Genomic DNA, 139832 nt, shown 5'->3' on the forward strand with positions numbered 1-139832 from the left:
CAGGCTCCAGGCTCCAACTTGTCAAAACAGAGCCTGACGCAGGGCTTAAACTCATAAACCGTGAGATCACGACCTGAGCTGAAGTTGGACACTTAACTGACTGAGCCACCCAAGTGCCCCAAGCAAAACCTTTTTTAAAGAGAAAGTGGTAAAGTTTCAAAAGCTCTTCTGAACACAAAAGAAAAGGTGGTTTCTTTCTCTCTCTCTCTTTTTCTTTCTCTCTTTCTTTCCTTCATTGTCTTTTTATTTTTTAACTACAGTGCCTCTAACTATATCTCAGTTTCTTCAACTTCTGAATTTTGTCAGTTCATTTATGGGGGCAAATCTCTATCAAAATCTATACGAAGAAAACCCTCCTACATTTGTGGTATGAGTATAAAATTGTTCAATTTCTGTAGGAGGCAATTGGCTGAGTCCATCAAAATCACAAATTCCCTTTTACTCAGCAAAGCCACTTCTGTGAATTTTCCCTACTAACATACTCAATCATGTGTGACATGGCTCCCGTACAAGATGGTCTGCTGCAGCATTGTTCACGCAAAAGGATAGAAATAACTCAAATGGCCATCAATAGGAGGTCATTTTTATTTTTTATTTATTTATTTATTTATTTTTTATAACTTTTTTTTTTTTTAATTTTTTTTTTTTTCAACGTTTATTTATTTTTGGGACAGAGAGAGACAGAGCATGAACGGGGGAGGGGCAGAGAGAGAGGGAGACACAGAATCAGAAACAGGCTCCAGGCTCTGAGCCATCAGCCCAGAGCCCGACGCGGGGCTCGAACTCACAGACCGCGAGATCGTGACCTGGCTGAAGTCGGACGCTTAACCGACTGCGCCACCCAGGCGCTCCCAATAGGAGGTCATTTTTAAAAATTATGGTATTTCTATACCACGGAATGCTTAGCAATTGTAAAAACTATATGTAAGCTCTTGATGTACTGATATCAAAAAGTGGGAAACTGAATAGTACATCCACATACAACACGCTTGTTTTTGTTTAAAAAACAAAAAAGTATGTTTGTATGTGTATAAGTTTGCTTGTATATATACAGAAGGATATAAGAATGTCAGAAAGATAGGGGCGCCTGGGTGGCTCAGTCGGTTAAGCGGCCGACTTCGGCTCAGGTCATGATCTCGCGGTCCGTGAGTTCGAGCCCCGCGTTGGGCTCTGTGCTGACCGCTCAGAGCCTGGAGCCTGTTTCAGATTCTGTGTCTCCCTCTCTCTGACCCTCCCCTGTTCATGCTCTGCTCTCTCTCTGTCTCAAAAATAAATAAAACGTTAAAAAAAATTAAAAGAATATCAGAAAGATAAATAGCCCATTGGCAGCATTGCTTCTGGGGAAAGGAACCGGATGGCCTGAGAATCTGGTGGGAGAGAAGATTCACTTTCAGATCTTTTTAAGTTTGAACCATAGGAATGTATTACCTATTCAAAATAAATTAAGATGATCTACATATAAAACTTAATACTTAAAAGGCTGAGTCAAGGGATTAGGAGTGATCTCTTGCAGAACTCAAATGCTACAGTTGACCATGACCCCCTTACATGCTCCCTCCATGGGCCTCCAAGACACCTGGCTCCCCTGGTTCCTTTCTGCTAGCTCAGCTCCTATGCTGACAACTCTACCCGTCTTCCTCACATGGATGCTCCTCAGGGCTCAGCCTGGGCCTCTTCTCTTAGTCATTCTACACCAGTGCTTCTTTCTCATTCCTCCCCTATGGAACCTTATGGCATATGGTTCTCATGTGCCTGGGCAAAGCCTCTATGTTGTTTATTTATTCCATTTTATTCCACTCCTAATTCTATTTATGTCTTCCTGGGCAGTCATTCTAATATGCTCCATGTTTTTCCTTTTGCTTGAAAGTGTTTTATAAATTGTATTGCTCTTTTGTGTGCATATACTCTTATCTTAAATAAATGGTATCAAAATAATATTTTATAAATCTCATTCTACTTCTTATTTTTTCATTCAGTACTATGTTTTTAAGATCCATCAGTATTGCTGTCTTAGAGAACTAACTCAACCTTTGCATGATGTACAAGCCCATTAATTAATTTATTCAATCAACACACATTTATTGCACACTTCTTATGTGCTAGGTGCTGGGGATATAGTATGTGAGCAGAAGTGGTTGGAGTTGATGGGGAAGAGAGAGTTAATAGAGAAGAACAATGGGGGGGATCATGACAGCAGACTCAGTTGCTGGAGCTGGCAGAGACTCTAGATCATGGTGGGGGGTTTTATCTCCCTTCTAGGAGAGCAAAGGAAATCCCCTGACTAAAACAAATGGAGTTTTAGTGAGGGGATAACATTATCAGAGGTTCATTTTGAAAAGGTTATACTGTCTGCAGTGTGAAAGATTGATTGGAGTGGACCAGGGTGAATGCCAAGGGGTCCTGGATTATTCTAGGCAAGACATGTGAATTAGGAGAGTTGATGGAGGAGATGGAAAGACATTGTCAGATTTTAGAAATATTAGGGAGTAAAGTCCATGGATTGAATATAGCTATAAAAGAGAGAAAGAGGGGCGCCTGGGTGGCTCAGTCGGTTAAGTTGCCGACTTCGGCTCAGGTCATGATCTCGTGGTCCGTGAGTTCGAGCCCAGCGTCGGGCTCTGCGCTGACAGCTCAGAGCCTGGAGCCTGTTTCGGATTCTGTGTCTCCCTCTCTCTGACCCTCCCCCATTCATGCTCTGTCTCTCTCTGTCTCAAAAATAAATAAACGTTAAAAAAAGATAAATAAAAGAGAGAAAGAGGCACCAAGGTGGACCCCAAGAAATTGGGCTTGTCCAGCTGGACAGTGATGGGCAGTTTTCTGAGAGAAGGAATGCCCAAAGAGGTCTGTTTTGGTGGCAAGGCAAGGAGGGAGGTTTTTGATGTGTAAATTATTTTTTTTAATGTTAATAATAACAAATTATTACTTGTGTGAGTGTGTATGTGCATGTGTGTGTGTGTGTGTCTGTGTGTGTGTGTGTATAGAGGAGAGAATTGCTTATTGTTTGAAGCTTTTAACTTTTGGGGTGGTTTGTTACACAGCATTACATAGTACTGAATGAAAACAATGGATTTTCGCCACATTTGAAGGTTTGTTTGATAAAGTATGACTTAAAATATATACTATGTGGCATATACTATCTCTAATTTAGCAGACCTGTGATGTCACCTCAAAAAAATGGGCAGTCACCCACTAGAGCAGATTAAACTTATGTATAAGGACAGGCCTGGAAAGACATCCCAAGCCTACTAACATACTGTGGACAAAGAAGACAAACAGTAATCCCTGGTGAGAACCTCATATAGGAAGCTATAACTGTGAGTGTTCCAAATTGCAGTGATTAATTTGCTATCCAGCTGCTTCTTACACAGGCATCTCTATGGAACGATGCTTCAAGTGGTATAGGAATTTATTTAATGTCTGTTGATAATGGGGACTGTTGATAATGGGGACAGTATTTCTCTGATATAGAAATATCATCAACTTGCCCCCATAAATCATAGAGTTTTGTGAAGATCAAAGGAAATAATGTGGAAAAGGTTTTGAGAGCACAAAAGAACTATGCAGATGTATAAGGGATTATGTATTAGTTTTGTCATGGTGACAAAAACTCCACACTCTTAAGGGCTCACAACACTCAAGGTTTACCCTTTGCTCACGCTGTATATGACAGTTTGGCCGTGGCTCTCCCTCTGTCATCTCACACTAGGACCCAGATGGAGTCATAGAGAACCATACACTGGCTTTCAAAGCTACTTCCTGGAAGTAGCACATATCACTTCTGTTCACATTTCATTGAGTAGAGCAGGGACGTGGCTAAACTTGGCATGAAGAGGTAAGAAAGTATAATACTCCCATATTTTTGCTTGTTCCATTGTTCTTTCTTCCTTCCTGATGTTCCAGGTTTCCTTCTTTTATCACATCCTTTCTATTTTAATTCAGTTTAGGGTAGGAATGCTGATGACAAATTCTCTTAGTTCTTCTAGGAATATCTTGGTTTCCCCTTCATTCCCAATGGATATTTTTCATGGATGTTGAATAGTGGGCGAACAGTTCTTTTCCTTCAGCACTTGAAAAATGTTGTGCCACTTTCTTCTGGTGTCCATGGTTTCTGTCATTTGAATTATTTTTCCCCCATAGGTGATGTGTCATTTCTTGCTGCTTTCAAAATTTTTTGTCTTTGGTTTTCAGGAGCTACACTGTAATGTGTTTTGACATAGATTTGAGTTTACTTTGTTTGTGGCTTACTCAGCCTTTTAAACCTGTAAGTTTATGTATTTTGCCAAATATAGGAAATTTTCAGCCATTATTTGTTCAAGTTCTTTTTTAGTTGCACTCTGATTTTCCACTCTTACTGGGACCCCAGTGACACAAAAGTTAGATATTTTGTTATAATCACAGAGGTCCTTTCTGTTCTGCTGTTGAGCCTATCCAATGAACTTTTTATTTTGGTTATGGTATTTTCTGCTTTTAAAAATGAGCTCTGTAGTGGGGGCCCTTTACTGTTGGGCAGGGATGAAAGTCTGTGATCCTCACTGAGTCTTCTCTGCTGTCACCTCTAAAAGGGAGAGGAGGCGTTTAAGGTATCAGAGAGCCAAGTATCACAGGAAGTCTAGGCTCCTCACTCAGCCTTTGCTGATTGGAGTGGAGTAGCATTTGTTTTCCCCCTGGTGTTTGGCTGGGCTAGGCCATTATTATTTCATTTTTCTGTCTTGTTAGATTTAAGTTATTACTCTTAAAAATATAAAATTAGTTAAGCTTATTATAAAAACTAAAGTATACAGAGAAGCACACAGTACAAAATAAAACTTCCTTTCCTCCACCATTTGTAGACCTCTTTGATTTACTCCAGATATTGTTCTATAGCACTCACACAGGTCTACCTACTCATATGCATGTGTACACATAGGCATATATATATGTATTTATGGGCATATATACACTACTCAAATGCTCCAGTCTCTTTGCTTCTCTGTTTGGTGGTTTTCTCTAGTGCTATGAGAGGTCACTTAGCCATTTAAGGAAGACTAGAAGTGCCAAGGAATTAAAACCTCCAAGGGCAAGCCCCCACCAGTGAGGGATAGGAGTTGGTGGGTGCTATGAACTGGATGATTTGTCCCCTCACCAAAAAAGTCATATGTTGAAGCCCTAATCCCCCATGGGATGGTATTTGGAAGTGGGGCCTTTGAGAGGTAATTAGGTTTAGATGAGGTCAGGAGGGTGAGCCCCCATGATAGGATTAGTGTCCTTAGGAGGAAGAGACCAGAACTCTGTGGTCTGTGTCTGCAATGTGAGGACAAAGCAAGAAGGCAGCCCTGTGCAAACCTTCAAGAGGGCTCTCACCAGACACCAAATCTGCCAAGACCTTGATTTTGGACTTCCCAGCCTCCAGAACTGTGAGAAAGAATTGTTTGTTGTTTAAGTCATCCAGTCTGTGGTATTTTGTTATGACGGTCCAAGCTGACTGAAATGGTGGGAAATAACTTCTTTATCTCTTAGGGGGACAAATCTGAGGAGAACTCTATACAGTTCCTTAGATGGCTCTCCAAAGTTTTAAGTCCCAGTGTTCCCCAACAGTAGTCCACAAATTAACATACACACCATTGGCTCTTTTTCCTTCCCTGTCTCACTCCTCCCAGCCCTTCACTTGTGTTTCCTGGGCTCCCCTCCCAAGGAAATTACTTCTATGTAAGTCCTTGTCTCAGGGCATGTTATTGGGAAACCCTCAACCCTCATGAAAACTCCATCATTTTCATGGCTCTTCACCATGATTAATGAGCATTTCACTGTCTTCTTTTCCTTTCTTCTGCTTTTCTTTCCTTCCTTCCATTTCTTTTTAAAATTTTTAATTTATTTTTTTAAATTTACATCTAAGTTAGTTAGCATATAGTGCAACATTGATTTCAGGAGTAGATGTCTTAATGCCCCTTACCCATTTAGCCCATCCCCTCTCCCCAACCCCTCCAGTAACCCTCTGTTTGTTCTCCATATTTAAGAGTCTCTTATGTTTTGTCCCGATCCCTGTTTTTTATATTATTTTTGCTTCCCTTCCCTATGTTCATCTGTTTTGTATCTTAAAGCCTCATATGAGTGAGGTCGTATGATATCTGTCTTTCTCTGATTAATTTTGTTTAGCATAATACCCTCTAGTTCCATCCACGTACTTGCAAATGGCAAGATTTCATTCTTTTTGATTGCCAAGCAATACTCCACTGCGTATATATATACCACATCTTCTTTATCCATTCATCCATCTATGGATATTTGGGCTCTTTCCATACTTTGGTTATTGTTGATAGTGCTGCTATAAACATTGGGGTGCATGTGCCCCTTTGAAACAGCATACCTGTATCCCTTGGATAAATACCTCGTAGTGCAATTGTTGGGTTGTAGGGTGCTTTTATTTTTAATTTTTGAGGAACTTCTATACTGTTTTCCAGAGTGGCTGCACCAGTTTGCATTCCCACCAGCAGTTCAAAAGAGATCCTCTTTCTCCGCATCCTCACCAATATCTGTTGTTGCCTGAGTTGTTAATGTTAGCCATTCTGACAGGTGAGAGGTGGTATCTCATTGTGGTTTCAATTGGTATTTCCCTGATGATGAGTAATGTTGAGCATCTTTTCATGTGTCGGTTGGCCATCTGGATGTCTTCTTTGGAGAAGTGTCTATTCATGTCTTTTGCCCATTTCTTCCGTGGATTATTTATTTTTTGGGTATTGAGTTTGATAAGTTCTTTATAGATTTTGGATCCTTCCTTCCATTTCAAACAAGGTAATGGAAACCCTGTACACATCTTTGCACACCTGTACAAATATATCCATGTAGGATAAATTCTTAGGGGTGGAATTGCCAGGGAAAATTATGCACATTTAATATTTTCACAGACACTGCCATTTCCTTAAAAAATCTGTTTACATATATTTGGGAAAAATTCTACACATTCTCACCTCATCTCCTGGTCCTGTCACATAAATTCTCTTTGGAGTTTCCCCCAGGTGCCTGCTCTATGACTTCCTCACTCTGTGACCAGCCCCCATTTCAGTAGCCCAGAGGCCCCAAGTTCTAACTTCCTTGTACTGGACCTTGAGGGTGAGGAGATTTCTGGTCCTTAACAGGAATTCTATCACTACAGGTTTCCTCTGGAGGCTCCTGAAGGCCCTGGTTTAGTTTAGCCCTGCTTTAAAACTTGAATAATGTATGGACCCTTTTGAAAGAAATACAATCCTCATGGACTTGACTTAAATTATTTTTATAATTTAAATGTGTGCAAACCATGCATGCAAATCCAGCTAACTCTGAATTCCTTATGCTTCAATACTTGAGCAGTTAGGGGCACCTGGGTGGCTCAGTCTGTTAAGCGTCTGACTTCAGCTCAGGTCATGATCTCACAGTTTGTGAGTTCAAGCCTGGTGTTGGGCCCTGTGCTGACAGCCCAGAACCTGCAACCTGTTTCAGATTCTGTGTCTCCCTCTCTCTCTGCCCCTCCCCTGCTTGTGCTTTGTCTATCTCTCAAAAATAAATAAACATTAAAAAATTAAAAAAAAATACTTGAGCAGTTATAAAGCTGTAGAAACAAAAACAAAGTAGAAATAAATCCACATAAAAGTAAAAAGGCAATTTGAAGTAACTAATTTGATGTGATGAGTAGCTGTTTTTCTGAAATGAAGCTGCTTCTGGCAACATAAACACATACTGCCTAATTCTGGTTCTTTTGAAATTGACACAATATTCCACTGTGTGCCCAGTGATGACTCAGTTCTCCCCATACTTGTGTCTATTCAAATTGCTAAGAAATCTTTGTCAGTACATGTCTTCTGGACTTCACTTAGTACAAATGCAGCCCAGACAGTTACAGAAGAACTAACTTGACCATAAAAAGCTAAACACAAACATAAACAAACACAGACACTCACATACTAGCCCTGTATGTATGTAAGATCTGTTACATATGATCCAGAAAATGCTTATAACACTTTTAAAAAATCACCAATGAAACAAAAACATGGAATTTAATCATTTTCACAGGGCATCATGGGTTGTCAGGAGTCCAGGGACCTCAGTTTGAGAAATACTATCCTAGTAGTGACCTTGACTTCCAGTGTGACCTTGAGAAATCTTTTGCCATTGTTGGATCTCTGTACATTCTTTGTACACAAACAATGATTTTGTGGGAGGTGACAATGTATTCTTGGGAGGTGAAGGAAGTTAGAGTCTTTTTGAGGACTAAAAGGAAAGGATAAGGCTTTTTACAGACCCTAGATTTGGGAAAATAACGATGGCTAAGACCCTACTGTCTAGCTTTGGCTTTGGAGTTAAAAGGCTTAGGGTTTGAATTCCAGATCTGCCAGTTGCTGTGTATGTCTGTGAGCAAGTTGACTTCTCCTGTTTCTGCCCCTGTAAAAGTGGGCATATATCAAAACGCTACATCACAGAGCTGTGGTGAGGACCAAATAAGGTGACTCGGGAAAGTGATGAGGGCAGAGCCTGGCCTTAACAAGGTTCAGTAATCAGCAGTGTTTTCAGAAAGAGGCCAAGGGCTGCAAAGGACAACAGAAAAGAGAAAGTAAAGATTCTGAGATTCTGTCTATAAATAGCAGTATTTCTGATACATGGCTGTCGGGAAATTTCACCCTAATGAGACCTGCAGCAACCCTGTCAGCTTCCACTCAGCCTTTCTCATTTCTCCTTGCCTATCTGCCTTTCCAGGCCCAGGCTGGAATCTCTTTCCCCCACCCCCAGGCTTTCACTTCTTTGTCCAGCCAGTAATATTGGTCAGCCGTGAAGGGAGCGCCCCCCTGTGGTCACCCTGTTCACTGCAGGGACCAGGAGCCTCACAAAAGAGTCAGATGAAAGGTGGAGTTTTCCAGGGGGAGCAAGACTCAAGTAGCTCAGGTGAGTGTCTAGTCTAGCCCCACAGAGGCTGATATGGATCTCCCTCCTAGATACCTCCCCCTTTTGAAGAAGAAAGAGGTAAAGGAATTTAGGAGAGGCCTGGGTGGGAAGCAGTAACTCCTCAAGATCTGAGGCAAGTTACAACCTCTCCAGGTCTGGTTCCCCTTTCATGAGGAGCCCTGCGTCTCGCACCTCAAAGGCTCCAAGGAGACAACCAAATGATGTGAAAATACCAGAAAAATATCTAGCACATACACTGCTCTTCTGTAGGATCTCAGCATTTCCTCCTGGCATTCCAGGCTGGGGGCGGGAGGTGAAATCCTGGCTAGATGTGGCCGGGATAAAGTTGGAATCAACTCCTCCCTCCCCCCCAGCTGTTGCTCTGCCAGATGCTGCCAACACACTGCTGCCAGAAACCACCTTTAAAATCTAATCAAGCCATTTCCCAGCTCAATATCCCAAGGCTCTTCCTCCTCACCTTCAGAATAAGCCAAACTACTAATGAGATTATCTCACCTCACTCTGCCTTTCTGGGTTTACTCACCTGGACAGACCCTGTCTTCCAGTCACAGCTGCAGTTCCCCATAAAGCATGTCTCCTTGCTATTGTTCCCTCAGCTTCTTCATCCGGGACCGGCCCTGCCTCATCTCTGCAAATCTCTTTCTGACTTAAGGTCCAATTCAAGCTCCAACTCTTCCATGAAGTCTTCTTTGATCTTGACTCAGGAGGACCCGGTCTGCTCCTCCCCTGGGTATCCCCAGCTCCTTCCAGCTCCAATTATAGCAGGGGTCATCCTACCTTCCATGATTACATACATACACATACACATTCATATATATATATATATATATATATATATATATGCATATACATGCATATATATGCCTCGTTCCTCCTCTAGACTGTAAATGCCTAAAGGACATGGAGCGGGTTGGATTCCTCAATGTATCTTTCATAACACTTACTTTCAGAGCACAAACAATAACTATGGAATCAATTGGGAGGTGGAACTCAAGAGACCCAAGTGACACATGAGGGAGCCACAGAGGGAGATCACATTAGTGAAATTTGGTTGGTTGCTTCCATGAAAAGGGTTTGTGCTTTACAGATGCCATCTCATATTATCATCCCTACAGACTCCAGGGGCAGGCATTATTACCATGTCCATCTTACCGGTGAGGGAACTGGGATGTAGTAGGACTCAGTATAAGAAACTAGATGGTAAGTGGCAATGTCAAGCCTCACCTCTGAGAGGCCAGCCCTTGCTTTCTTCCCTCCCCGTTTGGTACTCTGCCTACTTTCAGTGCTGTGAGAGGTGTGGTCAGTACCTCTCTCCCTGCGCCACACCTCCAAGCCTAATCAGTCACCTTTGGCTTTAAGGATCATATTTTCCAAACTAAGAATTTGTGCACACTGTCTGACAAGGACATTTGATTTCAGAGGTGGCAGGTCAGCATATGTTTGAAGTTGGGGCTGTTCTTGAAAACTAAGGGTGTCTTTTGCAAAATCCTTAGAGAAAGAAGTGAATTCTTAGGGACCCAGAAGGCGGCCTCCAAAGGCCTGCAGCCAGTCAAGCTAATCTCTCTTCCCTTGCCTGGATTCTCCCCCACTTGGCAGGACCAGACATCCCCTGCTTAAGTAAGCCCTCAGCCACAGCTAGCCAAGGCTGCTTTCCCCTTACACTGCCTCCCTCATCTCCCTTTGTCTGGGGTCTCTTTGTCTGTGGTCTCCCTTTGGTTCAGTTTTGAAGCCCTTTGCCCCCTCCCCTCCTTTCTTTTGGTCTGGCAGCTCCCTCCCTCTCTGCGGGACTGCAGCAGTGGCTTGGGGGAGGGGAGTGGGGCTGGGTTGCCATGGTCACGTCGAAGCCGGCCGCAGCTGGCTAGGGCAGCTGCTCCCAACCCCCGGATGGGCGGACAAAGCCAGGCATCCTTGGCAGTCCCAGACCTGGAACCCCAAAGGCCTGAGACGGGGGGACTGGGGCCCAGGAGAACCCTGAGCTGGAGGTGAGAGGGCAGAAGCCAGAGCTAAACTGGGACGGCAGCAGTGAGGACTGGAGCTGCGCCCATCCCTCACGGGGAGGGACTGCTCTTGGCTGTTGGTGTGGGAGGGAGGCAGCCTGGCCACTGCAGGAGGAGGGGAAGGATGGGGAGTGCCGTTGGGGACCGTGGTGGTGCCTCAAATGGGCTGAGGGACTAGGATGTCCCCAGGGGGAGGTCTGGGGTCTCTGTGTCCTGTCACCCAGAAACAGGTTTGACTCAGACATTAGGCCTCTGTCTCTCCTGGTCTGTCTCTCCATTGCCCCTTCCTTTCCTAGCTGCTTACACTTGTCATCTCCCTCTGTCCCTTCATTTCAAACCTTAGGCCTCAGTCTCCCTCCTCTTCTCCATCTCTTGGTTTCACTCCAACCCCTTTATTTTTCTCCTTTGCCCTTGTTTCTGGTCTGCCCACCTCTTAGGGCTCCACACTTTCCTGCCCTCCTTTCTGAGTGCCCCCAATGACTCCCTGTCTCCACTCCAGTTTGTTGCTCTTTCCAGCAAACTTACCCCCTCGTGCTGTGTGTGCCCTCATCCCCCCGCCACCCATGTCCTCTCTGATTCATGGTTCCCCTGGTCCTTTGAGTTCCATCCCCACCATCCCATCTTTCCCCACCCCCCAGGCCACCCACAACTGAACTGCCTCGTTTTTCTCCCCATACTATGTCATCTCTCTCCACTCCTTCCACTTCTGGGCCTCAGTTTCCCATTTCTACTTGGGGATATCAAGGCCTGACTCATGGTTGCAGCCTTGCGCCCCTGTGCCCGTCAGTTCTCAGTCTTCCCAGCTGCTGACCCAGCCTACTTGCTCCAGAGGCAGCTGCATCTCCTGGGAAGGGGAATGCGGCTAGTGTGTGTGGGACCTTCTGGTCCATCCTCCCTCTCACTGGTCCTGCTGGGCTTCCCTGCGGTGGCCTGAAGCTGCTTCTCTCTCCTACGTGCCTCTCCTCACATTTTTTGAGCTGTTTCCCCTCCTCTCCTTCCTGGGTAGCAGGAAGCCTTTGGCCTAAAGGGATGGGAATCCTGGATAGGAGGGCATGGATGTGGAAGGAGTGGAGGTTCCTTTGGGGGCTCAGGAAGACATGGGGTTCTCTGGAGTTGGGAGTGATGCAGCAGATGTGGGATGGGCTCCAGGGCCATGCAAGGCTGTGTGGACTCAGTCTTTGGCACTGTTCTGGGGGCCCCTGGATGGCTGGGATTTCCCTCTCTGGCCCCTGGGAATCTCGGCTCAGAGCCCCGCATTCCAGCCGGCTCCAGCCCCCTTTCCGCTGTCACTTGACTCCGCTGGGCCCCAGCCCTGCATCCCTCCCACTCCTCCAGCTTTGGGCTGGGGCGAGGTGGGCATCACTGACCAGGAATTTCTCTTGGGGGAGACCAGGAGGCAAGGTTTCAGGATTCTATGGTTTCGTCATTCTCCCCAGGGGACCCCTCGGTCTGGCCCCGCCACGTCACCTGGCCGGGAGTGTGGGTCTGGGGTGTGGAATGTCCCAGCGGGGTGTGAGGGGCTGCCGCTCCTCCTTCCCTGAGGCGTCTGGCTGCGGCCCAGCCCCGCTTGCCAGCCCAGGGCTTCCTCCGAGCACAGTCCCTGGAAGGAGGAGCCGAGAGTCGGCCCAGGTGAGGTTACTGGGGAAACCTAGGCCCCGCCCCCGGCCCGGCTCCACCCCCAGCCCAGCCTCCCCGGGGCCCAGACACCCCGGCGGCTGTCTCCAGAGGGGTACGTGCTCTTGGGGACCCCTGGGGATTTGGTCGGACGGGACGGTGGGAAGAGGCAATTCTCCGAGTGACCATGGGGCTGTCTATTAGTGTCTTAGCAGTCGGGCGTCCTTGCATTAGTGTGTTCTGGGGGTTTGGAGCTCTTGCCCATATGTGCCTTAGCCTCTCCCGAGGGCCAACTTCTTCCTGGTAGTACTTTTGTGTACTTATCTGGTTAGGACTTCGTGTTTCTTTCTTTGGACTGTTGTCTGGGACTGCACGTAGGGTGCGAGCTGATATCTGCTGTGAGGTGCAGTGAGGCCGAGATCTGCAATGGACTTAAAGATCTTTCTGAGCCGGTGACATTGATAGGTGGCTGGCAGGTGTGGAGAAGCGGTGTCCTGAGGCCTCTCACCAGAGCTCCTCTGTCCTGCCCACCTCACCCCGCCTCCTCGCATCCATCTTCCCTGGGACTCCTAGTTCCTGGTCCTGGTCCTTCTGGGCTGTGTCCGATTTTCTCTTTGCCTCTATCCCCCTCAAGCCTCTCGCCTTGTACAGGCCTATCCCTGCCCGTGGTCAGAGCCTCAACCCCGCCAGGGCCAGAGCTGACTGGGCCTGAGGAAGGCTTGCCCTGAGGATTCCCGGGTCTTGAGCAGGAAGCCCAAAAGAACCGGTGTCTGGGAGTCTGGGCCCCAGGGTCCTTGAGAGGACTGGGGGGGGGGGGGGTGGAAGTAGAGAATGGGGCGAGGAGAAAGTGGGGGGCCATCAGGCTCTGGGAAAATCTGGGTTGGGGTGTACAGGACAGGAGGCAGGAGAGTGCCAGAGAGAAGCAAAAGTTGGTGGTGTGAAAAATGTGGGTCTTGGGGGCCTGGTTGGACAGGTGAGCCTGCCCCCTTCCTCCATCCAAACTCCTGCTGCTGGGTTGGGCACCCGGCCTGTGGGAACCTGCTCCTTCCCTGTGCCCTGGGGCTGCCCCCTTCACCTCCCTCTCCAGGAACTGAGCCCAGAAAGGGGGAGTAGGGAGGGGACCATCCCCTCCTGGGGCCTGGATTTGTGGGAGGCCCCAAGCAGGGCCTCAGCTTCTACTGTTCCCTTTAGTGGGGACCGCGGGGGTTGGGCCGCGCGGGTAGGCGGAGGGGGCTGGGCACGCCGCGTTGAGGGGACAGCTGGGTGGTTACCTGGGGGAGGCCGGGGCGCACAGGGGAATGCGGGGTGGGCGTGGCAGCCTAGGGGAGCGCGCTGCCCGGAGGGCGGTGCCGGGCGTGGGAGCGGCGGGTACGACGCGGTCCTTGGAGGGGGAAGGGCGGCGACCCGGGCGGGCGGGAGGGGGAGCCGGGCTAGGGGGAGGCGGCGCCTGGGCCCGAGCCGCCCCAGCCCTGGCTCCTCTCCCCGGAACAGGCCCCCGACAGCTGCGCGCGGGAGCCGCCTCCCGACACCCGAGCCTCGCCGGCGCCTCCCCGCTCCCGGCTCCTGGCTCCCTGCGCCTCCCCCGCCCCTCGCCCAGCAGCCGAGGAGGCCCCGCTCCGGGGTCGCACGCAGGGGTCTTCCGGGAAGAGCGATGAGAGGTAGGGGGCGCGGCCGGAGGACCCCTGCGGGACGGAGGGGCGGAGGCAGAGGCCTGGGGCTCCGGGGGAGGCGCGGCGGCCGGGTGAGGGCCTGGCGGCGCTGTTCTTGGTTGTCCAGCCCCGCCAGGCGTGACCCTGCTGCCCCCCACCCCCCGCGCTCTGGCTTACTGTCTGAATATGGGGGGAACCCCCTGATCTCCGCGAAAGTGTGTTCCAGCCTTGAGGAAGGACCCCTTTTACTCAGTGTGAAGGAACTGACCCACAGGAAGACAGGTGCTCGTGTGTGGTCTCACTGAATCATCTCCTCGGCCCTCTGGAGAAGTGGGCCTGCCCTCCCACCAGGCCAGTCCCTGTGGGCATCTGCTAACTGCTACGCCTCCACTCAGCTCCCAGTTGGGCAGTCTGCCCCCGGCCCAGCAGAGAGAGGCCCTGACACCCTAAGCTGCCAGTGACAGCCTCTGGATGGTCATTTGGTTCTGTCGTGAGAATGTGTCACTGCCCGGTGAGCACCATCCTCAGTGTCCCATCCCCCACTCCCTTCCGCACCCCTTCGCACCCCCTCCGGGTCAGACTTCACCCAGCCTTCATCGCACAGGTCCCCTGCTGGCTGGACCTTCCTTTCCAACACCACCACAGCTATCCCCAGTCAGTGTCTGGTGCTGAGACTGCCTCTTGCCGCAGGCACTTAAGTGAATCCGGAGTTGAGTGCTACAGTGGACCCAGGTGAAAGCCGAGAGTATGGGAAAATGGAGCAGTGCCTCCTTATTCCCATTTCCTTCTGTTCCCCACCGCCTTGACTTCCCTCTGGCTTGGTCATGGTGTGTATTAAGGGGTGGGCCCCAGTGCTCTTGGGATGCTGTGCCTGAGACCTTGAGTGTGTGTGTCTCATACTGTCCTCTGATGGTAGGCTCGTGTGGTGTCTGTCATATTATGCTCACAGGTGTCTCAGGATGGCTATGTTTTGTTTGTTTGTTTTTTTTTACAAAAATTTTTGATAGTTTATTTTGAGAGCGAGAGAGAGCAGGAGAGGGGCAGAGGGAGAGAGAATCCCAGGCAGGCTCTGCGCTGTCAGCACAGAGCCCCATGCAGGACTTGAATTCATGAACTGTGAGATCATGACCTGAGTCAAAATCAAGAGTTGGATGCATAACTGACTGAGTCAACCCAGGCGCCCTGAAGATGGCTATTAAGTGATGGGATTGGACTTTAAAGAAGGCCAACGTGTGGATGGAGTTGATGTGTGTGTGAGCATCTGCATTTGCCCCCGCTGGGAGTCCGTGTGTGTAACAGATTTATGTGGATGTCACATGTGAGTGTCTCTGAAAGTGTGTGGAGAGTTGTCTGTTACAGAGGGGGGTGTGGGTGTGGGTGTGGGTGTGGGTGTGGGTGTGGGTGTGTATGCTACATCTAGCCCCAGTGTTTACGGGGCTCTGTCAGTAAGCTCTGTAAGCTGGCATGTCTGAGGTCTGTGTGTTTGGGAGGGGGTGGGTATACAGAGCTGTGTGGGTGTTGTCTGTGGTGGAGGGTGGGGGTGAGAGAATAGAGGGAAGGACCTGCAGCAATGTCCAGGTCTCTGCTTTGTAATTGGTTGAAATGGGGTGGGGTGGGGTGAGGTTAGGGGTAAGTCTTCTGGACCTGTTCTTCATGAGTCTGACCCAGTGGAGAGAAATGAGGTGATTGGAGTGTTGGAGGGGTTGGATTGCCTCAGACATCTGTGTGTTTCTCTGCTTGGCTCTGTGCCCTGTGCTTCTGAGCCCGCTCTATTTACCTCTTGCTTTGTGTTTCTCGCCCCGTCTCCCCCTGCCTCCTATCCTCTGCCTGTCTTTGTATCTTTGCCCGGGGCTCCTCTAGCTCCGTCTGGCTCTGATGACTCATCTGGGATAGGCATGAAGGTTACCCACGGGAACAAGGGCCCCGCTGTTCCCGAGAGAGGTGGGGGTGGAGAGCGGCACCCAGGAATTCCAGGCCAGCCGCCTGGGACCTTGTAGCCTGCTCCCCTGCACGTGGCTCCTGGACCTCCAAGGGACCAGGTGTGATGCCTCTGGCTCTAGCTCTTCTTTGATGCCTGGGTGCCCCCCGCAACTCAGTCAGCCCCCTCAGCTGCTGCTTCAGAGCTGTGGGGTCTCAGCTGCCTCTTACATTCCTGCCCTAGAGCATTATGGGAGCAGCTGGAGGAGGACAAAGGGATGGGGGAGTGTCCCCCCACTCTTCCTACCTCCTGGGGTGACCTGGCCTCCCTGTCTTTAGACCCGCCCTCATCTCCAAGGCAACGCAGGCCTTTCCTAGCTCTGGGCTTTTCCTTCAGAAGCAGCCACCTTCAGAAAGTGCGACCTTGGGGGACAGGATGTCTGGGTCTTAGGAAGGGAAGACAGAGCAGGGAGAACTGGAATGGGATGCTTTGGAACTGATGGCAGATATGGCACTAGGGGTCTCAGGATTCGAGGACCTGGAGAACTCAGTGCAGTCCTCCAGGAAGAGGAGAGGTCAGAACAGTTTTTCCTGCCGCTGGGGCTGGGGAGGGTACATACCTGGATTCACAAGGAGGTGCCAATTGGAATGGTTTTAGGCCACGCTTGCCACCTGGGCCCTGGTGAAGAAGAGCAGGGATTCTCAAACTTTGATGGGCACAGATCACCTGGGGATTATATTAAAATGAAGATTCTTTTTCTTTCCTCCAATTTTTTATTTAAATTCTAGTTATAGTTAACACATAGTGTAATTTTGGTTTCACGAGTAAAATTTAGTGATTCATCACTTACATATAGCACCCGGTGCTCATCATTACAAGTGCCCTCCCTTAATGTCCATCACCCATCCTGCCCATCCCTCCCCCACCCCCCATCTCCCTCCATCAACCCTCAGTTTGTTTTCTATCGTTAAAGTCTCTTTTGGTTTGCTTCCCTCCCTCTTTTTTCCACTTCCCATATGTTCATCTATTTTGTTTCCTAAATTCTGCCAGTTTGCCTTCCTACCAACAATGTAAGAGGGTTCCCCTTTCTCCAAAATGCAGATTCTGATTCAGCAGATCTAGGGTAGGGGTGAGATTCTGCCTGTCTCCTAAGATGCTGGTCCAGGGATTACACTAGGCTTAGTGCGGCTACAGAAGACAGTGAGATTGGAAGGCACTGGGGTCCCCCACTTCTCTTAGAATTCTGAGCTCCTAGGTGGAGAGGAGACCAGAGTTTAGGCCAGTGTTTGGCACATGGAAAGCATTCTAAAAATATAGCTGATGCTCTTAAACAATGACTGCTTTGTCACTTTCCTCCTATTATTCCCAAAGCAGCCCATTCTGTCTGTTGTTGGCTGTTGTGACTCTGTCTGTTGTGACTCAGTCTCCTTGATTGCCCTTTAACTTACCCTACTACTTACCACTTGTTTTGTCCCCTGCAGAGATGCTGCCTCCACCCCCTTAGGCCTGAGGAGTCAGGAGCTATGGGGCCAGGGGCCCTCTCATCTCTACTGCTGCTGTCGCTGCTCTTAGTGGCAACTGGAGATGCTGACATGAAAGGACATTTTGATCCTGGTAAGGAGACTGGCTCCTGGGTCCCTGAGGATGGGGCTTTGGGAGACAGAGTTCAGGGACCTTGACCCTCCGTGTGCCTGTGTTCACCCAGCCAAGTGCCGCTATGCCCTGGGCATGCAGGACAGGACCATTCCAGATGGGGACATCTCTGCCTCCAGCTCCTGGTCAGACTCTACTGCTGCTCGCCACAGCAGGTACCTGGCACCCCTGGGACTGCTCTGGAGGAACTTTCTGGGGCCTCTACTTGCCCTTCCAACCCCTCTGCCCATGCCAAGAGGCTTCTGGGAGGGCAAATGCCAATGAACTTCCCCACCCCCAATGCTGGGGGAGCTATAAATACGAGAGACAGAGACAGACCAGATGTTCCTTGTGATCTCTTGCCCCGTCCCAGGCTGGAGAGCAGCGACGGGGATGGGGCATGGTGTCCTGCAGGGCCTGTCTTTCCGAAGGAAGAGGAGTACCTGCAGGTGGATCTGCGGAGGCTGCACCTGGTAGCTTTGGTGGGCACCCAGGGGCGGCATGCTGGAGGCCTGGGCAAAGAGTTCTCCCCCAGCTACCGGCTACGTTACTCCCGAGATGGCCACCGCTGGATGGACTGGAGGGATCGCTGGGGTCAGGAGGTAAAGCTGGCAGGGGCAGCTCCCAGGAAAGGCTGGTTCTCCTCTCTTCCCCACTTTAAATGTCACCTGTCCACTGACGACTCTCCCAATTTATACCCTCTCTAGCCCAAGACTTTCCCTTGAGCTGCATCTAGTGTTGCAAACCTGACCACCTTCTAGGCCTTTCCACCTGGATGTCTAATGGGTTCTCAAACCTACCATAAATTTCCCTAGTTGAACTTGAACCCCATTCCCACCCCACAACTGCTCCTCTCTTAGCTCAGGCCAGTTGCTCAGGCCATAAGCTAAGATACCGCTCATTTCTCTGGTCTCTCACCTGCTAATTCCAAAGCACCAGCAAGGCCAGTCTGTTCCACCTCCATGATATTTCCTAAATCCAACCACTTGTCACCGCCTCTACCTCTACCACCCTAGGCCCTGCTCACACCATCCCCAGCTTAGATGAACACACTGGTCTCCGAACTGTTTTCCTGGCTCCTCTCTGTTTCCACCTGAAATCATATCTCCACCTAGTGGCTACAGACACTCTACCTGAGAAAATACAAACCAGATGAGGTGCACTTGGCTTATAGCCCTCCACTGGCTTTCTGCTCTGCCAGAACAAAAGCTGAGCTCCGTCCTGGGTGCAGAAGCTTAGCTTGCCCTGGCTCTTGCCTGTATCCCTTACTTCTCTTTCCTATTCTTGTTCCACCTGGGCCCACTGGTTTTCTTGCTGTTCCTGGAACAAGCACGGGTTTGTCCCACAGCCTCAGGACATTTTTGCATGCTGTTCTCTGTGCCTGGAAAGCTTCTCCCCCAGATCCTCAGGTTCTCCTTCCACTCAGTTCTCCTCTAAATATCACCTCCTCAGAGAGCCCAGCTCCCCCTACTCCAGCTCCACACCCTGCCTCTTGTTCTTCACAGCTGTTTTTCCTACCGGAATCTCAGTACTGCAAGGGGAGAGGGGAGGGACGGATGTTTACCACTGAGAACTTACATAGCTGGCACAGAGTAGGCACTCAACCAGTGCCTGCTGAGTGAACAGAGAGAATGGGGTAAAGGTGGGGGGAGCCAAAGCAGGGGTGCAGAGCTGTGAGGGACTGGATAGAACCTATGCACAGCAGGATGGGTGGCTTAGAGACAAATGGAGACAGACAAAGAGTTGAGGCTGACACTGGTGGTAGAGGACAGATTGTCAGGCTGAGAGATGTGTCAGAGATCTTTGCTGTGGCCCCTTGTTTTACACATGCCTGGCTGTACCCCATATTCCTGTATGCTTAACACCACCCTTCATGAATCTCTCTGGCCACTGTGTGCTGGGCCAGGGAACAGCTGGTGACTGGGAAGTTAGATCCAACCTGTAGCCTTTCCCACTCATGCACGCTGTTTCCTGGGCAACAGGTGATTTTAGGTAATGAGGACCCTGGGGGAGTGGTACTGAAGGACCTTGGACCCCCCATGGTGGCCCGACTGGTTCGCTTCTACCCCCGGGCTGACCGGGTCATGAGTGTCTGTCTGCGGGTGGAGCTCTATGGCTGCCTCTGGAAGGGTGAGTCATTCAGACCCCCAAGAATTCGTTTCCTGGCCTGGGGCCTGGGGAGTGAGGCCTGGGGAGAAGGGCATCCAGGATCCTCTTTCTCTTGTTGGGAAGCTGTCACTCTGAATGAGGAAGGGCCTGGCCAACATTGCCTCCTCCATGCTGGTGGGCCTGTGGAAGGACACAAGAAGGGGAATGACGCAGGGGAGGTGGCGGGAGGCTTCCTGCCTCTAACACCTCTTCTCCTACCCTGCCCCAGATGGACTCCTGTCTTACACAGCCCCTGTGGGGCAGACGATGTACTTATCTGAGGCAGTGCACCTCAATGACTCCACCTACGATGGACATACCACACACGCTGTTGGCGGGTAAATGAGGCAGGCCCTGCGGGGCATGAGCCTATGCGCTGGAGGGAGGATGCAGTGGATGTGTTAAGGAGTCTGGGCAGTGAGATGGAAGAAGTGGGGAAAGGGTTAGGTGGGGCCTTGGGGACACAGGATCAGGATTGAGGGTAGCAAGGCAACTACTAGCTCATGTGACACTTTGTGGGAATTAGAAAAAGGCAACCCTTTGCTAATACACATCTGTTGGAAACTGTCACAGTAAATTCACACAACGTAGGTTGAATGGTGCCTCCGAGAGATGGTGCCTTCCTGCAGCTTGTAGCTGCAAAGTACCTTGACAATCCTGGGGGTGGGAAAGAGAGAACCACAGGAAGGAAGTTGGGGCAGGAGGTAGGGGCTGGTCCAGACTGGCTGGGGTTGGGGTTGCAGAGCACTTAAATGGGTGGCACTTTCTTCTCTCCCACCCTCCTCTTCCTTGGCTCCCCTGCTCTCCAGGTTGCTGTATGGAGGTCTGGGTCAGCTGGCAGATGGTGTGGTGGGGCTGGATGACTTTAGGAAGAGCCAAGAGCTGCGGGTCTGGCCAGGTTATGATTATGTGGGATGGAGCAACCACAGCTTCCCAGGCGGCTACGTGGAGATGGAGTTTGAGTTTGACCGACTGAGGGCTTTCCAGGCCATGCAGGTAAGTGCCTGCGGCTCTTAGGCAAGGTTATGAGACCAGGGTGGTTGCCCCTGGGGTGCTTGCCCAGGCTCTCCTGGCTTTGACCCTGTGTCCCTCCTCCCTTCCCCCCAGGTCCACTGTAACAACATGCACACCCTGGGAGCCCGCCTGCCTGGTGGGGTGGAATGTCGCTTCAAGCGGGGCCCTGCCATGGCCTGGGAGGGGGAGCCTGTGCGCCACGCCCTGGGGGGCAGCCTGGGGGACCCCAGAGCCCGGGCTGTGTCAGTGCCCCTGGGCGGCCGCGTGGGCCGCTTTCTGCAGTGCCGCTTCCTCTTTGCTGGGCCTTGGTTACTCTTCAGCGAAATCTCCTTCATCTCCGGTAAGCCCCTGGTCTATGCCCAATCCTCAACCTCTGGGATCGCCAACCCGCAGTACCCACTCCTGGCACCAAAGTATCCACTCCCGGCACCATGTTTATGTAGCACTCATGAGACTTTGCAAGCAGGGATGCTCCAAATAATTTGAACACCTCCCTACCCCTTCCTCCCATCTCTGTCTTTTACTTTATGAGCCCTTCACTCATGACTGATATTGAGCAAGTAGGACAGTGTTGGCTGTAAAAATACTGAAGTACTCTGTGCTGGTTAAGAAATAACCTCTTTTCCAGGCTTCCTTATACCCAGCTCCCCACTTGGGCCTCTCTCTGGGAGTCCTGCCTCTCCCCATAATCCAGCACCTAAAAAGTTGACATCCACAACAGCCAGGCCCCTCCCATTCTGATTGGTTGGTACATATACCCAGTGTCAGCCCTGCTCCTGGAAGTAGAATTCCCTAGGTCTCATGCAAGTAGCTTTTCTTTGGTCCGTCTTCCCTATCTGACTCCTTCCTTTCTTCTCTTCCTTCTTTGCAGATGTTGTGAATGACTCCTCTCCAACTTTGGGGGGCACCTTCCCACCAGCTCCCTGGTGGCCACCTGGCCCACCTCCCACAAACTTCAGCAGCTTGGGTGAGCAGCCCTGGGGCGTCCTCCTGGACAAGTGTATTCTGGGCTACTATCCCTCCATGCCCCGCCCCCAACTTGGGTAGGAAGTGGTTCTGACTCTCCAGTGTTTCTGATTCTCTGTCTCTGCCAGAGCTGGAGCCCAGGGGCCAGCAACCTGTGGCCAAGGCTGAGGGGAGCCCGACTGCCATCCTCATTGGCTGTTTGGTGGCCATCATCTTGCTGCTGCTGCTCATCATTGCCCTCATGCTGTGGCGGCTGCACTGGCGCAGACTCCTCAGCAAGGTGGGCAGAGCGAGGGCAGGGCCCGAGCTACAGAGTGGGTGGGTGTGGGTAGGAGGAGTTGGGGGGTATAGCCTGGAGAGGAAGACAGGGTGTGGGTGTGGAGAGTGAGGCCAGGCTGAGGCCAATGTGTTTGGGGAATTCTGATTAGTTTGGGTCCTGCAGGGACCACAGAACATTGTCTAATTAGAATAATTAGAGGTGGACTTAGTAAAGAGATAGGTTATAGAGGAGTGGGCAGATGTATGAAAATTAGAAGGAGTAGTGCAATTTCCACAGATCTGTTACCACCCATAGGCCTGGAAGATGAGAGGAGGGCAGTTGCTGGAAACTGGAGGAGTGAGTCTGGGGAAAGGGCTCCTTGAGAGGGGCAGTGGACCTTGCTTCAGGGACACAGCTCGCCTAAGTACACCTCTCAGGGAGAGGCTGGGAGCATAATCACCCTGACCTCACTTCTCGCCTGCCCAACAAATTCCTCTTGGGCCAACCCAAACCAAGCCTGTTGATACAGTCCACACTGGTCCACCTTCTGGGGTAGAAGCTGGATGAGAAAGGTGGAGAGTGGAGCTAGAGAGGCAAGGAGGAGCTAGAGGAAGAAGCCTGGCACACTCTGAGCCCATGTCTTCCTGGCAAGAATCAGTGGTGGTGATATGCATGAAGGTTGAATGATTCCATAATTATAAGGTCAGATTTGGGTTGGAATCCCAGAATGGTACATCAGGGGACTCACTCGTATGCTCTTGAACCTCTGTTTCTTTACCTGTGAAATAGAGTTAATAGTAGATACAACTGTGGGACTGTCGTGAGGACTGAAGGGGAGAAGGTGGGCATGGCATTTAACGAGCTGGAATCATGCACTAAACAGTAGCCACAGTTAACCTTCCCATTCCCATGACAAGGCTGAGCGCCGGGTATTAGAAGAGGAGCTGACAGTTCATCTGTCTGTCCCTGGGGACACCATCCTCATCAACAACCGCCCAGGCCCTCTTGAACCACCCCCTTACCAGGAGCCCCGGCCTCGTGGGAATCCGCCCCACTCTGCTCCCAGTGTCCCCAACGGCTCTGGTAAGACCTGCTTTCTTCTAGTCCCGCCGCCATCCTCTGCCTGTTTTCTTATGGTACCCCTTTTCCTCTCTGTTCCCATTCCCTTTTCCTGTCTTCTCCAGATTCAACTCACCTTCTTATTTCTGTGCCCCTGGTCACCACACTCTGTGTCACTCCATGTCCCTACCATATAATCTTTCTTAAGAATTTTTTATGTATTACCCATAATCCCTAGTGGCCTTATCCTGTCTCATTGTCCCATACACATCTCTCTTCTCTACTGTTCCCTCTCATCATGTCTTCCTGGCCCCTCTCCTTTCTCCTAGATTCACTGCATTCATTCCGTCCATCTGTCCATCCATTATCCATCCTTCTATCTGAATTCATACATCCATCCATCTATCTCTCCATCTTTTTGTCTATCCACCATTTGACCATTTGTCTATCATCCATCCATCTATCAATAAATATTCACACATCTATTCATCCATCCATCATCCATTCAACCACCCATCCATCCTCTGTCTATCCATCTATTCATGCATTATCAATCCATGTTCATCTATCCATTCACCTATTCATCCATCTATCCATCCATCCACCATCCAGCCATTCATCCATCATCCACCTATTCATCTATTCATACATATTCATCCATCTATTTGTTCATCTCTCCATGCATCCATCCATCTATCCATTCATCTATCACCCACCCATTCATCTACTCATATATATTCATCCATCCATTTGTTTATCTGCCCATCCATCCATCCATTCAGCTATTTGTTTGTCATCCGTGCATCTATCCACTGATCTATCCATGCCTTCATTCATTATTCATCCAGCTATCCAGCACCCTCCAGACCCTTGTTTTATCCTGTCCATGTCTCTCAGTACATCCATCCCCATCAGCTCTGGTCTTGCCCTATTCCAGGTCTCCCTGTCTGTCTAGCCTTGAGTCTCATCCCTTCCCCGTGTCTCCCCCCCCCTTCCTTTTCCCGACAGCGTTGCTGCTCTCCAATCCAGCCTACCGCCTCCTTCTGGCCACTTACGCCCGTCCCCCTCGAGGCCCCGGCCCCCCCACACCCGCCTGGGCCAAACCCACCAACACCCAGGGTAAGCCCCTCTGCCCCTGGGCTTTTTCAGGCTCCCCATACCTCTACTGGGGCAGGGAAAAGTCCTCACATCTTGCACTCCCTCCTCTCCCTGCTGTGGCCTCTTCTGCTCTCCTGAGCTCCCAAGGAGGAAGCTCTTATGCCTTTAGCTCTGTGCTGTGCTTGCTCCTTCTTAAGGCCTTTCCCTTGAGCAGAGGAGCAGAAAGCTCAACGGTTCTCAGCTCTGTCCTCCTTTTCCTTTTCCACCCCATCTTTTTTGCTCTCCAGACCCAGAGAGGAGGTTGCTATGCTGACCCCAGGTTCTCTTGTAACTCCTTCTTTGTTTCCCCTCTCTCTAGAGCTGCCAGGAGGAGGGCCTCTCACCCTGGGTGCTTGCCCTCTCCCCCCATGTGTTCTCTCTCTGCAGTCCCAGAGGTGAAGGCTCACACCCTGCCCTTCCTGTCTGCTCCTCCTCTTCTTGATGTTGCCTTCTCATTGTTCCCCCCTCCCAGAGCTAAGAGAGGACAGCTCTGCTTCCTCTTCTTTGTCTGTAGTTTCCTTGTTGTGCTGGGTGTGAGGAACTGTTCTCCTCTCCTCCTTTCTGTGTGCCCCTGTCTCTGCTTGTCTTTGAGCTTGGGGTGTTGGGTTAGGGAGGGTTTGGGTAACCACGGCAGGGAGGAGCCAAGGCTGAAAGCAAGGGGGTGTGAGGTGGGTAGAACAGCTGTGAACAGGAGGGGCTGACAGTGAGTGGAACAAGGGTTTGGAAAGTAGGGGGTGACTGGATGACTGGCACCATCCTTCTTCCAGTGGTGGGTAGAGGAATTCCTCTTCCAGCCAAGAGTTACCTCATGGTCTCTTGGGCTGTGCTGGGATCCCTAGAGAATAGACTTTATGTCATTCTTTGTTCAACCATTTCTATTGCCTTAAACTCTGGAGCAGCTAACTCTCATCTCATGCCAGCTTCTTCTCTGGTTTGAGGTTGGTGGGTAGAATACCAAGAAGATGGAGAGTAGTCCCAGTCTTTCACCCAACAGGGAGACAGGGGGCCTCTGGGAGCCTGTGGTGGAGAGCCATGGCTCTCAGGGGCTGCTCCTGATGCCTTGTCCTGTCTTCTTTCCCCTCAACTTTCCAGCCTGCAGTGGGGACTATATGGAGCCTGAGAAGCCGGGTGCCCCGCTTCTTCCCCCACCTCCCCAGAACAGCGTGCCCCATTATGCCGAGGCTGACATTGTCACCCTGCAGGGCGTCACTGGGGGCAACACCTACGCTGTGCCTGCACTGCCCCCAGGGGCTGCTGGGGATGGGCCCCCCAGAGTGGATTTCCCTCGGTCTCGGCTCCGCTTCAAGGAGAAGCTTGGCGAGGGCCAATTTGGGGAGGTAAGGAAGATCCCTGCCCAACTCTCAGTAGTGTCTCGACTATCTGGGACTCTGATGCCATGCCCATATGTCCCTCTTGGTTGGAATCTGTCAGCTGTGGCTTATTCCAATTGACCCTGTGACCGCAGTGAACCGTGTGACTATCTAACAAATGAGCTTCTTTCCCCAGGTACATCTGTGTGAGGTAGAGAATCCTCAAGATCTGGTCAGTCTTGATTTCCCCATTAATGTGTGCAAGGGACACCCTTTGCTGGTAGCTGTCAAGATCCTACGGCCAGATGCCACCAAGAATGCCAGGTGAGGAGCAGGCATGGTGTCTGGAGATAAGGAAGGGAGGCCATGAAGAGTAGGGAGTGATCTAGAGACCAACAGAGGGGGAGTGTCTGGGGAAAGAAGTTTCCATCTTAGGCTGATCTCAGCCCAGGTCTCAGTGCCACTAGTGAGTTAGCTTGTCTGCTGGGGTTAGGGTGCTGGTCTACATGAGCAGGAGAGATGGTGCAGGTCAGCCCCTCAGTGTCCCTGCCACCTACCTGCTTCTCTAGGAACGATTTCCTGAAGGAAGTGAAGATCATGTCGAGGCTAAAGGACCCAAATATCATCCGGCTCCTGGGCGTGTGTGTGCAGGACGACCCTCTCTGCATGATTACTGATTACATGGAGAATGGTGACCTCAACCAGTTCCTCAGTGCCCACCAGCTAGAGGACAAGGCGACTGAGGGGCCCCCCGGGGATGGGGAGGCTGCCCAGGGGCCCACCATCAGGTACCCACTTACTTAGTCTGGCCCTTCCCTGAGAGCTCCCCAAGGCGGTCTCCTCTCCCCTCGGCGGTCTCCTCTCCCCTCGTTCCAAACAGAGGGAGAGAGGGGAGCATGGGATAGGGAGGCAGGTAGACGTTCAGGGGGGTGGGAGCTGGGATGAGGAACATGTGGCCATGTTCATCTGGGGACTGAGGAGCAAAAGGCCAAAGTTACTATCTTGTAGGTGGTGAGGGACTTGGGCTCTGTCAGGCATCCCCCCCGTTCTCTCACCCTTGCCTGAGTCCAGACAATAAAGCGTAGTTCCCTGGGTCATATGAACCAAACAAATGTTGAGTGGGCACCTACCCTTGGCCTCTACATGGGCATTCCATCTCTGCACCAGAAATAGATGTAACCCAGTCCCAGGGAGTGGGCTCCCCTTCCTCTCCTGGGAATCTGTGAGATGGGGATCAGTCTGGGGCTGCCCCAGTGACCTTCTGTTATTGATTCCCTTCCTCAGCTACCCCATGCTGCTACACGTGGCAGCTCAGATTGCCTCGGGCATGCGCTATCTGGCCACCCTCAACTTTGTGCATCGGGACCTGGCCACAAGGAACTGCCTGGTTGGGGAAAATTTCACCATTAAAATTGCTGACTTTGGCATGAGCCGGAACCTCTACGCTGGGGACTATTACCGAGTACAGGGCCGGGCAGTGCTGCCCATCCGGTGGATGGCCTGGGAATGCATCCTCATGGTGAGAGGACCTGAGAGAGGCATGCAGGGTGCAGGGGAGGGGAGGTGGGGGAAGACAGGGCATGGGGAGGCCAGGGGAGGAGAGCACAGGCTGCTCTGTGGTCTTGGTCAGTCACTTGCCTTCCCTGGACTGCAGATTCCTCCTCAATAAAGTGAGGGTTTGGGCCAGTGCTCTGTAAGGTTCTTTCTGGCTCTAGGGCCCAGAGAAAGTGGGGAGGAGTGGTGTGATGGGAAAGGGTCCAGGAGCCAAAAGTGGGTACAAGAGCTGGAGTCAAGGTGGCAGAGAGCAAGAGAAGTAAGGAGAGACAGGAGGCTAGAGATAGAAAGGTGCGAGTTGGGAGAAAATCAGGACCAGAAAATGGGGGGGCAGGGTGGGGAGGGAGGGTGGGTAGAAAAGGAAAGAGGCGAAAGAGAGGACTAGAGCCTGAGAAAGAAGGCAGAGCCAGAAGGAGGGAGGAGCAGACTTGTTGGGAGAGGGGGCCAGCCAAGAGGGAGTCCTGCTGGGGTAAGTGCTAAGTGGACACGGGGCTCCCTGTGGGGAGAGGAGGAGGGTTTGTGTGGCCTGATGCCTTTGTCTGCCTTTGTTGCTTTATCCACGTACCAGGGGAAGTTCACGACTGCAAGTGATGTGTGGGCCTTTGGGGTGACCCTGTGGGAGGTGCTGATGCTCTGCCGGGCCCAGCCCTTTGGGCAGCTCACTGATGAGCAAGTCATCGAGAACGCAGGGGAGTTCTTCCGGGACCAGGGCCGGCAGGTCAGAACAGAGGAGAGGGTTGTGGGTCTGGGAGGGCCAGAGCCTGTCATCTTGGGGACTAAAAAACATTTGTTCCCTGCCTTTCATCCACCCCACCACAATGCAGGTGTACCTGTCTCGGCCCCCTGCCTGCCCACTAGGCCTGTATGAGCTGATGCTTCGGTGCTGGAGCCGGGAGCCTGAGCAGCGACCACCCTTTTCCCAGCTACATAGGTTTCTGGCAGAAGATGCTCTCAACACAGTGTGAATCACACACCCAGCTGCCCCTTCCTCAGGGAGGATTCAGGTGAAGCCAGAGGCAATAAACAAGAGGATTTAACATCACCCCCACTCCATTCCCATTCCCGACTACCCTTCACCTCTGAGAGAGAGGCAATGTGACCATAGGTGGGCTGGGCCTGCCAGGGAGTTGATGCCTTCCCTTCCTCGGACACACTCTCATTTCCCCTTCCTGCTCCCCTCCTGGAAGCCTCGGCCACCCACCCAGCTGGCCCTGTGGATGGGATCCTCTCTGACCTCTTCTAGTCATCCCTGGAGGGGAGGATGGGGGCAAATATAGGGCAGACACTGGATAAGGCCTATTGGAGCACCTGGGCCCCACTGGACAACACTGGTTCCTGGAGAGAAGGCTGTGGCCTCCCCAGCCTCTCTTTCCGTCGCACACTGGACCCCACTGGCTAATAATCTGGGGATGAGGAGGACAAGAAAGGGAGGATGTTCCCGTGTTGCCTTGTTCTTACTCCTGGAATTGTCCTTGGCTTTGGCTTCTCCCTCCTCTATCCTCTGAAACACTGGACCTGGGGGTGATTCCTGTCCCCTCCACCCCCCCCCCCCCAGCCATCCCTACTTCCCACCTGCTGTGTTGTAGCTAGAACTTCTCTCAGCCTGTATGTTTCTGTGGATTAAGTACTGGGATTAGGGGAAAAGAGGGAGCAAGGGCCTGTGGCCTTGGGGTTGGACATCTCTGTTGTAGCTGCCATATTGGTTTTTCTATAATCACTTGGGGTTTGTACATTTTTGGGGGGAGAGACACAGATTTTTACACTAATATATGGATCTAGCTCAATGCAATTTTAATATCCTGCACTAGGCAGGTAATAATAAAGGTTGAGTTTTCCACAGCTGTGAGTGGGTTTCTTGGGGTTTTGGTAAAATCTGCTTCCTGTATCCACTCCCAACTCATTTCCTTTCTTCTCCCTTTTTCTCCTTCTCCCTATTCCATTTCCTACTGTGTATTTTGCCCAACACAGTGTTCTCTCTATAAGCCAGGTTCTTGCCTCTGGGACCTCAGGTCCTACGTGAATGTATGAACCTTGTCAGCTCCATTGGGAGCTCTGCAAGAGGCTTGGAGGGGGGTGAATTAGGCCAGGGATCTTAACCTTAACCCATGGAACCCTTTGGCAGTGTAGAGAGGTCTACTGATTCCTCCTGAGAATTATTTTAAAACCCATTACACAGGGACCCCTGGGTGGCTCAGTCTCTGTTAAGTGTCCAAGTCTTGGTTTTGGCTCAGGTCATGACCTCACGGTTTCCTGAGTTCAAGCTCCATGTCAGGCTCTGTGCTGACAGTGCAGAGCCTGCTTGATTCTCTGTCTCTCTCTCTCTCTGCCCCTCCCCTATTCATGCTGTCTCTGTCTCTCTCAAAATAAATAAATAAACTTAAAAAGAAAAACATTATGGGGCGCCTGGGTGGCTCAGTCGGTTGAGCGTCCGACTTCAGCTTAGGTCATGATCTTGCTGTTCGTGAGTTCGAGCCCTGCGTCGGGCTCTGTGCTGACAGCTCGAAGCCTGGAGCCTGTTTCAGATTCTGTGTCTCTCTCTCTGCCCCTCCCCCACTCATGCTCTGTCTCTCTCTGTCAATAATAAATAAACATTAAAAAAACTACACACACATAAATGTGTATATATCACATATATATCACAGAGATCAATTGAGTTTACTAAAATGTTTAAAAAACATTTAACTGTTTAAAAAAACACAGTAACCTACATATTTCTTTTAAATATATTTAATAGGGGCGCCTGGGTGGCTCAGTTGGTTGAGCATCCGACTTCGGCTCAGGTCATGATCTCACGGCTCATGAGTTTGAGCCCCATGTTGGGCTCTGTGCTGACAGCTCAGAGCCTGGAGCCTGCTTCCAGTTCTGTTTTTCCCTCTCTCTGCCCCTAACCCACTCTCATTCTGTCTCTGTCTCTCTCAAAAATAAATAAACATTAAAAAAAATTTTAAATATATTTAATAACAAGATCTATCAGCAGGTGTAGTAACTCTTAATGTCTCCAAATAGTAATAGGCATAAGAAATACTTGACACTGGAAGATTTCTATAAAGGTAGTGGGATATGAAAATAGATGTGGTGTCTTAGTGACAAGACCCAGGTCCTACTAATACTACTGAGGGTTTTGCTCATATTCATTCTTGGAGAGAGTGCCAAATTTCAGTTAGAGATTAATAAAAACAGAGGTGTAATTTTTTTTTTGGGGGGGGGGGCAATTCTAGGACTCCCTTCCAGGGTCTGGAAGTCCCAGGGGGAGAATCCTTGGATTAGGCTGATCAAATGTACAGATGACCTAATAGGTGTGAGCTCTTTGGATGGGAGCTAGAATCAAGAGCCTAAATTATCTCAGAGGTTTGGAAGGATGAGCCACAACCACCGAGAGAGTATTTAACAGAGTTTAAATTGGTTGGGGGAAAAAAAATCACTTGCAAGTATTGGACAAGGCAGACCTATCTTGATGGAAGTTCCTGTGAAATAAAGACCCTGGAGTCTTGGTTGATGATATTCACAAAATGAGCCAAATGGGTAATGAAGATACCAATAAAGATAGTTAAATCTTATGTTGAATTAATAGCCCCTTGGGATCCAGGTCACAGATTCTGCTGAAACCTATGAAGGTCCGAACACTGTGACCCATGTTTTAAGATATGCATTGATGGGTCAGGAGTTTAGAGGCCACAACCCAGCATGGTGAACAATGGAAGCCATAGCAATGAGCCAAGAACTCCAAAGCTCTAGGCCTATGCAACCACCTAGTGTTCATTTGAACTTGTCTTGGTGTGTTCAAAGCTGCTCCTTCATGGTTTCCTGACTCAGTGAATGGCAGCATCATCCACTCTGCTGCACAAGCCAAAAACCTGGGGAGCATCCTTGACACCCTTTTCCTCTACCCTCACCTCCCAAGTGCAGTCTATCATGAAGCTCTGTTGATCTTTCCAGATTTCCCTCAAATTTATCATTTCTATCTCCATCTCCATCCTGGCACACACTACCTCCATCTTGTTGGGACCACTGCAGTGGTCTCCCGGGGTTTGTTCTTGTTCTCTGATTTGTTTTCAGCCCTGCAGTCAGACATAAATCTGATCCCCACTACTTTATTTCAAATCCTTTAATGGCTCCTGTTGACCCTAGAATAAATAAAATCTTCTGACCAAGTTTGCCCTCTCCTTCCTTCAGCATCCTTCCCCACCCTGTCTTTTATGTATCACTGGCCTACTTTCAGTTCTTGTAAGTGGCCATAGTCCCTCCTGCCATGGCCTTTGTAGAATCTTGTTCCCCTGCCTGGAACATAGTTCCCTGCTGTCTTTGCCTTGTTAAGTCCTGCTTGTCCTTCGGCACTCTTCCCTGACTTGACCAACCAGATCAAATCCTCCTGATGCTCTCAGAACACACGACTTCTTTGTCGTACTTACTACAGGTGTGATTTTTTTTTTAAAGAAAATAATAACCATAATATTTTCTGAGCACCTACTATGTGTCAGGACCATCCTTATTACATATTATATCTTTTTTAATACAATGTATGAAATAGTTAAAATTATTGCCATTTCACAGAAAAGAAAACGTCTCTGTTCTAAGCAACTTGCCAAAGGCAGCACAGCCAGGAAGCTACAAAACTGGTAAGAAGCAGCCAGTGGGCCCCTGGCTCTGTGTTCTCTCTCCAGGATGCTGCCTGAGGGGAGGAGGTTGTGAACTCTCCATCACACTCTGGATAATCCTAAAAAGGAAAGTTCCTAGGAGCCCAGGCTGATTATCTTCCTAAAGGCCAGCTCCAGAAACTCAGCCTGTGCTCATTTCTTGACATCAGACAACTAGCCCCTATCCACTGCATCCCTTCAAGCAGGGCTCACCAAGAGAATCTGTGATCATAGACATAAATGGTCTCTAGATGCACCATCCAATAGGTAGCCAATAGCTACATGTGGCTATTTATTGAGTGCTTGAAATGGAGCTAATGTCACTGAGGAACTTAATATAACATTTTTAGTTATGGGGCACCTGGGTGGCTCAGTCGGTTAAGTGTCCAACTTTGGCTTATGTCATGACCTCGTGGTTTGTGAATTCAAGCCCCAAATCCAGCTCTGTGCTGACAGCACAGAGCCTGGAGCCTGGTTTGGATTCTGTGTCTCCCTCTCTCTCTGCCCCTCCCCTGCTCCTGTCCTCTTTCTCTCTCTTAAAATAAATAAACATTAAAAAAAATTAAAATTTTATTTTAGTTAATTTAAATTTAAATAGCCACAGGTGGCTAGTAGCTCCTGTTCTGGACAGGGTAGCCTTAAAGAGTTTTTGCTACACTGCAGGAAACTGATCCGGTCTGCCTAGCTTCCCCTTGCTTGCTCTTGTCAAAATGAACCATATGACCTATTGCAGTTTTACATACACACAGAAGCTTCTTACAAAGATGGCATTGAACTATACATGGCATTTTGTAATCTGCTTTTCTTCTCCTCATGATAGGTTGTACATAGCTCAGTCACTCTGCATACAGTATCCTAAGTGTTGCCCAGTATTTTACATTGTTGGAATGACCCACATTTAATCTAACTAACCCCCCATAATGGACATTCAGGCTGTTTCCATTGTTTTCATAATACAATAACAACTTCAATAAACATCTTTGCATGTAAATCTCTGTATCCATGTGGGAGAATTTCCATGATACATTTCTAAAGGTGGAATTGGTAGGTCAAATGGCAGCCACATTAAAATAATTGGTACATACTGCCAAATTGCCCCCCAAAAGGTGTGACTATGTCAACTTTCAACAAAAGTATAGACTACTGTATGTTTTTCTGTGGTGACAACATTGAGGTTTGTTTATATATATATATATATATATATATATATATATATATATATACACACACACACACACATACACACCCATATACATTATATATACATTAATATATATTTTATATATGTATATATACACATATGTATTTTATATGTATATACATATACATTATATACACATGTATATATATATATATTTGCTAATCAGATATTGTATTGTTTCTTTAACTTACTTTACCTTAATTACTGGTGAAGAAAGCTTTTTCATTTGATTATAAACAATTTGTATTTCTTCTGTTTATTGCCTGTTAATCTTTCTACAATATTTCTATTCTGTTCTTTTTCTTCTTGCTTTGTAAAAGTTCTTTGTATTGTCTATTTTGTCAAATATTTTTTCCCAGACTAATTTGTCTCTTATTGTACTTAACGTTAGCCTTAAAAAAGCTTTGTCAGCTTTGTGTCATTCTTTGTGGACTTTATACACCAATTGCTAAAGGATGGAACAACAAAACAAGCACCGGGTGAGCTACAAAGCATAACCAAGTCTTACACAGTTCTTGCCATTTTGGTTCACGGTCCCTCACAGGTACTTCAAATCCTAGCTTCAGGATTTTCTAGATGAATGATTGGCAAATTTCGTCTTTTTTTAATGTTTATTTATTTTTGAGAGAGAGATTGTGAGGGGGAGGGGGACGGGAGCAAGGGCGGGGCGGGGGAGGGGGTGCAGCTGCAGAAGACCCGAAGCAGGCTCCGCCCTGACAGAGGGCGAGGCACGGGACTGGGACTCACAAACCCGGAGATCGTGACCTGAGCCGCTGTTGGACGCTCTACCGACCCAGCCACCCAGGCGCCCCGTGGGCAAATTTCTTAATCCCATTGAGTTTCGGTCTTCTAGTCTGTAATGTGGAAATAATAAAACTTGCTTTATTGGAACTTGGGGGTACTTGTAGCTCTGGCTTTGGCTTAAGACGTTCCCTTCCCTTTTCCTGCAGCAGCTTCATAAATCAAATCAGACCCAACAATTGGGTTTCCTAAAACAACTGTATTAGGATCTTCTAACGAAACGGGTTGGTGGGAGCATGGTGGACGTGGCAATTAAGATTTATTGAGTACTTACAAGCCGAGTAAGACGCATTGAGTGGTACTCCTAACTTGCGAAAACGCTCTAGAGAGTGCTGTATTTCAATTTTACGAGAAGCAAAGAGCTCAAGGAGCTCAGTTTCGTGTGTCTCTGAACTAAGCGTCTCACTTAGGAGACGCTTGCCTCTGACAGCAAGCCCTAGCGGCCCTTCTCCTCCCTGGGTCCCGCCTTCCGCCTAGGTCGGTTAGACTCGCCGTTAGCTGCGTGAGCGGAAAGCGACGCGGAACTAAGTGGCGCTGCCTCCGGTGTCTCGGACTCTCTCAATTAAAGGCCAGCCTCCCTCCTCTTGGCTTCCCCGCGGTGCCTTTCGGGAGTTGTAGTCAGACGCGCTTCCGCTCACCCTAGGGTGAGTCCAGAAAAGACTCCAATTCCCAGAAAGCCCCGCGGCGGGCGAGTGAGTGCAGTGCTTGTTCTTATCTTTCCTACTTTTCCACTCCTTCCCCTCCTTTCCTTCTCTTCTGAATCTTACACTCTGGACTCCTGTCTAGTTCTTTGTCCCTCTCCCCATCTTTTTCTCTCGTTTTCCGTCATACATTCTCCTATTCCAGGGAGCCAACGCCAGACATTAGCTCCGGTTAAGCGACGACTTGAGACTCAGGGTGCACGAGGGCGGGGGAATCGACACAGAGTGGTAGGGGGGCCGAGAGAGAGGGGGGTGGGGAGGTATAAGAGAGTTGAGTGAGAGGCGAGGAGTAGGAGGAAAGTAGGAGAGAAGTTAGGAGATCGGACGTATGGATCAGGGTGAATGCGGTATAGTCTTGGAGGGGAAAGAGGAAAGGTGGGCGTAGATTTGGGAGACAAGGAGGAGAAAGGTAGTTCATTGCTGTGCCCGGCAGGACCTGTGGGGCCGAGAAATAAGATGGGAAGGATTGACAGATTTGGAGCTCATAAGCTGATCTGACCAGAAGAGGTGGAAGGGGGAGAGGATTGGGCTCAAACAAGTTTCCTTGTCGCTGCTTAGGTAAAGATGAGACAAGATATTGAAATAAAAAAAATGATTTTGCCAATATGGGACTATTAACAATTCATTTGTTTGGAAATTGAGAGAAGACTGGAGTTAAGGCCAGAAGTGGGGTGAGGAGGCAGGAGAGGAGAGGAGGTTGGTTAGGTTTGGGAGAAAGGAGAGATGAATGCCATAGAAAAGGAAATCACAGAAAGAATGGGTTATTGTGGGGGCCAGTGGATCTGGAATTGGGAGGTGAGGTGAGGGATGACACTGACATGGACTGGGGGGGTGCATTTCTGACTTTGCATCTCTCAGGTGATGGAGAGCACCCCCTCAAGGGGTGGACTGAACCGAGTCCACCTACAATGCAGGAACCTGCAGGAATTCCTAGGGGGCTTGAGCCCTGGCATATTGGACCGATTGTATGGGCACCCTGCCACCTGTCTGGCTGTGTTTAGGTAAGGATCCCCTTCATGGCAGGGACCACGTTGAGGAAATGTAATGGGGCCAGCACACTGGAATAAGTTATGGGTTGAAGCTTAGCTTTGGGGGGCTTGGAGATTAAAGTGTGTCAGGCCAAAACAGATGGAGTTAATGGGGACAGCAAGACTGGTAAAGGTGTGGGGAGTGGGATGAGATGTTTAAGAGGCTGTTGAGGGCAGAGATGCAGATGAGGCAGTTTTTGATAATAACATTTTATCTCTACCCCTTTCCAGGGAGCTCCCCTCTTTGGCTAAGAACTGGGTGATGCGGATGCTCTTTCTGGAGCAGCCTTTGCCACAAGCTGCTGTAGCCCTGTGGGTGAAGAAGGAATTCAGCAAGTGAGTCTCTGCTGCATGCTCAGCCAGATACACGTTTCTCAACAGCTAGATATTCCAAGTGTTCCTTGGGACACTTCCAGGAAATATTAATGGATATATCCCAAAGCTTGTATTTAAATAAGTTTGGGAAACTCTGCATACTGTATTTTCCCCCTTGGAAAGATGTGATGTCTACAACAAGGTTCTGGTAGGTATTGCAGTAAGAAATTTGCCTTAAGAAGACACTGATTTCACTCTGAAATAGTGTTCCAAGGGATTACCAGTTCAGAAAAGGCAGAAATAGGAGCCTTTGTGGACCTCCTTGTTTTTGTTCTCTAGACACCCCCTCACCTCTTTGCTTCTGTTTCAGAGCTCAAGAGGAAAGTACAGGGCTGCTGAGTGGCCTCCGTATCTGGCACACCCAGCTGCTCCCTGGTGGTCTCCAGGGCCTCATCCTTAACCCCATCTTCCGCCAGAACCTCCGCATTGCCCTTCTGGGTGGGTATGTCACTTCCATCTTCCTAAGCTAGGAGAGGGGAACTAGGAATTAAACTGCTAATTAAACTGCTGGAGGGGGTGCCCCTGAGGGGCCTCTCTGGGACTTAGTGGGCTCCACCTTTGGGAGCTCGTTTAGGAATAAGTTGGACTAGATGTAGCTTCATGCTATAGGAAAGAAATGTCTTCTACTCATAGCCCATGGAGATGAGGGGGGGAAATAGGGCAGGGGAACAGGCAGGAAACACTGGCAGGGTTCCTTACTCTTTGCCCATCCTGGCATAGGGGTAAGGCCTGGTCTGATGACACAAGTCAACTGGGTCCAGACAAGCACGCCCGGGATGTTCCCTCACTTGACAAGTACGCCGAGGAGCGATGGGAGGTGAGGACTTGGGACTCTGTCTCGGCTTGTGCTCATACTTCCACTGGCCCATAGAGCATTGTTCTCTCTGTTCACTTCTGTTTCTCAGGTGGTCCTACACTTCATGGTGGGCTCCCCCAGTGCAGCCGTCAGCCAGGACTTGGCTCAGCTTCTCAGCCAGGCTGGGCTCATGAAGAGGTAAGGAAACCAGAGGTACATCAGATCCCTGCTAAACTGAGTGTCCAGGGTGGGTTAGGATTACAGGTGGTTAACTGAAAAAGGAGAGCTGAGTGGAGAATAGCCAGAGAGAAATCAAGAAAAAACATGAGAGGACAAGTGGGGATGGTGGCTTTTCTCTGCATCCCTCTACCCTTGTCTTTGTCTATGTCTCTAGCACTGAACCTGGAGAGCCACCCTGCATTACGTCGGCCGGCTTCCAATTCCTGTTGCTGGACACCCCTGCCCAGCTCTGGTACTTTATGTTGCAGTATTTGCAGACAGCCCAGGTGAGGAGGCCAGGCATGCTCTGCTCTTCTCAAGACCCATGAAGAGACTACCCCTGCAGATTATTTCCTGATGTTCTCTTCCCTCATTCTCTCCCTTCCATCCCTCCTACTTTGTTTCTGTCCATTCCTCCCTAGAGTCGGGGCATGGACCTGGTGGAGATTCTCTCCTTCCTCTTCCAGCTCAGCTTCTCTACTTTGGGCAAGGTAAACAGGGGGATGGAGCTGGGGGCTTGTGTGGGCAAGCTGATGGGTGGAGAGATGAGAAGGGGAAGTCAGGTTATGGACAAAAGTGTGAAAGATAAGAATGAACAAAGCACAGATGGGAAAAGAGGGAATGAGTGTATAGGGTTGAGAGGGGGAGAATAGGATGTATTTTGGATTCCAACTGGGCACCTCTCTTTCCCAGGATTACTCTGTGGAAGGTATGAGTGATTCTTTGTTGAATTTCCTGCAACATCTGCGTGAGTTTGGGCTTGTTTTCCAGAGGAAGGTATGAACACCCAGATACACGGCTTCTAGGGAAGAGGCAGGGTGGTCTGTTGCCTTGGCCTTTAAAAAGGAGTGGGGTCTCAGGTGTTAGCTACACTTGTAGTGAGTATAGGGTAAGTGTAGAGTTGTTGAATCACTATGTTATGTACCTGAAACTAATGTTACATTGTATGTCAACTATACCAAAACAACAACAAAACAAAAAACAAAAAAAAAAAGAGTGGGTCCCAGGGGACAGTAGCAGGAAGTAGTTGCCAGGACTGAATACTTGGGTCCCTTGGAGGAGACAAGTTGTGAGTTGAGGCTTTGTGCCCTGGAAGGGGTCTGTCTCAGATAGGAAGATGTTGGTTAGTGACACTTGAGCGAGGGCCCCCTGCCTTTCCCTTCTGTCTTTTCCAGAGGAAATCTCGGCGGTACTACCCCACACGACTGGCCATTAATCTCTCATCAGGTGTTTCTGGAGCTGGGGGTACTGCCCATCAGCCAGGCTTCATTGTTGTGGAAACTAATTACCGACTGTATGCTTACACAGGTGAGGCCAGACAGAGGGCCCCAAGGCCCCTGGCCCCTGGTGATGAAGCAGGTTGGGGATGGGAGTGGGGAGGGAGTGCCAGTTTACGTTTATATTTACCTGGCATTTTAGAGTTCTCTGACATTCCTCCTCACACTTGAAGGTAATGAGGGAGTCTGGGTATGGGGATAGCCTCCTTATCTTCTCTTCCTATCCCTGGGTCAGAGTCGGAGCTGCAGATCGCCCTGATTGCTCTCTTCTCAGAGATGCTTTATCGCTTCCCCAACATGGTGGTGGCGCAGGTGACCCGGGAGAGCGTGCAGCAGGCCATCGCCAGTGGCATCACAGCCCAGCAGGTACCCCCACTTGGGGAAGGTGGGGGTGGGAAGATAGACTGCACTTTGGCTATGGGGTACAAGGTACTCATCTTACAGAGGCTAACATTGGCTCTGTTACAGTAGATGGCGGTCAGTTCTTTGTGTTTGAGTATAGACCATGCACATGAAGAGAAGTCAAGGCTTTAACTGTGGGAGAAGGCAGACCCTCCATAGGCAAAAACATGGGGGAGGAGGTATAGATTTGTGTCTTCACTACTAACCACTTCCTATCTGCATAAACAGCTTGGTTGCTTCACTTCTCTGAGCCTCAGTTTCCTCATCTGGAAAATGGAAATAATGACAGTTCTCACCTTACGGGGTTTTTGGGAGGATTCAATGAGAGAATAGCAGTAAAGCATTTAGCTCAGAGCCTGCCATGCAGTAAGTGCTCAAAAGTTAATAGTTGCTGCTATTTTAAAGAAAAAAACAAAAGAAGACTATGGAAAGGGCAAATGTGCTAGAGCACATTTAGCAGACATAACCAATAGGAACAGCAACTTGGGACAACATCTGAACAGGGATGGGTTAAAGACAGGCATGGCTATGGATTTTTAAATAGTAAGGTGATATTTTACTGACATCAGATGACAGCTTAGGTAGCTTTCCTGCCCTCTTACTTGAGCTCCTGATCCCATTCTTGTCTGTTTTCTTAGATCATCCATTTCCTAAGGACAAGGGCCCACCCAGTGATGCTCAAACAGGTATCAAGCTGCTGGAGGCTGACAGCCCCTGGCACCTGGTGATGCCAGTAGTCCGGGCAGTAAAGTCCGGGGAGTAAACAGCTGGGGTTGCCTGGGGCAGTATTCCTGAATCTTATAGCCATTTCTTGCTTCTACAGTCACCTGTGCTGCCGCCCACCATCACGGACCAGATTCGGCTGTGGGAGCTAGAAAGGGACAGACTCCGGTTCACTGAGGGTGAGTGGCTTCTGGTGGTTGGTTCTTGGTCATTGGACAGAAGAAAGACAATTTAGTCTTGATGAACTGAAAAAGCTATTCATGCATTTTATTTTTTTGTTTACTGCATGGGCTGGTAGAGAAAAGCTGGCAAAACACTTTTATTTTGGGGATGAGCCTGTAGTAGTAAGTAAATTGTCTCAAATCTGTGCAATTTGGATTCAGTAGAAGAGGGAATTGGGAGGGATAATTCACATTAATTTCTCCGATTTGGTGAGCATTAGTTGGGTTTCTTTACTGTGTTACATTGCCTTACTGAATATGGCTGGATCACGCTAGTGTTAGGATGAGCCCTGAAACAGACAAGCATAGGGAATTAGTTTTCAGATTGTGGTGGGTGGCAAGCCCAGGCCAATGACCGGAGGCTGCCACGCAGGGGTCTCAGTTCTTGCCTTTTCTCTCTCCCACCGCCCCTTTCCTGCGGACTCCAGGTGTACTGTATAATCAGTTCTTGTCGCAAGTGGACTTTGAGCTGCTGCTGGCCCACGCTCGGGAGCTGGGCGTTCTGGTGTTCGAGAACTCGGCCAAGAGGCTGATGGTGGTGACTCCGGCGGGGCACAGCGACGTCAAGCGCTTCTGGAAGCGGCAGAAGCACAGCTCCTGAGAGTGCGGGCTCAGACCCGGGCGGGGTGGGGCGGCTGCGTGGAGGCGGACGCAGCCTTAGAACTCAGGTGTTTTTTTATTTACACGCCGGACTCTTATTGTTTAATAAAGTTGTGGAAGTGAGCCACGGTGCCCCCTGGGCGCCTCCCCGCGTGGCTTTTCGTTTATCCTCGTTGGACCTGCACCTTACAGCGCTGGCAGCCCACCTGACCGCCGGAAAGCGAATGGGCCCGAATAGGCTACAGCGCATGCGCCGGGCGTGGCCCCGCCTCCCTGCGCCGCAAGGCTCGCGGGTCGCATTCCGGGGTCGGATTCGCTGGTTTCCCTCAGCCTTCCATGCTGCGGCGGCTGCGGGGCACCCTGGGATAGCGGCGGCTCGCCGGGTGAGCGCGCGCTAGAGCGGCTTGGTCGGGGTGGGTGGCTCAGCGCTGTAGAGATCCACGCGCTGCGACGGGCAGGAAAGCCGGGCAGAGCAGGGCCGGGGGCAGTGGGGGCGTTGTTTGGGCAGGCCGAGATGGCAATGATGAGACTCTCTGCTGGCTCTCGGGCACCCTGATGTGGACAATCTCCCAGAATCCTTGAGTCCTTTCCCCGCCCCGTGCGGTCATTCACCGTCGCGGATACACTGGTTGAGGGCAACAAACTCCGACACCATGCACTCCAGTCCTAACGGGGGAAGCGTCGTGTGTGTGGGGGGGGGGGGGGAGGGAGGAGATAGAAAGCAGGCCAGTGCTAGTAGAAGGCAGGGAATAAGGAAGACGGTGTGACACCCCACACCCACCCACCCACGTATCCTCCTAATGTGCTCTGTCTGGAACAGATCTTGGCCCTTTCCAAGCGCTCCTGATGCCTCATATGCCTCTGGCTTCTTTTCGATCACCACTCTGGGGGCTGAGGCCGTCACAGGTCTTCCCCAGGTCGTATCCCCTCTCTACCCAGTCAAAGCCCCATGGATCCTCCCTCTCCCGGAGAAACCATGAAGCCAAGAAGAAGCGCCAGCGAGAAAAGCAGGCGGCGCTGGAGGCTGGGGTAGCCCGGAAGAGCAAGGTTAGGGGTCAGATAGCTTGTTCTTGGTTTTTTGAGAAAACTTCGGAGGGGGCTGGAGGAGAGACTGGTTGGATTCCAGATGCCTGGGGTATACTGGAAATTGTATCCCCGCATCCCCACTTTTGGTCATTCTCTCCAGTCACCTGCAGAATCCAGTAAGTCCTGGACTCCTAAGGAGGTGGTGGTGTATGAAATTCCCACAGAACGCGGTGAAAAGAAAGGTAAGTAGGGAACTTGAAGGTCTTTTCTCCCACATTTTTGTTGCCCATTTGGTCTGCTGCAATGCAGCCTGGGAACAAAGTTCAGGAGTTAGTGGAGCTCTCCTCTGCTGCTGCAGATGTCTCCCGGGTCCTGCCTCCTGCATACAGCCCTCGATATGTTGAGGCTGCCTGGTACTCTTGGTGGGTGCGAGAGGGCTTCTTCAAACCAGAATATCAGGTTAGTACCTGGAAGAGAGGGGTACTAAATGGTCCCCAGCACAGAATGGCCTTTGAGCTTGGGCACAGCTGAGTGTTAGAGTCTGGAGCTTACAGCTAGCCATATTGCAGAACCTGCTTAATAAAACAGAGAACTTGTCTTCTGCTCCTGGTGTCCAAAGCGTTTTCTTGGCAGGTTTTCCCCTTTCCTGTAATTTGCTGGACTATTTTTCCTGCAGTTCTCCCTGCCTCAGAGGCACCAGAGGGTGCTGTTCCCCCAGGTAACATCCAGTCGTCTTTTGCCCTTTGACTTTTCTGTTTTCTAGACCAGGCTGCCCCAGGCCACAGGGGAGACGTTTTCCATGTGTATCCCACCTCCCAATGTCACTGGCTCCCTACATATTGGACATGCACTGACAGTGGCCATACAGGATGCCCTGGTGCGCTGGTGAGAGGGGAATGGGGCTGCTTATGGTCTTGGAGGGGAAGGAGGAAGTGTGCTAGTGTGCAGGGAGTGAGAGTAAATATGGAGGCTCGGGGGTTCCCGTGAGGGTATTTGTTTTGCAGGCACCGGATGTGTGGGGATCAGGTGCTGTGGGTCCCAGGCTCAGATCATGCGGGAATTGCTACACAAGTATGAATTTTGCCACTTTTCCCCTTCTTGGGTGAAGGAGAGTTGTTCTCCTTTTAAAATGACCTGATTCTCTGTTCATTTGCCTCCTTTTCTTACCGTAGGCTGTGGTGGAGAAGCAACTTTGGAAGGAGCAAGGAGTGAGGAGACATGAGCTGAGCCGGGAAGACTTCCTTAGGGAGGTGTGGAAGTGGAAGGAGGAGTGAGTACGGTGGGTGGAGTTTGCCCCCCCACCTCCCCGCACATGGAGGGTTTGGGTCCTTGCTTCTGAGTCACTCTCCCTAACCTGATGGGCTCTTTGCATCCAGCCCTAAATTCCCTCAGAGAGGGAAGCCCTGGATTCCTTTGGCATTCAGTGGGGTCTCTAAGCGTTGTGAGTGTGTGTGTATTACATACTTGAAAATGCATGAATTTGTGTGTGTGGGTATATATGTATATTGTTTCTGCACTTACCCCATTTTTTCTAGCCTAGATTTCCTCGTCTCTTTTACTTACCTATCCCTACCTTCCATCTACTTGAAATTACCCTCATTCTTATAGGTGTCTGTTATCACAAACCATTTTCTCTGTAAAACTTCTTTGGGTTTTTCCCAAATTGGCTGCCCCCTCCTCTGTTACTGCAGAACTTTATTTCCCTCCCTTCCTCCCTTCTTTCCTTCCTATTCTGTACCCAACATGGGTCTTGAACTCATGACCTTGAGATCAAGGGTCACATGCTTTACCAGCTGAGCCAGTCAGGCAGCCCGGAACTTTATACTTCTTTTAATGCCATAGAAGACCCATACTGAGTTTGTGTGCGTGTCTCCATTAGCTTCTAGAGATAAAATCAATGCCATACATTGCTGGGAGTGTCACTGGGCCTGTACATAGTTGGTGCTCAGGACAAGTTTGCTGACAAAAATCTCTCTGGGCACAGGAAAGGTGGAGAGATCTGTGAGCAGCTCCAAGCTCTGGGGGCCTCACTGGACTGGGACCGAGAGTGTTTCACTATGGATGCTGTGAGTGCTCCATGCCTTGATCCCTGTGGGTGTTGAGGAGGTGTCTAGAGATATGTGCAGGCAGGTGGGATGTTGTGTGTGTTGGGGGTAGCAGGGTGGGAATGCCTGGGTCTCTGAGTGAGGTGATGGGCTGAGAATGGGCTGTTAGATATGGACACTGAGATCATCCCCTAGGGCTCCTCAGTGGCCGTGACTGAAGCTTTTGTGCGACTCTATGAGGCAGGGTTGTTGTATCGGAACCAGCAGCTTGTCAACTGGTCCTGTGCTTTAAGATCAGCCATCTCGGATATCGAGGTGAGGCAGAGGAGGAGAAGCAGGTCTGTGAGAGCTCCTAGGGATGATGGAAATGCCTGTGTCAAGGGGGTGTTGTGAGAATTAAATGAGAATTCATGGAAGGTGTTCAGCACAATACCCAGTGCGGTGTAAGTGCTCGGTGAATATTTTTGAACTATGACTGAATTAGGGGAGGGGGAGGTGGCTCCTGAATCCTCTGAATGTCTTTAGTTGGGCCACAGGGCAGGCTGGTGAGTGGAGGAGAGGCTGCTCTCCAGCCCTGCTGCTGTGACTCTTCCAGGTGGAGAGCCGGCCCCTGCCTGGCCGCACGGAACTTCGTCTGCCTGGCTGCCCCATCCCTGTGTCTTTTGGCCTCCTTGTTTCTGTGGCCTTCCGTGTGGATGGAGAGCCTGGTAAGGGTAGTCCTCAGAGAGGTTGTCTGCTTATCATAACTGCTTTCTTGAGCACATGTGGGGTTGGTGGGAGGGAGCCCACCAGCCTGTTTCCTACATGGCCTGGTGGGAGGTGCGTAGGGAACCTTGGTAGTGTTGGTGTTCTTGTAGGCATTTATTCTGGGTCTTCTGGGCCATGTAAGAAAAGTGCACGTGGGCACTGCCCTTTGGAAGCTTGACCTAATTCTACAGGAGGCTGTTACCCCTTCTCTCTCTCAGAGAAGAGAAGAAAGATTAGCTGGAATAGACAGAGGAAGTTTCTCAACGAGTGATTAGGGCACTGAGAACCCCCAGTGTTCTCTAGCACCAAGTAAGGATTCTAGTTGCTTTTGTTAATGCTCTACCTATTTGTTCCATGCAAGTTATGGAGAAATTCCTTAGCACCAGGTAGCCTCCTGGGCTTCTGGTCATGAGCTTACATGGAAACCCCAGGCTCCTAATTTCCTCTAGTTATACCTGGGGGTCTGTTCAATCATGACTGCTTCCTGTCCCCTCCTGGCTTTAGTTACAGGAGTGAGAGGCCAGGGCAATGACCAGCATTAAGTGCTTGAATTTTGTCTTCAGACACAGAGATTGTAGTAGGAACCACAAGGCCAGAGACATTGCCTGGAGACGTGGCTGTGGCTGTTCATCCTGATGACTCCCGATACACAGTAATACACATTGTGCTTTCTGCCAGCTGACTTTCCTACACATAGCTTTCTCTTCCCTTCCTGTTTGATGGTAACTCCTTTCCTTTGATTTCCTTTTCCTAAGACTTGTCTCGTTTCCACTCTCCAGTGTCTCTGACTCTGTGCCTTTCTTTTCTTGATGTCCTACTTAATCTCTAGCTTAGCAGTTGACAAATTATTGCCTGTGGGCCAAACCCATCCTACTGCCTGTTTTTGTATATCCGCACTTGCATGTTTTATGTATTACCTGCAACTGAGTATTATTACCTAACTGCGCTGCATTGGCAAAGCAGAGTAAATGTGCAGAGACCAAATTTGCCTTGTGGCCTGCAAAGCCTACAATAAACTCTGGCCCCATGAGAAAAAGTTTAGTGACCACTGCTCTAGCTCTTTACCTTCCGGTTTTCACCCTCTTATTCCCAGAGTTTTTTACATTCAGCCCAGACCTTTGCACCCCACACGTGTGCCTGGCCTTGATCTCGCTCTCTTCCTTTCAGCATCTGCATGGGCGACAGCTTCGTCACCCCTTGACTGGGCAGCTTCTCCCCCTCATCACAGACTCTGCTGTTCAGCCACACATGGGCACAGGTGGGTGGAGGCCATGGGAGGGAGAGCAGGCTGGGGATTCTGGAGGAGTGGGGAAGCATCAGGAAGAGGAAGAAAGGAAGGGAGGGAAAACCTTTTCTGGGGTAGTCTCAGTGGGGAGTGGGACGAAAAGGAGGCATGAACAGAGAAGAGAAAAGAGAGATGGGGATGTGGGCGACAACGAAATCTCTGGAAAAGGTCAGGGGTCAGTGTTCATGGTGGTTCTGTACCCCCAGGGGCGGTGAAGGTGACTCCAGCACATAGTCTTGCTGATGCTGAGCTGGGAGCCCGACATGGCTTGAGCCCTCTGAGTGTCATTGCAGAGGATGGGACCATGACTTCCCTCTGTGGGGATTGGCTACAGGTGGTACTGGCCTCAGCGTTACCCCATCCTTTGGGAGCACCCTCTGCCTTTCCTCAATCCTCCCTCTCACACTTTCCTCAATCCTTCCTCTCACACACACTTAGTGGCCTTTAACCTTTACTGTTGCCATTTTTCCCCAGGGTCTTCACCGATTTGTGGCCCGGGAAAAGATTATGTCTGCACTGAGGGAGCGGGGCCTGTTCCGGGGCCTTCAGAACCACCCTATGGTGCTTCCTATTTGCAGGTAACCCCATTTTAACCCTTTTACTTAGGACTTTTCTGGGAAGGGAGTAGATGAAGCTAATAGTGCAATAGGATGGACTCCATACCGCTTGCAAGGGAACAGAAGCTCTGTGTCAGTTTTTTTTTTTTTTTAATTTTTTTGGTTTATTTATTTTTTTGAGGGAGAGAGAGAGAGAGAGAAAGAGACAAAGTGTGAGTGAGGAGGGGCAGAGAGAGAGGGAGACACAGAATCTGAAGCAGGCTCCAGGCTCTAAGCTGTCAGCACAGAGCCTGATGTGAGGCTTGAACTTAACATGATGATATCATGACCTGAGCCGAAGTTGGATGCTTAACTGACTGAGCCACCCAGGTGCCCCTGTGTCAGTTGTTTTTTTTTTTTTTTTTTTTTTTTTTATGTTTATTTATTTTTGACAGAGAGAGAGAGAGAGAGAGAGAGAGAGAATGAGAATGAGTGGGGGAGGGGCAGGGGGAGACAGAGAGACACAGAATCTGAAACAGGCTCTGAGCTGTTAGCACAGAGCCTGACACGGGCTCTAACTCACTGACCGTGAGATCATGACCTGAGCCCAAGTCGGATGCTCAATCAGCTGAGCCACCCAGGTGCCCCTCCCCTGTGTCAGTTTTATTTGCTGCTGTATTCTCAGGTCTGAGGGCCTGGCATGTAGTATGTACTATGTCCCAGTGGGGAAAGGCACAGGGCCTGAGGAGCAGCAGACTCACCCTGCCTCTTTCTCAGCCGTTCTGGGGACGTGGTAGAATACCTACTGAAGAGCCAGTGGTTTGTCCGCTGCCGGGAGATGGGGGATCGAGCTGCCCAGGTAAGGCTGCAGGGTGAGGAAGGAATGGGAATTCCCTGAAAATTGGAATGAAAAAACAGAAGCTGGGGCCCTCCTGCTCCACAGACCTCTGGCCCTGGCATTTGAGAGGAGAGCTGTGGGGATGGAGGTAGGGAGGCCCAGAAAGGGCTGGCGCACATTCCAGTCAAACCCCAAATCTTCTCAGGAGCCTCTGGAGGTCTTTTATGAGTAATAGCACCACTCAGAGGACGCTTGTCTCCTCTCAGGAGGGGTGCTGGTGTAGGAAGCATTATCTAAGCTTTTTTAGAAGCATTATCTAAGGGCCTTTTTCTCCAGGCTGTGGAGTCAGGAGCTCTGGAGCTCAGTCCCTCCTTCCACCAGAAAAACTGGCAGCACTGGTTTTCCCACATTGGGTAAGGGTAAGGGGCTCTATGGAGGTGGGGTGGGGCGATGCCCTGGTTATGCTGAGAAATCACTGACGTCCTCTTGGCAGAGACTGGTGTATCTCCCGGCAGCTGTGGTGGGGCCATCAGATTCCCGCCTACCTGGTTGTACAGGAGCAAACGAAGGTTGGTAGGAGGAAGGGGACGGGGAGGGCTGGGCACGGTGGAAAGAGAAATAGCCATAGCGCAAGCATCAGAGACTTTGAGCACCCGTCCCAACCCCCTGCCTTTCTAGAGCTTCATGGTCTTAGTCATGTAACCCACTGCAGGATCAGAGTGCCTGAGCGGGCACTTCTTCATCTCACTGCCGGAGGGGGTGGGCCATCCCTAGACCACATGGGAGAACACGAAAGTCGGTGATGTTTCACACTGGCAGAACTTCCCTGTTCTCCCCCACCCCTTACTTTTTCTGTAGGATGACAGGGAGGATTGTTGGGTGGTTGGGAGGACAGAGGCCGAGGCCAGAAAAATAGCTTCAGAGCTGACAGGGAGACCAGCGGCAGAGCTGATCCTGCAGAGGGGTGAGTGTCTGTGTTGTGGAGGGCAGGGGAGAGCATCTGGGCCTTTGAGGGGGCAGATACTGAGGTGGAGGAGGTGGGGTTAGGAAAGTTGGGAATGGGGCAGAGTGCTATGGTCTTTGTGGGTGGGGTTGGGCTGGAAAGGTACACAGTTGTGGGCTGGAGGTTCCAGTTGTCCCCCATTCCCTGTTCTGTTTCCCAGACCCTGATGTCCTGGACACATGGTTCTCTTCAGCTCTTTTCCCCTTTGCTGCCCTGGGCTGGCCCCAAGAGGTGAGGCGAGGTGAGGGGAGGAGAGTGAAGGTGGGGATGATGAAGTAGACACTTGGCCTTCCAGAGAGCCTCAAGGAGAGCTGCAAGAACAGAGCTTGGGCCTCTCACTGCTTATCTTTTTCCTCCTAGACCCCAGACCTCACTCGTTTCTACCCCCTGTCACTTTTGGAAACTGGTAGTGACCTTCTGTTCTTCTGGGTGGGCCGCATGGTCATGTTGGGGACCCAGCTCACAGGGCAGCTCCCCTTCAGCAAGGTAACAGCACTTTAGTGCTGAGCCCCTCTCGTGGACTCCCCAGTCTTCCCTAAATCTTGTTCTCTGTTCTAGTCCCTAATGAAGTATTTTCTGTGGTCCCAATTCCTCTTTCCTGATTCTCTTCCTACCCTAACCCCTGTTGCATGGAGGCCAGAGATTCCCTGGGCACTTCCGGGGAAAGGCTCCCCTAGCTCCTCTGCTGACTCCCTCCATGTTCCCAGGTGCTTCTTCATTCCATGGTTCGGGACAGGCAGGGCCGGAAAATGAGCAAGTCCCTAGGGAATGTGTTGGACCCACGAGACATCATCAGTGGGGTGGAGCTGCAGGTCAGGATGAAATTTGGCAAGGGATGGGTTTGTGGGAGAGAAGAACTCTCTCTGTGGAGAGGACCCGGCTGGGAGGGAGAGTGGGTGGGGCCCTTGTAGCAGCAGGGTCTTTGACCAAGGCCAGTGAATTACCCATCTCAGGTGCTGCAGGAAAAGCTGAGGGATGGGAACTTGGACTCTACAGAGCTGGCGATCGCGGCTGCAGCACAGGTGAGTCACCAACGTCCACTTCATCTCGGCCTCTAGCTCAAGGCCTCTGGTTTTCTTCACAGCCCAGGTTTCTGATCCTGCAGCTGCGTAGGCATCTGCCACTCCTCTTCTCCCTCTGGTTGTAGAGAAAGGACTTCCCTCATGGGATCCCTGAGTGTGGGACAGATGCCCTAAGATTCACCTTGTGCTCCCATGGGGCCTTAGGTAAGCCTGGGCAAGGGAGGGGTCGGGGCTGTAGGCACCCTTGTAGAGGGTGGGGCAGGGTCAAGGATTCCCTGTGCTGCTGCCACCCACGTGTACACTCCCCCTCTTCCTATTCCTCTAGGGGGCGACTTGCACCTGTCTGTCTCCGAAGTCCTGAGTTCCCGGCATTTCTGCAACAAAATCTGGAATGCCCTGCGCTTTATCCTCAATGCCTTAGGGGAGAAATTTGTGCCCCAGCCTGCAGAAGAGGTAAGAGAGAGGCTTGGGAGGCAGAATCATCAGGTCTCTGGGGGCTGAAGATGGCATTTGGAGCGAAAGGACACAGGGGAGTCGAGTCGTCCCATCCTGAAGCCCTTTGCTGCCCGCAGCTTTCCCCTTCATCGCCCATGGATGCCTGGATCCTGAGCCGTCTTGCCCATACTGCCCGGGAGTGTGGGCGAGGCTTCCTTGCCCAAGAGCTCTCACTTGTCACCCATGCCCTGCACCACTTCTGGCTCCATAACCTCTGTGATGTCTACTTGGTGAGTAGACTGGGGTCATGGTGTGGCATTCCACTCCTGTTACCTGCTTCCTGTCCGCCTTGAGATCCAATTCCCTGGCAAAGGGCTCTGCCTCTTTTTGATAGGCCGAGAACTCAGTGCTTTTCTTCTGAAACTGTGCAAACCACACTGACAATTTTATACACCTCCCCACACTCCTGAGAATCCCTGCGCTAGATTTCTACATCTCAGTTGCTCCAGAGTGTGTTCTGGGACAGCCGACGGGGTCCAAGATGCCCTGTGCTCCTGCCCATGTTCACCCACAGCACTCTTCACTGTCAGGGCAGTGAGTGTGTAGAGAAAGGACACAGATAATGGCCTGGGCCTGTTCCCTGACCCTCTGGCTCCCTCCCCAGGAGGCTGTGAAGCCGGTGCTGTTGCACTCGCCCCGTCCCCAAGGCCCCCCTCAGGTCCTGTTCTCCTGTGCTGACATCGGTCTCCGCCTCCTCGCCCCACTGATGCCCTTCCTGGCTGAAGAGCTCTGGCAGAGGCTGCCCCCCAGGCCTGGAGGCTCCTCTGCCCCTAGCATCTCTGTTGCCCCCTACCCCACTGCCTGCAGCTTGGTGAGTACGCATCCCTGATGTCTGGGTATGGGACCACTGGTGAAGGGCTGGGGAGCAGTCTTCTCAAAGGGTTTGCTGCTGTAGGGTCCTCAACAATCGTGATTTGTACTTTAGTGTAGAGTCTTTAGGAGGATGGGTTGTTCTCACAGGTTTGTGTTGGGGGCAGTATTATCCCCATAGACAAGAGCAGAACTTTGTCCCTAGACTGACCATGCCTCAGTTCTCCATCTTTAAACCAGGGGTAGTAATAGTTAATAGCATGGTTGTGATGAGAACTAGATGAGAACTAATAGGATGGTCCCCAAATTGCTGCAGTTTTAAGCTTTAATAATTTCAGAAGGAAAAATACTACAGACTCACCCAAAAAATAATTTTAAAGTTTAATTATTTAAATTTCTTTATGCTTATTTGGTTTTGTGAGTTTTGAATGATACGGTTTAAATTCCAACTTACTTTTGGTTGTTTGGTATATTTGACCAGAACAATTAACAGACATCAACACAAACATCAACTAAGACGTCCTTAGATGGTACCCTAGGTTTTGCTGGGTTCTGTTCCTTGAGGTGGTGAATTTTGTGTGTAGTGGAGAGGAGAGAGTATGTTGCCCTTAGCAGATCAGGGTGGTCAGGTGGAGAGTAGAGCCAGGAGAGCTGATATCAAGTCTCCCAGGGGCCTGCTTATCAGCTCTGGGTCTTCATCTCCAGGAACACTGGCACCAGCCTGAGCTGGAACAGCGCTTCTCCCGGGTCCAAGAGGCCGTGCAGGCACTGAGGGCTCTCCGAGCCACATACCAGCTCACAAAGGCCCGGCCCCGAGGTGAGATGGGTCCTGGGCTCCTGAGTCCCTGCAGAAAGAAGGGGTTGGTGGAGGAGTGGGGAGAGCCTGGAGGGCAGAGCCCAGAGTTAGGAGGTGCAGGATGGGGAAGGAAGCAGGATCTCATGCTTTGACACTGACAGTTTCCCTTTCCTCCTCAGTGCTGTTGCAGAGCTCAGAGCCTGAAGAGCAAGGCCTCTTCGAGGCCTTTCTGGAACCTCTAGGCACCCTGGGCCACTGTGGGGCTGTGGGCTTCTTACCCCCAGGTGTACTGGCTCCCTCTGGCTGGGCCCAGGCTCCACTCAATGATACCATTCAGGTGTACATGGAGCTGCAGGTGCTTAGAGGAGATTGGAGGGGGAAGGAAGGGATTGAAAAGGATGTTGGGAGGAGGGCAAGTGGTGGGTTCTGTAAAAGTGAGAAGGGCTCCTGAGAATGGGGTGGAGACAGGTACTGGACAGGCCGCAGATGGTACAAAGAAGGCTGAGCCTTCTCTGTTCTTCCACAGGGGCTTGTGGACCCCCAGACCCATCTATCTCTGCTAGCTGCCCGAAGACACAAGTTGCAAAAGCAGCTTGATGGCCTCATGGCCTGGACCCCATCAGAGGGGGAGACGGAGACTAAAAGGCAGCAGAGGGTGAGGCTGGAGGAAGCCTGATTCCCTGTGGGAATGTGGGCCGGAGGGGATGGGCCTTATATATCTGGATCCTCACCTGCTTCTCTTCTTGGGTAGCTTTCTTCCCTCGAGTTGGAATTGTCGAAGCTGGACAAGGCGGCCTCTCACCTCCGGCAGCTGATGGATGCATGTCCTAGCCCCAGAGAGCTCTGAGCTCCAGCTCACTATATGGTGGTTTTCTTCTCTTCCTGATCTGCCTTTGAGGACAGACAGAATCTGGCAGCTGTCAAGCATGATGGAGATTCTGAGACCTTGTGGCTCACTTCCCATATTTCATAAATAAGGAAACCGATTGGTTTGGTCAGTGTCACTGGGTGTCCTCAAGATGCTCACATTCCTGCCCAGCCTCCCTCTTATACAGTCCTACCTGGAAGTTTAGGAATGAGATAAACTTGGTCTTTTTTATTCCTCTTTCTCCTAGTGGTGACTTTCTTGCCTTTCAATTGTTCCCTGAGGCTTTGGTCTAGGAAAAGAGGGGGGCTGCCTCTTACCCTGGGGCTAAGCCTGGGGCTCTGGGCTGCAGTAGGAGTGTGCATGCTGGCAGTGTCTGCCTTATTGGAAGAAAGAGGAGCGTCCTGGTAAGGCCTGGGTACTCTGACTCGGGTTCCACCTACTTCTTGGAATTACTGACAGTGTCCTGGCTCCTGCAGACCATTTCTCCTCACCAAATGGAAGGTACCCCGCTCCTTGGCTTTATCCTGGGGTGGGGTGTGCTAAGAGGAGCAGGTACTTCCTCTGGGCCCGAGGGGCTGCAAGGCACGCTGGGGCTTGAATGCTGCCCCTGTTCTGTGTACCTGATACCAGACTGCCAGGGACATCTTGACCAACCTCTGACAGATGTACATCCCCACTGATGCAGACACCCACTGATCCACCCTAAACACCTTGTGTCATCTCCGTGGAATTCAGGGACCTGCCTCTTACATGCCCAAGTTATATTCTGTCTAGCAGCTCTGAGGCTATTACTTATGGTAGGCCTATCATGGTCTGTAGCTTCCGTGGTGCATTTAATCCTCCTGAGAACCTTAGGAGGTGGGCGTTGGCTCCATTTTGGAAATGAAGAAATGTGCTCGGAGAATAAAAGTAACTTGTCCAAAGTATCAACTGGGATTCAACCCAGTACATAGGTGCAGGTTCATTTTGGCTGCTCTAACCAAGCATCAAATATAATGGTGGGTTAGGCAAGGTGGACATTTCTTTTGCTGAGCAGAGGCAGTACAGAGTTCTGTAATAAAGGAGGCCCACACCCTATTTAATCTTATTTCCTGCCATTCTGATACACTGTTTCCAACTCTAGGTCTAAGATCTGCTCTACCCTACCCCCACCCCCATCCTACCCAGAGAGAGGAGGGAGAGGAGGGGTTGGGCAGCTTCCTTTCTGTCTTCCCCCAGTTCAAATATTTCTATATGCTGGGAACTATTCTGGACCCTTGGATTCATCAATGACTGAAACAAAGGTCTTTGTTTACTTTAATTCTAGCAAGGAGAGTCAAAAAGAACACATGTAAATAAAGTAAACTATACACTATGTCTGAGAGTCGTAAATGCTATGGGGAAAAAAGGGTAGAATAAGGCAATGTGGAAAGGGACAGATTGTAGTATTAAATAGGGGGTCAGGGTAGAACTCACTATGAAAGTGAGATTTAAGCAAGGACTTGTAGGAGGTGCAGGAATTAGCCAAGTGGATGCCTGGGAGAAGAGTGTTCCAAGTAGAGGGAAGAGCCAGAGCAAAACTAAGATGGGAGCATATCCTGAGTGCTCAAAGAGCAGCAAGGAGGCCAGTGTTGGGGGGAAGAGTAGGAGATAAAGTCCATTGTGGGGTAGGGAGTCAGGAAAGCTCAAGGCAGATCATCTAAGGCTGTGTTGTCCAAAATGGTTGCCATTTAACGAATTCAAAATTAAGTACAACTAAACATTCCGTTCCATAGTCACACTAGCTACATTTCAAGTGTTTGATAGCCGCATGTGGCTAGTGGCTACCATATTGGTCAGTGTAGGTTCTAAAACATTTCCATCATGGAAAGTTTATTGGAAAGCACTGGTCTATGACCTGTAGGCTACTGGAAGGACTTTGTTTTCTTCCCTCAAATAAAAGTGCCTCTCCTTTCAGAGATGCCATCAGGAAGTTGTATACTGTCTTTCTCCTTGTAGCTGTTGCCATTCCTAGCTGACAGGCTGGGAAATACGATGAGCTGTGTGCTAAGCTAAATGTAAGTGAGCCATGTGCTCAGCTAGAATTTACGTGATTACCCAAAAGGAGAAGAACGGCAATTAGGTGTGTTCAATCCCAAAGCATTCTTTTCCCTGTACTGCTCTGTCGAGTCTTGGAAGAGAGTTTTTTTGAGGAAAGAATCTGGAAATCACAGCCTGGTGATCCCAGGCCCTGAGATGTAGGAATCAGGTTGAGAGGCAGTTAGCTGTTTGCTCCTTGGAAATCCAGACATCCAATTCCCCAACTTGGGTAGGGCCTACACACCTGACCCATGAGTGTCACCTGCACCTAGTGCAGGCAAAGGACAAGTCATGGAACACTGGGGCCCTTTTTAGCTCCCAGCTACCTCTCTTCCAGGTTGCTAATCCCAGGATAGTTGTAAAGGAAAATAGAGGAATTTTGTTTTGGAAGTTTTTTGTTTCATTTCCCACTTGCAATTCCCCCCTCATCTTCAGGGATGCTCTATTTGGAGCCGTTGCCTTCTCCTCCCTCCAAGGAAGTCAGCCTCTAATTTCCCATGGTGGTGATACTGGGTAGGTGGGGAGTATGGTAGGTAGGGGAGAGGACTGTGGAGAACAGGAAACAGTCACATCAGTACCCCCAAATGGTCAAGTTTGAGCTGCATGATTGCATTTTGAGAAAGCTGGTAAGAAGTCAAGATCATCTTGGGTGAGGAGACAGAGGAGTGCCTGCCTCAAGAAAATCAGAAGGAAGTCCCCCTTGAGGGGACTAGGACTTCTATGTCAGGACCATGGTTGAATTTTAACAATCCCTACTACTCAGGCTCACTTACCTGCCCATGTACCCTACGTAGCTTCTCCATGTAATGCTCACAACAGTCCAAGCATCAGGTACTATCATTCCCACTTTGCAGGTGAAGAAATGGAGGCTCTGAGAGATAAGAAATTTACCCAGGACTCAAGCGTGGGCCTGTGGGACTGTATGTCCTCACAGCCAGCACAAGCTTTGCTAGCACCCACCCTCCCCACCACTCACACCTGGCTGGCCGGATGTCCTCTCACAGGTGGAACCTCTCATCTATCGCTGGAGCTGCCTCCCAAGCAAAGAAGGATGAAATGAAAATCTTGCTTAAGTCAAGGTATTTGTCTGGTGTCCATTGCTAATGGACCTAAAGTGAGTGATTTACCCTCTGTAAGCCTCAGTGTTCATCTGTAAAATTGGACAGTGACACTTACTCTACATTCAAGATCACTGCAAGCATCGAAATGGGAAAGCATCAAGTCTGGAACAAAGTAGGAATTCAGTACATTTCTTGCCTTTATTCCTAGGTATTCTGAAGATCTCAGCTTGAAGTGTGTGTTCACGCACATGCATGTATAAGTGTGGTGCATGGGTCCTCAAACAGTTAACTTCCCAGATTCTTTCTAGGCCTTTCACACTGGTGTTGAGGGAGAGGGTGTCCATCCCGGAACCCCTCTGCTTAATAAGGGGGAGAGTCAGAGAGTTTGGTGTCCAATTCCATTTTCCTGCCAGCTCTCTGTTCACAAACCCACAAAGGCAAGTCATTGAATTCATCATATTTACTGCCACTCGGCAGGGTTTAGGGCATCTTTCCTGTACCTTGGTGGTCAAATGCCTGGGCCAAGGGAGGACACAGGTTTCGACTGTTCTCAGACTTTGCAGATGGCACGGTGTGGGGATCCTGCGTGATGGAGGGTGACATTGGTCCCAGGTGGGAGGTGGAGGAGGAAGCAGAGCTGGGGAAGAGAAAGGGTTAGAGGGAAGGGTGTAAGATGGCTCTCACTCACCCCTTGGAGATGGCCAGACCCCAGCAGAGAGGCCCACACTGACTCAGAAACACACTCAAAGTTCACACAGCCTCACCTTTCCCCTCCCAAAGAACTACCTTTTCGAGCAATTCCAGGAAGCTGGAATCATAGGAGAAATTTGCTAGAAGGGAGTCCTTCAGCTTCAGCTGCAAAATCATTCTTGGCCCTAGGGATCAAAAAATACAGCTTAGTGTCCAATTATTAGGGCTATATTCCTTCAGAGATGCGGGCACCCCTGCCTCCCCCGCCCCAAGTTGCTCTTCCCGGACAATGCCCTTCAGGACCCACTCGATGCAGGGGTTCAGCCCCAGACCTCTGGAAGCTCAGGACTGGATGCCTCTCTTACTCCCCTCTTTGGCCTCTTCCTGCTATGAGCACCCAGGCATCAAGCCCTCCAGCCCTCACCTGTTCCCTGTGAGCTGCTCAGGAGTGTCAGGAAGAGGAAGAAGGGCAGCCTGGCCCCCATTGTGGCCACCTCACTTCTTGCTTCTCTGATGGACAGAAGAGATGTCTGAAGCCCCAGCTAGCTTCTCCTTACCAGGCCTGCCTTTCTATACTCCACTCAATCCTTAGCATAAGTGTTTGGGGGGGGAAATGAGAGAGGGAAGCTGGGTAACTGGATTTTCCAGTTCTCCCAGTATGGCTTTGAGGACCCAGAAGAGGGCCATTCACTGGGCTGTTGGGGAAAATAGAAGGTGGTCCCCTTTCCTCAATCCTGTGCCCCACCCCTTCCCTATGTCTGGAGGCTTTGATGGGGACGGTGCCCAGTTCTACAGAGAGGGAAGTTAAGGAGGTGTCCCTCCTGCAGGTGTCTGGGCCCCACCTAAGCCTGGGCCTCTACTTGTTCTTTAGGGATTAATTATTAACAGCAATTAATTTCCATCATTCATGCCACCAAAGGGCTCAGGAATGTGGGCCCAAAAGGGAGGGGTAGATTACACCAAGTTTCTTCCCAAACCCAGGTATCCTACTCCCCCAGGCACACTGGCTTTCTGTGAGAAATCTGGGTAAAGGGGGAACTTTCATCCTTGAATGTTTTGTATTAGTTGTTCTAAAACATCCTATATACTCAGGTGGAGACATGTGTTTCATCAAATACTCTCCCACCCCCTGCCTTATGCACTCATCCTTACACACAGGCACTCCAAAAGGCAAAAACAAGGACAGATGTATAGAGAATGTTTGGAGCCCATCTAGTTTACCACCTTTCATTACAAATTAGCAGACCAACGCCCAGAGAGGGCATATGACTCATTAAGGCCACACAGCAAGCCAATAGTAGAAAGATTAGAAACCATCCCTCATTATGCCAGACACAGGGACAAGCTCAACAGATTGACACACTAGTCACATAAGCCCCCTGGAACACACAAAAGCACATGCCCTTTGTCTTCCTATTTGCTTTCCTATGTATTATCTCCCTTCTCCCTTAGAAACCAGTGGGCCCAAGCACAGAGGGATGGAAGCAGTGAGAGCAATGGGCCGAGTCAGGGAGAGAAGCCAAAAGCAAAAGCAAAAGACATTCAGGTTTGGACATCCAAGGGCTCTCAGGCTTCTGTGGGAGAGCAGGAAGATAAGAATGGGAAGAATAAGTGGACAGAAAGATGAGCAGGCACAGGAGGTATGAGAAAGGGTAGAAAGCAGGAGCATAGAGAGATGCTTTGGGCATCTGAGTCTTCTTAAGAGGAGAGCAGAGGCACCCTTATGTCTTTCCCAGCTGGTGCCCCCAACTCTTTCTACATAGTCATGCTAGGAACATTAGAACCACTATTTCCTTTAATGCTTGTAATGACCCATTGAAGTAGGTAGTAGATCACCCCATTTTAGGGATGAAGAAACTAAGACTTAGGTCACATGACTTGCTTGAGATTGCACAGGTTGGGAGTAGTGGATTCAGAACAGTCTGGCTTCAGAGCTAAGTTCTGAACCTCTGCATTGCACTGTTCTTGAACATGATTCATGTCTTCCTTGGTGCTCCTTTTCTCCCTTGGCCCTTCTCTGCCAAAAGAATGGAAAACTTTGTGGGCTCCAGTCAGCTAGGTGAGAGATGGCTCAGGTGTTTACCCTGCCCTGAGGTCTCCCAAGGATCAGATGCAAGCCCCAGGCCTTGCCATTCTACACCTTCATCCAGCTCCCAAATTCTCTTTCCCCAGGGACCTGTGTATCTATCCTCACCCCCAATGGTTGTGCTTCTAGGAGGAAGAGGACCTTGGGATTGTTCACCTGGGCCTCCTTCCTTTGCGAAAGGTCTGAGCTAGAGATGGACTTGGGACTGAAAGATTGGTCCCAAGTCTGGGAAGAGCCTGAGAGCCAGGTAGGGGAATCCTCAGCCTCTCACTCACTCTCCCCCACCCCCCAATGTTTCCTGGGATCAGGTTGGGAGAGGTCAATCCCTTGGGGACAGCTTGATGACCTCTCCCTGGAGATGGAGATCCTGGGGTTGGTGGAAATACTAACATACCTGGCTCTCCTGAGACTTATAATCAGCCTCAGAGCCTTTATTTATTTTTTTAATTTTAATTGTGTTTTTTAATTTGAGAGGAGGGGAGAGGGACAGTGGGAGAGAGAGAGACAGAGAGAGAGACAGAGAGAGAGAGATTGAATCTGAAGCAGGCTCCACACTTAAGCGGAGAGGTCGATCCCACGATCCTGGAACCATGACCTGAGCCAAAATCAAGAGTCGGATGCTCAATCACTGAGCACCTCAGGTGATGCAAGCCTCAGAGCCTTTAAAGAGCAGGGGAAATAGATCTGGAAAGGCACACACCATCAGGCACCATGGACGCACCTGGGTGCTATTCCTGGGCCTGCAGGAATACCAACCTCTGAAAAGGGTTGTTAGGGTAAAGAGGTGGCCTTTGGAGTTGGCCAGCTCTTCTAATCCCATCACTTCATTTTTCTTCTTCCAACAATAGCTCAGCTGACCTCATCAGGAAACAGCATCTGGAGGCATACTGACAACCTCTGAGAGTCCCTCAGGTTCTGGAGATACCTCTGTCAGTCTCCCCACCGTCTCTGCCAGTCTCCTATTTCTGAGGATATCTCTCTGTTGGTCTCTCCACTGTCTCTGCTGGTATCCCTACCATCTCTGCCAATCTCCCTACCATCTCTGAGAAGATCTCTGTCAGTCTCCCCACCATGTCTACCAGTCTCCCCACTGTCTCTGGGTAGAACTCTGCCGATCTCTTCACGTTCTTTGCAAGTTTTTCAACAGTTTCTTCACCTTCTGGGAGTTTTCCAAGTAGTTCTCAGATTTCAGCTACAACCATTTCTGGGAGCACTACAGTAACATTCTCAGTGTTGCTAGGTGATATTTCTATTTCTCAATCTATCTCTAGAGGGCTTTTTAGCTTGGCCTGTAGCTCTGGGCGGGGGCTTCCTGTGCTCAGCCACGTGTAAGTCAACAGTTCCCCAAAATCTCATTGAAGCAGTGCCCTGGGCTTGGTGGCTATACAAAGCACCCCCTCCAACCCCACCCCTGCTTTTCAATTCATAAACTTTTTCTCTTACAGTTAGTGTCTTTTGTATCCTACCTAAGACTTTTTTTTTTGCCTACTTTAAAGTCATAAACATATTCTCTTATGCATGCTTCTGGAAGCTTTCTTATTTGGGCTTTGAAATTTAAGCCTATGATTTGTCTTCGATTAATTTCTGTGTATGGAGTAAGGTAGAGGTCGGTTCATTTTCTCCCTGTATGGATAACCAGTTGCCTCAGAGCCATTTATTTCAAAGACCCTCCCTCTCTGCCCACCATTGAGTTGTGTGAGTATCTTTATCAAAAGGCCGGTGAGCATATACATGTGGGTCTATTTCTGGACTCTATTCTGTTCCTCTTTTTTTTTTTTAAGTTTATTTCTTTCTTTTGAGAGAGAGGAAGAGTGTGGGAGTTTACATGTGCACATGAGTGGGGGAGGGGCAGAGAGAGAGAGAGAGAGAGAGAGAGAATCCCAAGAAGGCTCTTTGCTGTCAGTGCAGAGCCTGATGTGGGGCTCAAACCCACAAACTGTGAGATCATGACCTGAGCTGAAACCAAGAGTTGGACACTTAACCAACTGAGCCACCCAGGCGCCCCTTTTCTGTTCTTCTGTGTCTATTTTTAGGTCAGTGCCACAGTACTTAATGACCTCAGCTTTGTAGCGAGTTTCAAGATCTGGTAGTTTAAGTCTTTTACTTTTGTTTTGTTTTGAGATTTCTCAGCCATTCTCAGTCCTCATTTTCATAGAATTAGCTTATCGATTTATACCAACAACTCGCTAGGATTTTTATTTTATTTTATTTTATTTTATTTTATTTTATTTTATTTTTAATGTTTATTTATTTTTGAGAGAGAGAGAGACAGAGCGTGAGCAGGGGAAGGGCAGAGAGAGAGAGGGAGAAACAGTATGCTCTGAGCTGTCAGCACAGAGCGAAATGCAGGACTCAAACTCAGGAACAACGAGATCATGACCTGAGCAAATTTTAGATGCTGAACAAACTGAGCCACCCAGGTGCCCCTATAAGTCGCTAGGATTTTGATTGAGGGAACACTGAATGTAATTTCTACTTCTGCTCTCACTTCTGATATCTTCTGGCCATTTTTTCTCTCTTCCCTTCTAGGATCTGCATCCCTCACGACAGCCCCTGGAACGGCTCCCATTGGGTCTGGCCTTCCACATAGCTAGCACGGCTGTCTCAGGAGGCTCCACTCCCATAATGGCTGGAGTGGCCACCACGTGCCCCGAGCTCAGAATCCTGACCAGTAAGGCGCTCTTACTTGCATTGGGCCATTTACCAGTAAAGATGATGGTTGGGCCCATTCTCTCTTACTCTTCTGCAGCCAGCTCTGGCTCCTGGAGGGGAGTACAGGCATTCATTAGTGCCTGATTTCAACTGTGTTTTGAGTATGTCTGATGATGTTTCCAGTTCTTAACGGGGTTACGGTGCTCCCTTGAGCTTCTGGTCACACCAATAGCCAGATGTCTGTTACCTGATTGCTTCCTTGAAAAGTTTTCAACTTCCTTTCTCATGGCTTTGATCTTTCTGGTGTAAGAAACATCCCCTCCAAGGATCCTGTTCCCCTTCCTCCCTCTTTTTCCTTCTCCTCTCCCTTCCATTCCCAGCAGGGATGGCATGGGCAGCTTCCCCCCCCCACCCCCACTCCCCAGTAGCTAAAGGCAGGAAATTAAGGGAGGAAAGACAGGGGAGGAGGCTCAGGCCACTTTCCCAGTGGGAAAGACTGGGGTTCAGAAGAAGGAGAGAGGCCCACCTGGGCATCCTCATAGTAGAGACATTGCAGAGTGAGATATATATGACAACAGAGCTGGAGATATGGAGGAAGGTTCAGAAAGATGGAAAGATGTGGATGTCAGTGATGTGGATGTCAGTACCTGTCAGTGACCAAGTAGGGATGGGGTACTATCATTTCACTTGAAGAGGGATGCTGAGAACCTGAGTTGTCAAGGAGAGGGAGCAGCCCATGGGGAGAGCTGAGGGCTGGGAAGCACATTCCTGGGGCCTTCAGTTGACCCACCCTCTCCATGGTCTCTCAGGCCTGCCAGTTCTGGAAGGAGATGAGTGTGGGGTGTGGTAGTGGCTCCGTGACCCCTTATGACTGCCACCACAGGGACACCAGCCACTACCCTGTCAAATGAAGGGGTGGGGCCGGGATGGTAGAGTATCCCTCTCCCTTCAACCTTCCTTCTTCCTCTCCAAAACAGACTCATTCTCAGACTCAGCCTTCCCATTCAGTTAGCTGGGACCATTTCCTATGGGTGGATTCCTGGGGCCACCAGCCCATCCAGGTCTCCTTCACCAACAGTATAAGGGGATCAGTCACCAAGTAGGAGGCTGAGGTTCTGGTCTGGGTCCTGCCACCAGCCTGCCATTTGGACCTAACTTCTCTGAAGCAGTTTTCTCAGCTGCAGAAGGAAGGACCAGGGCTAGCTGGTCTCCAGGAGTCTTCTAGCCTTCATGAAGTCTAGGTCTGGGCAGTTGGAACCTTTGTCCTTCACCCTTTCTTCCCATTCCCACCCTCTTCCTTAGAGAGCCTCATTAGCTAGGGATACTTTGGACATCCCATGTGCAGGATGGGGAAGCTCTCCCTTCACAGCTCCTTCCATATGAAGCCCCTTTGGGCTGGCTCCTGGCCCTCCCAACACCTCTAGTCCTCTCACTTTGAGACAGGCGAGGAGTCTTGCTCTGTGATGCCTCCTTAGGCCACTCTGAGTGGATGAAGGACACAATTCTTGCTAAATAAAACACCACCCCCTCCACTTGTCTCCTAGTCATTGTGTATTTGTCAAAGCACATGTGCTTTGCCATTATGCAGGTACCGACCAAGTCTGGTCTCCTGCTTACCAGGTGTGTGACCTTGGGCAAGTCACTCCCCTAATCTGAGACTGTTTATTCTCATGGGTAAAATGAAGCTAACATTGCTAATCTCATAGGTTATAAGAAGGTAAGGTGTTTAGCATATTCTTTGGCACATAGAAATGCTCAAACGTTAGAAATTAGTAGGATTATTTTGTGACTAACCCCTCAGCCTCTAACTCAGACACAACAACCTCTACTCACACTAAGAGATCAACCTGAGCCTCTACTTACCCCCTAGTTTCTCTAACCCAGATGCATGGGTCCTCTGGAGGAAGTTGTGGCTAAAAGAGAAGGGCGGATGTTTATTTATGCAACTAAAGCAGAGATTGTGAATCTCAGCACCACTGACGTTGGGCTGGAGAGTTCTTTGTTGCGGGTTGGGGGCTGTCCTGCGCATTATGTATTATGTTGAATAGTACCTCTGGCCTCTATCCACTAGAGGCTAGTGACACCCCCTCCAAGTTGTGACAAGAATATCTCTAGGGACACCTGGGTGGCTCAGTTGGCTGAGCGTCTGACTCTTGATTTTGGCTCAGGTCATGATCCCAGGGTTGTGGGATCAAGCCCCATGTCAGGCTCCACGCTTAGCATGGAGCCTTCTTGAGGTATTCTCTCTCTCTCTCTCTCTCTCTCTCTCTCTCTCTTTCACTCTGTCCCTCTCACTTACTCCCACTCTCTCTTTCTAAAATAAAATTAAAAAACAAAAAAAAAGAATATCTTCGGACTCTCCCAAATGTTTGCTGGGGGAGCAAAACTGTCCCTCTCTGTTGAGAACCACTCTCCTAGAGGCCTAGGTTCCTGGGGGAAAGGGTGGGGCTGGGGACTAATGGAAAAGGGAGTTGTTAGTCACTCTGGGTCCAGATGGAGCTACAGGGGAAGGCCTGTTGCTGCCTTAGTTCCTCCATCTTTCAGGGTGCATTGCCAGGGAGGCAGGCCACCCAGTTCTGAGTAATCAGTCTTTGGCCTGACTCCATGAAGCCTCATTAATTTCCCATTAATTACATTAAGGAGAAGTTGGCCTGTTCTCTTCTCACTCATTCCAGCCCTGCCTAGGGCTTAGGGACAAGTCACACCAAGTAATAAGAACAATTCATATGTTCTCCCAAAGTGTCTCTCTGGTCCTCCCATGAGCCCCACTGCCCTGAGCCCCTGGCTTCTTGACCTTTAGATCTTGACCCTCTCCACTCCTTCAGCCTGCTCCACTTCCCCCAGAAAGGCAGCAGACGGTCCAGACACCCACTCTGTATAGCCGAGTAGTAAGTGCTTACTGATTGTCTACTGTGTGCCAGGCACTATCTCAGGTGACGGGGAAAGCAGCAGTGGTCAAGACAAAGACCTTGCCTGCAGGGTGCTTACTTTCCATGAGAGGAGACACACTGTGAACAAATTGAGTGAGCCATAAAGAGGTGGTGACTTGGACACCTGGACGCATGACTTTCTCCTTGGCCCCAGTAGTCCGTCCCCCACAACTCCAGCCCCAGGTACTGCCACTTGGAAGTCCAGTGAATGAATTTTGACAGTCTTCTGAACTAACGCTTGCTCTAGGCAAGGAATCAGGAGGAGGGAAAGAGGAAGACTCCAGGAGATTCTAGAAGTGAGATGTCTGCATTTCTATATAGGGGTGATAGGGGCTTGGAGGCAAAGTGATGGCTGCTGGGCTGATGTGGGAGAGGAGAGAAGGGGTGGGCTGAAGGCAGAGCCCCTGTACACCAAGCATCTCTACCAAAGAACTCAGCCTCTGTTCCCATCTGCGTCCCTGGTGAGGTGTGTGATGTTGGGTCCTGGGCTTCTGTATCAGTCTTGTAGCTTGTCTCTGTCACTGTCCCCACTGTATCCACATCTTGTGTCATCTCTGGACATCTGGAAGCACCTGTCTCTGCAGTAGTGGACCATGTGAGGTCTTTCCGCTTCTTTGCTCTTTCACCTGATACTCATGGATGACTCCACCCATGGCAAAAAGAGTGACCATGTGTGAATAAGGGGTGTGGAAAACAGGGCTGACACGAGAGAAGTGGAAGGGCAAATGTGAAGCTGGAGAACCATAATGTGAATCTCCTCCCAGAACCTGAGCACCCAATCACCCCCCCATCTGCCTCACCCATCAGAGCCCAGTCCTTTTAGAACCCAGCAATACGCTCCCTATCTCCTCAGAGCCCTGGAGGCTGCCCCCACCCAGTCTCCTCTCCCTCTGCTGGGGCTGGGTCAGGAGTCTGCCTACTCTGTGTTCCTTTTCCCAGATCCCACCCATTCAGCAGGCGCCCAGGTGCTTGGCTCTGTGACACAGCAGTTGCGGTCTCCTGTTATCAGGGCACCCTTGTGGGGTGGGGCGGTTCCATTTGCTTAAGGTTGAGACCTGGGGGGCCCCAGCCCTCATGACGTCAAACATGGACCCATTTAAGCTGAGAGGACCCCAGCCCATGGTCCCAAGCAGCTGTCCAACTCCATCATGGCCCAGCCAGCCCACTGCATCCGCTCCACCTTTGGCCTCCACTGTTGCCTCATCTTCCTTTTAGCTTCTCAGGAGGCAGGTAAGATGCCTTCAGAGGCAAAGGGGTTACCATAACACAAGGAGGCAGAAGACAAAGAGGAATTGTTTCTTAGCATTTGTAGGGTTGAATGACCAATCATAGAAATGAATAGCAGGTGAATGTGTGGTGGGAAGGGATGTGGGTATAGGGTTGTTGCATACAGTTGCCTAGGGTGTTCACTGCTTAAGGTTACTGTCTAAGGAGCAGGTAGGAGATGAAATCCAGCCTGTGCTCTGCTTCTCAAGACATAGCCTGCAAAGCTGCACCCACGCACAGAGGGGCTGTTTCCAGTTTACATAAAGACACTGTACAGGCCAGCAGTCTTGGGTAGACAGCAGTGGGGCCTGACATTCGCTGAGCATCTGTTATGTTCAAGGAACTCACGTGCTCACACTACTTCATCTCATTTCATCTCCTCAAATCTCCTGAGATGGTTCATATTGCACTTTATAGAGAGGAGAGCATGATGCAGAGGAAGTGAAGGGACTTGTCCAAAGTCATGAAGTTAGAGGGTGGCAAGCAGGGATTCTGCCATTCCACATTGCCTGCTGCCCTCATGGGCCCAAGGTGCATTTCTCTTCCAAGAGCCCTGTTCTATGCCAATCTTGGTTCTATTCTGGACTCTGGCCCATTTAGTTAGTCAGGGCTTTCCTACATTTATAAGCTTAGAAGAATGTCATCTGGCTAATACCAGTAGATGACGCGTACCAGGCATTTACTATGTGCTAGGCATTGTTCTAGGCACTTTGTTCACATTTACTTATTTGATCCTCATAGCAACTCGATAAGGTGTGCATGATTTTGTCCCCATTCTACAGTTGGGAAACATTCCAGAGCTTCAGTGAGAAAAAGTATGTGGAAAAGTTTAATGAGCACAACAGAACCTACAAGTTAAAGTGAAATCACCAAATTAGTTCACTTAGTTAAGAAGTAGTTCTATGACTGACCCCAGGGAGCGGAGAGGTGAAACACAGGAGAAGTCTGGAGGGGACCTGGGTGATTCAAAGGAGGGTCTTCACAAGGTAGACACACACAAATAAATTCAGAGAGATGCAATGTGCTGGATAGGGTCATCCATGGCAACGATGTTGATGATTGCAAACCAGGACCCAGAAAGTTGTGAATCTGGATGTTGCAGACAGTATTTAGGGTAGGGCAGGCAGCAGCTTCTTCTTCTAATAGTATTTGACAGAGGGTGATATTGGAGGAAATTTCTCCTTCCTTGAGCTCAGGTCATGTTGGGGCCAGTGGGGATGGGAGCGAGGGGAACAAGTGGATGGTGGCTGGCAGGGGCAGGGGCTGAGGAATCTTCGAGCTGCCTCTGCTAGGCTCAGCAGTGCATTCTGTTTGTGCTCTGACTTGTACCTCTCTCCCTATCTCAATGGTCTGGGGACAGAGGCACCAGAGCCATCCTCAGCCTCCCAATCCTGGGTCTCTTCTCTCCTCCTTCCTGTCATGCTGCTATCCCACCTGCTGCTCTCTGCCACCTTCTGTTGTGCTGCTGCCCAGGAAGAAGGATCTGTAGGTACAAAGCAGAAGGGAATGAAGCATGAGACAACTCCATACACATTAACTTTTGAGGAAGATTTGCTCTAGGGCACAGGCAGATGCAGGGCAGACTTGAGATCTGAATTCCAGAATAGGACACTCTGGGCTCTGTGGGTTTTGTCTGGGGAGATGGCTGCTAGAGTTTGCCTGGGTGGAATGGAGGAGAGGGCTGGGAGGAGGGCCAGGGCAGTGGACACTCAGATCCTGTAGAGAAGAGCAAGTGGGTGATAGGTAGGGAGGGTGTGAGACTGGGATAAGGTTGGGGTGGGGTGAGGGTGGAACTGGAATGTGAGGCTGATGGGGCACATGACTATGTCCAGCAGGCAGTGAGGCCAAGGTAGAGAGGGAAAGTGTGATGACTGAGGTGGATGAATACCTTTAGTACACAGTTCTGACCCCTCCCCATCATTTATGCACAGGATTAGTCAATCCCCAGATTCAGATAACTGGGTCTTAGAATCCCAGAGTCTGTGGCATGCAGTTGTAGAACCAGAGGTGCAGAAAGTAGATTAAATCATCTCTGAGGGGAGCACAAATGGGGTCTTGGAGCAAGTCTAAAAAGGATGTCTTGTTTTTCCTCTAATAAATGTTATTTTATGTAACTTATTTGACAGAAATATGCTCATTATAGAAACTGGAAAACTGAAAAAAAATGAGAAAGAAAAATAAAATATAATAGTCCCCAGTTACTCATGCAGGCAACCATTTGAGTATATTTCTCTTTAGTCTGTTTTACTCTGAGTTTTAGGCCATGTACTGAGCTTGTGTTCTATAGACATTTAAAGCATTTACCCGTATTATTGCAAATGGAGTAAGCCATTTTCTAGGGGCAGGACACCAAGAAACACCAGATACACTCTTTTGGGTGAAGCTGCTCTGATGGAGACCCTGCATCATGAATCACTTAGCATGATAAGTGAGAATGAAACATGTTGAACAGACCTTTGGAATTACACGTAGTTTTGATGTGGGATTTTTTTCATTCTTTAATCCAGGCTGAGCATCCATCTTCAGTGTCTTGTGCTAAAGCCAGAGTTTCCTCTCCGCCTATGTATCAGTGACCAAAAAAGTTATTTTGGGGCCATTATTGTAGTTGGCAAAATGAATATTCATGGTAAAAACTTCCTAGGGAACTAAAATTGCTACTGGGGAGAAAAGATGGTCATCTCATCTTGGGGCGGGGGGGGGGGGGGCAGTGCAGTTAGTCACTGATTTGCTCCATGGCTGAACTCAGAACCAAGGAATCCTTTGAGCTTCAACTCAAGACTTAATAACTAATGGTTCCACAATTGTGTGATGTAGATCTGGAATTCTAAGATCTAGTTATCTGAATCTCTTTATTGACTATATAGGCCCTGGGGTTAAATGACAACCAGTATCCCAGAACTGGTGGGCTGTAGGTCTTCTTTTAACATCTCAGGGGCTCAATTACTTCATGTGGCAGAAATTACCCTTTGGTTTTCCAACTTATGGAGGTCACAGTTATATATGCTTTTTTACTTAGTGTGCATAATGAGAGGTTGTTGGCACTGCTTCTGAAGAGTTTTCATCAGTCTTAAGATATTGTTAATCACCCATTCAACAAATATGTATGAAGTGCTTCCTGTGGGCCAGACATTGTTCTAAGCTGGAGACATAGCGATGAATGAAACAATTAAAAATCCCTGCCATTGTGGGAAGTATTTATTATAAATAGAAAATGATGAGTGTCATGTTGATAAAACACAGCCAGGGGAAATGGCCCAGGAATATGGGGCTGCCCTTTGGACGAGGTGGTCAAGGCAGGCCTCAGAGGTATGTGAAGCAGATGGGACAGGAGAGATACCTGGGGCTGTAGAAGGCCACAGGCTCAGGCTCCCCTTACTACCAGGAGAACAAGGCAAAGCATGAGACTGTTTGAAAGACTATAATTCAGATTCAACAAATGCTTTAAATAATCTATGCTTAGGCTGGTGCAGTTGACATCATTGTTATTTACAGTTGAGGACATGGATATTCTGAATATTTAAGTGACCCAAGCAAGTGTGCAAAGCTGGTGAGGGACAGAGCCTGAACTCTAATCTTGTCCTCTGATTCTTTAAAGCCAGTGGAATTTGCCACTGTACTGCTACTGTTCATTTATTCACTTTCTGGATATTTACTCATCCCCTATCACATTTAACAGCATCTGGGGTTTAGTGAGAAGCCTGACTTTGCCAATTATTTCATCACTTTGAACTTCCTTTTCTCACCTATAAAATAGTAAGATCATATGCTTGTCTCACAGGTTTGTGGTGAAGATTAAATAAACAAATGTATAGACAGCATCCTTTAGGCGTTCCACAAGTGCCAGTGTTCTTCCTTTCCCAACAGCTGGGCTGAACTATAGTTTGTGTAGTGTAGTCTTAACCAGTAGGAGCCTCGGTCTGGGAACCCAGAATATGTGTTCAAACTCTAGCTCAACTTTTGACTTGGAGAGTATCCTTGGGGAGATTATTCATTCTCTCTGAACCTTGTTTCCTCATCTATAAAAAGGGGGAGAATAACAAATAGTTCTCAATTTCAAAGGGCTGTTGTGAAAAGTAAATGAGTTAATACATTCATAAGACCTGCCTGTCTCATAGTAAGTGTGCAAGAAAGGTTGGCCATTGCTGTTGCTGTGGGATTGTGTGCAAGTCACCATTCCTCTTGGGTGAAACTTGAAACTCAAGTTTTCTTGGCTGTAAAATAGGGAGGTTAATAGCTTGTAACGCTTCTAAAGAGACACATTTTTCTTTCAAGAGGGCAACCTTCATCTATCCAGATAGCTTTAGGTGTGTGAAGAGGGGAGGCCAGTGGGGAACCATAGGGTTGAGTCATCTCATCTACTTCTCTGCATCCAGGCCAAACTTTAACACTAAAATGAAAGTCTCCCATCTCCTTCCTCTATCCATCCTCCATTCCTCTTCTTATCCTCCTCCCATTCATCATCTATGTCTACTTTTGGGGAGCTGGGAGATCAGTGACCCTAGAAGAGAATCCAGAAAGAGAATGTCTGTAAGGCAACCACCTGAGCTTTTGGCTCAGAAAAGGTGCCCAATGAATAGTAGCTATCATTGGTATTGCTGCTGAGAGAACCAAGGAATGGAACTAACATAGCGAAGTGAGGGCCTGAAAATTCAGCCATCCTTTCTCTCCCTAACCTCAATTCCCATAAGAGACTTGGGACCCTCATCCCCTTCTTGTCCCACCCATATTTTTTCAAAGAGTTCCCCGGGCCTCTACTCTTCTTGGCAGCAAGGAGGTGGGTGGATTTTGTTTCTTTGTGATTGGGAATGGATCCAGGTTCTGGTTGCCACCTTGAGCTAACAGACTGGAAATCTCAGTTACGTAACAACACTATCTCCCTCACTCTTTGGCGATCTCCTGACTAGGTATCAGAGACATCTCCTCTGTCCCCGTTGGTTGTTTTTTTTCCACGTAATTAAGGCCCATATCTGTTTATTGATAGAGGTGTTTTCTCTCACACCCTGTCCTTAAACACAGTCAGTCCCTTCTACAATTCAGCTGCCTCATTCACTCATCTCAGGACCCCCAAGCAGACATCTTTTTCTTTCAAGCGGGCAAACTTCATCTATCCCAGATAGCTTTAGGCGTGTGAAGAGAGGGGTGTCCAGTGGGGGACCATAGGGTTGAGTCATCTCATCTACTTCTCTACATCCAAACCAAACTTTAACACCAAAATGAAGTCTTCCATATCCTTCCTCTATCCATCTTCCATTCCTCTTTTTATCCTCCTCCTATTCATCACCTGTGTTTACTTATTAATCCTATGGCAAGTTCTGCCAGAAGTCTTACTTCAGTCTGTTACACAATTACATTTGAGATGGAGCTGGAATGTTATGGAAAGATGGAGATTCTGATATTTGTTCCCTTTCCTCTCAGCCCTGTCATGGAAAGGGAACTCCATTTCATAAGTATATAAACTCTAAAGGAGCATTTGTGGAACAAAATACCCTCAATATCTGATCTCAAAATCTTGTGATTTGATAGGTAGGGCAGGAAGTAGAGGTTGATAGGCACACAAATAACTGTAAGGTTGGGTTGAAGCAGGAAAGGGTATTAATAAAGAATTTTTTGAGCATTGAGATGAAACTAGATCTTATATGCTTGGAAGGATCTGGAAAGATGCCATAAAGCCAGAAAGGTCTGAATTTCAGAACTGAGGAGTGGAAGTGGAGAAGAGGTGAAGTGGCATTCTTGCTGAAGGCACAACCTGAACAAAGGTCCAGAGACTAGAGGAGAGAATGGGGATTTTAAGTCATAGTATTTTGAGGATACTGGCTGGGGAGATATATCTAGGGTAATAAAGGGACCCTTAGAGGGAGAGGTGGGCAGAGAAACAAGGAAGAAAATAATGGAAGTTTCTTATTTGCCTCTTTTCCTTCACAGGTGCTATCACATTTCAAGAACTTCAGAAAACTGGTGATTCCCTAGCATCTGATAATTTGTTCCCTCCTACTTCAGGCTTTGTTGATAGTGCACCCCCTGATCATACTGCTCTTCAGTCAAGCCATAGCCCTCTAGACCTCACTAAATCTACAGAAACTCATAATCTAAAACGCAATTGCAACACTACACACCATCTCAAGCCGATTTACAAACACATAGGTAATTCCCAAAACTCTACAAGTCATCATGAAGTTCTTCCTACTTCTGAAAAAACCCCGAGCAATCAAGGAAGAGACCCAAATGTTCGGAATGGACGGTCTATTGATCCTACTGACTCTACTAACACACATAAAGGATCGTCTGGTGTAAAATATCCAACCTCAGCACCCAAGATCAAAACAACTTGCCTTAAGTTCAAATCAGCTATAGGAACAGATAAAAGTGTGACATCTTTGAGAAACATTACTTCAGAGAGTAAAAGCGCTACTTCACAGAAGACCATAAATCCTGTCCACAACTCAGGAAATTCGGAGAGCAAAAAAATACCTATGTATTCCTCAGGCAAAAGCACAACAGCCCCATCAGATGAGGTTACAAGAACCCCACGAAGGTCAGAAAGAGCTGGAGATCATACAATAGCTGCTAATCTCAGAACTACAGTTGCCTCAGGCACAACAATGATGAAGACTACGGGACGTATAAACAGGACATCAGCCATTGAAAAGACCACACAAATACCAGCAACACTTAGAGAACATAGACACAGCACCATATCAGCTCATATAAATATCACAAAATCACTAGAAAACTCACTAGAACATGGAAAAGTAGTCACATTGCCTTATGAGAAGACTCCGGGAGTCCCAACGGAATCTACAAAATATGGAGAAGAGACTACATCAACCAATAAGAAAACCACACTAACCCCCCAAAAGTCCAAGAAACATGGACAGAACACCACTCCGGACAGCAGAAGGACCACAAGAGCCCCAGAAGGGCCCACTGACTATGGTGAGAAGACAACCCCCGCCAATGGGAAGACCATGAGAGCCCCAGCAGGGCCCAAGGACCATGAGAAGACCACCCCAGCCAACAGGGAGGTCACGAGATCCGTGGAAGGGCCTAAGAATCATGAGAAGAAGACCACTACAGTCAACGGGAAGACCACAAATGCCCCAGAAAGCCCCAAGGGTCATGGGGAGAAGACTACATCAGCCAACGGGATGATCACAAGAACCCTAGAAGGGCCCAAGGACTATGGGGAGAAGACCACCCCAGCCAATGGGAAGACCATGAGAGCCCCATCAGGGTTCAAGGACCATGAGAAGATCACCCCAGCCAACAAGGAAATCACAAGATCCCCGGAAGGGCCTAAGGATCATGAGAAGAAGACCACTACAGTCAACAGGAAGATCACAAGTGCCCCAGAAGGCCCCAAGGGACATGATGAGAAGACTACATCAGCCAGTGGGGTGACCACAAGTGTCCCAGAAGGCCCCAAGGAATATGGGAAGAAAACCACGAGAACCCTAGAAGGGCCCAAGGGCTCTGGTGAGAAGACAACGCCAGCTAATGGGAAGACCACGGGAGCCCCAGAAGGGCCTGAGAACCATGGGGGTAAGACCACTAGAGTCCTAGAAGGGATCAAAGACTATGGTGAGAAGACAACCCTAGCCAATGGGAAGACCATGAGTGCCCCAGAAGGGCCCAAGGACCACGGGAAGACCACCCCAGCCAACAGGGAGACCACAAGAGCCCTGGAAGGTCCCAAACATCATGGGGAGAAGACCACCACAGTCAACAGGAAGACCACTAGAGCCCTAGGGGGGTCCAACGACCATAAGGAGAAGACCACCCTGGCCAATGGTAAGACCACAAGAGTCCCAGAAGGGTCCAAGGATGATGGGGGTAAGACCACCAGAGCCCTACAAGGGTCCAAGGACCATAGGGAGAAGAACACAACAGTCAATGGGATGACCACAAGAGCCCCAGAAGGCCCCAAGGACCATGGGGAGAAGACCACCAGAGCCCTAAAAGGGCCCAAGGACCAGAGGGAGAAGACCACCCCAGCCAACGGGAAGACCACAAGAGCTCCAGAAGGGCCCAGGAACCACGGGGAGAAGACTACACTGGCCAATGGGATGACCACGAGAGCCCCAGAAGTTCCTACAGACCATGGGGAGAAAACTACCCCAACCAACAGGGAGACCACAAGAGCCCCAGAAGGGCCCAAGGACAATGGGGAGAAAACAACACTGGCCAATAGGATGACCACGAGAGCCCCAGAAGGCCCCAAGGACCATGAGGGGAAGACCACTAGAGCCCTAGAAGAGCCCAAGAACCATGGGGAGAAGAACACAACGGTCAATGGGAAGACCACAAGAGCCCCAGGAATTCCCACAGACCATGGGGAGAAGATAATCTCAGCCAACAGCAATACCACAAGAGCCCCAGAGAGGCCCAAAGAACATGTAGAAAATGCCACTCCAGCCAATAAGAAGACAACAAGAACTCAAGCCAAATCTATAAAACATGGAGTAAAGGCCACATTGGCCACTGAGACCACAAAACCCCCAAGAAAACCTAAAGAAAGTGTAGGAAAAAACACAGCTTCCACAGCGACTATAAGACCTCCATTCAATGTCACAGGAGACAAATCTGTCACTAATACCTCTCCTGGTTCAAATAAAACTGATGTTACCCATGGGGTACCCATTGGTTCTTTTACACTCACCACATCTCACATAGAGCTGAGTTCCATCATGTCAGAAGCCCCAGGCAACCAAAACCATCCATATAAGAACAAAGATGGCTCACAGGGAGGTCTTCGTGCTGGAGGAATGAGGGAGAATGATTCATTCCCTGCATGGGCCATAGTTATTGTGGTCCTGGTGGCTGTGATTCTCTTCCTGGTGTTCCTTGGCCTTATCTTCTTGGTAAGGGGCAGGGATGCTACAGGGGAGTGAACCCATGAGACAGGGAGTTGATGAGAGATTATGGATCTGAACAAGAGGCAGTAATTAGCCCAGGAAAAGAGGCATGGTGGGAGGATGGTAATAAAGGGGTAGTGGTGGTGAAAACTTTGGGGAAGGACAATAGATGCATGAGGCATAAACAGTGGCATTGAAGAAAAGTCTGTGGCTGAGAGAAAAGGAAATAGAATAGGGAAAAACTGGGGGCTGGAGATAGAATCTGGGATATGAGAACAGGGAATATCAGGAGAGGGAAAATTGGACAGAGGAGGGAATTGGAGATGAAGTCTGGGACTTAGTGCATGGGATCTGGGGCTGGAATAAGGATCAAGGTTTGGGTGGAATCTTGGGAAAGAAGGAAGCTAAATGGCTAGGATCAGGGAGAATAGAATTGAAGGGTTATGGGTATTGAGGAAAGCAAGTGGCATGGCAGATGAAACTCATTCCTCCTTTCTCCTAATCACAGATTGCCTGTACGATGAAAACACGCCGTGCACTGGTCCAGAACACAGAGGACAATGACCCAGAGGATGATGGGGGCCCTAATTCCTACCCAGTCTACCTGATGGAGCAGCAGACTCTTGGCAAGGGCCAGATCCCTTCCCCACGGTGATCCTTCAGAAAGGTCCCAGCTCTTCCATGCCCTTCCTAAAATGAGGAATTAGACTCACCATTCCTATTTCCTGGACACCAGGAAGGGCAGAGTACTGGCAGTTAACAGCATTAACTCTTCATCAGCTGTGTTCTTATTGAAACTGGTCAAGGGATGAGGTGATAAGCAAGAAGGAGAAGCAAGAAGGGAGATAAAGAAGAAAGAATGAATAATGCAAGTGTTCTCTGCAGAAGATGGTGGTCTTGGAATGAAAACATGTTTGATGGACACATGGGGTAGACACCAACATAGGACACTGAGTCTTGGGAGGAGCAGCATGACTAAAGGAAGTTTGGGGGCTTTAGAAAGCAATGCCCCATATCTGACTGTGAGTTGGAGATTGAGGACAGAGTTCCTGGGTGTCAGGACCAATATATAATATTTCCATGTACTATTACTTAGATTTTGTGTATAAGCAGGCTCGTCTTTGACTTCCCAGGACACTTGCCTACCTCCTTTTTAAAATGAAAAAAGTAGAATCTGAGAAGAAAAGAGAACTTATTTCCTTCACCCTCTCTATACCAAGGAGAAAGGAAAATTCCAGAAAAGATCATAAATGTCTCTCATCCAGATGGTTCTTCCCTCTTCCTTCTGAATCCTTTAGTTTTTTCTAAATGTCTACAGTAGACATCCTGCTGGTCTGGCTTTCTGGGTTGTGGGTGGCACAGAGGGAGGGATTTTTGTGTGGTCTGCAGTCTTATCCATTTATCCCCATTTCAGACTGTCCCTGATGGTGTTCCCCACTCATTATTTATTTTCCTGTCAGTTCTACCAAAAGCCAGTCCAGGCTTTTTCCTGGAAGAGTCACTTGCCTTCTCCACTGCCCCCATTCTCTCTCTACTCACACTTTCACCCCAGATTTTAATATTCCCCCTTGTAGGCATATCATCTGTATTTTCTCTCCAATTTATTAAAGCCCTTTCACCTATTACTGATTTGGCATAGTGGAAAGAATGAACAGATAATAGATAGCTTCCTATCTATTGGTCTTTTTATAATAAAGTAGAAAATATTTGTAAAGTAAGTACACCATAATTATTGAACTGTCAGTTGGGAGAAGCCTTGACTAGTGTTCCTGACTCTGGCTGTGACCTTACATATGACCTTGAGCAGCAGTGGCTAGAGAACAGGAATTCTTTAGAGTGTCATGGAAAATTAGGCTGAATTTCTACTGCTCCTAAAATGAGTCACTCCTGGATTTAGATAGGAGCCAGCCTGAGTTCCTGCTGGGCCCATCTGCATGGTGCAAAAGCAGGAGAAAATGTGTTCATTAATAAGCCAGTATTTCCATGTACCTATTATAAAATCTGTTGAGCATTATAAATATAAGATATAGTTACCACCTGAGACACAAATATAGGGAAATTAAATACATAATTCAGTAAGAGTTCTCACAAGGCAGTACTACACAGAATAAAGCATGACTCTAATGAATTAAACCCAATATTCATGGGCAACTACTACATCCCAAATTTATGTTAGGACACTAGCCCTGCTCCAAAGCCATTCCATGCCCAAACATCACTCCCAGCAGACCAACTGCCCATCACCCACATGGCCTTGGCTCACTCTTACCAAAGGAGGATCAGCAATTTCCCTGACCAGAAAGGCACAGGCCTTCCAAGTTTAACTTCATTGAGAATCAAATAGCAACCCTCTCTGCTACTTTTGGCATTCCCATTTTCAGGAATCTGGAAGTCTACCACAGACAGTGGTCTTAATCTTGACACTCATGCCACTGAGTTATCTGCCAGGGCACACTGCAGGCTCAGGAACTCTCTGAATCTCCCACCAGAGCTCTACTCTGCTAAAGGCAGGATTGTAGCTTGGATCCCAGAAAGGTGCCACAGGAACCCCAGACTTGGGTCCCTGGAGAGAGCCCTCTCTTCAGAACACCTGGTTTCTGGAAAGGGCTGGAGTGCCTGGGAAAAAAAGAAAAGGATACCAGGCTTGTAGTCATCCGGGCAGATGGTGACAGCATGCGGCAGCTGCCAGGACAGGAGTGTCACTCTTTCTGGGAGGAAAGTAGATACCCCCTATACCTAGCCTATAACCATTGAATTTCTCCAGCATGGACCCCAATTTAAAAACTAAAACAAAACCAAGCAAGAGCACCTTTGCCCCTAGAGTGCCAAACATTGAATCCCACGGAGGCCTCCCTGCAAAAGGACCCAAATGGAGCTCTGGGGTCAAAGGGTGTGTATTTGGGGGTGTATAGGAGGTTCTCCATCTCACAAGTGCTGCAGGGACTGTGGGCCCCACCACAGCTGCTGATTGTCTCCCTTCCCATTTCTCTCTCCCACTACAATGCTTACTTGGAAATCTACGGGGGAAATCCTCTGACAAGCTCTCGGGTTGGGCTCTCATTAGAGAAAATTACATAATGAGTGGCAAGGAGGGAATGGTTCCCTCCTCACAAGCTTAATCCCCACATCCCCAGGATAGATCAGTGCCCAAGACCTCTAGGGCTGAAGTGGGCAACAGATGCAAGGGCAGAGGGGTGAGCCCGGGCAGGGCGGGCCAGGATCGGGGGTGAGGGACAGAGGACCAGAGCAGCCTCCTTCCTTCGCTCTAGGTTCCACTTGGCTGGAGGCTCCTGGATCTCGCTGGGTAACTGAGTGGATTGGTGGTTCAAGGCCAGCCACACCCAGGCACCCCCTCTACTTGGCCACCGTGAGCACGCCCTTGGATCACGCCCCGCACCGCCAGCCACCCTCGGAGGTGGGGTGCAGTTCCTAGCCCTGGCTTCCTGCCCTGAGAGCCAGATTGACAGGCCTCGGCTTCCTTCCATCTGCGCACCATCCATAATAAAACTAAAGTTTTCGCTGTGCTTTCTTTCACCACATCACGTGCTTCAATCTTCTGTTAACTCTGCGAGTTCTTTCTTACTAAGCTTGTTTGACAGAAGACAAAACTGAGGCTCAGCGAAGAACCTTGTTCAAACCCACACAGCTCCTGGGAGCAGAGTTTTTCTCCCAACACAACTTTACTTTGTCCCTTAGTGGATCCAGGATCCCTGTAACTTGGCAGCATGATGGGTGGGATGTTTATAGGGACCACCTAAGGAAAAAGGTATAATTGAAGTTTGTGCAAGAAAAGGTCCAGCTCCTTCTTCTGGAGTCCAGGTTCCCCTTTCAGCCCCTTGGACTTCCAGAGTTTTGTTCTTCTGGCTCCACAGGGCAGAAGCACTTTGCCCTCCCTCCCAGCACCCAGACCCCTTACAGCTGACTGTGCTAGCACTCTCTGTCCACCTGCTCCTGGACAATGAATGCTGGCACAGTAAGAATATCGAATGATTTGGGACCCAGTCACCCTCATTTTTCTCCCTTCTGCCTGCTACAAAGACCTCTGCTCCAGAAATGAGACATCCCCAGAGAAAACAGGTTTTTGCTGATCTCTGGCCCCAAGGGTGGGTCTCCTTTTCTTCTGACACATTTGATCCCCTTGTTCTTTCTCTCTCCCTGTTCCTACCCCCCAAAATTGCCAGAAGCACCCCTCTCTGTAGAGGGAGGGCCAAAAGTTATGGCTTCCCCTGCTTAGCAGCAACTACAAAGCCCATAGCAATGGCCAAGTGAGACAAGAAAGTAAGCTGGGCATATTGTGGAGCAAGTGTTAGAATCCAAGAATCCAGCTGTTCAAGTCCCTAGCTCCCTACTACCATGGAACTCATCCCAGTTGATCTTCCTCCTTCCACAACCCTGGCCCTGGCAAGCTTTTAATTCTTCCTGAAACTTCATGTCCTAGTGAGACTCCAGGCATCAACTCATCCTAGGTAGTCCATTTCTGCTGTAGAACCCACCATGCTAGATAACAACTTCCAATGTGGATTATTTCAAGATGAAGAGAGGAAAATTATTGCCTGCCTCCTGCATCCTAATGCAGCTTCTCTTTGGAATCCTGGGACCTGGTACATGAATTATCCATCAATCACAGAGGATATGGAAGCCACAGAAAGTCAGGAGACAAAGGTTCTTGTCCGAGGCACTCTGCTTGCATATTCTCATTCTTTTTCTGGAAGCAAAGATGATAAACTTCTTTTCTCCTATTTCTGTGAAAGTCAGTACTGACCCTAGCCCCCACTGACCACAATTGTGGCCCTCACCTTCACCTTGCAGCAAATCCACCTTTCTCCTCTCCCTCCAACCTTCAGCTCTAAGCAGGAACACAAATAGCAACTTTATTTTGATTTTTCCCTTAGAATCCTGGAGTGTAATAGCTGCTTGATAAATGTTTTGTATCTAACATGAAAATCCTAGTTTCTATATCATCCTTAATTCCTTATTAGAGTTAGCCTCCAAGTCTGAATAAAGCCAAGGGAAATGAAAATATCCCTACCAGAAATGCTGCCTAAATGTGAATCCTTGGTCAGCTCTCCTTGGATAGAGACACATGCAGAGGGACCACAGAAACCCCAGGGCAGTGGGAACTGTGGATGAAATTAGCCAGAGGAGAAGTAAAGTCTGGGCTCCTATGTTCCTAGCCATTTCACCTGACTTCTCTCTTAGACTCCTCTAGACTTTCAAGTTTCTCTTTTTAAGTATTAAAAACAATGCCAGATAACTCTTCATTTCCACTGTAGGATGGAATGCCTAAAAAGGGAGTAGCAGGGTAAGTGTGGAGTTGACAGAAGTAGGCCTGGGTTGGATTAGCAAAAGGACTTTGGGTGGTGTTTTTCTTTTTCTTTTGATATTTATTTCTTGCATCCTCCATCTGCTCCCTCCCAATGACTGTCTCCTGGAGACAGCTGTCTTGCACATTCTGTTCTCTTTCTCCTTCTTGCCTCTCTGTGAACCCCTTCGATTTGAACCATTATTACTGCAGAGGACTTCCAGACTCATCATTAGCCTCTCTTTGCTCTGAAATCCAGTCCTGTATTTCCAGGCTTATTTTTCCCATAACATCTTCACTTGGATGTCACATCATATCAAACATGAGGCTCATGTATTTGTCCAGCAAACATTTTTGGAGCATTTCCTCCGTGCTAGATCTGAAGATAACATCAGTGAATAAAGCAAGCAACAGGTCCTGCCTTTAGGTAAAGATCTCACAATCCACCAGGAAAGGCAGATATCACACAAGGAATGACACACAAATACTTATAACTCTTTTAAGTATGCAAAAATACCGGCAAGCACCACCTCATCTTCCCACTATCAGGTCTTCATAGTTTCCCTCATTGGCATTCATTCTCTTCCTCCCTGCTCCCCCTTTACATTGGAAGAGTGTCTCTCCAACCTGGGTTCTGGTTCCCATCCCACACTTCCTGCCTCTCAGTAGGCTTCTTTTCCCCCTCCCACACTGTCTACTTCTCTTTCTCTGGGGTCCGTCCATCAGCATCCAAACAAGCTCTAGAAAAGTGTACACAAGAATCACCTGGAAGAGATTCTACTTGTTTACTTATTTATTTATTAAAAACCATTTCTTTATAATTGAGGTATAGTTAATATACAATATTATATTAGTTTCAGGTGTGCAACAGGATGATTGGATATTTGTATATATTGTGACATGATCACCACGATAAGTCTAGTTAACATCCATCACCACATATAGTTACAATTTGTGTGTATGTGTGTGTTGAGAACTTTTAATATCTATGCTCTTTGCAACTTTGAAATATGTGATACAGTATTATTAACTATAGTCACCATGCTGTACATTACACCCCCAGGACTTATATTTAAAAAATTTTTTTTTAACATTTCTTTATTTTTGGGGGGCGAGGGGCAGAGAGAGATGGAGACAGAGAATCAAAAGCAGGGTCTGCGCTGCCAGTGCAAAGCCCAATGTGGAGCTAGAACTCAGGAACCGTGAGATCATGACTTGGGCTGAAGTCAGACACTCAACCAGCTGAGCCGCCCAGGCGCCCCAGGACTTATTTATCTTATAATTGGAAGTTTGTACCTTCTGATCCCGTTCATGCATTTGCTCACTCCTAACCCCTGCCTCTGGTGACCACCAATCTGTTCTCTGTAGCCATAAGCTTATTTTGTTTTAGCTTCCACATATGAGATCATACAGCATTTGATTTACTTCACTTAGCATAATGTCTTCAAGGTCCATCCATGTTGTCACAAATGGCAGGATTTCCTTCTTTTTTATGGCTGAATAATATTTCATTCTATATATATGAGATCATTTCTAAAATGCAGGTTTTGGTCCCTGTCCCTTAGGGTTCCTGAATCGGTAAATCTGGGATAGGGGCTGGGATCTGCATTTTAACAAGCTCTTAACCAACCTTGAAGCCTGTGGTCTAGTGACCACACTTTGAAAACTCTGTTCTTCCAGTATCCATCCTTAATAAGCCCATATCTTTCCCAGCTCTACCCTCTGTCATTGCCAAGTTTCTTGAAATAATTCCCTATAAACGCAATATTCATTTTCTCATCTCCTACTCACTGTGTATATATTTCCTTTGCAGATTTTATCAGAGTAATTCATGTAGTTTTTGAAGTCCAGTAGTCCTACAGGCTCATTACAGAAAATAGCCATCTCTGATGCACCCCTCCTTTTCACACTTGATGCCTGCTGTCCAGAGGCAGCAACTTCCAACTTTTAGCTTTTTCTCTTGGTATTTGCACCTACAGATTTAAACAACATATTTAGGGGCACCGGCGTGGCTTAGTCAGTTAAGCGTCCAACTTCAGTTCAGGTCACGATCTCATGGTTCGTGAGTTCGAGCCGTTCATCCGGCTCTGTGCTGACAGCTCAGGGCCTGGAGCCTGCTTCAGATTCTGTGTCTCCCCTCTCTCTGCTCCTTCCCTGCTTGCACTCTGTCTCTCTCTCAAAAATAAATAAACATTAAAAAATTTTAGAAAAATAAACAACACATTCATATTATATTGCTATTCCTGGATTTTTAACAAAGATATTGAATGCATTTTTTTTAATATCATTTTTTTTTTAATTTTTTTTTCAACGTTTATTTATTTTTGGGACAGAGAGAGACAGAGCATGAACGGGGGAGGGGCAGAGAGAGAGGGAGACACAGAATCGGAAACAGGCTCCAGGCTCTGAGCCATCAGCCCAGAGCCCGACGCGGGGCTCGAACTCACGGACCGCGAGATCGTGACCTGGCTGAAGTCGGACACTTAACCGACTGCGCCACCCAGGCGCCCCTGAATGCATTTTTAATTAGGCTAAATAATATTGTAAGACTCAAAAACTTCTTATCCCAATTTTTCCCCCGGAAAATATTTAATAATTTATATATATCCAATATCATGGGGAATAAATATCCTTTTCAAAACAAAACATGTTTTTAAAATTCTAATTAATTTTCTTATCAGTTAACTTCATTTTTAGCAGCAATTATTAAATAAAGTGAAAAAGAAATTCTCTCATAGTAAATTACACAGGCCCAAGAGAGAATATCCACACCTATTATCCTACTTTCTCAGAAAACAATTTATCTAACATCTGGCTCACAAATTTTAAAATCAACTGTGTTAAAACATGACAGCACATTGGCTGTTAACTCTTGCTTGTGTCTTAAGAAAGCACTTATGGAAAGAAAAAAAATGTTTCACAGGTAGTGGGCACAAACAGGTGATTTGGGGAATTGGTAACGAAAAATGGCAATCTTTCTTAGTTGTAGTGAGGTATGGAATGCTCTTCAACAAGCTCAAAGTCCATGAAATGGTATACCAGAAGTTTTCCTTTTCTTTTTTTGCAAAGCAGAATGCTAGCAGAGTTTTCTGCATATGCACCTTCCGCTTCATCAGTTCTGTGGTAGGGACACCATCAGGCTTGGCCCGTGGTGTCACTGATTTCTTCTTCTTCTTCTTCTTCTTCTTCTTCTTCTTCCTTCTCCTTCTCCTTCTTCCTCTTCTTCTTCCTTTTCCTCCTCCTCCTCCTCTTCCTCTTCAGTCTAATTCTTCTCATTCTCCTCCTCCTCTTCCTCATTTTTTCCTCAAAATTTTTATTGTGGTAGAACATACATAACAGAAAGTTTACCATTTTAACCAATTTTAAGTGAACAGTTCAGTGGCATTAACTACATTCATATGGTTGTGTATCATTGCTGGTGACTTGTTTCTGATTTCTGATTCTGCCTCCCAGAACCATCACACTCAGGCCTGGCTTAGTGTCGTCTCTGTCCAAGTGCTTGAAACATGGTGAATGGTGAGGGGCAGACCTCTGATGCTGCAGCTTGGTCTTGCTGTTCATACCTTTCCAGAAGCTGATCTAGGGTAGCACAGCTGTTACCTCCATGGACCCTATGTGCTAGACTCTCCTTGACATAGCTTTCTGTAGCCATGTAGTCATTTCTGAATAGGTAAACTAAGACTTGAGCAATTGTTTTCTTATACCCCATTGAATAATTCTTATTGTCCTTATTAATATTTTTTCTTTCTGAATAGAGTGCTGCCCGATCAATTCTTGTGCCAGCAGTCTCAAGGCTTTTCCTAAGCATTCAACTTCCTGTTGAAGTGTTTCTCATTTTCAAACACATGGGCTGTCTGTTGATAAAATTGTCCAGAGTTTTCCAGATTGACATTTTCTATGAGCTTTCCAGCTAGTTCCAGTGCCTGCTGTGTTTCAGTTCCTTCAAGGTTGCTCTGTTGGGAGTGCTATTTTCTAGAAATATTGTGCTGGCTTTCTCCATCAGTTGGTAGTTCCTGCATCTCCTTCAACATCATGCCTGCTTGCTCAGAAGCTTTATGTCTCCATATTCAGAAGTGTTACCATCAGTATCTGGTTGCTATTAAAAAAAAAAAGCAGTTTTCAAGTATTTATCTGCTTTGATAAGATGCTCCAGCCCTTCATCTTTCTTTTGAGCGACTATTTCCACAGTCTGTCTGAAGGGCAAGACAGCGTCTTCCTTTTGGGCCCTGAAAGAGTCCTAGACAGAGATTCATAGGTTATTTTGTTTCATATATTATCTGTGTATTTATTCATCGTCTTTCTCCCTTACTTGAATATAAGCTTCATACCTATTTTTTAACACTGTGTCCCATGCCTGGAATCCTATATGCTTTATAGAAGTTTCTTTTTTTTAAATTATTTTTGTAATGTTTATTTATTTTTGAGAGAGAGACAGAAACAGAACATGAGTGGGGGAGAATCAGAGAGAGAGGGAGACACAGAATCCGAAACAGGCTCCAGGCTCTGAGCTGTCAGCAAAGAGCCTGACGCGGGGCTCGAACTCATAAACTGCGAGATCATGACCTGAGCCAAAGCCGGATGCTCAACCAACTGAGCCACCCAGGCGCCCCTTTACAGACGTTTCTTGAGGAATATTTTTGAATGATGAAAATGAAGTACTGGGACAGAGAGCACCTATCAGAGAGAAATTTAGATCAATCTCCCAGATTCTTCTCTAACCCATTCCCCCTGCTACTACTTGGTCTAGCATTTTATACTAAAAAGTAACTAAATAAAAGAAAGAAATTATTCCAAAGATTTTCCCTTACCATTTCCTTGTGTCTTTTTACTGAGAGAACTGATACAAACTGCCTAACACATCAGTTCTGACTTTCACTGTCTAAGAGGTGATGAAGCATTTGGCCTCATCTAAAAGCTACAACCTGACTGCCTTCATTTCATGCATAACAATCTGTGGGCTCTGCTCAGGCAGGGACAGTATGCTGAAGGTCGCAAAGAATCAAGGGGGGATTTGCACTTGAGGGTCTCAGCTCAAGTGTCCTACCGTTTTGATGTGACCTCCCCTTTACTTTCACCCAGCTGAGGGAATGCTTCTGGGGATATCTGTCCAGATGACCTCTATGTTTTCAAACAACACATTTTCTCCTTCATCTGAGCTCCAACAATCTTTCGTGTTAGAGAAATGATATGCAGTTTCTGTTCGTGTTGCCTCCTTAACATCTGTTAGATTTTAAGATTCACCTAGGCGAACAGCAACAAAAACCCCACAGAAACCAAAAGACTGAGGACCCTGACTAGCAAAATTCTTGAGGAAAGAAGAGTATAGAGGTGATTGATCAAACAATTCATTCAACACAGAAGCACAAGTGACTCAGCAGGCGTACCCACAGCATCCACATTGGGGGGGGGGGGCGGGCGGAGATTAACTGCAGTCTAGACACCAGTAGTTCTGCTGACTTAAAGGAAACAAGAATGATGAATTTGCACAATATTCTTAATTAAATATAAAAAATGCAAAAATTAGGGTTATTCCTGAATAAAAATTAATGTATTTTAGGGAGGACTACAACTCCTGGGTCCACCACAGCCTCTGAGCATTCCATACCCTTGATCACAGCTGTCAGGCACACTACCAAGACAACCACGGCCCAAGGAGACACCACAGTGTGTGTGTCCACAATGGGCTCCTCCCACAGGTCCTCAGAGCAACTCAACCTCTCAGGCCATCAAGGTCTCCACCACAGCTTCTGAGACCACACAACCATCACCACAGCCTCTGAGGCACCACACCCTCCACCACAGCATCTGTATCCACCATGACCTCTCCCACAGCCTCTGAAACCACCACAGGCTCTGAGACTACCTCAGTCTCCCATACAGTTTCTGAAACCATGAAGTCCTTCACTACACTGTCTGTGCCAATGATGGCCTGCACCCCAGCCTCTGAGACTACCGTGTCCTCCATAATAACCTCTGTGCCTACCATGGTCTACAACTCAGGCTCAAAGATTACAACAGCCTCTGAGACCATCATGGCCTCTACCACCACCTCTGAGACTACGATACCTGCCAACACAGCCTCTGATATCAGTACAGTTTCCACCAAAGCCCTTGTGACAATTTTGAACTCTATGCCTTCTGCAGTCACCCCAATAACTGCTGACACCACAGCATCTCTGTCCTTCACAGCCTCTGAGAGCACTGCTCCCTCCATGATGACATCTGTGCCCACCACAGTCTTCACTACAACCTCTGAAATCATCACAGGTCCCAGAGCCACCATAGACTTCACCGCAGCTCAAACACCACTGCAGAGTCTGTGTCCACGACAGGCTCTGAGATCACCATGTCCACAGAGGCCTCTTCCTTTGCCTCTGAAATCTCCATAAGCATGGACACCACCATAGCTTCTACTATAGCTCCTGAGATCATCATACCTTCCACTACAATGTCTGTGCCCACCACAGCCCTCAGCATAGCCTCTGAAGTCACCATAAGTTCTTCAACTACCCTAGTCTCTCAAATAACTTCTGAGGCCCTCAGGTCCACCATTGCAGCATCTGTGTCAATGATACCCTCTATCCCAGACTTTGAGGCTTCTGGGGCCTCTATGAAGGTCTCTGAGACCACCACAGCTTCCACAATTACATCTCTGCCCATCACAGACTCTAAGAACACAGCTTCTGGGACTACCATGGCCTCCACCACCACTTCTGAGACCACCATGGCATCTACCACCACTGCTGATACCACTAAGGCCACCACTGATCTCTCTGACAGCAGTGTGGTGTCTACCTTGGCCTCTGAGGCAATGACAGTATCCACTAAAGTCTCTGACACCAGAAGAATCTGTGCCCTCCGCAGCTATTCCAATGTCTGGAGAGACCCTAACTGTCTCACCTACAGCTTCTTCTTTTTTCTTTAACTCACCCCTTTATTTAAAAAAAAAATTATTTATTTATTTTGAGAGTGAAAAGGGAAGAGAGAGAAAGTGTTTAAGCAGGGGTGGGACAGGCAGAGAGGGAGAGAATCCCAAGCAGGCTATGTGCTGTCAGCATGGAGCCTGATGTGGGGCTCAAACTCACAAACTGTGAGATCACGACCTGAGCAGAAATCAAGAGCCTGCACCTAACCAACTGAGCTACCCAGGCGCCCCTCAACGACAGCTTCTATGGGCACCACAGTTTCTTTCTCAGAATCCGGGTCCATCATATATTCTTCAACAGATTCTGGCAACACCGAAGCTTCCACCTCACCTTTTGGACCTACCACAGCCTCAGAGGTCACCACACCTTTTACTTTGGCCTTATCACCTACCTTGGCCTTTACCTCTGCCTCTGAGGTCCCCACAGTCTCCACTAGTGTCTCTGGACCTTTCATGGTCTCTTCTATCACCTTGGTGCCCACCAAGGTCACTGACTTTTCTACTCAGACCATCACCAACACAGCTTTATCGGGTACTGACCACCATGTCTTCTCTAAGCACACACATTTACCTCCAGTGACAACCATCACCTTTTTGCCTGTTTCTGTCATTTCTGCTCTAGACTCTAGTCAGGCCACCACTCCTATTAGATATAATTCTGTTCCCTCTTTTTGAATCTTACTTATTTCTGTTCTGGTCTCACTTTCTTTTGTTCAGTGTTCCTCATTTCCATCCCAATCAGATTCTTTGCAAATAACCCCCCCCCACCCCAACACACACACATTAATTATATTCCATCACTTCTGCCTAGAGGGAACTCACCTCAACTGCGACAAACATCTCAGTTTGTTAGATGCTATCACTTCTGTGCCAAGCCCAATCAGCTCTGTCCCACCCACCGCCTGTGACATTGCCACCTCATCTTCAATGTATTGAGCACTGGCCCAGTGCTCAAGTGGCTGCTAACTACACTTCATGGACCAAATCTGGCCTGTTACCTGCTTTCTCAAATGAGGTATTATTGGAGCACAGGTGCACGTACTCCTTTACGTCTATAGCTGCTTTCCAGCTACTTTGCATACTTGTGAGAGAGACTTTGTGACTCAAATAGCTTAAACATATGCCACCTGACGACGCTTTACAAGAAGAAGTTTGCCAACCCTTGCTCCAAGGGTGATTAAGACCAAAGTGATTTTTTTTTCATATTCTTCCACTTGCTCTGAATAAAATCACCTCTGCACTTGCCATCAGCACTCATGGAGAATGTGATTCAACCCATTTTGTTCTGAGCCACTCACTGCTATTCCAGTGACTGACACTGCTCTTGTATCAGGGTAACCACTTCCAGTCTAAGCACAATCCTTGCTGCCAATGCCACCTGCTGTATGTATTAGTTCCCCCCCCCCCCGCCTTATTCTGAGCCAGCTTCTCCTGTCCCTAGGGCCAGCCTCCTCCCTGTGGGTCAGGTTCTTCCACACAAGTTCTGAGCACACTCACCTCACCTTTGTTGACCACCACGATTGTGTTAGATTATGTAACCTGTGCTCCCAGCCACGGCCACTGTCTCACCCCTGAGTAAATCTGAGTCCATCATCCCGTCTTCCAGCAATGTCCTTATGCCCAGTTGAGTACATCACAAGAATATCAGACTCTGCCCCTTTTATCCCGGCCCACCTTCTCTATTTGGGTGATCACTTCTAAAATTGAATAAATCTTCTCCTACATCAATCACAGTCACATTTCCTCAGTCTTAGCCTTCACCATCACCAGTGGACATAGTCTACGTCCTCTTCTCTAAGACACTCACCTCTACTCTGGGGACCATGGCCTCAGGTGAAGAATCACTTTCTAACATCTCTCCTCTCACCACAACAGCTCTTCTCAAACCACCACTCCCATTAGTGGGTTATATCAACCTTTCTTCTCTAAGTACACCCGCCTCCCTTTTGATTACCTGTTTCCTAGGCACCAGGACTCTGGAATCAGGAAAACTACCTCCCCCCACCCCGTCACCATGGTCCTTGCGATGGACTCTACACCCCCTGCCACCAGGAATATTGTCCCTGAGAGAGCCCCAAATGCTTTGACCTGGGCACATCCACTGTTGGAGCACCATCTACCACCTCTGTTTCAGGTACCAGGAACACCAGGATGAGATCCACCCAGGAGTCAATCTCCACTCCTGGAAGAAGCATTACCTCCCCCCAAATAGGCCCAGTCACCACAGGCACAAACACAGTTACCAAGAGCCAAATGCCAACAAATGAGAGTAAACAAGTGGATATTTGCACCCCTGGGGCATCATCCTCATCTGTCTAGAGTCGTAGTGACTATTGGACTGTTAGTGGGACTGAGTTTCTGTATGGTGAGTTACTGTGAGTAGAGATGCAGGAACCACCTACTGATGGATCATGAGTGGGAATAGGATAATGAGAATAGAACTTCTAGGATGTTCAGGACAGGAAAACAGTTTGTGGAGATCACATACACCCTAGCCCAGTCAACACAAGAGCAGCAGGAGCACACCTGTAGTCTCACAAAGTCAGCTTTGTAAGGTCATTGCAATAAGAGAAACTGTACACCAGAGAGACTAAGGAGCTTTGTACCAAACTAAGGAAAAGAGTCATTATAGTATTGGGGGAGTGTGGAGTTTGGGTCAAAGTTAAATGAAGCAGAGTGTTCTTAAGCTCACAACTATGCAGGATGAGTACAGGGTCAACAACTGTTCCAGACTGTGAACTGGACTCGGTTTCCTTGGGGACGACAAAGTTACAATAGATGGCAAACGCTGTATAGTTGACCCCTCACAGTAAATAATCTGTATAACTTTAGTCTCCCCCAAAACTTAACTACTAACAGCCTACTGTTGACTGGAAGTCATACCCATAATATAAATAATTAACACATATTTTGTATGTTATATGTATTAGATACTGTATTCTAAAAATAAAATAAGCTACAGAAAAGAAAATGTTAAGAAAATTCTAAGGATGAGAAAATAGATTTACAGTATTGTACTATATTTATTGTAAAATTCTTCATATAAGTGGACCAGCACTGTTCAAACCCATGCTGTTCAAGGGTCAAATGTATTCAGAAACTCTTATCTGCCCCTTGGTTGGAAATTGAAACTATTTCTCTGTGTTAAAGTAACTTAGATTCTCCAGACAAGAATAGGATTTGCTTCTTACTAATATAATTTCAAACAGGAAATTTGTGATAGTCTATGTGTTTAGAGAATCAAATTTTTCATTGACAAAGTCACTGAAAGTAAGTCACTGAAAGATGGGGGCTGTTATGAAGGCTTACAGCTGCAATGTGTCTTTGGGGAAAATATTCTTTCCTGTGAACCTTGCAGTTGGCTTTATCCATGTTGTCATTCCAGCCTGAGGAATGGCAGGACAGACTGTTACTTTCTCAGTGTGTTTTTCATTTTCCCAAATAGCATGATATAAAGACCATGAGAGAGGGAAAGACAGAAAATGTGAATTACAGATGTAGTGAGCAGTAAAAGGAAGAAGAAAGGTGAAGTGGAGTCTATGGGAGAGGTAAGTGTATGAGTCTATGTGCTGTGAATGGAAGACAGTCAAGAATACAAGGGCAAGCTTATATTTTATAAGGTTGCTGAAAACAATAGCACTGGAAAAAGGATCTTTAGAAAGTGATGAACATTTGAACTCCCAACAGGTTTTTCATTTCCATGGCAGATGTTGCTTCTGAAGGTGAGGGGGTGAAGTGTGTTCTTTCCCCCTCCTTTTGTGATTTTACCCAAGTGAAAGGAAATTCACTTTTCTAGGTACCTCTTAGCACAGCTCAAACAGGCTGGACATTTCAAAATACTTCACTAAATACTAAAAGGGCAGATAAGAAGGAAATACCCTTCTCAAGGACAGAAACCACAGAAACACCCACTGTCTTGTAGGGGAGGCTTCTGATGCTCTGAGAAGTGACATGTTTTGAGGCCCAGAGCCCCCTGCAGTTCTCTGTGGTGTGATGCCCACAGACTAGCAGCAGACTGCATCCCTGCATTCTATTCTCTATCCTGGTCTTAATCTTCTATTTTAATGTATTTTTCTTGTTTTATCTTTAAAAATATATTTATAATTTCCTCTTTTGGTTTTATGTATTCCTGGAAGTAGTCTTCAGCATTTCTAGGGTGACCCACAAAAATAAATGAGAAATTTACACACTAGCCACAAATGGCTGGCATAATTTCCAATCGGTTTACTTGAGTTTCTTACCTCAGAATCTTAATTGTTCACCATGGTGACAACAAAATACAACTTTCCAGCCATGAGCAATTCTTCAAATGTTTAAAATAAAGATGTAATAGGAGCACCTGGGTGGCTTAGTCGTTGAGCGTCTGACTCTTGATTTTGGCTCAGGTCATGATCTTAGGGTCGTGGAATAGAGCCTCGCATTGAGGCTCACTCAGCATGGAGCCTGGTTAAGATTCATTCTCTCTCCTTCTTCTCTCTCTTTCTCTCCCTCTCTCTCCCCCTCAGCTCCTCTCTCTCCCTCTCTCTCTCTCTCAAAAAAAGATAAAGATGTAACAATAATAACTAGCACTTTATTAACTATTTACTAGGTGCAAGGTCCAGAGCTGAGAGTGCAAAATAGCCGTGTCCTTCTTTTACTCTGTATAACCACCTTGGGGGAACATACTTTTATTATTCCATTTCACAGACTAGGACACTAGAGTCAGAGACTAAGGTAACTTGCTGAAGGTCACAGGGCAAGGCTCCAATCCAAGTCGGCTTGACTGAAGAGCCCATGCTCTTAGCTACAGTTTAAAGCCAGTTCTTCAACTTTTGGCTCTTCATGGGCCTTCCCTTATCTTTTTAAATTTATTTTATTTTGTTATTTTATTTTATTATTTTTATTTTTTAATTTTATTTTTTAAATTTACATCTAAATTAGTTAGCATATAGTGTAACAATGATTTCAGGAGTAGATTCCTCAATGCCCCTTACCCATTTAGCCCATCCCCGCTCCCACAACCCCTCCAGTATCCCTCTGTTTGTTCTCCATATTTAAGACTCTCTTATGTTTTGTCCCCCTCCCTGTTTTTATATTATTTTTGCTTCCCTTCCCTTATGTTCATCTGTTTTGTATCTTAAAGTCCTCATATGAGTGAAATCATATGATATTTATCTTTCTCTGACTAATTTCGCTTAGCATAATACCCTCTAGTTCCATTCATGTAGCTGCAAATGGCAAGATTTCATTCTTTTTGATTGCTGAGTAATACTCCATTGTATATATATACCACAACTTCTTTATTCATTCATCCATCGATGTACATTTGGGCTTTTTCCATACTTTGGCTATTTTGATAGTACTGCTATAAACATGGGGGTGCATGTGTCCTTTCGAAACAGCATACCTGTATCCCTTGGATAATTACCTAGTAGTGCAATTGCACCAATTAGGGTGGTTCTATTTTTAATTTTTTGAGGAGCCTCCATACCGTTTTCCAGAGTGGCTACAGCAGCTTGCATTCCCATCAGCAATGCAAAAGAGATCCTCTTTCTCCTCATCCTTGCCAACATCTATTGTTGCCTGAGTTGTTAATGTTAGCCATTTTGACAGGTATCAGGTGGTATCTCATTGTGGGTTTGATTTGTATTTCCCTGGTGATGAGTTATGCTGAGCATTTTTTTCATGTGTCGGTTGGCCATCTGGATGTCTTCTTTGGAGAAGTGACTATTTATGTCTTTTGCCCATTTCTTCGCTGAATTATTTGTTTTTTGGGTGTTGAATTTGATAAGTTCTTTATAGATTTTGGATACTAACCCTTTATCTGATATGCCATTTGCAAATATCTTCTTCCATTCTGTCCGTTGCCTTTCAGTTTTGTTGATTGTTTCCTTCACTGTACAGAATCTTTTTATTTTGACAAGATCCAAGTAGTTCATTTTTGCTTTTGTTTCCCTTGCCTCTGGAGACGTGTTGAGTAAGAAGTTGCTGCAGCCGAGGTCAAAGAGGTCTTGCCTGCTTTCTCTTCAAGGTTTTTGATGGCTTCCTGTCTATGTTTAGGTCTTTCATCCATTTTGAATTTATTTTTCTGTATGGTGTAAGAAAGAGGTCGAGGTTCATTCTTCTGCATGTCGCTGTCCAGTTTTCCCAGCACCACTTGCTGAAGAGACTGTCTTTATTCCATTAGCTATTCTTCACTGTTTTGTCAAAGATTAGTTGGCCATACATTTGTGGGTCCCTTTCTGGGTTCTCTATTCTGTTCCATTGATCTGAGTGTCTGTTCTTGTGCCAATACCATACTGTCTTGATGATTACAGCTTTGTAGTATAGCTTGAAGTCTGGGATTGGGATGCCTCCTGCTTTGGTTTTCTTTTTCAAGATTGCTTTGGCTATTCGGGGTCTTTTCTGGTTCCATACAAATTTTAGGATTATTTGTTCTAGCTCTGTGAAGAATGCTGGTTTTATTTTGATAGGAATTGCGTTGAATATGTAGATTGCTTTGGGTAGTATCAACATTTCAACAATATTTGTTCCTCCTATCCAGGTGCATGGAATATTGTTCCATGTTTTTGTGTCTTCTTCAATTTCTTTCATAAGCTTTCTATATTTTTCAGTGTATAGATTTTTTTTTTTTTACCTCTTTGGTTAGATTTATTCCTAGGTATTGTATGGTTTGTGGTGCAACTGTAAATGGGATAGATTTCTTGATTTCTCTTTCTGTTGCGTCAATGTTGGTGTATAGGAATGCAACCGATTTCTGTGCATTGATTTTATATCCTGAAACTTTGCTGAATTCATGAATCAATTCTAGCAGTTTTGTGGTGGAATCTTTTGGGTTTTCCATATAGAGTATCACGTCATCTGCAAAGAGTGAAAGTTTGACTTCCTTCTGGACGATTTGGATGCCATTTATTTCTTTATGTTGTCTGATTGCGGAGGCTAAGACTTTTAATACCATGTTGAATAACAGTGGTGAGAGTGGACATCCCTGTCTTGTTCCTGACCTTAAGGGGAAAGCTCTCAGTTTTTCTCCATTGAAGGTGATATTAGCGTTGGGTCATTCATATATGGCCTTTATGATCTCGAGGTATGCTCCTTCTATCCCTACTTTCTTGAGGGTTTTTATTAAGAAAGGATGCTGTATTTTGTCAAATGCTTTCTCTGCATCTATTGAGAGGATCGTATGGTTCTTGTCCTTTCTTTTATTGATGTGATGAATCACTTTAATTGTTTTTCAGATATTAAACCAGCCCTGCATCCCAGGTCTAAATCTCACTTGGTCGTGGTGAATAACTTTTTAAAAGTATTGTTGGATCCGGTTGGCTAATATCTTGTTGAGGATTTTTGTATCCATGTTTTCAGGGAAATTGGTCTATAGTTCTCCTTTTTAGTGGGGTCTCTGGTTTTGGAATCAAGGTAATGCTGGCTTCATAAAAAGAAGAAAGGGGCGCCTGGGTGGTGCAGTCGGTTAAGCGTCCGGCTTCAGCCAGGTCACGATCTCGCGGTCCGTGAGTTCGAGCCCCGCGTCAGGCTCTGGGCTGATGGCTCAGAGCCTGGAGCCTGTTTCTGATTCTGTGTCTCCCTCTCTCTCTGCCCCTCCCCTGTTCATGCTCTGTCTCTCTCTGTCCCAAAAATGAATAAACGTTGAAAAAAAATTTTTAAATAAAAAGAAGAAAGTTTCCAGTTTTCCTTCCATTTCTATTTTTTGGAACAGCTTCAAGAGAATAGGTGTTAACTCTTCCTTAAATGTTTGGTAGAATTCCCCAGGAAAGCCATCTGCCCTGGACTCTTGTTTTTTGGGAGATTTTTGATTGCTAATTCAATTTCTTTACTGGTTATGGGTCTGTTCAAATTTTCTATTTCTTCCTGTTTCAGTTTTGGTAGTGTATATGTTTCTAGGAATTTGTCCATTTCTTTCAGATTGCCCATTTTATTGGCATATAATTGATCATAATCTTCTCTTATTATGGTTTTTATTTCTGCAGTGTTGGTTGTGATCTCTCCTCTTTCATTCTTGATTTAATTTATTTGGGTCCTTCCTTTTCTCTTTGATCAAATTGGCTAGAGGTTTATCAATTTTGTTAATTATCTCGAATAACCAGCTTCTGGTTTCATTAATCTGTTCTACTGTTTTTTGGTTTTTGGTTTTTTGGTTTCGATAGCATTAATTTCTGCTCTAATCTTTATTATTTCCTGTCTTCTGCTGGTTTTGGGGTTTATTTGCTGTTCTTTTTCCAGCTCCTTAAGGCATAAGGTTAGGTTGTGTATCTGATATCTTTCTTCCTTCTTTAGGAAGGCCTGTATTACAAACTGAGGGTTGATGGGGGGTGGGAGGGAGGAGAGGGTGGGTGATGGGTATTGAGGAGGGCACATTTTGGGATGAGCACTGGGTGTTGTATGGAAACCAATTTGACAATAAATTTCATATAATAAAAAAAAAAAAAAAAAAAAAAGGAAGGCCTGGATTGCTATATACTTTCCTCTTATGGCCGCCTTTCCTGCATCCCAGAGGTTCTGGGCTGTAGTGTTACCATTTTCATTGGCTTCCATGAACTTTTAAATTTTCTCTTTAACTTCTTGGTTAGCCCATTCATTCTTTTGCTAAAGAATGTTCTTCAGTCTCCAAGTATTTGTTACCTTTCCAAATTTTTTCTTGTGGTTGATTTCGAGTTTCATAGCGTTGTGGTTTGAAAATATGCATGGTATGATCTTGATTTTTTTGTACTTGCTGAGGGCTTATTTGTGTCCCAGTATGTGGTCTATTCTGGAGAATGTTCCATGTGCACTGGAGAAGAATGAGTATTCTGCTGCTTTAGGATGAAATGTTCTGAATATATCTGTTAAGTCCACCTGGTCCAGTGTGTCCTCCAATGCCATTGTTTCCTTGTTGATTTTTTTTTTTTATTTCTTATTTTTATTTTTTTTATTTTTTTTTTCAACGTTTATTTATTTTTGGGACAGAGAGAGACAAAGCATGAACGGGGGAGGGGCAGAGAGAGAGGGAGACACAGAATCGGAAACAGGCTCCAGGCTCTGAGCCATCAGCCCAGAGCCTGACGCGGGGCTCGAACTCACGGACCGCGAGATCGTGACCTGGCTGAAGTCGGACGCTTAACCGACTGCACCACCCAGGCGCCCCTCCTTGTTGATTTTTTGATTAGATGATCTTTCCCTTGCTGTGAGTGGGGAGTTGAAGTCTCCTACTATTATGGTGTTACTATCAATGGCTTTCTTTATGTTTGTGATTAATTAATTTATATATTTCGATGTCTCCACATTTGGCACATAAATATTTACAAGTGTTAGGTCTTCTTGGTGGATAGACCCCTTAATTATGATATAATGCCCTTCTTCATCTCTTGATACAGTCTTTAAAGTCTAGATTGTCTGATATAAGTATGGCTACTCTGGCTTTCTTTTGTTGACCATTAACATGACAAATAGTTCTCCATCCCCTTACTTTCAATCTGAAGGTGTCCTTAGGTTTAAAGTGGGTCTCTTGTAAACAGAATATAGATGGATCTTGTTTTCTTATCTAGTCTTTTACTCTATGTCTTTTGATTGGAGCATTGAGTCCATTGACGTTTAGAGTGAGTACTGAAAGATATGAATTTATTGCCATTATGTTGCTTGTAGAGTTGGAGTTTCTGGTGGTGTTCTCTGGTCCTTTCTAATCTTTGTTGCTTTGGGTATTTATTTATTTATTTATTCATCTTTTCTCCCCTCAGAGAGTCCCCCTTAAAATTTCTTGCAGGGCTGGATTAGTGGTCACAAACTCTTTTAATTTTTGTTTTTCTGGGAAACTTTTTATCTCTCCTTCTATTTTGAATAAGAGCTTCTCTGGGTAGAGAATTCTTGGCTGCATATTTTTCTGATTCTGCACATTGAATATACCCTGCCACTCTTTTCTGGCCTGCCAAGTTTCTGTGGATAGGTCTGCTACAAACCTGACCTGTCTTCCCTTGTACGTTAAGGACTTTTTTCCCCTTGCTGCTTTCATGATTCTCTCCTTGTCTGAGTATTTTGTGAATTTGACTATGATATGCCTTGTTGATGGTCGGTTTTTGTTGAATCTAATGGGAGTCCTCTGTGCTTCCTGTATTTTGATGTCTGTGTTTTTCCCCATGTTAGAAAAGTTTTCTGCTATGATTTGCTGACATAACCCTTGTACTCCTATTTCTCTCCCTTCCTCTTCTGGGACCCCTATGATTCTGATGTTCCTTTTTAATGAGTCACTGATTTCTCTAATTCCTAAATTGTACTCTTTTGCCTTAATCTCCATCTTTTTTTCTGTTTCATTATTCTCCATAAGTTTGTCCTTTATATTGTTGATTCTCTGTTCTGCCTCATCCATCCTTGCCGCTGTGGCCTCCATTTGAGATTGCAGCTCAGTTATAGCATTTTTTATTTCATCCTGACTAGCTTTACTTCTGTTATCTCTGCAGAAAGGGATTCTAATCTATTTCCGACTCCAGCTAGTATTCTTAATATCTTGTATCTAAATTCTCATTCAGACATCTTGCTTGTATCTGTGTTGGTTATGTCCCTCACTGTCGTTTCTTCCTGCTCTTTCTTTTGGGATGAATTCCTTCATTTTGTCATTTTGAAGGGAGAAAAGGAATTAATGAGGTAGAAAAAATTAAAATTAAAAAATATTAAACTTAATATTAAAATTAAAAACAAACATACACACACAATATTGAATAAATGATGCTAGATCCTAGGTGTGTTTTGGTCTGGGTGTGAAAGGGGCTTGATAGATTAGAGAAAAAAAGGGGGGCGGGGGAGAGAAATCATTTGAAAATTTGAAAAAATGAATACACTGAAGTAGACTAAAATAAAATGATGGAAATAAAATAGTATTTGAAAAAATTTACACAAAATCAACAAATATAGTAATAAACATTAAAGAAAAATACTTTTAATAAAAATGAATTTTTTCCTCTTTCTGTATTCAAGAAAAATAAATCAAAAAGAGAAAAAAGAAGAAAAATGAAAGAAAATTGAATAGATGGACCAGCTAACAGACTGAAATACAACTGAAATACAAATTACTTTGTTTTCCCCTAGAATTCAAACTATGAGGTGCTTTATAGTCCATAAACTAAGCAGGTGGTGAGTCTTCTGTTCTTGAAGAGGGAGGATGGCCCACTTGGGCAGGGCTTAGTGTAATGGCTCCGTTCCTCACTAGATGGTGCTGCTTAGCTTACTGGGGTGGATTGTTGTGGTGCTTGTGGGTGTGTATGCACATGTGCAGGAGTGGTGAAAATGGTGTCACCCAGCTACTCAGTCTCTAGTATTGGAACTCTGTTCTCCCTGATCAGCAATTGTGCACCCGTCCTTTGTCTTCAGCTTCTGTCCACTCCCCGCTTTTACACAGTCCATGACCAAGCCCCAGGCAGCACCTCCCTCCTGACTTTTGTCTCAGATGTGGCTGTTTTTCCTGACCCCTTACTTCTGAGGGACTGCAACTTTGAGCCATTCTGCCCCTCTGTGGAGGGTATCCTTGAGCAACGGCTGGGTGCTGGCTGCATCCAGGAATGTTCACAGGACTGTGCTGCTGCTGATGCCCAGAGACTGCAGCCAGGTGCCAACCCGCCCCAGAAAAAGTTTGCGAGATAGTGTAGCAGCAGCATTTCAGGGATTATGGAAAATCACAACACACATCTGGCACTAGGCTTCACCCTTAATGACCTTGTTCCAGCACCAACGAATGTGGTTGTTCTCTGGGGTCTGCTGGGACCAGGTGGCCTCACAACTTCTACCAAACATCCTTCCAACAGTGGAACTGCTTCTCCCTGTGCGGCCAAAGAACCTCCTGGACCCCACTCTGCTCCTGGGGATTCGCCCTTCCCACCAGAGCACCAGCAGGTATTGAGCTGTGGAGTTTCAGACTCTGCACTCTCCCTTTTATAGTCTTAATGGAATTTAAACCCTCTCCTTTCTTCTTGGTCCTTTCTCCTTTCCCCCTTTTTAGTTCATTCCTTGTGGCTGTTTCCACTTTCTCTCCAGCTGCTTTTGGGGAGGGGTGCTTTTCCCATATTCTCCCCCCTCTCCGTCCTCTCTCTGCATGCAAAAGTGGCTCCCTGCCCTCCGTGGTGTCTCTCTCCCCATGTTCACCTCTCCATGCCTTGTACCTGCTGAATTCTGTGGTTCACGTTGTGCAGATTGTTGTGTTAATCCTCAGATCAGTTTTCTAGATGTGCAGGATGGTTTAGTGTTTTCTGGCTGTATTTCAAGGACGCAAGACACACAAAAAACTTCCATGCTGTTCTGCCATCTTGGCTCCTCCCTCCCTTATCTTTTTTTAAAACTGAAGTATTATTTACAAGAAGTCCACACATTTCAAATGTACAATCTGATTAATTTAAACATGTGCACACACCCTTATAAAGTTCAAAATATAGAACATTTCTATCATTTGAATAGTTTTCTGTGTGTGTCCTGCCAGTCAACCCAGTACCTGCCCAACCCAAAGTAAATACTATTCTAATCCTTATTTTATGAACTTTCATTTCTTCTTTTCCTGTCCTCATAGACATGCAAATTTCTTTGTTGATTAGCACAACAAAAGACTCCCCATTTCTGGGAGACTCTACTGCCTAGGTACAGGACGTGGATTTATCCTTGTCTTGAGAATTTAGTGGCATATAACCTTACCAAAGTACAGAGCAAGATCATAACATTTACATACAATGTAAGTGCAATAATTGGAAGGCTGTTTTCTCAGAAGAGTGAATAAATAAACAATAAGAAGAGAACCAGCAATATCACACCTACAAAAAAAAAAGCATAAGAGAGAAAACAGACAGAAAGTTAAAATTTGTGATTTTTTACAATCTAAGAAGGTTTAGTGATATCAAAGGAAAAGATTTAATTCTAGTAATATATGTTTTTTCTCTTTTAGAAGAACTTTTCTTTTCCTCTGATAAAGAGAGGCATTTAATACCTCCATAATTACAGAATTGGCCTTGGTCCAGACCTGGACTCAGGACTGAGCTCTGGGATGTTCCATAATTGGGAAAATAAGCTGGTTCATGGGGGAGCACATGGATTTGGACATGGAGGGGGCCATGATGTGGACCATGAATTGAGCCACACCTATGATAGTGGTTACGTCATGAATCACGGCAGAAGTCATGGACATGGAGGAGGCCATAACAAGAGCCATGAAATGGATCACAGAGGAGGAAGACAAGGAAGCCATGGATGACAAGGGGAGTATGGACAAAGACTGAACAATGGAAGATATTCTAGGAAAGAAAATATTGGGGAAAAAAGCAATCATGGAAAAGAAGGCAGTGATGATAAAATGGGTCAGGACGTATTTCCAAAAAGTCTTCAGGAAGTTGGGCTTTGAGATGGTCATGATCAAGGTCAAGAAAAAGAACCAGAGAAAAGATCACAAAGAGCTTAACCAACGGGCCAGACAGAAAAATAGAGAAAGATTCTAGAGGAGACCTGCAGCTTTCTCAGGTTTACATGTGAGCTCAAGTGAAAATATTCCCTGGGCTTAACCATAGTTCAGAAACTCTTAGGAGGTCACAATCTCAGAACAATTTCTCTTTGATCTCCTGATGAGCAAGTGATAATAATCTATGTGCTTTCAGCTTTGGATTTCTACTTTTTAGTTTCCTTGGGATGCAATGCAACCAGTAAGAGAAAGAATAGTATTATTACGGCTTTAAAAAACAAAACAAAACAAAACAAAACTTCGAGGCACCTGCGTGGCTCAGTTGGTTAAACGTCTCTCTTTTTTTTTAATTTTATTTTTTATTTTTTAAAATTTACGTCCAAATTAGCATATAGTGCAACAATGATTTCAGGAATAGATTCCTTAATGCCCCTTACCCATTTAGCCCAACCCCCCTCCCACAACCCCTCCAGTAACCCTCAGTTTGTTCTCCATATTTATGAGTCTCTTCTGTTTTGTCCCCCTCCCTGTTTTTATATTATTTTTGTTTTCCTTCACTTATGTTCATCTGTTTTGTGTCTTAAAGTCCTCATATGAGTGAAGTCATATTATTTTTGTCTCTCTCTGACTGACTAATTTCACTTAGCATAACTACGTGGATGGAACTGGAGGGTATTATGCTAAATGAAAGTGTCTATTTCAGCTCAGGTCATGATCTCACAGTTCCTGGGATTGAGTCCCATTTCGGGCACCATGATGACAGCATGAAGCCTGCTTGGGAGTCTCTTTCTCCCCTACATCTCTCTCTGCCCCTCCCCACTCATGCTCTCTCAAAAACAAACATTAAAAAAAATACCTCATAATATTTGTGGTAGCCAGATCAGTTGTTTGCTGTTTGGACATTCTTTCCCCCTTTCTCCTTTGTTACTAAGTGCTTACTACGTGCTAAGCATTGTACTAACTGACTTTAAATGCATTATCATACATGATTGTGAAATTTGTAATCTCAAAACAATCTTTTGAAAACTTCCACTTTTCTGGGAATATAGGGAATAAAGTATGTTAACCACTCCTCTTAACAAAAGCAAGAAAAATTGCCAGTTAATATAGAAAAAAATATTTGTAGCTGTATCAATTAGGTAGATAGTAGGTAGTATTTAGATCAACAATGGAGAGAAAGCAGAGACTGACAGAGGCTCAAAGAGAGCTCTGAACCAGCCTTTGCATTGAGGGTATCTGCCAAATCTGGTTAACATAAACTTATCTTCTCACAGCTTCTTAGGTAGGGTACAGGAGACAAAGTCCAAGGCCTGAACAAGGAGTGGAGTCTAATAGGAGACCCTAAATAAAGCTGAGATATTAATGGTTAAAGCCTAGAATATGGTTAAACTAGAATAAAAGGACCTTGCCCATGGTGCACACTGGGGACTGAGAAGAATGTCTACCTTGAAATTGAACATTGAGTAGAGGGGCAGGGGTGAAAAATCTCCCCAGAGGATTTGTAATTGCATGGCATTCTTCATTTGTTTTTGTTTTTGTTTTTTCTAAGTCGGAGGAAGGTAAATCTATTGAATCATTTTGTAATAAAAGCAAAAATTTAAAAAACACTAATAGCAATATGTCTCAGAGGAAAATGGCCATCCTTTCATTGTATGCTTAAACCAGCAGCCTAAGAGGACAGAAACAACACAGGTTAAAACCTACTGTTGAGTTAATTTCTAAGACTTCCACCAAAAAAAAAAAAATGAAAAATAAAAATAAAAACACCTATCATACTAGATGCTGAAAGCAAGGTTTTCACACCAGAGACCTCTCCTTCATTGAAAAATGAGATCGTATCGAGGATATCTTGGCAAAACTATGTCAGTTGATCTTATGTCATTGACTCCAGCTGTGGAAATGGTTTTTGTGGCTGGTTGCAGAGGCAGATTCCAAAAGCAGTGGGAAGTCACTCTCTATATAAGGGTTGAATCCCGACCATGGAGTTGACTGGTGAAAGGTACACAAGAGGCATTCTTTTTTTTTAATATGAAATTTATTGTCAAATTGTTTTCCATATAACACCCAGTGCTCATCCCAACAGGTGCCCTCCTCAATGCCCATCACCCACCCTCCCCTCCCTCCCATCCCCCATCAACCCTCAGTTTGTTCTCGGTTTTTAAGAGTCTCTTATGTTTTGGCTCCCTCCCTCTCTAACCTTTTTTTCCCCCTCCCTCATGGCACAAGAGGCATTCTGCAAGCACCTGCTAGCAGCCTGATCTTCACTGAACTGATGTCCTTCTTTCCTTCCTTTTTAATTTTATTTTAGAGACAGAGAGAGCGAGTGTGAGTCAGAGGAGGGGTAGAGAGAGAGGGAGAGGGAGAGAGACTCTTAAGCAGGCTCCAGGCCCAGTGCAAAGCCTAACTCCAGGCTTGATCTATCCATTTTGAGATCATGACCTGAGCCGAAATCAAGTCAGACACTTGAGGCACGCAGGCCCCCCAACTCTCTCTCTTTCTCCCTCCCTCCCTTCCTTCCTTCTTTCCTCCCTCCCTCCCTCTTTCTTTCTTTCTTTCTTCCCTCTCTCTTTCTTTTTCTTTCTTTCTTTCTTAGTTGAGGTATAATTGACATAGAACATGATAGTGGTTTCAGGTGTACAAAATAATGATCCGATATTTGTATACGTTGAGAAATGATCACCACAATAAGTGTAGTTAATATCTGTCTAGATTTGTAGCTTCAACATCATGAAAACTAGGTGACAGGAAACCATCTTAGAGCCACCTATTATTTTCCAGGTCTCCTTCATCTTTGGGAAGATTCTTCTTCTCTACTTCTTTGTCTCTTCCAAATGCCATGTGACAACTAAGGAGAAAATCACTGGGATGTGCTACAAATTAAAATCCTAAAATACGCTGGCTACTACATATATATGTTTTTATGTTTTCCTTTTTGTTTTTCCTCTGTCCTTTATAATTTCATGCTTACTATGTGCCAAACACCATCCTAGTGCCTTTAGATACACTATCATTTATTTCTCAAAAAAAATCCAGTGAGAACTTAAATTTCTGTTTCTGTAATGGACTAAGTGTGTTGACTTAAAATACCTTGAAGAACTTAAAATGGTGGACTAAAAATCGTCTTAAATGAATCAGTGAGTTGGCGGGAAAGTAAGGAATGCTAGAATTAAAGGCTAAGCTAAGGTAGGAACCCAAGAAGGTAAGAGGAGCACTGAAGCCAACGTTAGCCAAACCCAGTGAACTTTTCTGGTAGCACAGCCTCAGTCCGACTGACTAGCCCAGGTGAGGACTCTCACAGTAGACCCTCACATAAGCCTGCAACCTTCAGGGAGTGTAAGCTAAAAATAAACCCACTCTTCCTCTCAGGAAATGCAAACAAAATTGCCTATCTCTAAACTTGGCATGGGGGAAGTATCTCTGGAGAAATAACTTGTAACCACATACTTTACATGGCTTGTAGTTCCAAATCATGGGTTATTCAAAAGACTTGAAGCCTATAATTTAATTTGGCCAAAACATGCAAATTCTCTATGGAAGGTCAAGCCCTCATCTTAGGCTTCAAAGTACTTCTACAGATACCTTTGCAAGAAAAACAAATTTGGTCATAAATCTCAAGTACAACGATCTCAGAAACCATCAGTGAAAGCCAGCAAGAAACAAAACACAAAATAGACAGCAAGATGAGATCCACAAAAACTAAAGGTATTAGAATTCATAAATACAGAATATAAAGCTAGTAGGTTTATTCACACTGGTCAGAATGGCTAAAATGAACAAATCAGGAAACTATAGATGCTGGCAAGGATGTGGACAAATGGGAACCCTCTTGCACTGTTGGTGGGAACGCAAACTGGTGCAGTCACTCTGGAAAACGGTGTGGAGGTTCCTCAAAAAATTAAAAATAGAGCTGCCCTATGACCCAGCAATAGCACTGCTAGGAATTTACCCAAGGGATACAGGAATGCTGATGCACAAGGGCACGTGTACCCCAATGTTTATAGCAGCACTTTCAACAATAGCCAAGTTGTGGAAAGAGCCTAAATGTCCATCAACTGATGAATGAATAAAGAAGATGTGGTTTATATATAAATGAAATATTACCTGGCAATGAAAAAGAATGAAATCATGCCATTTGCAGCAACATGGATGAAACTGGAGGGTATTATGCTAAGTACAATAAGTCAGTCAGAGAAAGACAGATATCATATGTTTTCACTCATATGTGGATCTTGAGAAACTTAACAGAAGACCATGGGGGAAGAAAGGGGGAGAAAATAGTTACAAACAGGGAGAGAGGCAAACCATAAGAGACTCTTAAATACAGAAAACAAACTGAAGGTTGATGGGGGAGTGGGGAGAAGGGAAAGTGGGTGATGGGCATTGAGGAGGGCACTTGTTGGGATGAGCACTGGGTGTTGAATGCAAGCCAATTTGACAATAAATTATATTAAAAAAAAAAACAAACAAAACAGAATGAAAGCTCCAGGAATACAGAAACTATATAAAATAAAGAAATAAAAATAAAGTAGGTAGGTTTAAATGTGTGTCATGGCTTTATGGTTGTCCACTAATATTCATTCTCCATCTTTAATGATAATATTCTCAAGTTTTAGTTGATCACAAGCCCACTCTGCTAGTCACTATATTCTCCAGTCTCTCTTTCAGCTTACTTTAGATGTATGACTATGTTTGGCTGGAGGTGTGTAAACAACAATAATCTCTGATGAAGTTAAAAATTAAGACAGAACTAAAAGACTTGGTAACGTTAGGATATGAGTTGGGAACTGGGTAATAGAATTCCAAGATTCTTCTATTGTTTTGAAAGAGACTAAAGACACTAATTATATATATATTCTGATAAGTATGCATGCAAAAAAAAATTTAGGATTATGTCTAAAGGGTGGAATCTGGACTTGAATTCAGGACCTTTGCCTCCAAATAAGTCTAGAGGGGAAAGAAAAGGAATTCTTAGAGTGCTATTGGCCTCTCAGCCATAGAATGGGATTATGGGATTGCTAGGTGTCTAAAGCCTTCCCTGTTATTGAGCAATTCCTCACACTTCAGCCTCAGGAACTGCCCATCCCAGCTGCTAGGTTGATCTGCATCAGCCTTTTCCAGCCCACTTGGTCCCCTCTTGACTCACTCCTTCACATCTCCAGCCACCTCCTGCTTCTTTCAAACAGGTCTTATGTGTCAGGGATATTTGTTCACCTACAAATAAACTATCTGAGATATTGCTTCTTCCACAAAGTTTCTCATTAATGGGAATGAAGAGGGGTGCCTGGGTGGCTCAGTCAGTTAAGCGTCCAAATTTGGCTTAGGTCATGATCTCATGGTTCTTGGGTTTGAGCCCCACAACGTACTCTGTGATGATAGCTCAGAGCCTGGAGCCTGCTTCGGGTTCTGCATCTCCCTCTTTATTTGCCCCTCCCCTGCTCATTCTCTTTATTTTTAAAAATAAAAATAAAATAAAATGGGAATGAAGACAGCTGACTTGGTCACACAGACTGTGCGCTGAAACTCCCATCAATCCATCTCCTTCACCTTGGCCACAAGATGCCTTTCCCATGAACCCCCAAAACTCTCTGCTTATTTGGGTCTGTTCAGTCCTATTCATTTAGGGGACTGTGTGTCCTTTGCTGTTACATCTGTGTTCAGACCAATATGAAGTTTCTAGAGAATTTGGACTATATATCTCACTCCCTCAACAGACTTGAAGTCTCCTAATTGGTGTTTGTGGTATATCCTACTGAGAGATACTTCATTAGGCTAAGGAGAAGGAACATCTGAAGGATTCCAGGGCAGAGAAAATCCTACAGATTCCTCTGAAAACAAACAAGAGGGGAACTTCTATGGTGGAGGATCAGAGAGGGAAATTATACCACCCCTTCACCTGCTATGAGCCTGATGAGGGGCTTGTTCTGCACATTTTACACTCTTCATGCTCTCAGCCTTAATGCTCCAGAGACCCCAAAGATGGCTTCATCAGCCCCTGGATCTCTCTTTCCCTGTTTATTCAGTGTGCACAGTTGAGTGCTTACTGCATACCCAGTAATGCTCCATCTGTCTTCTGTCTTTAACCCAGAAGCCCAGATACCTAGTTCCTGCTAGGTCTCATATTTGAGTCTCATATTTCCATTTGATTCATAAATTTGGGGTACCACCCCCTTAGCTCACTTCATTAGGGCTATTTCCTTGCCAAAGCAGACACACAAAACTTCTTGGCCAGGAAACAAAGTCTTGCAGTAGAACAGGTTTCTGGCCCCATCTCTGCCTTAGAGGGTAGGTCCCTTCCACTCTGACAAACTTAATCTCTTTATATTAGTCTACTTCCTGCTATGACCCAGCCAGTCCAGTGCCCTGCCTAGTGTGATCATGTCATTCTCCTTTCTCACCTTCCTCTTGACCCCTAGTCTATTCCTTCCCAGGCTCAGTATTGTTTAATTTCTCACAGTTGGCAGAGGAATAAGTCATCTTCCCTACTCCTCCCCAACACATATGAAACTATAAAGGTCCTTGAAGCTCATCCACAATAAAGAAAGAGGCAAGAACATTGCATGGAAGAAGCTTAAGGAACCCAAGCATCCAGTCTTCTGCCCACTAGGCTCAAAGTTCTTCCAAAGAACAAGTACTTAAGAGACCCAAGTTTCTGGAAACTCTAGCTTTTACCTCTTCACCTCGAACTCTCCTTTCTCAAGAATCCTGTTCTTTGCCTTCTAGATCTTGGCCACAACTGGGATTTGGGTATCTTACCTTCCAACCACAACAAGACAGATCAAGATGTACAAAGGACACATTATCCTTAAGTGTTGGCTACTATTGCATCTCCTACTTTTAGAAACTGGTAAGTGATTTCTTTTAAAAGTGGGTGATCTGAGAACCTTTTAGGTGTTTTGGGAGATGCTGACCACTGTTAGGACTAGCTCTGGTTCTCTTCCATAGAATGAGGATCATTGTTTTACCCCAGTCACTTCAATATAATTAGGTATCACCCAGGAGGCAGTTAGAACCCAGGGATTAAAACTGTAGACTCTGGTCTCAGATTACCTGTGTGTAGATCATGGCTCCAATGTTACCTGTGTACTTTGGGTGAGTCATTTAACTTCTCTGTGCCTCCACTTCTGCATTTATAAAATGATAATAATCTGTGGGTGGCTGGGGAGTTAAATACTAAGAACAGGAAGAGTTAACTGTTGTGTCATTCCTAGTCTTGGTCATCTCAGTTTCTTTTAAGTTTTACTCAAGATTCTGATCTTAACCCCAATTTGTACCATATTGCTGATATGGGGGAGGGGCTTCCCCCCATAAAAGTCTAATCCTATGTTAGTTCAAATAAACCTGAGGAAAAAATACACATGTGTGGAATGAGGTGATAGGTACCGATGTTCCAGTTAGTGGTAAATGAGTCACAGATTAATTTTGGTTATCTGGAAGAGGTTGTGTATCTTTGTCGTTCAGTGTTGTGAGTGGAAAGAAATAGACACAACTTTAACTCAGTCTGTTTACCCAAGGTTGAAAAGATGTGCTATACATTATAGCCATTAATCCTGGGAGATCTTATGTGTTTAAACTACATATAACATATTCTTCTCCAGCCTCTGGTATAGAGATCAGGAATCCCTGGAAATTTAATGCATATGGAATCACCCAGCCCCTCATTGAAAGGTCCCATCTCAAACTCTGATTCATTTAATCTGGAGTGGTATGCCTAGGAATCTTTATCATTAACAAGCTACTCAGACAATTTTGATGTAGATATTTTCTGAATAACACTAAAAAATATTTTCTAGGAAAGGAGCAATACTATTTTAAATGAATTAATATATACTAGTTTCACCTGGCTTTTGCAATTCCTTTATAATACTTCTTATCTGTATTGGATCCTATATAGCAGCATATGGAATAAGCTTACTGCCAGTGAAACTAGGTTATGTGATCTTGGTGTTGGGGATGGGTGGGGAGGGCAATTTAGCATTGTGGCTGAAAGTGCAAATCCAATAGCCTGGGTACAAATTCCTGCTCTACTACTCTGTATAAACATAAGCAAATGTCAACATTTCTAAGCCTCAATTTCTTTTTCTTAGCTGTTGATAACAATAGTATCTAGTTCATAGGGCTGTTAGTGAGCATCAAAGAGAATTATCCATGTAATGAATTTAACCAAGCATTGAGCAGAAAGTATTTATGCTCAATGTATATGTTTGTCATCATTTATTATTATCAGCAGGTGTAACACCCAGTGCATTTAGCACATCAGGCACAACTTCTGGTGGGACCAGTATAACCTCCAGCACTAAATCCAGCACAGCCTCTGGTGGAACCAGTACAATCTCCAACACTGGATCTAGTGTGATTTCTAGTGGAACAAGTATAGCCTCTAGTACTGTATCCAGCACAACCTCTGGAGGGAACAACACAGTCGCTAATACTGGATCGAGCACAAAATCTGGTGGGACCAGTATAGTCTTCAACACTGGATCTAGTGTGACTTCTAGTGGAACCAATATAGCCTCCAGTACTAGATCCAGCACAATCTCTGGAGGGACCAGCATAGCTGTCAATACTGGATCCAGCACAACATCTGATGGGACCAGTACAGCTTCCAACACTGAATCCAGTGTGACGTCCAGTGGTTCCAGCACAACCTCCAATACTGAATCTAACACAACCTCTGGAGGGACCAGCACACCTGTCAACACTGGATCCATCACGTCTGGTGGGACTAGTACAGCCTCCAGCACTGAGTCCGGTGTGACCTACAGTAGTTCCAACACAACCTCCAATACCGAAACTAGCACACCCTCTGTAGGGACCAGCATACCTGTCAACACTGGATCCAGCACAACCTCTGGCAGAACTAGTACAACCTCCCAAACTAGACCCAGTGTGACTTCCAGTGGGTCTGGCATAACCTCCAATACTGAATCTAGCACAACCTCCAGAGGGAGTAGTACACCTGTTAACAGTGGATCCAGTGAAGCCTCAGGTGGGACCAATATAGCCTCCAACACTGGATCCAGCACAACTTCTGGTGGGACCAGCATGCCTGCCAATACTGGATCCAGTACAACCTCCAGTGGGATAAGCACAGCTGCCAGTCCTGGATCCGGTGAGATCTCCAGCAGGACCAGTGTAGCCTCCAACACTGGATCTAGTGTCACTTCCAGTGGGACCAGCACAGCTGCCAACATTGTATCCAGTGCAACCACAGGAAGCTCTGGCACACATTCTCCAACTGGAACACACACAACTTCCAATGGCACGAGTGCTACTACTTCAGTGAATGAAGTGACACCCAGTGGGTCCCTGAAACCATGGGAAATCTTCCTCATTACTCTGGTCTCTGTTGTAGTGGCTGTGGGATTCTTTGCTGGGCTCTTCCTCTGTGTGGTGAGTGCCTAATATGTAGGAAAGTGCCTGGGGGAAGGAGTAGCAGGAACATAAAGGAGTGGGATATGAAGAGTAGGGTCACCAAGTTGGGGGGTGGATAAGAAGGAAAGAAATATCAGGAGAGTGTTACTAAAGAAAAGTAGGAAGTTAGGGGTGCCTGGGTGGCTCAGTCCGTTAAGCAACTGACTCAGCTCAGGTCATGATCTCATGGTTCTTGAGTTCGAGCTCTGCATCAGGGTCTGTGCTGACAGCTCAGAGCCTAAGGCCTGTTTCAGATTCTGTGTCTCCCTCCCTCTCTCTCTCTGCCTCGCCCCCCACTCACATTCTGTCTCTCTTTTTCTAAAAAAAATAAATAAACACTTAAAAAATTTTTTAAAAAAAGCAAGAAGTTAGAACTGGAAGAGCCAATCAAAGTGCAATGGGAAACTACTGACTTGTGGAAAAAGAAGGCTGAAAGAAGGAATAAAGTCTAGAGGAAGGAATACTAGGTGAGAGAGATGATATGTAGGGGAAGACGATTACAGAAGGAGTCCATGGTTAAAGCTTGGAACAGGGGGATACAATTCTGAAGTGATTCATCCTTCTTTTTCTAGAGATATTCCCTGTCTCTGAGAAACGTCTTTGACACAGCTGTCTACCGTCCCCATGGCCCCAACCTTGGCATGGACCCTGAAGGGTATCACGGAGCCCACTACAGCTCTAGTTGGAGGCCTAACTGGTTCTGGAGGAGACCAGTACCCTCAATAGCCATGGAGATGAGGAGATACAATGGGCCCTGAGTGGCCCCTGAAGCCATAGTGCCACTTTTTTCAAGGAGAAAGTTGACCTGGGAGACCAGAGACTTCAGTGTCCTTTCATTTGTCCCCAGGAGTCCCCTCCCAGCTTTGTTTGGGTCTCTGACAGCCTTAAGGAAGACATTCCCTCTCTCTTGATTTTAACAGACTGTGGAAGGAGGAGATTCTATTGTCATTTAGCTAAGAAATAAACACATCAAAAATATATGACAGAGAGAATCTGTGTGCACATGAGTGGATGTCTACAGTGCTGAACTGAATTTCCCAGTTCTGTGAGAAAGCTCCCATGCCAGAACCCACCTGGCATTCAAAATCTCCACAACAAAATCCAGGGACCTCATTCCTACCTGTCCCTTTCTCTAATCTTTATTGCCCCAAGCAGGACCCCTGTGTTTCTGAGCCTCACCCAGATTGACAGGAGAATTGAATTGGGAGAGATGAGAAGGGAGGGCAGGTGCCAGGATTCTAAGGACTCACTGTATTAGGTCTCTGGTACACAGAGATTATGTCATGGCACATAGAGAACCCAAAGCATGATGAGGTGGAGAGATGCAATTACATGTGCTGTGGGGCAGGGCATGTTCACTCAAAGTCGTAGTTTCCACGGCATTTAAATTTGCCCTAGACCAGGGTTACTTTTCAGAATGAAGGTGCGAGTTGACAGTTTTCTCTTTCACAGTGCTCTTTTCAGAAGCAGAAAAGTGAAAGACTTTCTAGATTTATCCTTTCTGGCTAAGGTCTAACCTTTCTAGAGGCTCATGGCAGAGTAACCTGGGGTAAAGCCTGATATTCTCATGAGTCCTCTCCCAGAAGGGTGGCACATATCTCTTTCATGGGTGCAAGGAAGAAGCCTACCTGTTTCTACAGGTCTTGGAGGACAGAGGGGAGCTACTTTGGAAGGTTGAGTCTCTCCAAATCCACAAGGCATTGAGAGAACTCCCACCTGGACAGAGCCCTCAGAGAGAATGAGCAGTTTGTTGGGAGATTCACCCCAACTTATAGTAATGGAAACCGCTCTGCCTTCTAATACTTACTGGATTTCTTTAGTGTCAGCAAACCAGCTCATCCTAATCAATGAGGCCACACTAACCCCTATGCAGGCCCATCATCATTGTTGTCGTCGTCGTCATCATCATCATCATCTCATGTAAAGGGATCCAGCACCAGAAGGAGAAGTTGAGGGTTGAGGACCCTGAAAAGGTGCCTCCCACTGGTGTGAACTGTGGAAAGCATACTGTGAATAGAAAATAAATGATAACACTAAGTGAAATAAGGCAATCAGAGAAAGACAAATGTCATATGATTTCACTCATATGTGGAATTAAGAAAAACAGATGAACATAGGGGAAAGGAAGGAAAAATAAAATAAGATAAAAACAGAGGAGACAAACCATAAGAGACTCTTGGATGTAGAAAGTAAAGTGAGGGTTGATGGAGGGAAGTAATGGTGGGGGATTGGTTAAATAGGTGATGGGCATTAAAGAGGGAACTTGTTGGGATGAGCACTGGGTGTTATGTGTAAGTGATGAATCACTAAATTCTACCTCTGAAGCAAAAAAAAAAAAAAAAAAAAAAAAAAAAAAGAACTAAGAAAGAAAGAAAGAAAGAAAGAGAGAGAGAAATAAAAGAAAAGAAAAAGAAAGAAAGAAAGAAAGAAAAAAGAAATGAGACCAGGCAAGGGAATCCATTTATATAAATAAAAGTTCTAAACATGGATTTTCAAGTTTAAAATTGTAATGGATAAATGGAAAGAGACTGGCCACTGTTGGGAATAAAATCAGTAACCTGGAAGAACAAGTGGGAAAAATAACTCAATTATACACAACAATAAAGAAATGAAAACCATCCAGACAATAGAAGACACTTAGAGAATAGATTTAGGAAGACTAACATGCAAGTAATAAGGTTCAAAACAAAGGAAAAAGAAACAAATAAATGGTTGAGAAGGAAATGAACAGAGAAGAAAGAGAAGAAAGATTTGAATCTGCAGATGTAAGGGCTTACCAATTACAGCTCTGTAAATATAATAAAAATCATTGACTTACCTATTTTAAACAAGTGAACTATATGGTATGTATGTTCTATCTCAATAAAGCTATTAAAATATTACCAGGCATATAGTTGAAATAAAAATTTTGATTTCCAAAAATAAACAACAAATGACTCAGTGATGGACACTTCAACATGGAGAAAGATGGAAAGGCAAAAAACATGGTAAGCAATTTAGCTTGTGATTAATTCACATGGTTATGCTGTGAATATCTTACTACTCTCAGCAACTGGATAGGGTGTGTATGTAGAGTTTGGAAGCATCATCAGGCAGCTTTCATCATGGAATACACTCACATGGACTACACGTGTTTTAACTTGACAAAGCCACAGCTCACCAAGTATGTTTGACCCAAGAAGAGTCTAGGAAGTGGACAGAATTAGTGCTGCCCCTTCTAGATCTCATGCTTTTGTACTGTTTATCTGGCACAAAGATCTTTATTTTTTAAAAATTTTAAAGTTTATTTATTTATTTTGAAGTAGTGGTGTGTGTGGGGGGAGGGTACAGAAAGAGGGAGAGAGAGAATCCCAAGCAGGCTCTGCACTGACAGCGTGGAGCCTGAGACAGGGCTCAATTTCACGAACGCTAAGATCATGACATGAGTCAAAATCAAGAGTCAGATGCTTAACCGACTGAGCCACCCATGTGCCCCAAGTACAATGATATTTAAATGGAGTACTTCCATACCCCTGGAAGTACATAAAGACTTTCTAAAGAATATTATGCTGGCATGGGATATTGTACAGGGATCATTTATCATATCATCTTTTGCCTAAATTAATTTGTCTGAGAAGACCTTTGTGGTCAGAGCATCAGGCTAGTTAGACTTTTCTAACTCCCCCTTAATGACTAACCACCTCTTTTTCCTAGCCCCCATATTATTATGGTGTATTTTTCTGGGGTGTAGAAAGTTCTAGGGTGCAAATAAAGGGATATCTCAAAATTTTTTCTAATTTAGGATCATATACACAGAGTAGGGCCCCTTGCTTCATATAAAATCCTTTTATGGGCTAAATGGAGTATAACAAACTGGCAATTTTAGTATATGTTAAGATGTTACATATACTAAATATACAATATATCTATATTCATATAGATACATTGTAGAGTGAGGTAGCAGGAGGAATAAGAATTTCTGTTTTAATAGTCTTTTCTCTTCCATCCCCTGTCAAAGAATGCATCCTTCTTGACGGAGCATCTCGTGAAAGTAGAGCAAAGACAGCATCAGTAGGAAATAATAAAGGTGGAAGTGCCTTCTTTAACCTAGGAAAAACCCTATGGAAAGTTAACCCACCTTATCTGTGCACCTGCTTATTTTAGAATATTCCAGGTTGACAAAAATTTGCTTGGAAACAGCAACTTATATGTGAAGCATACCTCCCAGGTTTGTACACCATTTTCTTTCAGGAGAAAAAGTGCCCCATTCACCAGTTTCTTGCTTAGGTCACAGTTGTATATTTTATATTATTTCAAAGAAAAGGATGTTACAAACTCCACATTTACTTCCAAATGATTCATGTTACATCTGAGGATGAAAGGAACATAGAGAGGCCTTACAGCATGTCATCTAAGAACACGGATTGTGAAACTAGTATTTTTGGCTTCTGGTTTGAGCTCAGAGTGACCTTGCACAAGTTCCTTAACTCTTTTGGGTCTCAGTTTCCTCATCTGTAAAAATGAGGGTGATAACAGTACCCATTCCATGAGGTTGCATGCACTTCATGAGTGTATTGGTAGCACTACAAAACTGAAGCAAGAAGAAATAGAAAATTTAAACAGACCATTTACCAGCAATAGTTGAATTAGTAATCAAAAAACTCCCAACAAATAAAAGTCCAGGAGCAGAAGGTTTCACAGGCAGATTCTACCAATATTTAAAAAAGAGTTAATTCTGGAGCACCTGGGTGGCTTAGTTGGTGAATCTGACGTAAGCTCATGGTTTGTGAATTCAAGCCCCGCATGGGTCTTTCTGCTGTCAGCCCAGAGCCTGCTTCAGCTCCTCTGTCCCCTCTGTCTCGGTCTCTCTCTCTTTCCCTCAAAAATAAACATCAATTCTTTAAATAAGTAAGTAAATAAATAAGAGTTAATTCCTATTCATCTCAAACTATTTCCAAAAAAATAGAAAAGGAAAGAAAACTTCCAAATTCATTCTATGAAGCCATCATTACCCTGATACCAAAACCACACAAAGACACCACAAAAAGAGAGGACTACAGGCCAATATCCCTGATGAACATAGATACATAGAACAAAATACTAGCAAACTAAATCCAACAATACATTTAAAAAACCATTCACCATAATCAAGTGGGATTTAGTTCCAGAATGCACGTGTGATTCAATATTTGCAAGTCAATCAACATGATACATCACATCAATAAGAGAAAGGATAAAAAACTATATGATCACTTCAATAGATGCAGAAAAAACATTTGATAAAATACAACATCCATCCATTCATGATAAAACCCCTCAACAAAGTAGGTTTGGAGGGAACATACCTCAACATAATAATGAAATATATGAAAAACCCACAGCAAACATCATACTCAGTGTTGAAAAACTGAAAGCCTTTCCCCTAGCATCAGGAACAAGACAAGGATGTCCATTGTCACCACTTTTATTCAACATAGTGTGGGGCGCCTGGGTGGCTCAGTGGGTTGGGCGTCCGACTTGGCTCAGGTCATGATCTCGCACTCCGTGAGTTCGAGCCCTGCATCGGGCTCTGGGCTGACAGAGCCCTGCATCGGGCTCTGGGCTGACAGCTCAGAGCCTGGAGTCTGTTTCGGATTCTGTGTCTCCCAGTCTCTCTGACCCTCCCCTGCTCATGCTCTGTCTCTCTCTGTCTCAAAAATAAATAAATGTTAAAAAAATTTTTTTAATTAAAAAAAATAAAAACATAGTGCTGGAAGTCCTAGCCACAGCAATTGGACAACAAAAAGAAAAGAAAGGCATCCCAATTGGTAAAGAAGAAGCAAAACTTTCACTATGACAGATAACATGATACTATATATAGAAAACCCTAAAGACTCCACCAAGAAACTACTAGAACTGACAAATGAATTTAGTAAAGTCACAGTATAAAAAATCAGCATGCAGAAACCTATTGCATTTCTATACATTAACAATGAAGCAGCAGAAAGAGAAATTAAGAAAACAATCCCATTTACAATTGCACCAAAAATAATAAAGTATCTAGGAACAAACTTAACCAAAGACCTGTACTCTGAATACTAAAGAACTGATGAAATGGAAGATAACAAAAAGAAATGGAAAGACATTCTATGCTTATAGATTGGAATAACAAACATTGTTAAAATGTCTATGCCACCCAAAGCAATTTACATATTTAATGCAGTCCCTATCAAAATACCAGTAGCATGGGGCGCCTGGGTGGCGCAGTCGGTTAAGCGTCCGACTTCAGCCAGGTCACGATCTCACGGTCCATGAGTTCGAGCCCCGCGTCAGGCTCTGGGCTGATGGCTCAGAGCCTGGAGCCGGTTTCCGATTCTGTGTCTCCCTCTCTCTCTGCCCCTCCCCCGTTCATGCTCTCTCTCTCTCTCTCTCTCTCTGTCCCAAAAATAAATAAACGTTGAAAAAAAAAATTTTTAAAAACAAAATACCAGTAGCAGGGCACCTGGGTGGCTCAGTTGATTGAGTGTCTGATTCTTGATTTAGGCTCAGGTCATGATCCCAGAATTATGGAATAGAGCCCCACATTAGGCTCTGCACTGAGCATGGAACATGCTTAAAATTCTCTCTCTCTCTCTCTCTCTCTCTCTCTCTGTCCCTCTCCCCCATTCTTTCTCTCTCTCTAAAAACAAACAGGGGCACCTGGGCAGCTCAGTGGGTTGAGTGTCTCATGGTTCATGAGTCACAGGTTCATGAGAGCCTGTGTCAGGCTCTGTGCTGACAGCTCAGAGCCTGGAGACTGCTTCAGATCCTGTGTCTCCCTCTCGCTCTGCCCCTCTCCCACTTGTAGTCTGCCTCTCTCTCTCTCTCAAAAATAAATAAACATTAAAAAATTAAAAAAAAAAAACAAAGAAAAAACACACAACACACACACAAAAAAAAAACCAGTAGGATTTTTCACAGAACTAGAACAATCTTAAAATTTGTATGGGACCACAAAAGGCCTCAACTAGCCAAAGCAATCTTGAAAAAGAAAAACAAAGCTGGAGGTATCACAATTCCAGACTTCAAGTTATACTACAAACTTGTAGTAATCAAATCAGTATGGTACTAGCACAAAAATAGACACATAGATCAATGGAGCAGAATAGAAAATCCAGAAATAAACCTACAATTATATGGTCAATTATCTTCGACAAAAGAGGAATGGATATCCAATGGGAAAAAGAGTCTCTTCAACAAATTGGTGTTAGGAAAACTGGACAGCTACATGCAAAAGAATGAAACTGGACCACTTTATTACACTACACACAAAAATAAATTAAAAATGAATTAAATACCTCAATGTGAGGCCTAAAACCATAAAATTTCTAGAAGAGAACACAGGCAGTAATTTCTTTGATATCAGCCATAGCAACATTTTTCTAGATATGTCTACTGAGGCAAGGGAAACAAAAGCAAAATGAACTCTTGGGACTCCATCAAAATAAAAAGCTTCTGCACAGCAAATTAAACAATTAACAAAAGTAAAAGGCAACTAGTGAATGAGAGAAGATATTTGCAAATAACATATCCAAAATATATAAAGAACTCATACAACTCATCACCCAAAAAACAAATAATCCAATTTAAAAATGGGCAGAAGACATGAATCAACATTTCTCCAAAGAAGATATATATATGGCTAACAGACGCATGAAAACATGCTCAACATCACTCATCATCAAGGAAATGCAAATCCAAACTACAATGAGATATCACTTCATACTTAGGAGAATGGCTAAAATAAAAAATACACACAAAAAAACCAACAGGTGTGGTGAAGAGGTGAAGAAAAAAGAAAACTTATGCACTGTTTGTGGGAATGCAGACTGGTGAAGCCATGCTGGAAAACAGTGTGGTGTTTCCTCAAAAGTTAAAAATAGAGCTAGGATCCAGTAATTTCACTACTGGGTATTTATCCAAAAAAGTACAAAAACACAAATTCAAAGGGATAAATACACCCCTATCTCTATTGCAGCATTATTTACAATAGCCAAATTATGGAAGTGGCCCAAGTGTCCATCAAGAGATGAATGGATAAAGAAGAGGTGATATATTTATACAATGGAATATTACTCAGCCATCAAAAATAAAGAAATCTTGCCATTTACAATGACATGCATGGAGCTAGAGAACATAATGGTAAGTGAAATGTCAGACAGAGAGAGAGACGAATGCAGTATGATTTCACTCATACGTGGAATTTAAAAAATAAAACAAACAAGTAAAGGGAAAAAAAGAGAGAGAGATAAACCAAGAGACAAACTCTTAACTACAAAGAACAAATAGAGGGGAGGTAGGCAGAGGATGGGTGAAATAGGTGATGGGGATTAAGCAGTGTGCTTGTCGTGATAAGCAGCCTGTGATGTATGGAAATGTTGGATCACTATATTGTACTACTATGTAACAATGTATGTTAACTATACAGGGATTAGAATTAAAACAATATAAAAAATGCTATGCATATTTGTATGTTGTTATTTTGAAATAATACAATGATAGTTTGAAAATTATCAAGGCAGGGGCGCCTGGGTGGCGCAGTCGGTTAAGCGTCCGACTTCGGCCAGGTCACGATCTCGCGGTCCGTGAGTTCGAGCCCCGCGTCGGGCTCTGTGCTGGCAGCTCAGAGCCTGGAGCCTGCTTCCGATTCTGTGTCTCCCTCTCTCTGACCCTCCCCCGTTCATGCTCTATCTCTCTCTGTCCCCAAAATAAATAAACGTTGAAAAAAAATTTTGAAAATTATCAAGGCATAGCATTTTTTTTTTCTTTTGAAACAGAGTGACCAGGGGAGGAACAGAGAGATGGGGGAGAGAGAATCCCAAGCAGGCTCTGCACTGTCAGTGGGGAGCCTGGTGAGGAGCTCAATCCCTCAAACTGTGAGATCATGACCTGAGCCAAAATCAAGAACCACCTAGGTTCTCCTGAAGGCATAGCATTTCCTAATCGTAAAACAAATCTTATAAATTTAGTATCACTGCTTTTTCCACTGAGGTTGCAAATTGTAATTTGTTCAATAAAACATATATTACTAAAAAGTTACATGTAAATTCAAGTTTAGTAGTTTAAATTCACAAGTTCAGATGTTTACATTTATTAGTAATGGGATCTTTTAGTGTGTTTCCTTTTTACTTATTTTTATTTTTGGTTTGTCAGTCAAATCCTTATTTTATTCTGATAGAAGATTCGATACTGTATAACTACGTTTCAAGCATGTTAGTGAAAATATTTGTACATTGACAAATTAAATAACGCTTCGTTTTTTTACTGTCTTTGTTTTCCTTTCACTTGATTTCTTATTTAAAATTGTAATGAAGTAATAGCTAGAGGTACATGTTTTACTTCAACAATTCAAAGATTTCAAAGTCAACCCAAAAGCCAATCCAGAGAGAGACAGAGTGTGAACAGAGAGGGGTAGAGAGAGAGGGAGACACAGAATGCAAAGTAGGCTCCAGGCTCCGAGTGGTCAGCACAGAGACCAACGTGGGACTCAAACTCATGAACGGCAAGAGCATGACCTGACCCAAAGTCGGATGCTTAACCAGCTGAGCCATTCAGGCGCCCCTCATCCAGATTTTTTTAAATGTTTATTTATTTTTGAGAGAGAGAGAGACAGAGCACGAGCGGGGGAGGGTCAGAGAGAGAGAGGGAGACACAGAATCCAAAGCAGGCTCCAGGCTCTGAGCTGTCAGCACAGAGCCTGATGCGGGGCTTCAACTCATGAGCTATACGATCATGACCTGAGCCAAAGTCAGATGCTTAACCAACTGAACCACCCAAGCACCCCCAAAATTATTTTTTAAATAAAAAATATTTTCCTCCATAATTTCCTTGTACGTCAAAAGTTCAAGTTCATTGGTTATGTGGGCTGCTGTATAAGTAGGATGGTTACAAGAATTAAGTCTTGGATATGAACAGATTTAGTTGCTGATTGACTACATGATCTTAGCCAATATATTTATTTTTTAAGTCTTGTTTTCTTTACAGAAAGGGAACATTAAAATCTTGTTTTGTCTTTCATGATTTTATTTAAATTCAAGTTACCTTGGCAATGAGAAAGAATGAAATATGGCCTTTTGTAGCAACGTGGATGGAACTGGAGAGTGTTATGCTAAGTGAAATAAGTCATAGAGAGAAAGACAGATACCATATATTTTCACTCTTATGTGGATCCTGAGAAACTTAACAGAAGACCATGGTGGAGAGGAGGGGGGAAAAAGTTACAGAGAGGGAAGGAGGCAAACCATAAAAGACTCTTAAAAACTGAGAATAAACAGGGTTGATGGGGGGTGGGAGGGAGGGGAAAGTGGGTGATGGGTATTGAGGAGGGCACCTGTTAGGATGAGCATGGGGTGTTGTATGGAAACCAATTTGACAATAAATTTCCTATTAAAAATTTCAAGTTACTTAACATATACTACAGTATTAGCTTCAGGGGTAGAATTTAGTGATTCATCACTTGCATATAATACCCAGTGTTCGTTACAACAAGTGCCTTCCTTAATGCCCATCACACATTTACCCTATCACCCCATCCACCTCCCCTCCAGCAACCCTCAGTTTGTTCCCTATAGTTATTAGTGTCTTATGGTTTGCTTCCCTGTTTTTATGTTATTTTACTTTTTATCCCCTTCCCCTATGTTTATCTGTTTTGTTTCTTAAATTTCACATATGAGTGAAATCATATGGTATTTGTCTTTCTCTGACAGACTTATTTCACTTAGCATAGTACACTCTAGTTCTATCCATGTCATTGCAAATGGCAAGATGTCATTCTTTTTGATGGTTGAGTAATATTCCATCGCATATATATCTCACATCTTCTTTATCCATTATGTCAGTCAATGCACATAGGCTCATTCCCTATTTTCTTCCCATATTTTGGCTACTGTGGATAGTGATGCTATAAACATTGGGGTGCATGTGCCCCCTTGAATCACTATTTTTTTTATCCTTTGGATAAATACCTAGCAGTGTAATTGCTGGGTCATATGGTAGTCCTATTTTTAACTTTTTGAAGAACCACCATACTGTTTTCCAGAGTAAACTGGCTGCACCAGTTTGCATTCCCACCAACAGTGCAAGAGGTTCCCCTTCCTTCCTCTGCATCCTCACCAACATCTGTTGTTCCCTGAGTTGTTCATTTTAGCCATTCTGACAGATGTGAGGTGATATCTCATCATGGTTTTGATTTGTATTTTGTGTTTGTATTTTGATTTGATGATGAGCGATATTGTGTATCTTCTCATGTGTGTATTAGCCATCTGGATATCTTCTTTGGAAAAGTGTCTATTCATGTCTTCTGCCCGTTTCTTCACTGGATTTTTTATTTTTGGGTGTTGAGTTTGGTAAGTTCTTTATAGATTTTGGATACTAACCCTTTATCTGACATGTCATTTGAAAATATTTTCTCTCCATCCCCTCCCCCCGCAAAAAAAGAAAAAGAAAATATCTCCCATTTGGTTGGTTGCCTTTTAGTTTTGTTGATTGTTTTCCTTGCTGTGCAGTTTTTTTTTTTATCTTGATGAAGTCCCAAGAGTTTATTTTTGCTTTTGTTTCCCTTGTCTCTGGCACATATCTACTAAGAAGTTGCTGCGGCCAAGGTCAAAGAGGTTGTTGCCTGTGTTCTCCTCTATTTTTGATGGTTTCCTGTCTCACACTTAGGCCTTTCATCCATTGTGAACTTATTTTTTGTGTATGGTGTAAGAAAGTGGTCCAGGTTCATTCTTCTGCATGTCACTGTCCAGTTTTCCCAACACCATTTGCTGAAGAGACTTTTTTCCATTGGATATTCTTTCTTGTTTGTTGAAGATTAGCTGACCACATAATTGTTGGCCCATTTCTGGGTTCTCTATTCTGTTCTGTTGATCTATGTGCCTGTTTTTGTGCCAGTGCTATACTATCTTGATGATTACAGCTTTGTAAACACAGCTTGAAGTCCAGAATTGTGATGCCTCCAGCTTTGATTTTCTTTTTTAACATTACATTAGCTATTTGAGGTCTTTTCTGGTTCCATACAAAGAAATATTTTAATATAATTTATTGTCAAATTGGCTAACATACAGTGTGTAAAGTGTGCTCCTGGTTTTTGGGGTAGATTCCTTTGGTTCATCGCTTACATACAATACCCAGTGCTCATCCCAACAAGTGCCCTCCTCAATGCCCATCACCCATTTTCCCCTCTCTCCCACCATCCATTCACCCTCAGTTTGTTCTCTGTATTTAAGAGTCTTTTATGGTTTGTCTCCCTTCCTCTCTGTTTGTAACTATTTTTTCCCCTTCCCTTCTCCCATGGTCTTCTGTTAAGTTTCTCAAGATCCACATATGAGTGAAAATATATGCTATCTGTCCTTCTCTGACTGACTTATTTCACTCAGCATAATACCTTCCAGTTCCCTCCATATAAATTTTAGAATGTTTATTCTAGCTCTGTGAAAATTACTGATGTTATTTTGAGAGGGATTGTATTGGATGTGTAGATTGCTTTGGGTAGTATAGACATTTTTACAATATTCTTGCAATCCATGAACATGGAATGCTTTAGCATTTTTTTGTGTCTTCTTCAATTTCATTTATAAGTGCTCTATAGTTTTCACCATACAGATATTTTACTTCTTTGGTTACGTTTATTCCTAGGTATCTTATGGTTTTTCATGTAATTGTAAATGGGATTGATTTCTTGATTTATCTTTCTGTTGCTTCATTGTTGGTGTTTAGAAATACAACAGACTTCTGTGCATTGATTTTATGTCTTGCAGCTTTTATGAGTTCATGTATCAGTTCTAGCAATTTTTTTGTGAAGTGTTGCAGGTTTTCCATTCGGAGTATCATGTTGTGTGTGAAGAGTGAAAGTTTGACTTCTTCCTTGCCAATTTGGATGTCTTTTATTTCTTTTTGTTGTCTGATTTCTGAGGTTAGGACTTCCAGTACTATGTTGAACAACAGCAGTGGGAGTGGACATCCCTGTTGTGTTCCTGACCTTAGGTGAAAAGCTCTCAGTTTTTCCCCATTGAGGATTATATTAACTGTGGGTCTTTCATATATGGCCTTTATGATATTGATGTACGTCCCTTCTATTCCTACTTTATTGAGGGTTTTTATCAAGAAAGGATGCTGTATTTTGTCAAGTGCTTTTTCTGCATCTATTGAGAGGATCATATGGTTCTTATTCTTTCTTTTATTACTGTGGTGTATCACAGTGATTGATTTGTGGATATTGAACCACCCCAGCAGCCCAGGAGTAAATCCCACTTGATTGTGGTGAATAACCCTTTTAATGTCCTGTTGGATTCTATTAGAGCTGGTATCTTGTTGAGAATTTTTGCATCCATGTTGATCAGGGAAATTGGTCTTCAATTCTCCTTTTTAGTGGGGTCTTTGTTAGGTTTTGGTATCAAAGTAATGCTGACATCATAGAATGAGTTTGGAAGTTTTCCTTCCATTTCTATTCTTTGCAATGATTTCAGAAGAATAGGTATTGATTCTTTTTAAAATGTTTGGTAGAATTCCCCTGGTAAGCCATCTGGACTCTTGTTTGTTGGGAGATTTTTGATTAATGATTCAATTTCTTTGCTGATTATGGGTCTGCTCAGATTTTCTATTTCTTCCTGTTTCAGTTTGGGTAGTTTATATGTTTCTAGGAGTTTATCCATTTCTTTCAGATTGCCTAATTTGGACATATAATTGCTCATAATATTATCTTGTAATTGTCTGCATTTCTGTGGTGTTGGTTGTGATCTCTCCTCTTTCATTCATGGGAGGTGCAGAGAGAGAAGGAGAGAGAGAAGCTCAAGCAGGCTCCATGTTGTCAGCCCAGAGCCTGGGACACAGAGCTTGATCCCTCAAACTGTGAGATCACGACCAGAGCTGAAATCAAGAATCAGATGCTCAACCAACTGAGCCACCCAGATACCCCTCTATTTTCATTTTGATAAGTCTGGCTAGGGGGTTATCAATTTTGTTAATTCTTTCAAAGAACCATCTCCTACTTTCTTTTTTTTTTTTTTTTTTTTTTAATTTTTTTTTTTCAACGTTTATTTATTTTTGGGACAGAGAGAGACAGAGCATGAACGGGGGAGGGGCAGAGAGAGAGGGAGACACAGAATCGGAAACAGGCTCCAGGCTCTGAGCCATCAGCCCAGAGCCCGACGCGGGGCTCGAACTCACGGACCGCGAGATCGTGACCTGGCTGAAGTCGGACGCTTAACCGACTGCGCCACCCAGGCGCCCCATCTCCTACTTTCATTGATCTGTTCTACTGGGTTTTTTTTTTCGTCATTTATTTCTGCTCTAATCTTTATTATTTCCCTTCTGTTAGATTTAGTTTTTATTTGCCTCCTGCTGGATTTAGCTTTTATTTGCTGTTCTTTATCCACCTCCTTTAGGTGTAAGGTTAGGTTGCATATTTGAGACTTTTCTTGCTTCTTGAGGAAGACCTGTATTGCTAAAGTTCACTCCTAGGACAGCCTTTTCTGAATCCCAAAGGTTTGGGATTGTTGTGTTTTCATTTTCATATGCTTCCATGTATTTTTAAAATTCTCCTTTGGGCACATGGGTGGCTCAGTCGGTTAAGCGTCTGACTTCAGCTCAGGTCATGATCTTGTGGTCTGTGAGTGTGAGCCTCGCATATGGCTCTGTGCTGATGCAGCTCAGAGCCTGGAGCCTGCTTTGGATTCTGTGTCCCCTTCTCTCTCTGCCCCCCCTACTTGTGCTCTTTCTCTATCAAAAATAAGTAAATGTAAAAAAAATTTTTTAATTCTCCTTTAATTTCCTAGTTAATCCATTCATTCTTTAGTAGGATGTTCTTTACCCCCCCATGTATTTGTGGTCTTTCCAATTTTTTTGTTGTGGTTGACTTCAAGTTTCATAGCATTGTGGTCTGGAAATATGCATGGTATGGTCTCAATCTTTTTGTAATTATTGAGGGTTGATTTGTGACCCAGTATATGATCTATTCTTCAGAATGTTCCATGTGCACTTGAAAATAATATGGATTCTTCTGCTTTAAGATAAATTGCTCTGAATTTGTTTGTTAAGTCCATCTGGTCCAGTACGTCATTCAAAGCCATTTTTTCCTTATTGTTCTGCTTAGATGATCTGAACATTGTTGTGAGAGTTGTGTTAAAGTCCTCTACATTATTGTATTATTATCAAAGAATTTCTTTAAGTTTGTTGTTAATTGATTTATATATTTGGCTTCTCTCAAGTTAGGAGCATAAATATTTACAATTGTTAGATCTTCTTGTTATATAAACCCCTTTATTATGATATAGTGCCCTTCTTCATCTCCTATTACAGTCTTTGGTTTAAAATCTAACTTGTCTGATATAAGTGTGGCTACTCCAGCTTTCTTTTGATGTCCATTAGCATGATAAATAATTGCCACCCCTACACTTTCAATCTGGAGGTGACTTTGGGTCTAAAATGAGTCTCCTCATTCAGCAGTGTATCAGTGCATCTTGTGTTTTTATCCATTCTGATACCCTATGCCTTTTGATTGGGGCATTTAGTCCATTTACATTCAGAATAATTATTGATAGATATGAATTTAGTACCATTGTATTAACTGTAAAATTGCTATTCCTGTAGATTGTCTCTGTTCCTTTTTGCTTTTGGTCCTTCTTTCCCACTCAAAGTGTCTCCTTTAGTATTTTTTACAGAGCTGGTTTAGTGTTCACAAACCCCTTTAGTTTTCACTTGTCTTGGAAACTTTATCTCTTCTATTCTGAATGATAGCTTTGCTGGATAAAATATTCTTGGCTGCATATTTTTCCCACTTAGCACATTGAATATTTCCTGCCACTCCCTTCTGGCCTACCAAGTTTCAGTCTGCTGCTAACCTTATTTGTCTACTCTTGTAGGTCAAGGAGCTTTTGTCCCTAGCTGCTTTCAGAATTCTCTCTTTATCTTTGTATTTTGCAAGTTTCATTATGATATGCCATTGTGTTGACCTGTTTTATTTTATTTTATTTTTTATTTTGAGGGGAGTCCTCGGTACCTCTTGGACTTGAATGCCTGTTTCCTTCCCCAGATTAGGGAAGTTCTCAACTATAATTTGTTCAAATAACCTTCCGCCCCTCTTTCCCCCACTCTTCTCCTTCTGAGACTCATATAATAAGCATATTATTTCACTTTATGGAATAGCTGAGTTCCCTAAGTCTACCTTCATGATTTAATAGTTTTCTTTCCCTCTCTTTTCAGCATAATTATAGTCCATAATTTTGTTTTCTCTATCACCTATTCTCTCTGCTGCTTCTTCAACCTTCATTGTGATTATATTCAGTACATTTTGCCTCTCAGTTAAAGCATTTTTTATTTCAGCCTGACTAGTTTTTAGATCTTTTATCTCTGCAGCAATGGTTTCTCTGGTGTCTGCTATGATTTTTTCAAACCCAGCTAGTTTGTCTTATGACAGTTGCTCTAAATTCTTTTTCAGATATATTGCTTATATCTGTTTTGAGCAAGTCCCTGGCTATGATTTCTTCTTGAGCTTACTTTTGGGGAGAATTCCTCTGTCTTGTCATTTTGGCTAAGTTTCTGTCTCTTGCATGTTTCGAAAGCTTGTTATGTTTCCTGTACCTTAGAATGCAGTCATACATTGCCCAGGACCTGGCATTCAGGAAGTGTTTCTGGTGTATGCTGTGTGCACTCTGCTGTTGCATTTTGGCTGCTCTTTCCCACTGGTCAGTCCTCTGAAGAGCTCCTCTTTGCTTGCAGTGGGGAGTGTTTGGACCTGTACTAGCTTGATTTGTTTGTTAAATAAGCCTGGAAAAAAAGAAAAAAAAAAAAAAGAAAAAAATCCTGATCCAAAAACAGAGAAAAGGAAAAGTAACAAAAAACCAACCAAACAAACAAAAAGCTATAAACCTGATTCCAAACAAAAAGAAAAAGAAAGAAACAGAAAAGAATAAAAGAAGCCTGATTCAAAAAGGAGAAAAGGAAACGAAGCTAACAAATAAACAAAAAACTATAAGCCTGATTCTAAAGGAAAAAAAAAAAATAAATAACAGAAGAAAAAAGAAAAAAAAAAAAAAGTAAGCCTGGTCCTATTTCCACCAAAACTTCAGGTGCCATTTTGAAGCACTTGATGTTCAGTACACTTGGTGTATTGTGGGGTGTTGGCTGTGGTGTTCTGGAGGACAGGCTCCCTGCACTGTCTCGGAGTCAGTCTTGCCCTCAGATGCCAGGCACATCAAGACTGGATTTGGTGTAAGCAGAGTGCAGCCTCAACTGGGGGCCACTTTGTTGCTCTTTGAAATCCCACCATGTTGGTGACAAGGGGAAAAATGGTGCCACTCCACTCTCTCATCCCTGGACAGGGGATCTCACACTCCTTGCTGTTCAGGGAGAGCTCACAGAATAGCGAGGTCATCAGTGCACCCTGCGCCAAAGCTCTCCTGCGTTTTATCTTTGACGCATAGCTAGGATTCAACACTCCAAATCTTAAAGGACCCAGCATGGGGTAAACCTCCGTCCCTCCCCCCTTCTCCCCACCCCAGAGTAGAGTCTCTCCAGGCTCTGTCTGATGTCTTTTTTCCCAGCAAAATAGTCCCACATCTGTATGGTGTATGGAATTTATGGTGTAGCACTGTGAAAAGCAGCGACCAGGTTATCTGTCCTCTGCACATGCCTCAGTCTCCTGCTGATAAAAGGCCATTTGCTGGCACCTGCTGGGTTTTTTGTCCTATGAAAGGCAATATACCCTCTTCCAAATGTTCTACAGGAAGGGGAATGTTCTTTCCCAGTGCGTCCTGGAGATCTCTACGCCATGCTATGCACAGTGGGGCCAGAGCCCTCCTTCTCTCGATCCCACTCCACGGCTCCGCTCCAGACAAAGCTGTGCACTTCCAACCTAAGAGTTTGAGTTCCACACTGTTTGCAAAAAACCTGAGATGATACTCAGTATCCCTTGCTCCCTGGTCTGTGGTCCAGAGAAGTTTTTGTCTTGTGTGACCCAATGCCACACTTTCTCAACCCCTCATTCTCTTCCTTTTCTCTCCACAGAAAGGGTTGCCTCTCCTCTGCAGCACCACCACTTTTCTCTCCCCCGATTCACATCCACGCGTCTCACATCTGCCAAGCTGTCTCCCTCCAACGGTGGAGATCCTTCTGCCAGTCCTCAGATAGAGTTCCTGGGTTTTCCAAGTGATCTGACCTCAATACAGCTGTGTTTGAGGGTCGAGGAAAGCAGGGGGTCCCCCTACTTCTCCATCATCTTAATTCCTCCCCGTTTCCTTTTTAAATGGATGACAGAGAGCATAAACTGAGGATAGAAAACAAAAAAGGCAACGTGGTGAAAAAAACACACAAAACATATCTTTTTAAAAATTTTTTTAACGTTTATTTATTTTTGAGACAGAGAGAGACGAGCATGAACGGGGGAGGGTCAGAGAGACCCTGTGCTGAGCTGTCAGCACAGAGCCGGACGCGGGGCTCGAACTCATGGACCGCGAGATCATGACCTGAGCTGAAGTAGGACGCTCAACTGACTGAGCTACCCAGGTGCCCCAAAACATATCTTTTGGTGCATGGAAGCATGATATCACAGCCAATAAAACTCCTTCAAGCAAAAAATATTAGAGTGGAATAAGGTGGAATGAGGAAAGTATTCATGGCACAGAAGGAATTATGTGAAATTTTTATTGTTGAAGATAAACTTGCTTATATGCTATTAAAAAGGATATTGGTGACTATTAAGATGCTACAGTATTCAGAGTCTGAAACATTTTAAAAAGTAGTGAAACTTTTATTGTTTCAATGTTTATATTTACAATATGGTAGAAATTACATTATTTGCAATTACTAAACTTATTATTTAAACACTAGATTAAACAGAAACAGATGAGGGAATATACAGTTTTTCAAAATGCTTATTGAGAATATATGAGTGGAAAAGTTGAAGACTGTTGCTCAAACACACAAAGACATTCCCATACAGTGGTTCAAGGTATTTGATGAAGTCTTAACAAACTCATGAGAGAGCTTCACTCTTAAATCCAAGGATGACAGCTTCCATCAGGGGGCCAGCTTGTAGAACGATGGGTCACAGACATAAATCATCTAGGTCTGTATTTCATAGAAGACTGTGTTTCTTTTTATGTTATTTTCTGATAAACCATATATCATATGGAAAGACAGTTTTGTGACTCCTTATACTGACAAGAATTCTGCTGGAATTGAGGATTCAGAAAAAGAAAGGAGACTCTTATCCAGTCAGTTTGGAGAAGGACATGTTGAGGTTGGAAGACAGGCAGTGAGAAGCTGAAACTCAGGAATTTCCTAAATAAAATGCTCAGCACAAAAGAGAGAAAGAGGAATTTCACATCTGCACTAGGTGTTTACAAATCCTCACTTTACATAAGTACTTGGTTCCAGAAATTCCTTAAGCTGTGATAAACTAATCTCTTACTCTGCAAAACAAACAAAAGTTCTAAAACTTCAGCCTCTACATTTTCTTTCCTTAATAGTCATCAGAACTGACTCTCCAAACAGGCACTCAAAAAATGACCTCTGACCAGGTAGCTGGTCCTAACACATTTACTCAGGCAACCTACTCTTAACACATTAACTCTTCTGACCTGTGCCTTCTCATGACTATTTCATCTATTTTTTAATAGACCACATGGCTGGGCCTCTCCAGCTTCTGTGGTCATATATTTTAGCTTTCCAAGAGTGACAGCTCCAGAATTTCTATATAGAGTGAGGTTGTGAATAGGCAACTTGGCTGCAAGAAGATAGGTATAGAACCAGCCAGACTTAAAGCCTTGTTTGTGCATGACACACTAATGGCTAAAAGCACATAGTCTGAAGCTGGCTTCTTAGTTTACTTCCTGCTTGTGGCACTTATTAGCTTTGTGAGTTTGGCCAAGTTACTTGCTTTCTCTGTGACTTAGTTTCCTCATCTATAAAATGGAGACAACAGTAGCACTGTGTCTTAGGGTTGTTGGATGCCAGCACAGGTTCCAACTGGCCAGATCAGATAAGAGCAAGCTCAAGAGAGACCTGCTTGAAGGACCCAAGTCTTTTCTCCACACTACCATTAGGAAATATAAATTCCCCTCAGAGGACATGTGGAAAAGAAGTGGAGGGGAGACTCCACTTGAAACTAGAAAAACAGAGAGGGAGCAATGGAATTAATATGGGCTGGAAATTTACCTAAAAGAGTCCTTTAAGTTTTTCTTTTTTTTAATTTTTAAATTGAGGCTAACATATATGAGGCTAAAATAAAGTGGACACATCATAAGTGTTCAAGTTGTTGAATTTTAACCTATTCTTAGACCTTTATATCCTCCATTCAGACCCTACTGTGAAGCATTCCCATCATTGCTAAATGTAGTCCCCATTTGTCAGCATACAACATCTTATAATATTATTGACATATTTACTATGTTGTACCTTCATCTCCATCACTTATTTATTTTATTACTGGAAATTTGTATCTCTGAATCTCCTTTATCTATTTTACCCATATCCCCACCCACCTCCTCTCTAGCACCATCAGTTTATTCTCTGTATTTAAGAATGTTTTTGTTTGGGGGCACCTGAGTGGCTCAATTGGTTGAGCATCTGACTCTTGATTTTACCTCATGGTTTGTGAGTTCACGTTGGGCTCTGTGCTGCCGGTAGAGCCTGCTTGGGTTTCTCTCTCTCTCTCTCTGTTGCTCACACACACAGTCTCTCTCTGTCTTTCTCTCAAAAGTAGATACGCTTTAAAAAATGTTTTTTGATTGTCCATTGTTGTTGCCTTTTTAATATTCCATTTATAAGTATGGCATTTGTCTTTCTCTGGCTTATTTTACTTAATATAATGCCCTCTAAGTCATTCCATGTTGTCACAAATGCCAAGATCTCATTGCTTATTATAACTAAGTAATATTCCCTACATATATATCCATATACTGTGTGTGTTTGTGTGTGTGTGTGTGTGTGTGTGTGTTTACATTCTATAACACAGGAGGCAAGGATATACAATGGAAAAAGACAGTTTTTTCAATAAATGGTGTTGGGAAAACTGGATAGTAACATGCAACAGAATGAAAATGGACCACTTTCTTACACCATACACAAAAATAAACTCAAAAATAGACTAAAGATCTAAATTTGAGACCTGAAACCATAAAATTCCTCTAAGAAAACATAAAAAGTAAGCCCTTGGATATTGCCCTTAGCAACATATTTATGGATATGTCTCCTCAGGCAAGAGAAACAAAAGCAAAAATAAACTATTGAGTTGCTTCCATATCTTGGCTCTTTTAAATAATGCTGCAATGAACGTAGTGGTGCATGTATCTTTTCAAACTAGTGTTTTCATTTTCTTTGCATAAATATCCAGTAGTGGCCATGCAGCATTTAGCCTCATCTAAAAGCTACAACCTGACTGCCTTCATTTCATGCATAATAATCTGTGGGTTCCGCTCAGGCAGGGACAGTATGCTGAAGGTCGCAAAGAATCAAGGGGGGATTTGCACTTGAGGGTCTCAGCTCAAGTGTCCTACCGTTTTGATGTGACCTCCCCTTTACTTTCACCCAGCTGAGGGAATGCTTCTGGGGATATCTGTCCAGATGACCTCTATGTTTTCAAACAACACATTTTCTCCTTCATCTGAGCTCCAACAATCCTTCGTGTTAGAGAAATGATATGCAGTTTCTGTTCGTGTTGCCTCCTTAACATCTGTTAGATTTTAAGATTCACCTAGGCGAACAGCAACAAAAACCCCACAGAAACCAAAAGACTGAGGACCCTGACTAGCAAAATTCTTGAGGAAAGAAGAGTATAGAGGTGATTGATCAAACAATTCATTCAACACAGAAGCACAAGTGACTCAGCAGGCGTGCCCACAGCATCCACATTGGGGGGGGGGGGCGGGCGGAGATTAACTGCAGTCTAGACACCAGTAGTTCTGCTGACTTAAAGGAAACAAGAATGATGAATTTGCACAATATTCTTAATTAAATATAAAAAATGCAAAAATTAGGGTTATTCCTGAATAAAAATTAATGTATTTTAGGGAGGACTACAACTCCTGGGTCCACCACAGCCTCTGAGCATTCCATACCCTTGATCACAGCTGTCAGGCACACTACCAAGACAACCACGGCCCAAGGAGACACCACAGTGTGTGTGTCCACAATGGGCTCCTCCCACAGGTCCTCAGAGCAACTCAACCTCTCAGGCCATCAAGGTCTCCACCACAGCTTCTGAGACCACACAACCATCACCACAGCCTCTGAGGCACCACACCCTCCACCACAGCATCTGTATCCACCATGACCTCTCCCACAGCCTCTGAAACCACCACAGGCTCTGAGACTACCTCAGTCTCCCATACAGTTTCTGAAACCATGAAGTCCTTCACTACACTGTCTGTGCCAATGATGGCCTGCACCCCAGCCTCTGAGGCTACCGTGTCCTCCATAATAACCTCTGTGCCTACCATGGTCTACAACTCAGGCTCAAAGATTACAACAGCCTCTGAGACCATCATGGCCTCTACCACCACCTCTGAGACTACGATACCTGCCAACACAGCCTCTGATATCAGTACAGTTTCCACCAAAGCCCTTGTGACAATTTTGAACTCTATGCCTTCTGCAGTCACCCCAATAACTGCTGACACCACAGCATCTCTGTCCTTCACAGCCTCTGAGAGCACTGCTCCCTCCATGATGACATCTGTGCCCACCACAGTCTTCACTACAACCTCTGAAATCATCACAGGTCCCAGAGCCACCATAGACTTCACCGCAGCTCAAACACCACTGCAGAGTCTGTGTCCACGACAGGCTCTGAGATCACCATGTCCACAGAGGCCTCTTCCTTTGCCTCTGAAATCTCCATAAGCATGGACACCACCATAGCTTCTACTATAGCTCCTGAGATCATCATACCTTCCACTACAATGTCTGTGCCCACCACAGCCCTCAGCATAGCCTCTGAAGTCACCATAAGTTCTTCAACTACCCTAGTCTCTCAAATAACTTCTGAGGCCCTCAGGTCCACCATTGCAGCATCTGTGTCAATGATACCCTCTATCCCAGACTTTGAGGCTTCTGGGGCCTCTACGAAGGTCTCTGAGACCACCACAGCTTCCACAATTACATCTCTGCCCATCACAGACTCTAAGAACACAGCTTCTGGGACTACCATGGCCTCCACCACCACTTCTGAGACCACCATGGCATCTACCACCACTGCTGATACCACTAAGGCCACCACTGATCTCTCTGACAGCAGTGTGGTGTCTACCTTGGCCTCTGAGGCAATGACAGTATCCACTAAAGTCTCTGACACCAGAAGAATCTGTGCCCTCCGCAGCTATTCCAATGTCTGGAGAGACCCTAACTGTCTCACCTACAGCTTCTTCTTTTTTCTTTAACTCACCCCTTTATTTAAAAAAAAATTATTTATTTATTTTGAGAGTGAAAAGGAAAGAGAGAGAAAGTGTTAAAGCAGGGGTGGGACAGGCAGAGAGGGAGAGAATCCCAAGCAAGCTATGTGCTGTCAGCATGGAGCCTGATGTGGGGCTCAAACTCACAAACTGTGAGATCACGACCTGAGCAGAAATCAAGAGCCTGCACCTAACCAACTGAGCTACCCAGGCGCCCCTCAACGACAGCTTCTATGGGCACCACAGTTTCTTTCTCAGAATCCGGGTCCATCATATATTCTTCAACAGATTCTGGCAACACCGAAGCTTCCACCTCACCTTTTGGACCTACCACAGCCTCAGAGGTCACCACACCTTTTACTTTGGCCTTATCACCTACCTTGGCCTTTACCTCTGCCTCTGAGGTCCCCACAGTCTCCACTAGTGTCTCTGGACCTTTCATGGTCTCTTCTATCACCTTGGTGCCCACCAAGGTCACTGACTTTTCTACTCAGACCATCACCAACACAGCTTTATCGGGTACTGACCACCATGTCTTCTCTAAGCACACACATTTACCTCCAGTGACAACCATCACCTTTTTGCCTGTTTCTGTCATTTCTGCTCTAGACTCTAGTCAGGCCACCACTCCTATTAGATATAATTCTGTTCCCTCTTTTTGAATCTTACTTATTTCTGTTCTGGTCTCACTTTCTTTTGTTCAGTGTTCCTCATTTCCATCCCAATCAGATTCTTTGCAAATAACCCCCCCCCACCCCAACACACACACATTAATTATATTCCATCACTTCTGCCTAGAGGGAACTCACCTCAACTGCGACAAACATCTCAGTTTGTTAGATGCTATCACTTCTGTGCCAAGCCCAATCAGCTCTGTCCCACCCACCGCCTGTGACATTGCCACCTCATCTTCAATGTATTGAGCACTGGCCCAGTGCTCAAGTGGCTGCTAACTACACTTCATGGACCAAATCTGGCCTGTTACCTGCTTTCTCAAATGAGGTATTATTGGAGCACAGGTGCACGTACTCCTTTACGTCTATAGCTGCTTTCCAGCTACTTTGCATACTTGTGAGAGAGACTTTGTGACTCAAATAGCTTAAACATATGCCACCTGACGACGCTTTACAAGAAGAAGTTTGCCAACCCTTGCTCCAAGGGTGATTAAGACCAAAGTGATTTTTTTTTCATATTCTTCCACTTGCTCTGAATAAAATCACCTCTGCACTTGCCATCAGCACTCATGGAGAATGTGATTCAACCCATTTTGTTCTGAGCCACTCACTGCTATTCCAGTGACTGACACTGCTCTTGTATCAGGGTAACCACTTCCAGTCTAAGCACAATCCTTGCTGCCAATGCCACCTGCTGTATGTATTAGTTCCCCCCCCCCCCCGCCTTATTCTGAGCCAGCTTCTCCTGTCCCTAGGGCCAGCCTCCTCCCTGTGGGTCAGGTTCTTCCACACAAGTTCTGAGCACACTCACCTCACCTTTGTTGACCACCACGATTGTGTTAGATTATGTAACCTGTGCTCCCAGCCACGGCCACTGTCTCACCCCTGAGTAAATCTGAGTCCATCATCCCGTCTTCCAGCAATGTCCTTATGCCCAGTTGAGTACATCACAAGAATATCAGACTCTGCCCCTTTTATCCCGGCCCACCTTCTCTATTTGGGTGATCACTTCTAAAATTGAATAAATCTTCTCCTACATCAATCACAGTCACATTTCCTCAGTCTTAGCCTTCACCATCACCAGTGGACATAGTCTACGTCCTCTTCTCTAAGACACTCACCTCTACTCTGGGGACCATGGCCTCAGGTGAAGAATCACTTTCTAACATCTCTCCTCTCACCACAACAGCTCTTCTCAAACCACCACTCCCATTAGTGGGTTATATCAACCTTTCTTCTCTAAGTACACCCGCCTCCCTTTTGATTACCTGTTTCCTAGGCACCAGGACTCTGGAATCAGGAAAACTACCTCCCCCCACCCCGTCACCATGGTCCTTGCGATGGACTCTACACCCCCTGCCACCAGGAATATTGTCCTTGAGAGAGCCCCAAATGCTCTGACCTGGGCACATCCACTGTTGGAGCACCATCTACCACCTCTGTTCCAGGTACCAGGAACACCAGGATGAGTTCCACCCAGGAGTCAATCTCCACTCCTGGAAGAAGCATTACCTCCCCCCAAATAGGCCCAGTCACCACAGGCACAAACACAGTTACCAAGAGTCAAATGCCAACAAATGAGAGTAAACAAGTGGATATTTGCACCCCTGGGGCATCATCCTCATCTCTCTGTCTGGAGTCATAGTGGCTATTGGACTGTTAGTGGGACTGAGTTTTGGGCTGGTGAGTGTCAAGGTTGAGTTAATAGAGGAACCTGCTAAGAAGGCAGAGTATGAATGGGAGAAGAATTCATGTAGATAGTTCCATTAAGATATCCAGAATGAGAGAGAAGAATAAATTGGTATGCTACGAGGAAAAGAATCACCTAGTACACTATAAAGACTAGAGAGAATGATTAAATAAGGGAAAGTGATAAATTTAAGGTAGAAAAAGAAGAAAAAATATATAAAATTAGGACTAATATGAAAGGATATTTTGTGAAAGGGGGGAAAACAGAAGGTATTTTTTCAGAAATCATGTCTCTTAATGAAACAAAATCTGGAAGTAAAGCTGTTTTAGCACTGGAAGAAGAATCTCCAGGGAGTAAGGGATGGTTAGGCCCTCACCTTGTTTACAAATTTCCACTGCAAATGTTAGTACTGGTTATCCAGGCAGAGATAGTCTACCTTGGCTTTCCTCAGCTCAGCTTTTAGAGTGGCAATGTCAAAACATTTCACTAAATCTGAGAGACAACAGGAAAGAAATAAACATAAAGAAAACAGGAAACATGGGGATGTTCAGCCGCCCATAGTGCAGTTTTCCAATGTTATATACTAACAAGCACTCTGCAGTTCCTAGTTCTATCTGGGCTAGTCAATCTCTGACTTCCCACAGCATCTCTGTTTTCTGGTCTTGATCTTTCTGTAAATACACATTTGTACTATTCTGATTTTGAAATTTATTTATGTTTTTCCTGTTGTCTGTAGTTTCTGTTACTAAGCTCATATTTGAGGAATGATTCAGAGAACAATAGGTGGTGTGCAAAAGTGTGTCACACTGCCTCACAAGAGACTGTGCATCTCTTCCCAACTCTGGGTTCAGGAATGTCACATTGGTAGTTTAAAATATGCTGTGGTGGAAGTATTTATAGTCTAGAAACCAGAAAATTCTACATAATGTCTTTTAACCTCTGGAGAGTCAGTTGTTAAACAATCACCAGTAAAAACAAATGCAACACATTCTGCAGCCAAAAGCTGGCATAATATAGTCAATTTACTAGCATTCCTTAGTTCAGAATTTTCAGTCTGCCTCCATACGTAGGCTAAAAAATAAAGTCCCATCATCCAGGAATGACTTCCTAAATTATTATTTTATGTGAAAAGTTAACATATAATGAGAACTAAATTAATTGAGTTTTTACTAAGCGTTAGGCTCAGGTCTGAGTGTTTAAAATGCATCATTTCATTTCATTTGCTCTACAGTCCTAAGGGGATATTATAGCCACCTGATAGACTAGGAGCCTGGAGCTCCATGATCTTATTTGCTCCAGCACATATAATCTCAAAGCTCTACATGAATATATTCTAAGGTCTCTCAATTCCATGCACCTGTCTTCAGCTTCCTTAGCTGACTAACAAATTGAAAGGCTCTCTTGAGTCTCCACAATTTCACATATAGATGTGGATTCACTTTTGTCTTGATAGTCCAATAGCACATAAGCTTACCATGCTGGAAAGGATGTATTAATAAAGTGACAAGGAAAGTTGTTTACTCAGATAGAAAGATGGGAGAGACAAAGACACAATAAGGATGGTAACAAGAGGAGAAAATAGGTGGTTCTGAAAAGTAAAAATCTGACAGTGAAAGAGATGATAAGGGAGATAAGGGAGAAGAGATAAGATTGGTGATAAGAGAAAACATAAATTAATTTTATAATATTATATTTTTTCTTTTTTAGAGGGACTTTTACTTCCCCCTGATAAATAGTGGTACTTACTACCTTCATGACTACAGCCTTGACCTTGGTCTGGACCTGGATTATTCAGAACTGGGCTCTGGCATGTTCCACAGCCTGGAAAATGAATTGGTCCATGGAGGAGCACATGGCTTTGGACACAGAGTGGGCCATGGTATCAACCATAAATTGAGCCATAGCTGTCAGAGTGGTTATGGCATGAATCATGACAGAAGTTATGGACACAAAGAAGCCATTACAATAACCATTACCACAGAGGAGGCCACTGAGGAAGCCATGAAGTGGGCCACAAAGGAAGATACCATGGAAGCCATAGCAGGACAAGATGGTCATGGCCATAAACTGGATAATATAGGAAAATATGGAAAACGAAAAGTTGAGAGGGTGTCATGGGGGAAAAAATGATCATGAAATAATTAAAATGAAGTTATAGGGGCATTTGGATGGCTCAGTCAGCAGAGCATGAATTCAAGTCCCACACTGGGCACAGAGTCTACCTAAAAAAAAAAGTTAAAATGGAGTATAAAAAGGTTCTCAAGGAGCAAGGAACAAGGTCAAGGTCAAAAAAGAATGAGCAAAAAGATCTCAGAGAACTTGACCAACATTGGGAAAAATCAAGCAAAGACTAGGTTTAGAGTAGATGCACAGCTTTACCAGGCTTGGAGATGACTTCAAGTCAAAGCTTTCTTGAGTTCTACCCGAGTCTCAGACTGTATTGTAGGGAGTCATAGTGATCATCCGCAGCACTTTTTCTCTATCTCCCACCACCAAGTCATGGCCAGTGTTTCTCATCCTTATGTTTCCTCAGGGTGCTATAAATGTTACCACACCGTTCTAAGAAGCAAAAGCACAAAGTAAGTATATTATCAGGACTACAGGCTTATTTGGTTTCCTTGTTTTCCTGTTTGTTCTTTTAGTATTCACTGATTTTTTTTTTATTTATTTATTTTTTTTGTGATTGCTATGTTCCAGGAGCTATCCCAGGAGCCTTTAAATACATCATCATTTAGAATTACTGGGACCTTATGAAGATAAAAAGCTTCTGCACAGCAAAGGAAACAACCAACAAAACTAAAAGGCAACCAATGGAATGGGAAAAGATATTTGCAAATGACATATCGGACAAAGGGCTAGTATCCAAAATCTATAAAGAGCTCACCAAACTCCACACCCGAAAAACAAATAACCCAGTGAAGAAATGGGCAGAAAACATGAATAGACACTTCTCTAAAGAAGACATCTGGATGGCCAACAGGCACATGAAAAGATGCTCAGGGGCACCTGGGTGGCGCAGTCGGTTAAGCGTCCGACTTCAGCCAGGTCACGATCTCGCGGTCCGTGAGTTCGAGCCCCGCGTCGGGCTCTGGGCTGATGGCTCGGAGCCTGGAGCCTGTTTCCGATTCTGTGTCTCCCTCTCTCTCTGCCCCTCCCCCGTTCATGCTCTGTCTCTCTCTGTCCCAAAAATAAATAAACGTTGAAAAAAAAATTAAAAAAAAAAAAAAAAAAAGAAAAGATGCTCAATGTTGCTCCTTATCAGGGAAATACAAATCAAAACCACACTCAGATATCACTAGTCAGAGTGGCCAAAATGAACAAATCAGGAGACTATCGATGCTGGCGAGGATGTGGAGAAAGGGGAACCCTCTTGCGCTGTTGGTGGGAATGCAAATTGGTGCAGCCACTCTGGAAAACAGTGTGGAGGTTCCTCAGAAAATTAAAAATAGACCTCCCCTATGACCCAGCAATAGCACTGCTAGGAATTTACCCAAGGGATACAGGAGTACTGATGCATAGGGGCACTTGTACCCCAATGTTTATAGCAGCACTCTCAACAATAGCCAAATTATGGAAAGAGCCTAAATGTCCATCAACTGATGAATGGATAAAGAAATTGTGGTTTATATACACAATGGAGTACTACATGGCAATGAGAAAGAATGAAATATGGCCCTTTGTAGCAATGTGGATAGAACTGGAGAGTGTGATGCTAAGTGAAATAAGCCATACAGAGAAAGACAGATACCATATGTTTTCACTCTTATGTGGATCCTGAGAAAATTAACAGAAACCCATGGAGGAGGGGAAGGGGAAAAAAAAAAAAAGAGGTTACAGTGGGAGAGAGCCAAAGCATAAGAGACTCTTAAAAACTGAGAACAAACTGAGGGTTGATGGGGGTGGGAGGGAGGGGAGGGTGGGTGATGGGTATTGAGGAGGGCACCTTTTGGGATGAGCACTGGGTGTTGTATGGAAACCAATTTGACAATAAATTTCATATATTGAAAAAAAAACTTTTATTTAAGTAATCTCTACACCCAACATTGAGCTTGAACTGAGGACCCTAAGATCAAGAGTCACACGCTCTTCCAACTGAGCCAGCCAGGTGCCCGTCCTTTGTTTTTTAAGTTAATTTCACCACATATATCAGTAACTCTCAACAATGTTATTATATTTACCTATTTTCAATAAACAGGTTTAATCATTAAAAAAATAAAGAAATAAATACATCATCATTTAATCCTTAAAAAGTTCGAGGATGAGGGAAAATGGCGGTGTAGGAGGATGCTGGGCGTCCACCACTGCGTCCTGCTGATCACTCAGATTCCACCTACACCTGCCTAAATAACCCAGAAAACCACCAGAAGTCTAGCAGAACAGATTCTCTGGAGCCAAGTGCAGACGAGAGGCCCATGGAAGAGGGTAGGAAGGGCGGAGAGGCGGTGCAAGCTACACGGACTGGCGGGAGGGACCCAGGGCAGAGGGGCAGCCCGCCGGCCAAGCAGAGGCCCCAAGTCTGGCTTGCAAAAGTGCAGAGGCTGGATGGAGTGTGTATTGACAGCAAGCAGGACTTAACATCTGGGAGGTTATAAGTTAACAGCTCGGCTCGGAGAGCGGGAAGGCTGGAGGACAACAGGAGGGAGAGTTGTTGAGCCCCGGATGACAGAGCTCAGCTTGGCAGGGAACAAAGGCGCTTGCCAGCGCCATCTCCCTCGCCCATCCCCCAGCTGAAATCCCAAAGGGAACCAGTTCCTGCCAGGGAACTTGCTTGCACTGCTCAATCACCCAACGCTGTGCTTCTGTGGATCCATCCCTCCGGCGGCAGGTCTGACTCCCTCCTGGTGCTGCAGGGCCCCTCCCGAAGTGATTCACCAAAGGATAAGTGAGCTGAGCCTACCCCTCCCACCTCCGTGCACCTCGCCGATCCACCAGATCCCCAGCACCACAAACCTAGCAGTGTGTAAGTAGCCCAGACAGGCCACGCCTCCCCACAGTGAATCTCGCCCCTAGGAGAGGGGAAGAGAAGGTACACACCAGTCTCACTGTGGCCTCAGTGGTGGGCTGGGGGCAGACATCGGGTCTGACTGCTGCCCTGCCCACCAACGCAAGTTATTCAAGACAGCACAGGGGAAGTGCCCCGCAGTTCTGCACCATTCCAGGGACTATCCAAAATGATGAAACGGAAGAATTCCCCTCAAAAGAATCTCCAGGAAATAACAACAGCTAAAGAACTGATCAAAAAGGATTTAAACAGTATAACAGAAAGTGAATTTAGAATAATAGTCATAAAATTAATCGCTGGGCTTGAAAACAGTATAGAGGACAACAGAGAATCTATTGCTACAGAGATCAAGGGACTAAGGAACAGTTAGGAGGAGCTAAAAAATGCTATAAATGAACTGCAAAATAAAATGGAGACAACCACGGCTCGGATTGAAGAGGCAGAGGAGAGAATAGGTGAACTAGAAGATAAAATTATGGAAAAAGAGGAAGCTGAAAAAAAGAGAAAAAAAATCCAGGAGTATGAGGGGAAAATTAGAGAATTAAGTGATGCACTAAAGAGAAATAATCTATGCATAATTGGTATGCCAGAGGAGGAAGAGAGAGGGAAAGGTGCTGAAGGTATACTTGAAGAAATAATAGCTGAGAACTTCCCTGATCTGGGGAAGGAAAAAGGCATTGAAATCCAAGAGGCACAGAGAACTCCCTTCAGACGTAACTTGAATCGATCTTCTGCATGACATATCATAGTGAAACTGGAAAAATACAAGGATAAAGAGAAAATTCTGAGAGCAGCTAGGGATAAACGTACTCTAACATATAAAGGGAGACCCATAAGACTCGT

General features: G+C 45.7%; 6 protein-coding genes and 1 pseudogene across 17 annotated transcripts; 5 read left to right on the forward strand and 2 right to left on the reverse strand.

Moving 5' to 3' along the window:
* The first annotated feature begins 10774 nt into the window (after positions 1-10774).
* On the forward strand, positions 10775-29006 carry DDR1 (discoidin domain receptor tyrosine kinase 1). 5 transcript variants are annotated; one of them, XM_045500656.1, is made up of 18 exons: positions 10775-10892; positions 17570-17702; positions 17794-17896; positions 18094-18322; positions 19703-19850; positions 20098-20206; positions 20678-20864; positions 20976-21222; positions 21754-21849; positions 21977-22128; positions 23025-23190; positions 24175-24285; positions 25396-25640; positions 25810-25937; positions 26183-26401; positions 26898-27132; positions 27736-27885; positions 27992-29006. In XM_045500656.1, exons 2-18 carry the CDS (start codon positions 17612-17614, stop codon positions 28130-28132), a joined length of 2757 nt encoding a protein of 918 aa, XP_045356612.1. In that variant the 5' UTR covers positions 10775-10892; positions 17570-17611; the 3' UTR covers positions 28133-29006. The 5 variants fall into 5 exon arrangements, with proteins under 5 accessions (XP_045356612.1, XP_045356613.1, XP_045356611.1 ...); XM_045500657.1 differs by lacking the exon at positions 10775-10892 and adding an exon at positions 12526-12636; XM_045500655.1 differs by lacking the exon at positions 10775-10892 and adding an exon at positions 13977-14179.
* A 5473-nt stretch (positions 29007-34479) lies between these two features.
* On the forward strand, positions 34480-40268 carry GTF2H4 (general transcription factor IIH subunit 4). 3 transcript variants are annotated; one of them, XM_045500667.1, is made up of 14 exons: positions 34480-34732; positions 35363-35505; positions 35764-35868; positions 36218-36349; positions 36628-36724; positions 36813-36901; positions 37098-37209; positions 37345-37413; positions 37616-37699; positions 38098-38230; positions 38474-38565; positions 39240-39287; positions 39425-39503; positions 39974-40268. In XM_045500667.1, exons 2-14 carry the CDS (start codon positions 35366-35368, stop codon positions 40144-40146), a joined length of 1353 nt encoding a protein of 450 aa, XP_045356623.1. In that variant the 5' UTR covers positions 34480-34732; positions 35363-35365; the 3' UTR covers positions 40147-40268. The 3 variants fall into 3 exon arrangements, with proteins under 3 accessions (XP_045356623.1, XP_045356621.1, XP_045356622.1); XM_045500665.1 differs by having other exon boundaries at positions 34481-34732; positions 38435-38565; XM_045500666.1 differs by having other exon boundaries at positions 34482-34700; positions 38435-38565.
* Positions 40269-40363: 95 nt separating this feature from the next.
* Positions 40364-51853, forward strand: VARS2 (valyl-tRNA synthetase 2, mitochondrial). 4 transcript variants are annotated; one of them, XM_045500662.1, is made up of 30 exons: positions 40398-40528; positions 40966-41192; positions 41332-41413; positions 41530-41630; positions 41935-42056; positions 42176-42242; positions 42344-42441; positions 43156-43237; positions 43412-43531; positions 43812-43923; positions 44527-44615; positions 45131-45221; positions 45455-45582; positions 45723-45826; positions 46562-46643; positions 46959-47035; positions 47116-47191; positions 47481-47586; positions 47786-47856; positions 47986-48111; positions 48333-48437; positions 48579-48647; positions 48773-48851; positions 48973-49100; positions 49220-49372; positions 49747-49953; positions 50658-50769; positions 50928-51103; positions 51275-51403; positions 51500-51853. In XM_045500662.1, exons 2-30 carry the CDS (start codon positions 40992-40994, stop codon positions 51593-51595), a joined length of 3189 nt encoding a protein of 1062 aa, XP_045356618.1. In that variant the 5' UTR covers positions 40398-40528; positions 40966-40991; the 3' UTR covers positions 51596-51853. The 4 variants fall into 4 exon arrangements, with proteins under 4 accessions (XP_045356616.1, XP_045356618.1, XP_045356615.1 ...); XM_045500660.1 differs by lacking the exons at positions 40966-41192; positions 41332-41413; positions 41530-41630 and having other exon boundaries at positions 40364-40528; XM_045500659.1 differs by lacking the exons at positions 40398-40528; positions 41332-41413; positions 41530-41630 and having other exon boundaries at positions 40856-41192.
* On the reverse strand, positions 50688-56167 carry SFTA2 (surfactant associated 2). Of its 2 annotated transcripts, XM_045500668.1 has the most exons (4): positions 55850-56167; positions 55522-55610; positions 54448-54545; positions 50688-50797 (listed from the first exon to the last, which is right to left on the reverse strand). In XM_045500668.1, exons 1-4 carry the CDS (start codon positions 55908-55910, stop codon positions 50749-50751), a joined length of 297 nt encoding a protein of 98 aa, XP_045356624.1. In that variant the 5' UTR covers positions 55911-56167; the 3' UTR covers positions 50688-50748. The 2 variants fall into 2 exon arrangements, with proteins under 2 accessions (XP_045356624.1, XP_045356625.1); XM_045500669.1 differs by lacking the exons at positions 50688-50797; positions 54448-54545 and adding an exon at positions 55181-55372 and having other exon boundaries at positions 55850-56094.
* A 7210-nt stretch (positions 56168-63377) lies between these two features.
* On the forward strand, positions 63378-74929 carry MUCL3 (mucin like 3). The gene is made up of 3 exons (XM_045500664.1): positions 63378-64323; positions 70282-73217; positions 73720-74929. Exons 1-3 carry the CDS (start codon positions 64242-64244, stop codon positions 73864-73866), a joined length of 3165 nt encoding a protein of 1054 aa, XP_045356620.1. The 5' UTR covers positions 63378-64241; the 3' UTR covers positions 73867-74929.
* Positions 74930-81897: 6968 nt separating this feature from the next.
* On the reverse strand, positions 81898-84499 carry LOC123609881 (annotated as a pseudogene).
* Positions 84500-105295: 20796 nt separating this feature from the next.
* Positions 105296-110308, forward strand: MUC21 (mucin 21, cell surface associated). 2 transcript variants are annotated; one of them, XM_045500671.1, is made up of 4 exons: positions 105296-105459; positions 105552-105675; positions 107056-108221; positions 108815-110308. In XM_045500671.1, the coding sequence occupies exons 2-4, from the start codon at positions 105612-105614 to the stop codon at positions 108998-109000; spliced, it is 1416 nt and encodes a 471-aa protein (XP_045356627.1). In that variant the 5' UTR covers positions 105296-105459; positions 105552-105611; the 3' UTR covers positions 109001-110308. The 2 variants fall into 2 exon arrangements, with proteins under 2 accessions (XP_045356627.1, XP_045356628.1); XM_045500672.1 differs by having other exon boundaries at positions 105296-105675; positions 107059-108221.
* Positions 110309-139832: the final 29524 nt, after the last annotated feature.

Source organism: Leopardus geoffroyi, chromosome B2 (genome assembly GCF_018350155.1).
Source record: "Leopardus geoffroyi isolate Oge1 chromosome B2, O.geoffroyi_Oge1_pat1.0, whole genome shotgun sequence".
NCBI classification, from domain to species: Eukaryota; Metazoa; Chordata; class Mammalia; order Carnivora; family Felidae; genus Leopardus; species Leopardus geoffroyi.

What these genes read in the sequence shown, in the direction of transcription:
- DDR1 (XM_045500656.1), top strand. Translation starts at nt 17,612, where the DNA reads ATGGGGCCAGGGGCCCTCTCATCTCTACTGCTGCTGTCGCTGCTCTTA. An exon ending in GAAAGGACATTTTGATCCTG is followed by an intron (nt 17,703 to 17,793) that starts GTAAGGAGACTG and finishes GTGTTCACCCAG; the next exon opens with CCAAGTGCCGCTATGCCCTG. An exon ending in CAAACCCACCAACACCCAGG is followed by an intron (nt 24,286 to 25,395) that starts GTAAGCCCCTCT and finishes TCAACTTTCCAG; the next exon opens with CCTGCAGTGGGGACTATATG.
- GTF2H4 (XM_045500665.1), top strand. Translation starts at nt 35,366, where the DNA reads ATGGAGAGCACCCCCTCAAGGGGTGGACTGAACCGAGTCCACCTACAA. An exon ending in CAGGCTGGGCTCATGAAGAG is followed by an intron (nt 36,902 to 37,097) that starts GTAAGGAAACCA and finishes CTATGTCTCTAG; the next exon opens with CACTGAACCTGGAGAGCCAC. An exon ending in ACCCAGTGATGCTCAAACAG is followed by an intron (nt 39,288 to 39,424) that starts GTATCAAGCTGC and finishes TTGCTTCTACAG; the next exon opens with TCACCTGTGCTGCCGCCCAC.
- VARS2 (XM_045500662.1), top strand. Translation starts at nt 40,992, where the DNA reads ATGCCTCATATGCCTCTGGCTTCTTTTCGATCACCACTCTGGGGGCTG. An exon ending in AGAACGCGGTGAAAAGAAAG is followed by an intron (nt 41,414 to 41,529) that starts GTAAGTAGGGAA and finishes CTGCTGCTGCAG; the next exon opens with ATGTCTCCCGGGTCCTGCCT. An exon ending in AGTGTTTCACTATGGATGCT is followed by an intron (nt 43,238 to 43,411) that starts GTGAGTGCTCCA and finishes ATCATCCCCTAG; the next exon opens with GGCTCCTCAGTGGCCGTGAC.
- SFTA2 (XM_045500668.1), bottom strand. Translation starts at nt 55,910, where the DNA reads ATGGGGGCCAGGCTGCCCTTCTTCCTCTTCCTGACACTCCTGAGCAGC. An exon ending in TCCTGGAATTGCTCGAAAAG is followed by an intron (nt 54,546 to 55,521) that starts GTAGTTCTTTGG and finishes CTTATCTCTCAG; the next exon opens with AGCCTCCATTTCTTCACCTG. An exon ending in TACGTAGGGTACATGGGCAG is followed by an intron (nt 50,798 to 54,447) that starts GTAAGTGAGCCT and finishes TTCTTTCTGCAG; the next exon opens with GGACTCAGGAGCCCAGGACC.
- MUCL3 (XM_045500664.1), top strand. Translation starts at nt 64,242, where the DNA reads ATGGCCCAGCCAGCCCACTGCATCCGCTCCACCTTTGGCCTCCACTGT. An exon ending in TTTAGCTTCTCAGGAGGCAG is followed by an intron (nt 64,324 to 70,281) that starts GTAAGATGCCTT and finishes TTTCCTTCACAG; the next exon opens with GTGCTATCACATTTCAAGAA. An exon ending in TCCTTGGCCTTATCTTCTTG is followed by an intron (nt 73,218 to 73,719) that starts GTAAGGGGCAGG and finishes TCCTAATCACAG; the next exon opens with ATTGCCTGTACGATGAAAAC.
- MUC21 (XM_045500671.1), top strand. Translation starts at nt 105,612, where the DNA reads ATGTACAAAGGACACATTATCCTTAAGTGTTGGCTACTATTGCATCTC. An exon ending in TCTCCTACTTTTAGAAACTG is followed by an intron (nt 105,676 to 107,055) that starts GTAAGTGATTTC and finishes TATTATTATCAG; the next exon opens with CAGGTGTAACACCCAGTGCA. An exon ending in CTGGGCTCTTCCTCTGTGTG is followed by an intron (nt 108,222 to 108,814) that starts GTGAGTGCCTAA and finishes TTCTTTTTCTAG; the next exon opens with AGATATTCCCTGTCTCTGAG.